At 40.2% G+C, this 135,607-nt stretch overlaps 5 protein-coding genes across 7 annotated transcripts; 1 reads left to right on the top strand and 4 right to left on the bottom strand.

Annotated features, from left to right (window-relative positions):
* Positions 1 to 2,107: 2,107 nt before the first annotated feature.
* On the bottom strand, positions 2,108 to 12,750 carry PSMA6 (proteasome 20S subunit alpha 6). Its single transcript, XM_080594875.1, has 7 exons — positions 12,517 to 12,750; positions 9,267 to 9,361; positions 8,143 to 8,224; positions 7,732 to 7,887; positions 5,804 to 5,982; positions 3,902 to 3,996; positions 2,108 to 2,314 (listed from the first exon to the last, which is right to left on the bottom strand). The coding sequence occupies exons 1-7, from the start codon at positions 12,590 to 12,592 to the stop codon at positions 2,257 to 2,259; spliced, it is 741 nt and encodes a 246-aa protein (XP_080451001.1). The 5' UTR covers positions 12,593 to 12,750; the 3' UTR covers positions 2,108 to 2,256.
* Positions 12,751 to 17,103: 4,353 nt separating this feature from the next.
* Positions 17,104 to 63,747, bottom strand: PRORP (protein only RNase P catalytic subunit). Of its 2 annotated transcripts, none has more exons than XM_080594868.1 (8): positions 63,609 to 63,747; positions 61,835 to 63,218; positions 60,656 to 60,703; positions 57,076 to 57,208; positions 44,577 to 44,684; positions 20,668 to 20,816; positions 18,975 to 19,170; positions 17,104 to 17,527 (listed from the first exon to the last, which is right to left on the bottom strand). In XM_080594868.1, exons 2-8 carry the CDS (start codon positions 62,830 to 62,832, stop codon positions 17,387 to 17,389), a joined length of 1,773 nt encoding a protein of 590 aa, XP_080450994.1. In that variant the 5' UTR covers positions 62,833 to 63,218; positions 63,609 to 63,747; the 3' UTR covers positions 17,104 to 17,386. The 2 variants fall into 2 exon arrangements, with proteins under 2 accessions (XP_080450994.1, XP_080450995.1); XM_080594869.1 differs by having other exon boundaries at positions 63,591 to 63,730.
* Positions 63,748 to 63,818: 71 nt separating this feature from the next.
* Positions 63,819 to 78,321, top strand: PPP2R3C (protein phosphatase 2 regulatory subunit B''gamma). 2 transcript variants are annotated; one of them, XM_080594872.1, is made up of 13 exons: positions 63,819 to 63,966; positions 64,237 to 64,364; positions 65,503 to 65,607; positions 66,179 to 66,291; positions 67,135 to 67,232; positions 70,066 to 70,136; positions 70,830 to 70,962; positions 72,100 to 72,155; positions 72,229 to 72,304; positions 72,927 to 73,063; positions 74,618 to 74,755; positions 77,118 to 77,177; positions 77,854 to 78,321. In XM_080594872.1, the coding sequence occupies exons 1-13, from the start codon at positions 63,918 to 63,920 to the stop codon at positions 78,040 to 78,042; spliced, it is 1,353 nt and encodes a 450-aa protein (XP_080450998.1). In that variant the 5' UTR covers positions 63,819 to 63,917; the 3' UTR covers positions 78,043 to 78,321. The 2 variants fall into 2 exon arrangements, with proteins under 2 accessions (XP_080450998.1, XP_080450997.1); XM_080594871.1 differs by having other exon boundaries at positions 63,820 to 63,966; positions 64,234 to 64,364.
* Positions 78,322 to 79,100: 779 nt separating this feature from the next.
* On the bottom strand, positions 79,101 to 96,263 carry FAM177A1 (family with sequence similarity 177 member A1). The gene is made up of 5 exons (XM_080594876.1): positions 96,070 to 96,263; positions 91,821 to 91,997; positions 83,961 to 84,027; positions 82,210 to 82,307; positions 79,101 to 81,351 (listed from the first exon to the last, which is right to left on the bottom strand). Exons 1-5 carry the CDS (start codon positions 96,154 to 96,156, stop codon positions 81,139 to 81,141), a joined length of 642 nt encoding a protein of 213 aa, XP_080451002.1. The 5' UTR covers positions 96,157 to 96,263; the 3' UTR covers positions 79,101 to 81,138.
* A 3,805-nt stretch (positions 96,264 to 100,068) lies between these two features.
* On the bottom strand, positions 100,069 to 112,437 carry SRP54 (signal recognition particle 54). The gene is made up of 16 exons (XM_080594870.1): positions 112,240 to 112,437; positions 111,530 to 111,643; positions 110,012 to 110,103; positions 109,298 to 109,382; positions 108,259 to 108,363; positions 106,995 to 107,061; positions 106,852 to 106,909; positions 106,003 to 106,153; positions 105,001 to 105,149; positions 103,583 to 103,683; positions 103,391 to 103,477; positions 102,908 to 102,981; positions 102,557 to 102,665; positions 101,633 to 101,803; positions 101,074 to 101,169; positions 100,069 to 100,530 (listed from the first exon to the last, which is right to left on the bottom strand). The coding sequence occupies exons 2-16, from the start codon at positions 111,605 to 111,607 to the stop codon at positions 100,439 to 100,441; spliced, it is 1,515 nt and encodes a 504-aa protein (XP_080450996.1). The 5' UTR covers positions 111,608 to 111,643; positions 112,240 to 112,437; the 3' UTR covers positions 100,069 to 100,438.
* Between the last annotated feature and the right edge of the window lie 23,170 nt (positions 112,438 to 135,607).

Raw genomic sequence — 135,607 nt, 5'->3', positions numbered from 1 at the left:
CAGGTGACACCAGGTACAGTTCAACACCGCTCATGGCTGATGCACTTTGGCTGCAGATGCTATCTGCTCCAGGGTGTGAGGAATGTGATACACGCGTATCTGTAACACACGGGGTTTTCCCCATTAGGTCAGGTATCTATCTACCTTTTGTGTAGCCTTCTTACCTTAAGCAATAAAAAGCTTTGACTGAAAAAGGAAAATCCCCATCATTATGTAAGTGAGAATTGTGAATTTTCATTACAGGACAAGACACCAGGAAAAATAGTATTTCACTTGCTGTAATTTTAACTTTGCTTATAAAAAGAGGATGGAACATTTCCAGTGAATATACTGTAGGCAGCCTACTTCGTCATCTCTGAAAACAAGGTGTGATGTTCTGCATGCAAAAGCATAAGGTATGAGCAAACACTGCTATCAGAAAAAACATGCAAGTTACACAATCACATATAAGCCCCCAAAAGTTTAGAATTAAAGGCATTGTAGGGAGCTTTAATACTCTATGCAAATGTGCTCTATCTAGTCATATGGTTCTCTGATTGTCATATTCCTTTTAATCAGCTTTGTTTGTGAAGTCATTAGTGAAGTTTTTATACATAAGCAAAGCCGATTAAGTACACAGTGTGAGTGGAATATATTTTATGGCAAAGTAAATGATGATTTCAGTATACTCAACATTCCAGGTTATTTTACATGTGTATTATTACGAAGAAAGGTTCAGGGAAGTTTCTGAAACTCATCCGTCACTCGGAAAGATACAAACCTTTCCAAATGTGCCACTAGCCTACGTTTAGCCAATCGTTACACATAATGCACAATTCTCAGATAACCAACACCCTCCTCCCCCCACCCCCACCCCCCCCCCAAAAAAAAGCAAGGATGGCTTCTGACATGATGGAAGCTGAAATTTAGAGATGCCCTTGGAAATTCTGGAAATGTTGCAAAGTCAGCAATTCACACTACTTTGGAGGCATAAGAAAAACATGTGCGTATCAGAATTTCCTCAACTCAGTTATACAGTTAGCATTATCTTTTATTAAAACCAGACACTGAATTGTATCTCCTTTACTACATTGAACTTGAAAAATTCACATTTAAGGGGCTTAAAGTGTAAAGTAAAGCAAAAAATATTAAGCAATCCCAGTTCCTGATAACTTACTAGGCCTTCCCCAAAGGTCCTGGAAACTGAAGAGAATTTTGGAGTCATGAAAGCCAGCATACAAATAGCATGACAAAAGAATTGAAGAGCTAAGTCATATTAGCTTGGCATTCTTCCAGGAAGATTCTCACATCTACCCAACAGCTAAAAGTATCTGGTAGTCTTCACTTTCTCCTCAGTATCTCCTTCCTTGCAACTTTATCACCTCCCTTTTTGCTGTGGAGACTGAAACCTCTTAAATTCCAGCAAAACAAAAAAGCAGTTTCCTTTACCTTGACTCAAGTTTTTGCAATCTGATCTTTCCTCCTAACTTGGAACCTTTAAATGCACAAGTGGAATTACTCCCCAGAGACATTCTTGCTGATGGGCTTTGTCTGTTGGCTCCATCACTGATTGCTTTTGGCACTGCCCAAAGCCTCAGACCAGGCAGGTGACAACTCCCAACAGAGACCGCATATAGAACCTGTTTCCCTAAGCGTTAGCTTCAGAGTTGTTTGATTGTAGCTGACATGCTAAGCATAACATTCCTCCCCACTCCCCAGATAAATCTGTTGAATGCACTGGGAATCACAGCTCAGTTTTGTTTTTTTTTTTCTTCAGCTTTTGTCCTACTTCCTCATAGAAACTGGAGCAAATCCTGAGGTTTGAAATCAACATCTTCTTAATTTTCCTACGGATAAAACAGTACTGTTATAAGCCTTTAAATATTTGGGCAAAAGAATACATGGAAATGTAAGATTTATCTCAAGAGACACACACCACAACCTGATATGAAACTTTACAATAGGAGTCATATAGCTCAGATGAAAAATACAGAACCAAGTATAAAATTGCTCATAAAATACAACTAACAGATATAATAATCACAGAAACATTCAAAGTCATCCAGCATTTTGATGAGAACTTCACTGAACTGAAAGTTAAGAAAAATACTTTAGAAGACAACAAGTATTTCAAAAACCTCTGTTTTATTTGTACAGAGTAAAATACATCATACAGTGAACATTGTTTTAATTCCATAATCTAAATCCGTTAATAAGTGTTTTCTTTTCACCAAATATCCTGGTGAGAAGCACAGACAACAGAAATGGGAAAGCTAATTAGTCTCTCTCTGCCAGAGCTACAAGGTGCACATCAATCTCTGCTTCTGTAAGGATCCTGAAAGAACAAAAAGAAATCCTAAATAGCTTCAATGATTCTTCCCCTTAAACTCCAACCTAGTATCTACACAAATCAGTATTACACATTGCATCTTTCAAACTTTAACGCCCTGCTACCTGGGCCACAAAACAACATTTAAAATGTTCTTAGAAAATAAAGGAGGAATCAAAGGCACAGAGAGCAAAGAGGTAGCAAATGGCAGAAAAAGAACAGGTAATTCTTTGTGAGTAATATATTATTAGGAAGCTGGCACCTTGTTTAAAAGAATGGGTATGGTAATTAGTACAATTAATTACTCCAAGGAAGACACAGGCTTCTGTAGCCTTCTAGTTCTGCATGTCACCTGTCCTTTTTGAAAAGGACATAAGACAGGTACATGAAGTTTGGCAGAAAGCTAGCACTAGATCCTTGAGCAGCGAAAGAAAAGGGTTAATGTAGCTCTTGTATGCTTTTTCAAAAACTCTGTGCTATTCTGTTGTCCTGAACATCCACTACCAAACGCAAAATCACCCAACATCACCATGTCAACTTAATACACATTAGGAAGCATTCGAAAGTCTGCACTTGTAGGACCCAAAAGTTTGAAGTCTCTCTCCAATCCCCACCTACTAAGTAGTTAGACTAAAGCAGCAGAGGACTTTTTCCTTTATTTATTTTAATAAAAAAGAAAACCAAAACACAATGAAAAACTAAGGCAGAATTAACTGAACTTCTCTGCAACAAGTCTGACTCAGCCGAATTTTAAGTAACATATACCTAGAAGGTCCTGCTGCATTAACTAAAAGACCCCCAAAGTTTTTTTTTTTCCCATTCTTTCATGTCTAATTCCACAGCTGTACACTGTGTTGTGGGAAGGCTGTTCAGCACATTGTATCTGATGTGAGATATAGCCCGCAGCAGGAAGATTTCCAGGTATTGTCTGTGTAACCATGCCGCACACAGCAGGCTGCACTCAGATACAGACAATAGCAGAGGCAGAGGGGAGGGGAGGAAATGGCAGGTCTCGCTTTCGCAGTAGGCTGGAACACACTGTACTTGGAAAGTAAAAGTTCAGCGAGTTCTGAATCAGCACAGTGGTTTTAAACCAAAATCTTTTAATCTTGTCAAATTTAAATAATTATTTCAAATCATACAAATGCATAACCTATTAACTACATACTAGAGCTCCTAAACACTATGATGAGATGAGCAAGAGTCATTTCCCATTTAGAAAAGGATAAAAAATATTAAAGGACTTTCAGAATGAACCCTAATATAAAACAGACTTTACTGAGTTAGCTGTCATGACTGCGACTTGAAAGTGAACTCCAGATACTAGTATAAACAAAACTGCTTAATCTTTTAAGCATGAAAGAAACATCTAGAACACACAAACACGTTTTAACCATGTAAAAAACCACACTTTTACAAACACAACACTTTTCTCCACTGGATCCCCTAACCAGGTCAAAAATTTAAAACCATGTTAAGATTAATTTCAATTTCTGACATTTCTCTTTCTGAATTTATTATCACACAGCAAGTTAAAACTAATCACACATAACCAGAGAAATACACCATGTTTTATTAACACTGATCACTTACCTGAACTTAGGATTTTCCACTGTGACTACACCAACTTCTATTTCTGAAGGCTTGAAATCAATGGATAGTACAGTAGACAGGCATGTTATTGCTGTCTGAAAGATGACCCAAAAAAATGTCATTAAACAGCACTTAAGCATTGTTTAGTAGACCTAGCATTAACAACTATCCTCTCTTCTAGTTTTATTTCCTTCCGCCTCAAAACCTTAGCTGTGAAGCTTCAAATAGTTTTCCTTTGTTACAAAATACATTTCCTCTCACCTTCTCTCTCTAGTAAACTCAATCTACAAAAATCAAATTTTCTTAGCAGGAAAAAAAAAAAAAGACAAAACCAAAACCTTTTATCAGGTGAAGACTAAAACCCCAGGTCCCAAGGACAAACATGTTTCCTAAGTGGCAAACAAGACAGACGTCATCATTACAATCCAGGATTACTCAAAGCATGTCACTTGCGTAGCTTCCATTTCGGCTTTTCTTCTGCTAACTAAAATTACTCTGGCTGTTTTTAGAAATTGCGTTTAATTACAACTTAACTTGCTTTTTTTTTTGGTCTTAATCATCACCTGTTTTAAAAGGTGTTCTTTGCATCCTCACTCATACTTTGCAGTCAAGTCATAATAATGCTGAAGATGTATCCCTAAAATGATGATTGAGCACAAAAACGAGTTCTGTAAAACAGCTATTTAGCCAGATGCTTACCAAATCAGTTATTCTGACATCCTGGCATATAATTCTTATCAGTATTGCTTTAGGAAGCATAGAACACCAGACAAGACTTTCCTAAAGTTTATTTCCAGTATGCTGACAATACACCGATTCTGCAGTAATTGTACGAGACTATGTAGACATCTTATCAGAAGACTGCATGGAAGCCAACACCACAACTTATCCATGGAGAATTACCTTTAAGCACTGCAAGCTTTTTAAAAAAAAGTTGTGTGAACATTCTGATGATGAAGAACATCTCAACAGTACAATCAAGCAGTATCAGAAAAATACATTTAATTTTTAGATTATTTAACCAGGGTAAAATAGGGTTCTCTGACAGAATTTCAAATACATTCAACTTCAGTCTGCTGCAAGTATGTATCCTCTCAGGATCTTTTATTTAAAAAAAAAAATATTAAGAAATCAGTATATTACACCTTTTGGACAGACATTTTAAACTGGAGCGTTTATACTGAAGAACTTTCCATTTAAATGGTCCTTTCACAGTAATGTAGACTTCAGAAGCTGAAGCTCTGAATTTGCATAGCATTTGCATATATGTTAATCCAATAGTCTGTTTCATCTTACAGTGGGGTCAATTGCTTAGGTTATTATACTTCATTTCCACTGATCTTGTGATGCAAGAAACCTAACATTATGGGAGATGAACAAGACCAGGCAGGAGAAACAGGTGCGCCATGGAAGAGGTCTGTTTAGACAGGTCTCTACAGTGTAAGTGAAAAAGTAAGGGTTATTACACAGTTCATTAATCTATTGTATAAATAGGGTATGTTTTTATAATGGCCTTGAACAACAGTTTTCACAACAGGCACAGCAATTGTTGTATTTACTGAACTGACAGATAGGTACTAGCCCCCATCTCGTTTGAAACGCTTTTTAACATGAGGATTGTTTTAACAGCCACTAAAAAAAAACACAACACTGATATGCCCAGAATCCTACGGATTCCACTGCAGCTAATACAACGCAGAAAAGGCAGACCAGATGACTCTAAACACTTGCCAAATACCTTCAAAGATTTTCTGGTTGGAATAGCTATTATTGCTCTGGCAGCAATACAGAGCTGTAACAAAACAGGAAACGTGTAACTGCCCTCCCCTGTATCAGAAACCTGCATAGACGATAATCATTAAAAATACTTTGATAAACCTTTATTACCCTCCACCAGCCTACCTCTACTGTTTGTTCGTATGTCCAATCAAATTTCTTCTTTACTTTCTTTTCAAGAAAACTGGTCGACTCTGTCTGCTTAACTCCTGCAGCAGTGGCCTTGAATCCACAATAGTAACCTGCTGGATCACACTTGTACACCTGAGGGCCATGTTCTTCATCAATACCAATCAAAATCATACCTTGAAGGGAAAATTTGTTAATAATTATTTTTTTCTGATTTTCTCAGTTCCATTGAACTGAAGACCACTAAAGATAACTCTTCTCCTAAGAGACATGTGCATGCTGCAGTTCATTTTTAGAAACCAGTCCAATACCTAGACCTGTGACTCTTTTATCTCTAATTCACCATTTCTTACCAGTGTCTCATACCAGGCACGCAGCTCATTTTAGAGCAGACTAGATTTCTGTCACCCCCAAGAAAGTTGCTTGTTAAACATAGCAATGTTCTGGCCAGACTCGATAGTAAAGAACCACAAAGTCAGGAAATACAAGTTTAATCCTGACACAAGGCTCACCCAGCCACAATTCACATCCTGTGTATTATGTGACAGTGACACTTCGAAAGCATAAACAGACATTCGGTTAAGATGTCTTTTACCAGAAAGCATCTTTACAATACGCTGAAGTGAAATATTAAAATAGCAAATTTGAGTTCTTGACTATAATCTTGACAATCACTGCATTACATCTAGACATAAACTGGTCAAATCCCTGAAGTGCAGCTATATGCAGCTACACTTTTACATTTACAGTTCTACAGTCTCAGTTTGCATATTAAAAATAACTGAAAAATAACAATTGCAAAAAAAAAAAGCATCTTATTACTTTTAGCTTTATACTTGTGCAACTTTTAAATAGCAGTTGTAGCTGTCAGCTTCTGAACAGCTACTGCTGCAACAAAAAAGTTTCGTCTTTTTAAAAAACAAAGTTAGGAAAAACACATTTTTCTTCTTGCATTGAAAAAAGTTCACTTTCCAGCAGTATCAGGGCATGGAAAATGCCAAGCAACAAAAGAAATGGTCGTTCCCGAACATTACAAGCATACAAGCCTACAAAAATTGCCCCATCATGGAAACTGTGGTGCAACCCTGAATGTTAATTCTTTTGTAAGAAGTGCTAGTGCCTAGTACGATTACCAGAAGTGATTCATCACTTCTGAAAATATTTTCATTAAAAAAGAAAACCAACGACACAAAAAGAAATCTAGGCAGAACGTCTAACGAACGAGCAATTGAGGAAACATTAAGTCTGTTACCCCAGTTCCCAGGCAGTCTAACGATACGGTTATACATTACTCATGACCAAGTATAAGGAAAAAAAAGAAGTCAGAACCAAACTCAGACTACAAGGACAACCAAGTATATGCAGACAAATTTACACACTTTTTTTTTTTTTTAATTAAGCTGGGTTTGCTATTATATAGCCAGATTGGTGCAGAAATCTTTGCAAGTGAAATCTTAAGTGCGTCTTCCCTACTTTACAGAGGTAACGGTAAAGTTAAAAGCACCAATTTAGCTTACTTTTAGACAATATACAAAACTTAGATTAAAAAAAAAAAGTTGAACATCTTCTCAATCTGCATTCTTCATGTGTCTGTGATATTTACCCAGACGCAGACACTGGTAAAAAGAGCATCTTTCATTCACAGCCATCACCGTGCAAACAGATTAGGCTCATAAAACTAAGGTGAAATAGCAACATGATTTAAAGCAGTTAAATCATTTAATTAAATCCAAATGCTAAGTCAATGGTAAAATCATGGCTCCAGTTCAATTCTTCCAACACTACTCTCTCACCTGCCTCTTCACCCCTCTTACTCCTTTGGTTACATTCATATCATTTTGCACAATTTAAAAATGGGTAATTGCTTATACTTGAAGTTGCAAGCTTAGACATGAAACAGAGAAGATTTCATACACTATACTTACAGCAACCGAGAGGTCTCATTTCAGCATTTTGCGTATAGACCTGAGAAATATCTGCAATCCGCTTACACAGCATGTCCACAGGGATGTCATAGCCATACTTGTACTTCCAGTTAGCAGCCTCATAGCGGGCTCTCTGCACCTGGGATCTGCTGTCAGCTAGAGGGAAAGAGCTAATTATTAATTTCACTGAATGCATACCACATTTAATCCTAGCGTTGGTTGAGAATGCAAATTCTATGCCCAACTTTAAGTTTTAAAAAATACATCAGATCTAGACAAGTTCTCTAAGACCAGACTGACTGTAACAAGTTTCCTAGAGCACAGGTTCAGTTTTATGCAATACACGGTTGGCCAACCAAATAAAACAAACACAGGCATTCCAGATACTTAAAAAGATAGTGAATTAAATACCTGTCATTCCTGTCATCACACAGCCAATATTTTCAGTAATGCTGAATAAATGAGTCACTGTGTTGGAATCCAGTAACTTGTCCTATAGAGGAAGAAGAAACAATCTGCTATCATAGATATGATATGCTATCAAAGACTGGTTTGGGTTGGAAGGCACCTTAAAGACCATCTAGTTCCACCACCCACCTTCTGTGGGCTGGGCACCTCTCACCAGGCCAGGCTGCCCAAAGCCCATCCAGCCTGGCCTCGAACACCTCCAGGGATGGGGCATCCACAGCTTCTCTGGGCAACCTGCTCCAGTGCCTCACCACCCCCATAGCTAAGAATTTCTTCCTTATATCTAATCTAAATCTAGCCCCTTTTAGTTTAAGGCTGTTACCCTTGTCCTGTTGCTACACACCCCGGTAAGGCGCCTCTCCCCATCTTTTTATAGGCACCTTTTAAGTATTGGAAGGCTGCAGTAAGGCCTTCAAGTACAGTAGACTGGTAGCTACAGAAGAGCCCAAAAGAATCAACAGCTAAAACTTGTCTTTTGGGTTCTCCGCTACTTACTGCTGTACACACGCAAAGGAACAAATAGGATAATGAGGAAGATAAAAACTGCAGTATCTGGAAAATGCTGACAGCTAAAGCATGACCAACACAAAGGCCTCTTCCCTCTGAAGAAACTTTGAGGGCAAGGCATATAAACACTGGAGTTCCTCTTGCATGCTGCCCTTCGAATGCAAGCGTTCCTCCCCTGCGTCAACAGTACATCACCACTGTGCTGAAACACCCATGTGAAAGCTGCTGTTGTGCTACTGGTATTATGTTTACTTAGTGGGAATTAAGGAAGAGAAATCAGAAAACTGACTTTGGACAGCTCAACGCTTACAAGCCACAACACTGTAGATATACCAAGGTACACCAGAGCCTAGCCTGTAGTTTAGCTTTATCCCTTCAACAGCTGCAGAGAAAATCACAGTACGTGGAGATGAAATGCACAACTGAGCACTGAACCGAGCTAAAACTCACAGTAAGCAGAGTGACAAGAAATTCAGTTCAAACATCTATTTGTGTCAATGCTAATACGTGTAACATTAATGTTATATTTAATGTTATATTTATATAAAGAGCAGACTTACAGGTACTTTCTTCTGTGTTACGATTACTGCAGAATCTTTCCCACGGACAGCTACGGATGTAAGTCCGCCCTGGTTTATGGCCTTAAAAGCATATTCTAGAAAAATATGTAAGAATTATTAAAAAACACTATTAGATATATTAGTACAAGCAACTCTGAGACCCTTCCCCCACAGAAATCTCACCAAGTTCTGTCCTTTTTAATTCTAGGCACTTCTGCACCACTTTGTCTTTAAGCTCTTTGGCACAAAGCACAAGACTTTCTGATGCAAGTTACGCCAGTCTTTCTTCACAGAACTGCTCTTACTGCTTCCTTCAAATATTTCTAATAATTGGCCTTTTTGTTCAATTAGAGCACTTAACAGAATTTGTTCTACACTTGGCCAGCACAGGCCAACATTAACCTACAGGAACTGTAATCCTTACATAAAATTTTTACCATGGAAGAATCTAGTATTTCAAGTATTATTACCATTGTAACGTCGTAATTTTCTTTTAGAGACGTTAATGAATACAGGTGAGAATTGAAATAACAGGCAAGGCAGAGAAGCTGAGTTTCTAGTTCATCATCACATTTTGTGTCTCGATGCTCAAATGCTTCAATGCTTTTATTTGCTTTTTAAAAAATCTATCCACGTGCTTACTAAAGCGCATTAATCAGACAATGATGAAGATTTACTAGATATGTTCCAAGAAATAAACTTCCCTTCATTAATGATTTCAAAAGCCTCAAGAGCCTTTAAAAACCTTTATCTGGCAATACGTGATAAACATTCAGAACTTTCTAATATCTGGTCAGGAAAAGCAAGTTTCAGGCACCAGTTAGATGCAGATCAATTTTTTTGTTAGCTACGTGAATGAGGCTGGAACCCAGAACCCATTGCTACCACTATTGTCAAAAAAAACACAGTAGGGGCAGGAAATAAAGTTGTTTCAAAAGCTGCGTTCAAATTTGCGGGAGAAACTGCACAACGGGAGAGGAATCACCTGAAAATGAAAAAACGTATCTTGCAAAAAGCCGACGTTTGATACCCTGAGTCGGCACTGTGGAAGGGGTAACTGTCACGTACTGAGAGTGCTGCATTTATTGCTCTCAGACTTCCCAGCATTTACTGGTTACCTAAACATACCGTAAGGAGCATTCCCCTTTTCCCTCCACTAGATGCACCACCTTGCTCACCCCTTCCACCTGCCTTCCCAAGGCATACCCGTGCTAGCCTGCAGCGAAGCACGGAGCCCTGACACACAGCTTGCGCCGCCTGAGCACTGCCCGCAGAGCGCCCATGTTTGAAGCCCCAGGCCAGGGGCGTGCGGTGCTTGCTTATTTGTGTGTCTAAATACCTGAAGGGAGGGCGCAAGGAGGACAGAGCCAGGCTCTTTTCAGTGGTGCCCACTGCCAGGACAAGAGGCAACGGGCACAAACTGGAACACCAGAGGTCCCATCTAACCATGAGGCAGCACTTCTGGACGTGGTCATGGGCACCCTGCCCGAGCTGTCCCCCCTTGTCTGTTCCTATTGCTACCTGCGATGCTGTGCTCAAAGAGACAAGCCAGAAGGTGAAGTGGCTGTTCCAGTGTAGCAAGTCCAAATAAGTATTGCTGCTGGCAATGAAGCCTGTTTTCTGCTATTCGAGTGTATCATCAGAAATTCCACCCTTTCCTTCACCTCCCAGAAGTCCCCTAGGAAGAAACATCAGTTCTGATAACTGGAACTAACAGATGGCAAGACAACACTGATTCTCTGAAGGCTTTTAATCACAGCAACAAGAAATTCATATGAAGTAACTGCTATTTTTTATTTTGAGAACACTTTGAAGGCACATAAGCTTTTTGTGCTTCAGAAGACAGATGTAAGGCAAAATGCTGGCATTTCAGGCCAGTATCACTACACCGGAAATCTCTGTTCAGGTAAAAACTTCCGGGGAAGAAAAAACAAAACAAATTTTGAGACAGCCTTAAAGCACGAGATGCGTCCACACTCAATAGCACCTAAATAGTCTGTATCTAACACACAGACAAGGATGTATAGAATTCATAAAGAAAGAAAGATTTGACCACAAGCACACGTGTTTTCTGCCCATGCCGTGGCTAGGTGCTAGCCAACAGAGACTCACGTGGCACCATGCCCAAGTTATCAGCGTGGCTGCAGGCAGAGCGAGCTCACGCTTACCTGAAGGTAAGTATGCACACCTAAGTACTTTCCTCCTTATATTCCCCTAACAGATGGGTACTCAAAACACCTTCGGACTGTGTGCAGAAGGTCTCAAATAGGCATGTAGAAACTTGCTTCTCAGACATGGGCAAAAGATATGGAAGTGCTGCACTCTTCTCATATATTATCTTAATGGTGAATAACAGTCGATGCATATATGCAGGGGGCAGAAAATGCAGGCTCAATTCCCTCGTTGCTACAGGACACTAGTAGCACTGCAGCAGAGAAGGAGCCAGAAAGGCGATGCAGGCCAACCAGCATGTTTTAATGGCAACAGAAGGCTGTACTTCACGTCTCTTCCATCATGCCCCCACTGACATCCTGTGCAAGGAAACATTCTTACTACCTGTATGTATAAGGCTTACCAGCATGCTGTATCCAAGCCTTATGGAAACTACAGGTACTAAGAAGGCACCTGTATGTAGGCAGCTAGTGACTTTCTGCTGATGCATGGCCACCCAAACACGGACATGCTTGTAGGCGTGCCTTGCTGCAAGGGCCGTCCAAGACTGCGCTGCCTGCCCAGAAGCCTGCTCCATGCATCCCTTCTTCCTGAGCAAAGCTTAAGGGCAGACACAGAAGAAAGCGCTGGCTGCTGCTGACAATCCGTGCAGCCTGGTCCCAGCAGCCTCCTTTCCCGGGGAGCAGATGGCCGTACCGACACCGCACGCAGACGGTGAGGCCCCTGCAGCCGGGGCAGAGCCCCCAAGCCCCGGGGGATGATGGCAGCAGGACGATGCGGCCAAAACACTTCGTGGGGCCCAGCTGCGGGGCTCCCTGGGCCGCACTGTGGGTGAACTCTGCCAGCCTGCCAGGCGGCCGCATTGTTACCGAGGGCCCTGCAGAAGCGCACCACGAGGCCCCCCGCACCCCCCGGCGCCCCGCACTACCCCCGGCCGAACCCCTCGCCCCCCCGCCCCGTCCCTCGCCCCCCTCACGGCCACCGCGGCCGCCCCCCCCCCAGGCGGTGACGGCGGGGCCTGCCCCGGCCGGGCCCGTGACGGGGCAGTTCCGGGGACGGGCGGGCCGCGGGCACGCACCGACTTGGTAGAGGCGGCCCTCGGGCGAGAAGATGGTGATGTGCCGGTCGAAGCCGGCGCTGGAGCCGCGGGACATGGCGGGCGGGGGGCGCGGGGGCGCGCAGCGTGCAGGGCCCCGCCGCTACCGGACGGGCGGCCGACGGAGCGCTTCCGGGTTACGCGCTCGGCGCACGCGCGCCCCGCCGCGCTCCACGCGTGCCCGCCCGCCGCCGCGCGTGCCCGCGCCGCTCGGCCGCGCGCCTCCGGCGAGCATGCGCAGCGCGGCGGGAGCCTCACGGGGCCGGCCCGGCGGGAAACCCCCGCCTGTGGGTGAGGCGCGCGGGCGCCGCGCCCTCAGCGCCTCGGAGTTCCCCGGCTCTGTGTGGGAAGGGCTGTTTTTACTTTATTATTTTCCCTCAGTGCTCACTAAAAAAGCTGGGAAAGCTGTGTTTTGATGTCCAAGCCTCCATTTGAAAATATAATTGCACGAACTTTCCTGTTGAAATAGCATCTTGCAGGTGCACGTCGTGTGTGCCACGCACCGAAAGTCTGCTTTAATTATTTCCACGTGGTTTTCCTTGCTTGTTAATACAATGCGAGAATAAAACGCCTCACCACATATTAAAAGAGACAGATTTTGTCCCCCTCATTAGGGAGAGGCCCCGTGGGCGGACACGAGATGTTTAAAGCTCTGATGCAAAAGTCCCCAGCCCGGTGCCCTGTCTCCAGCTGTGGCCAAAAGCGGCCCAAGGAGAAGCTATGAAGGCTGCAGAGAGCCTTTCATGATGCATTCCCTGAATGCTCTCCCTGTCTCCAGCCGTCTGGAGGGACTTCCCAGGGCAGAGAGAGCGTCTAGTTATTTAATAACCCCTGCTGGATTTCTCTTTCATGAACTTGCTGCTCTCCTCTTGAACTCATGTGAACCTCTCGCATCCACAACATGCCATGGCAAAGGGTTGCTCAGCATAGTGATGCGTTGCGTGGTTTCATCTGAAACTTCACCTTTCGTATGAACCTTCTATTTGCCAGCACCATTTGATGCTACTTTTGTACTGGGAGAGACAGCAAGCACTCCATCCCTATGCACTCCCTCCGCAACACTCAGGATTCTTACAACCTGCTTCCCTTAAGACCTCTCCTTCCCCGTGCTAAGGATGCCTGGCTTCCCATTCCTACCACACATGAAGCTGTTCCATACTATAATGCTAGAATTTAATGTCACATTCTTTGTGTTTATTCTCAATGAGAAAAAAAGGGATAGAGAAATGGAAAGAATTCAGCCCAATTGCCAAAAAAAGTAACCAAGTGAGAAAATCCATTACTTTTAAGTGTTTGGAATCAGAGACTCAATATTTGAGTTAGACCCAAGACTAAGATTAAACAGTTACTCAACACCATGGACATGACAGGGTGGAAGTCATACTACTCTCAGGATACAGTTTCTAAAAGTCTTCTCCATCTACATAACAATTGCATCAGCTTCCAAATGATGGTTTTGTTTCAGAAGAGTAATCAAATATTTTTGGTGTAATATTCATCAATTCTTACCAACCATATTAAAGTCTGTGATGCAAGATTCTGAGAAAGACTATTCTCACATCTTTTTAACATAATAAACAGTAAATGGGCAATCCTGGAGAAGAAACTATTCACAAAACAACTACAGCAAAGGCTGAATCAGTCCACCCTTCCTCAAGTCTGTCTTCCCAGCGTGTCTCCGTCCCCATGGCACGTGGCAGGCCAAGTTAAGTGTTATTCTGTCTGACTCTTCTTACTCAGCATGCTTGCAAAGGGCACCAGAGCTACTTGCCATGGTTACGGTGGCACTGACTCCTGTGACGTTCGGAGGACTTACCTGAACTTGCCTTCCTGGCTTTCAATGTGGACCCATCAATCTGATAAACTAATGCAAGGAAGACACTAAAAATCCTTGGTTTTTCACTGTACAACAGTACTAATAAGTACTAGATGTCAAGTAAATCTGATAGGTGTCAGTAGATTTGCTGGCAGAATACTTTGGGTTGTCTCTCAGGCTGCCAATAAAACACCTCAGAATTCCTTTTATATATCCAGAAACTGGGGGCATGAAATTGAAAATGCCTGTAGTTAGGTCACTTGTCCTCATTCATTCCAGAGACGAGGCTGTTCATCCCTTATAAGGAGCTACAACAAAGTGCATTAGCAGCAAACGTAATTAAAAATGAAATCATAAGAATTCTCACACTAATCCTGCGACAGCTTCCTGTTGCAAATTTCCAGATTGTGTTCCCTCTGGCTGGTTTGTTCAGTATCTGCTCTGAGATAACTTACTGCTTTAACAGTTGCTGGCATCAGTACTGTATTATTGTATTATTTCAGCTAATTCTAATACTCACATATTGGGAAAAAATAAATAAAGTTTTGAGATTTCTTACATTCTCTCAAATTTTTTCATATGCAATAACTAAACCCAGTTACTTATTATGGCACTCCATTTACATGGGATAACTGTAAGCCTCCCTGCCTTCTGACACGTTAGGCAGCATACTAAATTACACAACTAGTAGGATACTCTTCTGGTTGACAGGTTTTAAGTAACTGGCGCATTCCCCAAGGTGAACATGGTCCCAGTCAAAATGATCTGCCCAGCTCTACAACTGCAATGGCACCGTGGGCTTCAGGATAAATTCCCTGCATGGGGGAATTCATTTGTATGGGGAATAACCTCAGTGACACCCCACCTAATAATGTTTCACAGGCTCTCAAAAGCTGTCAAATGATTCAATAAACTCCTACACCAAAACACATTCTGAAGCATGCAACTCCATGCTCCCTTTCATCCTGCCAGTGATTAACAAACTCTTTCTATCCCCTGCAGTACAAATAAAAAGGAAGAAAAGAGCACTGAAAAAGTAACTGCTTTGTAGCTTGACCATGAATTAAAATTGTTGCAGAACCTCCACATGATAGACAGCAACACAAAAAACACACATACTAGCATTCACTATTAACTACTCACACTAAGACTGTGTATTCAGGAAGTGTTATTATTTAGAAAGTATTACAGTATCTCTCTAAGAATAGTTTTTGAGATGAAACCTGGGCGATTAAGGACGTCTGGTTTCAGTCAAAAGGAAGCGCAGGATGCAGTTATTCCAGTTAGATGTTGGTATTATGCATGTCTGTTAATGACCAGGGTGAGATAAAATACAAACCTCAGTGAACGTGTCTCACAACATTTATAGCACTTGCATTCAGCTGACTTAGCTCTGAATTGCTTAGGACTGCAAGACAACCAAAGCTAGCACCAAACTGGGACCATACCAACACTCACCCAGATCAGCTTCTGCTGTCGTGGAACTACATCAGAGGGTAACCCTCACACAGAGCAATGCTCACTAATGAAGCAGTCCTGTGCAGGAGCAGACACTTGCTTTAACAATGCAGTATTTGCATTTTCAAGGAGATGTGGCAGTTGCTGCACTTGGAGAATTGTAAAGACAATCTTCTGACAAATCAGAAGTAAATCAGTTTGAGGAGCAAGAGAAGACCCAATCTCTCTGCATTCCCGGAGGACTCCAGAAAGCAGATGACCTACCAGAGCTGGCACATTCTGCCAGAACAGGGGGTTGTCATGAATGCTACCAGCAACATGAGGAATTTAAAACCAAGGTTCTAGGTTAGCTTAAGAGGTATCCATCTCCTCTACATTTTCTGCACATTACTTGAAGGACATAACTACGTGCAAAACAAACCTGCTGCTTTACAAACGGACAGCAGGAGCACAACAAGTGTCAGGACAGCTCCCTGTTGTGAAAAAAATAGCAGGGAACATGCTTGAATGCTAAGAGTCATGAGGGAGCTTGTCACCAAACAGCAAAAACTCAGAACTGCAAGTAATATGCAAAGAGATCTGCATGATTCAGCTCAGTTTCAAGCAGAGGACTTCTTAGTGTGTGAGATAAATTTGACAAAATGTGATCCTTTAGCTGAGATTAATGTATTTCCATGTTTTTGGGGGAGAGAGGTGTGCATAAAAGTGGTAAATGGAATAAACACATTTACTATAGAAACACAGATAACAACTTAGAACACAATCACTGTAATAGATACTACTTTTCTTGCTCTGGGAGAGGTTTCATTAAAATCTCTGTACAAAATTTAATTGTTGTATTATTGAATTGCTAGTTTTTGCCAATTTTTGTTTAGAAAAAAACAAGTATTTCCATAAGCAAATTATTCCAGTGATATAAAATCCTGTCAGAAGCAGCAAATTTAAGACTGAAAGAACCAGACAATATTCCACTGGTTATTTTTTCATTCTTACAAACAAAAACTTAATATATGTTGCTACAACAAATCTTTCACATTCTAAATAATCAAATTAATTCTAATTAATGTGAGGAAGTATTAAAGAGCTATGAGTGCCTGATGAATAGTAAACATGCCATTTGGCCCATTTACCTCTATTTATTGGACAGTGTGCAATACTGTTGCGTGGTCAGCATGCCAATTTTGAAGGCGCTCTGGAAGTCTTGCTGATTTTTTTTAAAGTTCATGAATTTCAGTGTAGATGAAAAGCTTGAGCAAAAGCAGGTAAATAAAAAACCAAAAACACACAACCTGAAATTCCAGGAGGGAAAAACAAGTTTTAATTCAAAATCACATTGAGGCTACAGAAATTGCCAGTAAAGATGGAAATCGTGGACCTAATTTATCCCTGCTGGACCCCCACTGATATTAACAGATTTACTTCAAGAATGATTTTGACAAAATGCAGTTAATGAATTTTCTTTAGTTACATGCCTCACGCATTAATCCCCTAATTGTACTGCTGTTCTAGGTGTATTCTGTTCTCTTAGTTGGCAGCAGGGATTTAAAAAAAAAAAAAAAGAAATTTCAGCTTGTGCAATTACACTCTTCTGTACTTCCGATGAAGGCAGAGCCATTTTCTTGGCACTCGATATGAATATTTTTCCTCATAAGCGTCTTTATAGGGGATATGCCATGTATCCCCTGTAGTCTGTACCACACAGTCATAACTGAAAGCAGGCTGTAGGATAAAAAAGAATAAAAACTTTTTTTTAGACTTTACATGGTATGCTACTAAAATACTGTTTATAGCTAGTTACAACATTTTCCTTAGAAATCTCCATGGATTCATCTCTTTAACAACTCTCATTTATTTCCCCACAACAAACAAATTATAAATTTTAGCACTGAAGGAAAAACTAAAACATCTTTTAGTATTTTGTGGTCTAGGGGTCATTATAAATGGTTCAAAAAATCTGTCTTCGATCTCCACCAGATAATAATGACTTGAACATAATGCACTGAATTTGCAGAAAAGGCAAAGTTTTTCTGTTCAGTTAAATGAAATCATATGGGAATTAGCTTAGGGTGTGGAGTTTACCAGCTTGAACTGATAGAGTACATTAATGGCATCCTGTGTTTGTTCTCCCACATTTCTTTGCAGAAATGATTTGCTCTGTGCCGAGGAGGATATAAGAAAAGGGGTTGTCAATAGCACTTTCGAGAGCAGCCAGTCAGACAAATATAAACTATTCTTCTTGTTTACCGTGTTACAGATATACTAACTCAGCACATGTAACTCAAATAGAGAAGATTACTGGTTTGCAATTATGGCTCTCAGAACATTATAACTGTGTATGTATAGTCTTGGAAGTCTACAACTGGGAACGTGCAATACACAAAACCTGCATGTGAATTAAGATGTGAAAATTACTAGCCCTGCTACAACAAAAGAAAGAAACAAAGTGCAGCTAAAGCTGTGTTACTCAGGTAACCCTGCATCCAATTTTTTTGCTTCCATAGAAAGGTATGTATATGGCAGCACCGAATGAAAGGCTGTCAGTCTTACATGCTTATAAGCCTGTATCTCTGCAGTCTGATTGAAGTGATGAACATTAATTTACAGTTTTAACTTGAGCAGCAAGGAAATGAATCTGCGTATGTGCAGTATTCCTTTAAGCCAGCAATAACAACAAAGAGAGATCAAACAGCAAGAAACTGCAGGATATGGAATGGCACGTGATGAATTTTTCCCTAGAAAAATCTTAGAACAGCTGCACTCTTGTTAATATACTTTTCATGTCTCATGAGGACTTTTGTCTCCTAAACAAAAGCAGTACAGCATTCTGCTATAAGATGATATTATGCTTGGTATGCTGTGATTTCAGTAGCTAAATATCGACTACAAACATGACTATTCTGGGCTCTCTTTCATGAAACTTTACAGATATGTTAGGATAATATTACAGTGAATACTGAAATGCCTGTATTTTCCAAGGGCTGCTTCTTTAACATTAACAAGTCTGTGCCATGCCTTATGAATATAGTGAATTTTCAGTAAAAATGGAAGTTTTGAGCCAAATTCGCCTCTTATATTCCAACAAAAATCTTTTTGCCTACTGAGTTTGAAATTATATATATTTAACAAACATGCTTTGTGTGCTTTCTGAACGTAGAAGAAAACTTACCACAAATTTCATAGGATTTCCTCCTACAGAAGGAAGAAGGACTATTTGGTGTCCACGCTGCCACTTACGGAACAGATGACGCGTCAGACTGTCGGAAAGACAGGCTTTGTGATCCCGGAGGAAGTCTCTCGTAACGAACTTGCAGTGTTTGCCGGATCGAAGAGTGGCATATAACAAGAAGGCATCATCTTCAGAACTTAACAAAACAAATGGAAAAAAGAGACATCATTCACAAGGCAGTAATTGTCTGCAGGAAATGAATCAAATGCTGATCTGAGATTTATTCATCAGCATCACTGAAAATTCCCACCGCTACTCAAGCTCCATGATAAAATAAGTAACTTCTGCTTGCCACGAGGCATCAGAAGCCAGAGAGTACAATAAAAATTGCATGCTACACAAAGCACTCTTCCCTCTCATCACTGTCTGGTAATACAATGATATCATCTTTTGCTATAAAACTTAACAGTACAGTGCTGTTGTGGAACAGAACTACTGAAACTGGTAAGGGTAGCCCCAAAACTTTGTTGGAATACAAACAATAATCACCCGTCAACAGCACAAATCTGTGAGTCTTTGTCACATGGGTGAATGAATTTCCAAAAAGGCCTGATGATTATTTGCAAAAATGTACTCAATATTAGCTGCTATTAAACTGAAATAGTTTTAGGGAAAAACCTCTAAAAATACATTTATAATGGGCAGGAGTTACCGCATGGCTTAAGAAGGTTCTGAAGCAGAACTTTGCTTGAAACCACTTACTGGTTGCTATGGGTTACTCTAATAGTTAGTGATGAGACTTGAGATTAGTGAGGCTCTCCTCTCCATCCTGTGGTTACTGTGTCCCCTTTGTTGGTGCTCAGATAGTAGAAAAGAAAGCAATGTGATTCAACAGCAAAGAGAAGAGCAAGAACTAGACAGGTGATGCAGGAGAATAGGTATGAAAGAAGGAGACAGAAGAGACTTGGACTGGCTGTTGGGACAAGGAACGTGTTCAGAAGATCTGGGAACTGAGATCACAGGAGAAGTGGCAGAGACAGGCAAATGATCAACAGTGCCCAAATCAGATGGAGACTAGGTGGAGCTGGCACCGAAGGAAGAATGAGACTCATTATATGAGGAAAATCATTATATGAGGAAAGCAGGGCAAGGAGGGGGACACTGGGGTGGAGGCAGAGACAAGTAAATAATTTACAGCCTTGGACAAGCTTGAGTGGACAGGAGCAGACGGTCTGTTTCCACTCTCAGAAATATTCTGCCGCAGGAGCAACAGAGAACTCCATGCTCCAGACTCTCCACACTCCTCTGCTACCAAGCATCACTGGGCAGGCACAAACCTCACCTCCCCCTATGCAGGGTTACACAGCAGACAACAACAGTTTAGTGATGCTATCAGGTATGCTGTAAGTTCAGGCCACTGTGATCTTTGGCAGTGCTTTGAACAATTATAAATCATAGCAAACCATACCGATGTCAGCACAGTTCTAAGTGATGAAATTTTACATGACGCATCTTTTAATATGTATAGTTTTTTTGAAGCGACTACAGCAAGGGATATGTTTTTTTTTTTTTTTACATACAAAACTGGAGATACTAGTAACAGTACTAAAACCTGTAGCTGTTAATACTGATTTAAAAGGCACATAAATCAGCTGTTGATCTCTGTTAGGTATAGCCTCTTTCTTCAACTTACATATTTTCAGCAAAGAAGAAGTCTGCTTTATTCTGCATCTCCTTCATAATCTCTCTTTTCCAGTTTGAAGAGTTGACCAGCATGTGTTTGCGGCCCAGCACAAGCAAGCGGGCATTGTTTTTTGCCAGGCAGTTGACAGCCTCAAATAGCTGCAGAAAACAAAAGCAAAACCAACAATTTCCTTAGCTGTAGAACAAGAATGGCAGGAAACACTTTCATATCCGCGTGTCAGGTAGAGGGACTTCTCACATACCCTCGTTTCCTACCGTTCTTACCTGCAACACACGTTAGGTAGATAAGTAACTTGAGTCCATAATAACAAAGGAAAAAAAAAAAAAGAGTGCAGGAAGCTGTTCTCAAAACACAGAAAATGCATTGCTATTTTCAGCCTTTCCAACTCTTGCAGTTTAGCAAGTCTTGCAGTTTGATATGCCTGAATTCAGTAAGAGATTTCAGAAATCCAGAGCTAGCTGAGGGACCTGAATGACTCTGGGATTCAAGTAATATTTTGCCCTGGGAATGATTCAGCAGAGAAGCCTTTGTTGGTATTGGAGAGGAGGACTGAGCCCTCACCATGCAGCCGTCCCAGCCCCACCTGTTGTCGAAATTACAGAACTACATTTGATCTGGGCTGTCCTGTGGGGAAGCAGCAAGCTACAGTAGAAGGAAATTCATGACCTCAGGAATAAGGGTTTGTGAAAGCCACATCCAGGCCAGCCTCCCACTTACGAACCAACATCCTGAGGTGACAAATTCACTGCGATGCTGGCATCTCTTCAGAGGGACTTTTCGCCTGCCTCTGAGCTGTGCCAGTTCAGCAATACGTGCTGCTTTGGACGGGCATCGGGGCCACAACTGCTGCCTTGGCTTTCCCTCCCTGCTTCACCCAGAGGTGAAGGTACAGACTCTGATGTTCAGCCTGCAGATCGGCACCGCGGGCTGGTCACAAAGCAATGCCGTTTGAATACTGCCCAGAAAGAGGAAAACTCTTTCTTGAGACTGAAGCATCGTGTTTGAAGGCCAAGGACTGTATGCTCAACCTCCAGGGGAAGGTGCTTCCTAATGTGCAACTCTGTTTGCTGCCACTATTTGTATTTGTACAATCTCCTGATTTTACTCTAATCCCTCTTCATAGCTTTTCTAGTTACTTCCCTCTTCCCTGTTATCTCTTCTCCCTGCTATACCTCCAACTATCTTTCTCTTTCTCTTGTTCTTCCCTCTCCTTTTATGATCATTACAATTATTTGTTATCATCAGCCTTTGTTCCAGGGTATAGAAAGATTTTTTTCTTGTAACCCTAGAGTACAACTTTGCAATGCATTTGGTTTGATCTACCTGGAAGTAGGAGTGGAAGGGGTGCTCCCACTCATTTCTGTCTCAAGCTGCACATTCCCACCACTTCCGTGGCACGGGATCTAACAATGTCCCAGCTACCTGTGAGCTCACTGATCCAGCAAGAGATTTTTTTATTTTTTGCAGGGCTGAGCTTGCAGCCACACAACTGAAAGACCTGATGCAAGGAGAAATGATGGGAAGACATCACTGGAGGTAGTGAGGCCAGCGAGTGTGTGAGTGCCCCTTTTGGCAGAGGACCTGCAGTCAGCTCAGACTAAGTGTGCCATGTATCTGGCAGTCAGATGGACTTTCGCCTCCTACATTTTATTAGGATATGTGGTTCTCTAGTATGAAGGGCTTCTGGGAAAAAAAATGAGATGTGGGTATAAATTAGCTACAGTTTTGCAATGGACAAACTCAAAACAGGCTTAAATCTTAATAAAGTTAACTGGACTCGCCTTAAAAAAAACCAGAATCTCCTGCCTGTATAACAGCGTGTTGTCCCTCCTCTAGTTGCCACAAAGATTAAACTTTACTTACACAAATAAAACATAGAAGATAGAAATTGTTTTTGATTTCACAAGATACAAATAATTTTGTTCTGCACACCCCCTTGCCTGATACAACTTTACGAAGCAGCATTTTATCTCATTTTAGGCTTGGGCACTTAACAAGGGTGGTCTACAGAGAGTCACAGAACTGATGTGGGGGGTTTCCCTGAGTGTGTCTACTCCCACGCCTGGCTGCTTCTCAAGAAAGGAAAACATGAGACACACAATAATAACACTTGCTTTAGTCATAGAGGAAAATCAACATAGTACTGTTAACAAAAAAGCAGAAGTAGTGATATCTCCCTTAAAAAGAAAGAGTATTTTATTAATCTCATATTTCCAAAAGTTAGGGAAAAGTTACTGTTTTCTGCCACTACATAATGCATATTTGCTATAGGCAACAGCTGATATGTTGAGCTGTATGGGCAACAGCTCTGTGCTGAGGCACCCTTTGAATGTTCCCACACTAGTTAGGCAGCAAACCTCAGATGTTCAGCTGGATAATCTGTTCAAAAGGCAGTGTGTGGAAAACATTTAAAAATGTGCAGCACACACATTCCCCACGTTATTCATTTTCTCAAGAATGAGGATTACAAAATTAGTGAAAGAATGACCTTTTATAAATATCTATCTATAACAGATATTATAATAGCATATATAATAGTAATACCTACTATTATTACTATTTAAAATTATCTTTCAAATTTGGTCAGCAGAGCACATAAAAAACTCATTTTCTCTGAAAACTAGAATTGTAAACTGCCATTTTGCAGGGAAGAGAAAATAAGCATGGTTAGGCTGACTCCTTCAATTCACGTGGCTAGATGCGGCTGAGCCAGAGAAGCACCAAGAAGCTGTGAACTGCTGCTGTGCTGCACACATCACTGCCACGCAACAAGGTACTGGAAGTACTTCTGGATTATACAAATAGCTATCACTGCATTGAGTCTTACCCTCTTTTCCTGACAGGGCACATCAGGGTCCATCCTTCTTTCTGAACCAGATACATTTTAATCAACTGTTTGTGGAGATCACTAGATCCTTCCCCTCGAAATTCATGCTCATTAGAACCTGCAGAATAGGATCTGTTTGCAATCCCTTTCAATTATCAGCTACATTTAAATAATCACTGTGCTGTCCCAGTCTTCGTTTAATGAGATCTATCTCAAGCTTCTCCTAAACATCTCACCGACAACATAAACAATTTTGTGTTCACAGCAGGTTAGTAAACTGGCCTTGGATGGAGCCAGGGTGCAGCCACAAGGAAGTATGAAACTGCACACAGATCAGTGCAAGAGTGCAGACCACTGCTCACACATGTATGTTATCTCCCAACATGGATCTTTGAAGCATTTTGCTATTAATTAATTTTTAAAGGAAAAGCATAAAATGGATGCATGTGTACCATGTGCATGCTCTGATTCTTATTTCTGCACCCTAAGCTCTGGATCAGTGGAAGAACAGCACGCTCGTACAGCACCCTGGCTGAGTGCATACATTTATCTTTCCTTGGGACAGTCCCAGAGATAAAGGCATGCAGCTATTTCCCCACAAGTAAATGAATATTTGTTTTGTATCTGCAGCAATGCGATTTCATGGAATTTCCCCTCCACCACCACACTCCTGCCCTCATAGCGCAATGCACCTTTTTTTTTTTTTAATTTTCAGTTGTGCTGATACCATCTATTCGTGGGGCCATGCTGCGCTCACACTCAAGGGCAGGAACTTCTGGATCAGAGGAACCAGAAAGCACAAACCCCACAGCAACCTGCTGGGGTTCAGCCACGTTATATGATCCCACATTACAAAAGCCTAAGCTTTGCCAACGTGAAATAGAGCAACTGAAAATGCTGTAGCTGGTAATTTTATATTTTAAAAATCAGCAAGTTATACCTTGAAAGAATCACTTTTCAGGTGAAGATCAACTATTAACAGATTCTCACTGGAAGGGAATGCTTCAATACTAATTCCTGGGAATAGTTCTGCAGCAATCCACATGCACAATTCTGCACAACTGAACAAGGATAAAAGAAGGGAGTTAAGTTGAGGGGGCAGACAGTCCTTGGCACATTGCAAAACATATCCTCATTCTTTCAGCTGTACAACAGCCTTATGAAGTAAATGTATACTTGAATCTCCCTTTTACACAAGTGCATAATGTAATTTAATAATAAAAACAAGGAAGACGGGTGAATTACTCCACCTCGTACAAGGAACTATGAGCAGAGCAGGTATGGATTTCCTACAGCCAGTCATCCACTCTGATCGCTAGATCACCCAGCGCCACGCGTCCCTTTTCCAAAGGTTAGCTTTCTGTAAGACAACCTTTCTCCTTGGACACTGCCAGTGTTTTCCCATTTGTCGGATGGGAAATCCCTAAATGCTGTGCTCAGAGGCACACCCTTTGGCCCTCAGCAAAAGGTGGTGGCTCACCTGCATCCAGCTATAGCAGGAAGAAGTACTCAACCAAAAAGTTTAAATCAGTTTAAATTTGTTGTTAATAAATCATGTTAGACATTTTCTGAACATTTGTTTTTACTAGTTGCCATTTAAAAGCAGAACACACCGACGGTCTGGTATCTGCTAATAACAGCAACAAACTGCTGAGTGTTATTGCTATTTATTTTCACCTGCTGTCAGTGCTGCTTCCTACCCAGTCCTGGGGCTGTGCAAGTGCAGAGGAAACCTAAAACCACCCTGCTGACCACAGGTACTGAGCTGGCCTGAGCACACCATCAAGCAGGGCTGAGCAGGAGCGCTCTCACCAGGGTTATGCAAGGGAACACTTCCCACCATCAATACATTTATTTGACTTCGTTTGATCATTTTTAGTTCCCTTTTTACGTATCGCAGACAAAGAAGCTCAAAAAACCTGTGCACTTAAGTGGCACATGGGAGAGCGAGCCGTGCCGGGACACGGGAGGTATTCCCCCAGCACGACGAGTTAGGCAGGGAAGGCAGGGTGCTGCCTCCCAGAAATTTAACAACCAAACAAACCTAATCTGTCACTTTTCCAGTGAGCCCAGTCATTTCGCTGAAGCAGATTCAACACCATTATCAAAGCAACAAACATAATGGAAGCTGCTTCTTATATTCCCTACATTATTACTGATGGCATAGGGTAAATTAGTCTCAAAGTCCTCAGTGTAAATTAGTCTCAAAGTCCTCTTCACTCAAATGCAGCGGCTGCATACACGTTTATTGGTTTCCTGCAGATTCCCTTCCCCTGAATAGAATAGAAGGGGGCAGCTACTTAGAAGAGAAAGCGGTAATGGATTAATAAATAACGGCCAGAAGCTCGAGCAGCCTGGTTTACAGTACTGCTCAAGACAGCCAGTAGCTAACTCTTGGGAATTATCCTCTACAGTACTGAGGGTTTCTGTAGTGCTGCAGTTACAATGTTGTCAGGAATATTTGTATGCCGCGATACAGCAGGACTGTGCAGATTGATGCAACACACACATCATCATGCAAAACTCTACCAATGACTCCACTTTACACATCATGACAGCAATCACGCAATGTTTAACATGTTTTTACCTGTCTGTGTTGACTCCACACCTAGAATTGCCACATCCTCTCTTGAGCACACACACACACACACACATATGCCTTAACTTCCACGACTCATTAGAATTTGCAGTTCACTTTTAGGTGCCAGCTTTTGCTCTCGACTTCACAGCGAACTCTAGTAACCAAAGGCAGAGTATGGATTGAACAGAAAAACTAAAGCACAGAAGCAAAGATATCCAAGTTGGTTTCACATAGATCGAGGACGGTACAGCAGCCTCAGTCTGCCCAGAGGAGATGATGCCCAAATACAGCTCTGCTGTTTGCAGAGAAATTGGTATTCAGAGGCATCCAAGGGATGCTTCTGCAGCCAAGTGCAACCTGACTGTGTACCAAGGCCCTTGGCGTTTCAGCACATGCTGGTGTTCCCATTGACAGCAAGTGCATCCTGACTCATGCATCTTCTTGATTCCCAAGTAGTGTGGAGAGTAAAGCAGAGTTATAAGGAGTGACCTTAAACAGGTTCAACTTAGGCACAGAAGCAATAGCATGTTTTATATTTTCCTGTATTCACGGTATCCTGGGTATTATCCCAGTAATAGAGATACCTTTAATTGCTACTGTACTTGACTTCAACTGAGGTGGAACCTGCTCAAAATAATCTCTGAAACAGTCCTGAATGCAGAAGTAGTATGTTCGTAATTAAGACTCTGGTATTAAATTCTGCTGTATTATAGACTATAGGTAAATTTTCCAATTCCAAACAATCTTGAAGAGACACCTCTACAAAACAAACTTCTGTAAATTACCTTTACGTTTTGGAAAACTGTTGCAGATTTCTTCTATGCAACGTGAAGTCAGGGATAGGTCCCCATCCTTCCTAGCAGAGATGCAAGTAAAAAAAAAAGGTTCTGAAATAGATATTTTCTAATACATAACCTAATTACAGCCATATCTTGCTATTATACCCAAAAGGCACGATGAGTAGTCATTGGATGAATAGCACACCAGTATTTTCTATATGAATTAAAAGAATCAAATGGGATGCATGCAGGGACCAAAGACATGCATATATACAAATTATTCAAATCACTTTATTTGTATGTGTGACATGAAAGATAGGGAGGCAGGTGCAGGACCATCAGCTGGAAGAAACAACAGATTTTTGGAGTCTGTTTTTTCAGAACGGATTACTGCTTTGAAGATCTCCAGCCCTTCTCAGACCTTACACCTCACAAATCTTTTAGTGTCACCATTCTTGAACACGCTTATGTTACTCTTTTTGAATAGTGATATTTTCAAGATCATAGAATCCTAGAATCATCAAGGTTGGCAAATACCTCCAAGATCACCCAGTCCAACCATCCCCCTACCACCAATGTCACCCACTAAACCATGTCCCGAAGCACCAGGCCCAACCTTTCCTTAAACACCCCCAGGGACGGTGACTCCACCACCTCCCTGGGCAACCCCTTCCAGTGCCTGACTGCTCTTCCTGAGAAGAAATGTCTCCTCATTTCCAAGCTAAACCTTCCCTGGCACAACTTGAGGCCATTCCCTCTAGTCCTATCACCGGTTACCTGTGAGAAGAGGCCGACCCCCAGCTCCCCACACCTTCCTTTCAGGTAGCTGCAGAGAGCAATAAGGTCTCCCCTGAGCCTCCTCTTCTCCAGACTAAACAACCCCAGTTCCCTCATGATCTTCAGATGAGTAAAGGTCAACCATGGCTAAATAAAAGAGAAATGGGTAATGATAATGGTTAGCAAAGCATGTTATTAAATGAACAATGCCAAGAACTTTGAAATGATGGCTAAAGAAGTGATGTGGAGCTGGAGAACTGCTGATTTTCACAGTATTAATTTGTAAAAGAGAAAAACAGCTTCGTTCTTTGACTCTTACAACAATTCAAGAAATATGTGGACACAAACATTCCCTAGTTGCATAACTGAATCTTTGAAAGTTGAGTTTTGAAAGTCACTGCAGTGCCAGTTAAGTTTCTCAATCTACAAAAAAATCTGTTATGCAGCAACAGGTTTAGAATCGCATGGAGACAAAGAAACAGTTAACCATCTACAACAGCATTTTTTTTCCCCAATCACTTAAAAAATATACCATTGATTTAAACATGCAAACTGACCCACTAATGTTGGCTCAGTAATTATGAAGTAGGCATAAAGATCATGAGAAAGCGTGAGTTTGAAATCCAAAGTAGCATTTTTGAAAATGCAACAACTAAAACTGGGAAATGTTCATATTCACAAGGAAAATTTAGTAACACATTCATTTTCTGCTTTTGTCACAAGTGTAGCAACGTTAAAACTTCTTTAAGACTTCAGGAATTCAGAAACACACAACCCACATCAGCAGTCACAATCAATAATCTGAAATCCCCTCCTAGGCTGTTTGACCTAAGTGATCTCAGACGCTGCACCTCTCTACCACAGCCTGCATCTTGTACTACCCAAAGCACGTTGAAAAGGAGAGAGCATGGGTGAGAACTACAAAACTAGGCCATCTCACATGGCTCCTCTTGTTTTGGCTCCACGGTCTCTACTTGGCTGCACGACTTTGAGGGGCAATAAGCTTAGCCACGTGGCTCCCAATGCTATCTTCCCATCTACCTGATTTCCTGACACTGTGTTTGTGGTGAAGAACATGGGGACTTCTGCTGGGAGGGAAGCAGGGGGGAGCAGGGTTGCTCTCTCTATAAGCAATCAAATTCAGCTATATACACATCAGAGGTTTATTGTTACGGACAGTTACATTTTTAGTATGATAATAGATGTTAATCTGAGACAAAACTGGGCAATAAAAAGATGTAGGTATGATACAAAACATGGCTTATAAGCTTGGTTCATCTATTCTAAATGTAAACAGTTTTAGACTTCCTTTGTTCTCCCTGAAAATTACACCCTGAGGTACTCCCATAGAAAGTAAGATCAAGCACCTGTGTCACTCAAGTCTTTTCAGGAATGAAAGCATGATTTGTTGGAATGCAATTCTTTAAATATTAAGGATAAAAAGTCTCACTTGCATATGTTAAAGCTTTAAAACATACTCTTGCCCAAGAGATTAATTCTCCAGAAATAATGACAAGTTTACAATATTATAATTAATAATTCCTGGATTCTTCCTGTCCTAGATAACTCCTTCCTCAGAGTTAAGTATCAATACCATAAATTAAATAGATAATTTTTTTCCTCAAACTGCAACTAAAAAAAAGGAAATTCTAATGATATAAGAATGACAGATTTTAATCACCTTGTTCTTTTCATAAGGTTTATTATGAAATCCAGAAAGTTAATTTACACAAGTAGATCTGCTAAATCATGGCACAACACCCCTTCCAAATTTCAATACATTCTGTTTGGAAGACTGTCTCTTAATCCTCTTCTCAAGCCATGTTACTTAGGTTATGGCTCAAGACATTAAAGAAAGAAATACACCTAGATTTCCAGTTGTTGAATGACTGAAACTAGTAACTGATGTTCTGGATCAAAACTTAAGTTCGTGCAAACCCATAACCTATCTCTTAAAAAACTAGTATCAAATGATTCCATTACCCTTATTTTAATCCTTTAACCTCACCTGTCTTCTCTATTTTTAATATGTATCTGATTTGTTGCATACTTTCATCTCTCCTCTTACTCATCTCCTTTCTTGCGACAAAGAAAAAAATACCAAGATCTTCACAAAACTCATGGGGCATCTTACATGGATTTTTTTTTAATCCAGACTTCTCCTGAGAACTCACTATTTTGTATCAAAACCTGAGGATTTGCAAAGTATGAAAGATTTATCAGTATCAACCCTTGACACCCAGGAAATGAGCTAGGTGATTCTCTCTATCAGTGATTATACAACAGGAGGAAAATAAGCATATAAAAGTTCAAAGGACACAAAGTCTTGCCTATGTGTTTCCACATCTCAGTACTATCCTTTATTCTCATTCTTAAATTCTTCCTGCTTGTGCTGCTGTTTCTTCAACAGTACCTTCTTACTGTTCACTACACATAGTTTTATTGCACTAAGTACTGCATATACATCACCATTATTCTCATGAGCAAGTAAGTTATATAAAAATGAAAAGGTATAAGGTTTTACTTATTTTTGTATAGGCTACAGAAATGAAACTTCATCTATCAGTGATATAGACTGCAAATGGAAAAATTGTCCCAGCTGAAGTCTCAACTTCAGGGGTCAGCCAGCTTTCACTGGAAATCCAGTCTGACATTACACTGGTATTTTTGCATTTCTACTATTTCTATAGCAGTTATATACGAAAAACTTATACAGAAAACTATCATTTCTCATTTTAGAAAGAATGTAAAAAGCTAGCTATTAGAAAGGAATATTTGTGAACTATATGCAGCTGTGCCAGTCTTTGATCTTGACAGGTTGAGTCAGAAGCTATGTTTAAGCACTGAAAATCCAAAATGTGAGCAGGACCTCTGAGTGTTAGTGGCAATGGCGGTGGGTCGTTATGAAAATGAAAACACAAAATCAACTGATCTTTTCCACAGATAGGAAATAACTTAGTGCAGGACTGAAATCAGCTTTGTAAGATTGAAACTGACAGTTTAAAAGATACCAATGTTGTAGCTCTCACCACTGTCCCATGCAGATGTCTGAACAGCGTCACTGACCTAGTCTGATGCTGTGTTTTCCCCCTCTCCCATCTGTGGTTCAAAAAGTCCCAGACGGTACTTTTATTCTTTGAGGAAAGGTGCTGCACCAGCTGGGGAGATCAGTGTTACGGCAGGCACAGGCTTGATGCTGCTCAAGACACAGTAAACCTGTGCTTCTGCAGTGACAACCTACCTTTTGATAAACTAGAGACTTACAGAAAAACTTTAAAATATAGGCTATTTCTGTGCTCACAGGTAAACAGGCTTATAGTCCAGGTAGGATGGCACGATAACCAACGAAACTCATCCATAAATCAACTGCTTGCAATCAAAAAAAAAACCAGAATTAGACTACAATATGAAGCAAATATTTATGACACAATTTTCACACAATTTTTGTTCTGTTTCTTATTCCTACTATTTTGCAGTTGCCTGCTACGGATTACTATTTAGCGCTAAAGAGGATACCTCCAAAAACAGTTGCTCCAATAAGAGCCATTTTCCAGTCCTTATCACAAATAAATACATTAACCAACACTACTCAAGTCTGGTGATTTCTCTTTGAAAGATTAAAAAATTGTTTAATATGTCAAAGAACATATGAAATGTTTTTCTTCAGCAGGACAAAAATTAGCAGAAATAAACTAAAGCACAAAGTTCTAAGGTGAAGGGGCAGCAATAAGGCCCGAGCCAGGCCTACCTACCCTGCACGCATACCTAGGACAAGGGATTTCAGCAGAGAGGGACTAAGGCAGGAATCTGCTTAATACTGGTATAAGCATAATTGGTATTTACCAGAAAACTTAGGGGGCTTTAATATTTCAGCATTATTCTTCTTGACACAGTTATTAACTCGGATTGTACAACACTGGAGACTCATGCTATTTTACTGCTAATATTGCTGCTGCCAACATCTGGGCCTGGAGATCCTTGGCAGTGAAGGTCTGAAAGCCCCTCACAATGGCTATGATCCACAAGATCTAATTTACTTTAATGCTTTTAATATAAGTTTATCAGTAACAGTCTGCAGTACTCAGTATCTAAACACTGGCCAGGTCAGTGTTTATCTTAAGTATTTTTCTTTAATTCAGGAGATAAGATAGAGTATCTGACAAACAGATAATATTGTCAGCTCTCACAAATTAATTATAGATGATATTTGGCATTTGTCTGAAAGCTCCACCTCATGGGAACAAAGGGTTATATGAAAATCTTTGTCAACTTTGTCATTTTTTGCCCTTGCAGTCAGAGAAATAAGCTTGTGAATATGCTCACCACAAAGGCTCAGATAATAGAAGCCAAATAAGAACATCCCACTCCCTGTTTCATAAAAGGATCTACCTTTTTAAGCGAATTTCATTCTGGGGACTCAGCATTATGGTTTCCAGCTGTCTGTATGTGACTACACCAGCCAGCCATTTGAGGAATTCTGCTGCATCTTTCCCTCCTTCGCCCATTTCCGTGGAAAGAACACACACACCCACAAACACCCCCTACAGCACCCAGGTCCAAACATCTGTGCTCAAGTGTAAGGGACAGCTGTAGTTTCAAAAGTATTTTGTATACAGACAATAAGCCAAATGTATCAGGTAATTCAATGTTAAAACTGTTTCATATTGGTGGTTATGATAGCTAGGCTGGCAGAGTGATGGGGCTTGTGGAAATGAGAGTGAGTGGGGCAAGAAAAAAAATTTCTATTCTTTAGCATTAGTATTTCTGAAAGCCCATTTGGGGATGCCCATTCAGTGGAAAGACAGAACTCTTTACTCTGCAAGACATGAAAATATGAAGTATGACATATGTATCACTGAGAAGTGAAGATGTCAAAACCTCCACGTCTTTTATTTTAAACCACTTCCTTTAACTGTTGAGTCTTAGGGCCAGCATGCATAAATGGATTTAGACAGTCAATACAAACCTTTACAGGGATATCACATGTAAACACAAATGGATTTAGATGCCGAAAGCAGTGTAGCAAAATTAACATTAGACAAGCCCAGGATGATGACTCTTAGTAAGGATCAGGGTAAATCAACATCATTAAGAGTGTCTGGTTCTGCTCTGTGACTACCCTCTTGCATCTCTCTTATTGCCACTTTATATATTTATTCAAATATGTACCAACTTAGGACTGCAGTGGAAGAAAATTCCTATCAATCGATCAATCAATCAATCAGGTAGTAGTATAGGTAATACTAGCACTTAATGAATACCCATCTTCCATTTATAGAAACATAAACTGTAATTGAATGTAGAAGCTCAAATTCCAATGAACCACAAATCTAATACGCACCATCATACTACTATTTTTTTTTTCCATTGCAAAGCGTAAGCAATACCTAGTTTACCCCAACATCACATAATTAGGAATAAACAAGGAGAGAAGGCATTAGCAAAGAGGATTCTTCCACACAAGTACACCACCTAAATCAGGAATAACTCCATTGAACCAGTGGAACTGAACTGGCTTTTAACTTCTGTTAGAGAGCTTATGCCACACAATGTGCACAACTTGCTCAAGGAGCCGTGTCAACATGAATCCTGGAAAGTTCATGATTCAAAAAGATTAAAAATATCACAAACGGAAGAAATATTATTGCCAAATCACTGCCTCTTTTTATAATGACCATAAAAGTGAGCAGATAAATACACAAATGCAGGAAAATGATAAGGACAGATACAAGCATAACTAGTATTTCCTTATTTATGTTGAAGGTATATTGGTTTCATCACAAACTTGACAGATGCACGGGTCCACTTGTAACAGTCACTACAGGAAAAATTGTTCAAGGATAGGACAACATAGCAGTGGGAAATAATATAAATGATTTGGAAAAATTAAACAGAAGCCAGTAAGTATCAGTTCATACTGATAAAATTGGTTGGAAAATAGAGTATATTATGTTTAATAACTTTGAAAACATCTTTAGCTTCTGACTCACCTGACTCATTATAACTTGAATGCATGTTTCCAGATAGAACTGTGAAAAGAACTGTTCAGATTATTAAAGAATTATCTGGTGAATAACAGATCAGGAGAAAACAGCATCACAAGTTAGTATCTCTGTGCAGAAAGGAAAAACCAGTAGATACTTGTAAATATTAGTATGAAATATGTAAATGATTGGAAATAGAGGATTTCCTAAGAAGAGGTAGGTTTCCTAAAAATATGTGGCAGGTCAGTAAGTACGATGCCAAAGACTAAGTATTTAAAGTGATTTACATTGTAGTTTTGGGGATCATATTCAGGGAAAAATATTTATAGAATAGAAAATACGGATTTTTATTTGATGGATACACATAAAAAGGAGAAGTCTATGAAGCATCTAAATGATGCTTCATAGGGGTATTTCTTCATCAAATGGTTTTCAAAGTCTAATTTTTAAGACCTTGAGGTAGGTGTCTTTCTCGGAGGTCAGCTAGTGAAGAATTGTATTGATGTACAGGGCCACAGAACCATGGCTACTAATAAGTAAATACACATACACAGTTTAAGCTCCTAGTTCATTCTCTATCATTTAGAAAAACGCACATGGGAAGATCTAAAACGTCGTAAAACCATGTAAGCAGCATGAAACATCATGCTAAGAAGCAAATATGGAAAGTGTTTGGAGAGCTTCTGCAAGTACCAAAGAATATTCTGTTGCTTTACACAAAGAAATAGGGATGACCTTATACACAGGACTGACCTCCGCAGCAGTAAGCCATTGACTTGCTAACACTATCACTACATGCCCATGAGGAGAACCAGCAGATAAGAGGCTCGTTTTCAGGAGATCCTGCAACTCAGGGACGATTTTGGAGTTTATTTCAGCTTGGGACTTTTCTCCTAGAAGCAGTCTGAAGAAATCGCCATTCTTCAGAGTTCATTCTATATGACAAAAGAAGAACCCATGCAGATTAACACTGCCTGTGTTAGAAATTAGCTTCTGGTAATTTTTTTAATGAAAATTTGAATAGCAGTAGCAAAGGTAGCCATAGCTTTCTTATTATGTTCCTGGTACTGGTATTCTTACCATATCACTACTGCTCCTCACATGACACCTAGCAACAAAATCATTTACAACTCCCAGCATGTGTGATAATACCTTAATTATGTTTTGTATGAATAAATCAGGTCTGATTAGAACCATTAATAGACACACTTGCAAGGCTTCCAGGTATTTCACGTTTTATACTATTCTAGACTATGTTTTGATTGCATTGGTGTTGGGGAATTAGATGGAAGATGCCAAAACACTGTTCCCTTCTCCTGCTATCTCTGTTTAACCACATATTTAACCACAGCAGAGGTGTACCACAAATGATCCACAGAAGATTGCAATGGTTTGCTGTAGTGTCACAGACTCCAACTGCCTTTCTGAGGCGCAATTAATTTTGAATTTTATTTAAAATTTTATATTAATCTCTTACAATTAAGTAAGAAAAGATATTAGGAATTTTCATTCTATGAGATACAAGAATTTACTTTAAAAATTGTGAAAAATTCACAAAAAGCTTTGGCTTGTTACACTACCTACAAGAAATCTGCAAGACCTGAATACTTCAAACAGAGTTGCTCACAGTCAAACAAGACCAGCAATTATATAGTGAAGTGCTGCTCTCCCCAGTCCCATTTGAGGAGCTTACTCCTTAGCCCAAGAGTAGCCCTTATTTTCATCATATGCACTCAGGTACAGTAAATACCCTATCAAGAAAGGAACACAGTTAAAAATAAGAAAGATACAAAAATCCATGACACCTAACATGTAGAACTGTATACAATTTTTTATTTCAGATGATTTATAAAGAGTATGTGCTACCTATTCTAGATGGCCCGAAAAATGACAAGTTAGCTGGAAAGTGCAAATGGGTAATACCCACCATTTCTCAGCACATAAAGTAGAGGCCATCATAAAAAATTATCAGACAGAAGGTTTAAAATAAACAGAAGCACAGACTTTATCATATCTTTTGTAATTGTAGAACTCATTGCCACAGGATGCTTTGAAAACCAGAAGTATTTGGGGAAAGTAATTAAATAAGTTTATCACAGAAAATTCTACCAGTGGCAATTAAATCCGTTATTCAGGAGGCAGTTTTTTCAAGCAGTAAAAAAATAAATAGATCTGGGAGACTATAACAACAGGAATCATCCCTCCAAACTTGGTAGAATTTGAAGAGTGAGAGCCTCTTGCCTATCACCTCTGCATCTGATGTACAAAATCAGTACTAGAAAAAGGTATGTTTTTCACAGTAAATGTTTGATACAGGAAGTCATCTGTAATGGGAATGGTATTTTGGATAAGGATTAAGTGTTCTTACAATTTTTCAGTCTGAAATACGAATTCTTATGAACTGTTTTTAAACAAGCATACTGCCAGTGCAATCATGTTTGCAGTATGGAATCTTATCTGATGAAGTTGTTCTTGTAGATTCAAATGGGACTTTGTAAACTATTTTCTTGTACCAGACAACATGAAGCAATCAGTTTACAGAGAGATTTAGATTAAAATCTATAGAGAATTCTACTCAATTTTTCTAGAATATTAAAAAAATAATAATAATAATTTAACTCTGGTTTTAAATCTCACTGCAGTTACAATCATTTTATAACTTCAATTTTATATATATTTAACTACCTGTATAAACCTCTATCCCTATATACCTCTTTCACTCTAGCTCTACTAGTAGAATTCAACTAGAGAAAAAGCAATAAATGCAGCTTGATGGCTTGCTGAATCATTAATCAGCATGTCAATATACTGAGATCCCTAGAAATAACCCACTGGGCAAGAAAATCTAGGTTTTCATAACTTCATAAATACATCCAAACAGAATTTAAGCTTCTGCTTCGTTGCACCTTTTCTCCCTGAGATAAAACAGCTTCTAAACATGTGTACTTTCCTACTTCTACTAAAAATAGAATATCATCTATAAAAGCCAAGTGTGAATCAAAAATTTATTGCTTTTCAATGTACATAAATCCAGATGTACATAAATGAATCCAATCATTGTTCTAAGGATTTTATCTACATTACCTTTAAGGCGACATACAGAGAAACAGCATTTCTCAGGCTCAAAGCAAATATTTATTCTTGCATAGAATTGGCCTATAATAAACCAACCACCACGTTTTCTGGCTTGCATCCCTATGTTCATATCACTATTCAATAGGAGTTTCCACACAAAGATCACTTCCAAAGAAGCAGTTCCGTTCCCTAAAGACCAGGTTTCAGATCTGGAAGCACAGCATACCTCTTATTGCCATATGATAACATTTCCATAATTAGATGAATCAGTTGGGCTGCCCGAAGAAAGTTCACCTTTTGGTTTCTAAGGGAGAAGTGAAAACAGCATGACTCAAACTCACCCAGTTCGGAAGATACCCTCATTTGACTTCGTCACCCAGAGTTTAGAGGGACTTCTCCGCAACACAACAAACAACCTGTTGCTACAACTACAAAGTTCACCTGAACATGAATCATCAGGGCACGTTCATTCTGCTCTGTCGAATTTCAAGCTCATATACCTGGTGATGTACAAGCATTATTATTATGAAAGATATTATGCAATTTCCCTTATAAAAAAAGGAGTGCTTGGGTGCTCCTGTACTTATCTTAACATTCGATTTGCTCCTATTGCCAAATACAAAGGCAGAAATGATAAATACCAGACAGGAACCACAACAGTTCACTACGTTAATCACAAGTTTTTTATTATTATTATTAAAAAAAAAAAAAAGAAGCCTTATAGCCAGAGGCCAACAATAGTAAGGGGAGGCACCACCAGAAAGTATTGGACTTGGGCAGAAAACGACAGGGAGAGGTTATCAAAACACCTGATAGTCAGATTTCTTAACCTGCTCAGTTTCTGCTGCTTTATTCTTCTCACCAGGAAATGCAAAATCAGATTGGGTAACTCTAAAATGAAAGTGGAAGCATACATGCCTACTACTTGAAGGAGCATTTCTAGAATCTCTGACACTTGTGTCAAATACGCCTTCAACTATCCTATATGTGTGAAGCTGAATACATTAAATGCTCCTTTATTTCTCTTTTAGCCACAAATGGAAATTATCCAACTGTTCTGAAGAACTTCAAGGAGAAAAGATTGACTCTTGAGGCCTTTCCTCTAAGTTTGAAGCAAACGTCCCTTCACCTCTTTTTCCCCTTCACCTCTCCTGAGGAGCGTAACAGCCTTGCTCTTATTCTTGATCTAGTGGACAAAAATTTACGAACTGGACCTATCCTATTCAGCATGGCACAAATATGAGGGGGGATAAATTTCAGCTTATCAGTCCCTTACATGTGACTTCAGGGAAGAGATTCACTCAGTCCACCTGCTGAGATATTCAAGGACCCTCAGAAATTAACAGAGGAGAGATGAATGCAATGCTGAGTGTGACAGTCACATACCTCCAACACTAAAAATAAGTGCAGTTGCAAGAGTACCTGTTAGTACATGAGCTTCTTTCTATACTAAGACAGGGTCTGAATGTCAGGAGAGGTATCCTGTGGCTAAACCAAGTGATGATCACGTTACACACACTGTAGGTGATTTTCAGTGCATCCATCAAAGATCTTCAGCCTTATGATTCGAGCAATACTCAAAGGAAATGAAAGCACAGTTCTAAAGACTGCAACAGATGTTGCAAAGACAGAAATTTCTCCAACATTGAGTAACAGGGCAATGTTTAGTTATCATGGAAATGTAAACTTGGACTATCATCAGAAGACAGAAAATAGAAAGATGGAAAAGGCTGGGAGCAAATAGACAGACACGTCTGACGGCTTTGCTGAGTGGTAGGACAAGAGTTGGTAGGAGGAAGAATTGATGAACTGTCACAGTATGACAAATAAGACCTCTGTTGGATGTATTGATTCTGAACAGAGAATGACTCATGGATCTACTCAATTTTCGCTTCATTTAAAGACAGTAAAGTACTTGAACAAATCACAGATGCTGCCAAATGAGTCAAAGAAGAAAGAACATTCTTTTCCATGCATGACTTGATTTGGGGCAAATTTATTAATAAATGCTTGTTTTGCAGGAGATCTCATACAGTAGAGCTCAAGTTTTGTATTAAGTATCAGTGTCTCACTAATTGTGCAGTTGATCTCATATACATGTAGCATGGCTAAGAACAGACTTGAAGACTGGGAAAAATCACCACATGAAAACCCGAGTAATTAGTTTTTTGTCAACTATATGTATGTATGTATGTGCAGGTATTACTTTCTTTCTGTTTTTTTTAGCCTAAAAGTATTTTTTACTAAGTCAAGACATTGGAGCAAAAGTTTTCTTTGTTGTTTCCCCCAAACACCATAAGCTCCAATACATTTTTTTTCTTTTTTAATGACAGAGGATTTATTGGTGCAGGAGACCTCAAAAAAAACAAAATTATACTTCAAAATTGATTTGGGTTACTAATCCAAGAGAATGATGGGTTATTGTGGCTGGTCCTCCCCCCTCATCCCCTCGTTTTTCAATTTCTTCATTTGAAGAGCTATTCCCTTTGTCTTGATATTTGGAGAAAGAATCTTGACACTGGGAATAAAGGTCATATCAAAAAATGGTTCCAAGCTGAATTTACAATGAATAATACTTCAAAGTTCTTCAATTCTGTGGTTGCTGTTAGGCTTTCTTTCAAAAATGTAATAAGACCAGTCATCATTTCCTTGTAGACTACTATCCTACATCATGTTCTTCTCCCCTGTCCTGATGAAAGTCTTCTCACTGTCAGCTTTCCCTTCAAAGCTGCAACTTCTCTCTATCCTCTTCAATACTACTAAAGCAGTCATGGAGTCCAGGAATATCTAGCACATAAACACTAGAACAGGTAAAATTATAGTATTAGTTTTAAACTCTGAATTTCCTTGATAAAAATTTGAAAAATATTTAATATGAAAAAAAGCAGCAATAACCTGTTTTTGCTATGCTACTTGTTACCACACAGTTCACGCAAACAGCCCTTCGGAGGGTTGTTTACTCAGAGAGCAACCTCCATTCAACAAGTTTGCCGTTTTTCACCTGGAAGAAAGAGGAAATATCTACCAGGCGTGCCCTATCCCCTCTGCCCGTCTCAGCACCCCAGCTACAGCAACCCCAGCCTGCCCTTTTGTGCAGGAAGGCAGCTTTGGTGGCTCAGCTGGCAGGGGCTGACGGCTGCTGCAGGCAGAAGGAGGTGAGGCAGGGGCGGCTGCCAACTGCTGCCACCGGGCCGGGATGGGAGGGGAACTGCAAGGCTCTGGCTTCGTCAGCTGTTGTACAGGCCCACTACAATTTGCATGGGAATTATATGAACTTGTGTAGTCCAGTTATAGAAATGCTGATTAAGTTTGGAAGTAACCACTTTGAACTCTCCGCCAAGAGCGAAAACTATTTCTTTGTGCAGTATCTGCCTTAACGAATTCGGTCTGGGAGCATTTTACCAATCTTTTAGATGTCTGAGTTTAATACAGAGATTAGGGAGTGAAAAGTTAGGGCTGAGCTGGCCCCAACTGCTGAACTGTTTGAAGAAGGGAATTGTGAGTTTGCTTTGATCTGTCCCAACACACATTTGAGATATATATAACTCAGCTATGTCTAAGACCAGCTGGGTACAGCTATGAAAGGAGCTGGCTGCATACCTCATTTACAATAGAGCAATCTCAATGTATATTTAAAATAGTGAAGTCCTCCCTAAATCATGCTTGCTGACCATGCTCCCCTGCCCATCTTGCTCTCCCCCCTGCCCTGGCCCTTACAATCTAGGGGTAGCTGGGAAGAGCTCAGAGTTCCTTGACTCCTCTCCCACATCCCAAGAGGGATGCTTCAGAGCCTCGTTATCCTGCCTGCACTTAGATTCCCCTTGCTTCCGAGGAATACTTCTACTGAAAACAGTGATAAACAGGAAAAAATGCATTTGAGAGTTATGTAACAGTTTGTGTTCAAGAAGACAACCGGACGGCCAGCGCGTGGAAATTCCCTCTCTTGACCTTTACAAGGTGAACGGCAGGAACACTACAGGGAGTTGGGGCAGCAGGGAACAGGGAGTTCCAAATGTCATTGTGTAGCTGCAGACTGATGTAATTAGATACACCTGGAGGAAAGGATTAACTCTAAGTCACGACACAGCCAGAATGAACTTTGCTTAGTCAAACTGCAAGGATAGCTCAGTTTATAAACTACCAGCTTTGCAGTACAAACTGTGACTGACTCATCAAGGCAAATACACATCAGGTACAGTCTTAAATAGGAACAGAATGTAATGCCCAAAAAAGACGTATGACAACTATTTTACACGTTATGGGAGTCTGTTTCTATTGTTCAGATCATATAGCAAAACTAACTTCCATTCCATGGTATCTTCTAATTAGGAATTAATTATAATGTCTAATTTAAAACGACACAGTAACTTGCAAAGTGTCGAAAAGAGGTACTTGCTAATAACCAGTGCTGCAGCTTTACAGCGACTGCCTTCAAAAGAGATGATCTCACCACTCCCTAGCCCTTAAAAATGCTTGTTCCCATCCTCATGCTACCTCCTCTTTTGTCAGTAATTGATGCAGCCGCTTGGTGATTTGTACCAGGAAACAGCTCTAGTTTAAAATCAACCTGGCAAAAAAGTGGATTGTAATTACAAAGTGACTGTGTCATATAATAGAGAAATTACCACAGAATATTCCTGTAAATCTGCCAAGTCAATAAGATTCATGATGATCTGCTAAGTAAGTGCTGGCTGTGAAGACTGAAGGTGCCTGGGGCTACTGGAAGTCACATATGTAGTTTTCCAGAATGTCAGAATACTTTGGGGATTACACAAGTAAAAGTCATTCCTTTAACTTCTGCTGTTTTTCCTTTTCTTCTCATCCCATAAGGTACTTGTGCCTTGCCCCTACACCCAGCCACTTTCCAAGACGCCTAGAGAATGCCTAGAGGGAATTACAAATATTAAGCTGTTTGAAAAAGAAAGTACTATTTTATCAATGTTTTATTATATTTTTGTTAAATGTAAATAAAAATGAGACTGCATTAAAATTGCCACAAATCTTATGCCATCTCCTACGTTTAACTATGACTTTTATTCTGCTATTTACTCTAAATTGTATAAGAGGTGGTCCAACAAGCTAACAATTTGCAGCTTTTGACACAGGTTCTTGGAAATATACTCTAATATTATTATTTCTCAAGAAAAGCAGACTAGGTCACTGAAGAATCACAACACGCCCCTCTTCTAAATTGGCCAGTCATACTATCCTAGCCAGCCACCCTGACCTCAGCAGCCTTCACTGTTAGCTTTCTCTATCCTTCAGACTCTGCCTCCAGCTTCTCTGGCATTTATTTCTCCTCTTTGTCCTCTCAGTTCTGCATTTTGTGCCCCGGACCTGCCACTTCCCATTCAGCTGCCTCTGCCGCAGGGACAGCAGCCTCCGGAGAGGAAGCGCTTTGTGGCAGAATTAGACCTCAAAGCTCAGCCTACAGCTTGCAGAGGTCAGCAGTCACAGATGGGGGCTACTCCCCCAGCACCAACACTGATCAGGAAAGCTACACCAGCAGAGATTCCTGTGGCCTTCCCTGCCATCATCTGGAGGAAACGTTTGGAGACAGAAGAAAGGGTTGCTCTGTTTTGCATTGCTGTTTCTGTTTCCTTTTATTTTGTTCAGCTGTGTCTTGAAAAAAATAAATAAACCAGAATACATGCTTCTTATCCAAAGCACCTAAAATAAGAATAAAGGCACAATCCTTTCCTGATATGCTACAGTGCAAGAATTCAGGCTCACAAAGAAAGAAAACACTCCTAATTAGCATCCTACATGCTCTCACATTCAAACTGTGCCACAGTTCAAGTGGGTAAGTGCAATGTTCCACATTTAAGTGGATAAAACAGTATACTCATCAGTTAATAGAATAATCATGTATAAATACATCTACCATTAAAAAACAAAGTATCTCAATGAATACAGGGGCTCAATAGAAGAAAAAAGTATCCAGTCGTTCATATGTCTAGAAGAGTATTTCTTCAGGATGGTTGGAGCAGCGAAGAAGCTGTTTTGTCACTTAGAGCATGAATATACACTTCCTATAAAAAAATACATTCTATCCAGCCAGTAAATATCTAGAGATGAAAGGCATAGAAAAACTAATGGGCATTTTCATCCTATCTCTTGTAATGACTTCACACTCTCAAAAACAGGACTGAGCTAACAGGAGCATCAAAAGACTACTTGGCAGAAACTCCAATGATTAACATTTCGGGTGCATGGCAAGATGCAGTAATAATTAACAGCACCATAGCTTGCAGAACAAGTAAATTTTAGTTAAGAGAATCTTTCTCAGGAGGTAAGATGGGATGAGCCCAAGTTAGTGTTCTGTCATGCAGGAAGAAAAAGCAGACAATCTGTAAATACCTAGGACTCATGAAAGATCCAACCTGCATCTATACGGAATCATCTAAATGGAAGCTGATGCTGCCATACTGTCCTTCTGGAGCTGCTCAGCAACATAGATCCTAAAATCCTTCCAGTGAACAAGGCAGAATCTAAAAAGGAATTCAAAGGCAGCTTATGCTGCTCAACATGCTAATATCTCCTAGTAAGATTTCTGACCAGAGATCAGAAGTAATTATCCCGCAAAACCAGGCTTGCTCTTTGCTCCATTGCCTCCAACATTTAGTGAACATTCAAGACCCCAATCAGAGCTCCCACACTGGGACAGGCATGTACTGATGCAGGACATCAACAAAACAACACTTCGTTTCTCTTCTCCCTTTGGCAGCATAAATCTGTCTTCATAGGTCTTAAAACATTGTGCCACTGCATGCTGCCTGGGATTCTTCTCAGATAATCAACACTTCCTCCATGATCCCATGCAAACAACTTGTGAACTTCCTTTTCTACTTTCATTCTAAGGAAAGTACCCTCTTCGTGAGCCAGCATCTCATGAAGCTTCATTGCAGCTCTTAAACATCTTTCAGCAGGTTTATCTCAGCTCCTTAGCTCAGCTGCTTTTATCTCCATATATAAAAGGATATCCTGCCTCTTCAGAATAGTTTTGAAGTAGTTCTAAGAACAAAAATGTATTTCTTGTAATTACTAGAAGTAAATTACTTCCTTTTTTTATCAAACTCATTTATAACTTAGTTTTAATTTCAAGAGCTTGAAAGTTTAAAGACTTGCTTTGGAAGACATGGGGGGAGCTACTTTGTTATTCCTAATTTAAAATAAATATTTCATTGGAACTACAACAACAACAAAACATTAAGCCATTTCTTAAGAAAATGCCAAAAAGGAGTGCCAAGAATTCTCAAAGATTGAGAAAGGTACTCTCAAAGGTATTAGCAAAAAAAAAAAAAAAGATTCTCAAAGGTATTGGCAAAGAAGCTGGATTATTCTTCTAAAAATCACCAAGTGGAAAGAACTGAAGCCAGTCTGAGTTGCCCTTGTAAGAACAGAACTCAAATGCTTAAGACAATAGCAAGTGAAATAAAGTTTAAACTTATAAAGGATGCAGTCTGAACTAGGGGGTTATTTCAAGAGAAAGATTTACCAGCATAAGTGCATTAGACTATATCTTCTGTACAGTAGGTTTATTCTGTTCCCCATTGTTAAGAAAACAGAGAAACACACAACGTATGTCCTAGTAAAGTTACTATCAATAACTTATCTCTAACTATGAGCATTGCGTACAAGGGAAATTTATGTATCATTTTATATGACTAATACAGTTAAGTGTGTAAGAACCAACATCTCTCCACTGATTATTTTCATTTGTGAAGTCTAGATAAGTCTTTGGACTGACTGTAACATGCTACAAAAATGTTTGACCAATTTCTCAAGAGGGTAAGTAATAATGAGTCACTAATTGTTCCACCATCAGCCTAGGCATACACAAAACTCTTAATTAATATTTAACCAGCACTTACATTTTCACACTGCAACTTTCTGGGTTTTATGTGGGAAACATTGAGTCCATCAATAACAATATCAAACGGAAGTCGATTTTCCACAAATGTTTGAAAGGCTTCAAATTCCTGAAATAAAGAAAGAAAGAAATTGAAAGGGTAGGGGGAAGAATATGTTTAGTTTAACACAAAGTTTTTATTCAGTTTTTATTAAAAACAAACAAAACAAAACACTAAATCTCTCATTTTCTCCTTTGTTGGTTATAATTCACATCTTGTATATTTGCTAAAACAAACATATGCACAAAATTGTACCTTCTCTAGCCATAAATGTTACAGTGGATGCTTTCAACATAATTTTAAGTTACATTAGTACTGAAAACCAAAACTTTGCAGTCATCTAGATTTTAAAAAATTATAAACCAAACCAAACATTTTTGTAAAGATACATGTCTATACTCATTGTTATGGAACAGCTGTGGAACAAAGCAATACTGCTGGAGTATGACACTATCGCTAGTATTTCCAATATGAAAGCATCATGCTTAGTTTCTCTGTAAGAATTCTGAAATCCTTGAATGCCAGTCTTTGGATAATAGGATCTATGTTTAAATAAACATTCATTTACAAACACAGCCCTCTGCTTGTGAGAAATGCACAGCCTTAAGCCCAGCAAAACAATGAATTTCTTACTAGGTCAGAAACATAATGCAGTGATTGAGCAAACAAAGAGCATCCATCCATTTTTTTCCTAACAGAAGGAAAACCACAATTGCTTTAGCCCTGAGAGCCCAAAGGAGAACAGAATACAAAGTCTTAATCAAGGCTTTGGGAATTCCTATTTTGATTTTTGAGTAAAGGTTTAGTGTTTTCAGCAGATGCTTGCATTAGACTTCTACTTCCTGCTGATATTGTGCCAAGTGGTGTGCAGTGACCTTGTTTCATAATAGACCCTTCTACTAACAGGTACAACTTATTTATCAGGTAGTGGAGGTTTCACAGCCCCAGGCTCTCAGTGACACAACAATCGCAAATTTCATCCCTTGGGCTCAAAATTCCAGAACCACTCTTCTAATCTTACTTTCTCACATTTATCCATATAGCAATATGTAAAACTAAAGAATTACAAGCCCCACACCCCACACCAAACCAAAAACCTTTATAGCATATACAACTCTTCCTCAGAGAAAGAAATGAAATAATTTATTTGTTTAGAAGATATATTGCTGTCAGGCAGTACCAAATGATAACCAACTTTAACAAATTTAGTCAGGATACTTACAAATTACACTAGAACAAGGGTTACTTGTATGCAGAGTATAAACAAACCAAGCAAGACAAGAGTGCATCATTCAGGTGTTAAAATTTCAGTCACTAGCAGAGGCAGTGGGGACGAGAGAAGCAACTGCAGAAAACAACGAGGATTCCTGGCTGCCAGGCTCATTGGACTCCCCTGTGGTTCATCATCAGGTGAGCCATCGCTGTAACACTGGGCGGCTGGCTGAAAGGAGCGGAAGGCAAGAAAGAGGAAAACGCATGCAGAATGAGGGTAAAATAGGAAAGTTTTGAGGCAAAAATGAGTAAGAATGGAAAAGACAAAATAAAGTGAAAGATGCAAACACATGGTGCACACTCCAACAGAGTGCTATTTTCCCAATGCCAACATTGTTTGACGCAACTCTGACTACAGTCAGGTACACATTTCTAGAAAACATGGCATACGTATAGCCTTGTCTTCAAGGGCTCAGTGCAATACAGAACAAACGTTTTGTGAAGAATCCTTAAAGAGGTATTTTATTTCAAGTGCCAATAGTTACGGAGCAGTTCCTTGAGGGGATGAGAGCTCCTTGAGTGCTCTGCCGAGGAAACACTGCATCACCCAAGCAGGGTGGGCAGCAGAGGAGGCGGGCAGGGGGTGCTCCCCTCAGCACTTTGCTCTTTGCTCTGCTCCTTCTCCTCTCCCAGCAGGAGCTGCCAGCAGGGGCCTGCTAAGCGGGACAGGCTCAGTGCCTCTCAGCAGCCAGCTCCTGGCTCTCTCTGGTTTACTTTCGGAGCAGGGGAGAAGCTGCAGCCCTTACAGTGCTCCCTCGCCCCCCCACCTTGCCCTGCCATCTCCTCCTGGCCACGTGTCCGGCCCCAGCCCCAGCCGAGGCCTGTCAGCGTGTCCCGGCGGGCCCCCAGCTCTGCGCGGCTCTTCTGCCTCACTACCAGGAAACGCCGCAATACAGCAGGGAGAGAAAGAGAAAACACTCCCAGTACCAGTAAACGATGCGATTCTGGAGGAAGAGAAGGCTTGCTGCCACAGGAGACTGTTTTCCACACAGGGGGAGATGAGGAGTTAATGGCCATTTGTCTTTTGCACTTACTCTGCTAGGTTTAATTTATGTCATCAAATTCAGAAGACTCCTCAGTGACAAGCCTTAGAGAGATTAAAAATCCCCAAGGATCTCTTCATTTTCTCCTCTCCACCCACGTTTCCCCAGCAACACACAAGATTGCTCCTTTCCTTTTCCAGAAAAACAAAACAAAGCAAGAAAAAAAACAACACAACACACCTGAAAGAACCATAGAAGATCCAGGTCTCCTTCCCTGAGAGAGAGCTTTTGAGTTGTCAAATTTACCATCCTCTCCAGACACAGGGAAGGAAAAGGGCAAACCCTGGGAGCAAGCAGCAGGCTATGCCATCCAGGTGCAGTACAAAGAGTTATCCATTCATACACACTGACTTACACGAGAGGAGAGAACGTATACAGTCTGAAGGATGCTAATCTTTCAAAGATCAGGATTTGTCTGTATTTTATCCAAATCTTACAGCTACGGTAATAAAGAGATGATTCATCTAGAGTTCTTTAAAGATACTCCCCTCACTAGCCATCTGGAAAAATAAATTGAAAATCTTCCTTATAAAGAGGAATTAAGCAGAGCACAGCTGCAGCCAGGATACAACTGATCAGGAGAAGCCAGACCCCAAAATCACCCATGTGGTACAACAGTGATGTGAAGGTTGATTTAGGCAAAAGGAATCCAAACAGGATTCCCCTTCCAAACTGAGGACGCGTTGCCTGATCTAAATGCACCAGTGTGTTTGCCAGATAGGGAGATAATGTGTACAGGAAACCAAAAAGGAACATTTAGATGAAAACTTCCTGCTGAACACAACAGGGAGCACTTCTGATGAACCCTTACAAGATGCCAACAAGTAGCGAGACATCTCTCTTCACACACAAGAGCACTCAAACAAACACAGCAAACACTACAGCAATTGCTAACTTGTTCCAACTGGGTTTGCCTCAAAACGATGCTGAGGAGAAGTTTCTCTTAATGCAAAGGAGCTACAGAAAAGTGCTGCAACAAACTGTGCAGCAATTCTGCTGCGTTTGCTGCCAGGTGTTGCGCAGGAGCCTGTGTGCCTGATGAACGTGCCTCGCTGCAGCAGGAACATGGGCAGCCTGCAGAAAGGAGGTTGCTGTGGTACCCTGCGTGCAAAACAAAAGGGAATTGGGAAAAAAAAAAAAAAAAAGCCTGATTTCATTCATTGCCTCGCTGGGAAAATAGGGAAATGCCAGCTACGCAATCATTAGAAGTGATTCATAGCCACTTTTACTAAGAGATCTTATGTTTGCAAATGGACACCACACTGACTAAATCGATTTATTACTAAGAGCCAGCCATAACAAACCCATTATGGAATTTATCCTGACATAAAGAAGTGAAGACATTTAAACTATTTTTTTGTTTAACCACTAGCATGTGGGTAGCTGAAGTCTATTCATATCTCAGCCAAAGCACGAAACGATTGCACATTTTTTTGGTACTCAACACCAGCTGGATGTCTCACGCTGTATTTCACCATCCTTTTTTACTGGTTTGTACTGGTGCTGCCACAGAAAGAGATGTTTCTACCTTCTTCCTTCTCTTAGCCATTCATTCCTAGCCTAACCCCACCTCTACCTATGCAAACACATCTGTTGGCACAACAAGGAAGGCTGGAAGGGAACAGACTTCAGCCTGCACCAGTTGCCCTGGTCAGGTCAGAGCACAGAAGTCTGTACTGGCACAACGTGCAGAAAGCACACAGTCTAGGAATGAGGCTGGGAGCAGGTGAGACTCCTGGGGTCACCGGGTAGTGCTGACTGTGCTAACTCCCAGGATTGTGAAACTACAGAATTTTGTGAGAGTTTTGGTGATCTCTCAACCTGAGGTATTGGAGTGAAAGTTTAAGATCACTGAAAGGTTAGATCATAGCATTTTTTCTACACAAATCTAAATAGGAAATGTACTGGAAACTAGAAATAGAAATCATGGTCTTTCTCAAATTCTTCAACAATCCAAAATGTCCCCTAATCTAAATGCCAAAAAACAAAGTACAAAATGCATACAAAGGAGGTACATGAGCAAATCCATAGAGGACTTTAAATACAAGAAAGGCCATTATGCTCATGCAAACACATGGAATTTGGGAAGAAAAAAAAAAACAACTACCAAAAGCTATTAAAATCACTGGAGAAGCAGCTGCTTGTCACTCCTTCCAAACAATAGAATCTGTGCTCACTCATCAGAAAGGGTGGAGACACGACAAGTTGATTATGAAGTACAAAGCTATAGTTACCAACATATATATTTTACAGAAGCATTCACCATATTCTAAGGTTTGTACAACAGAAAAAGCAGTGCTTCCCCTCTCCACATTGAATGGCAATATACTCAAGTGCAAGGAAAGAGTATACTCGAATTAACAGAATATGATATTGCACTTAAATATCACACAGCCCTACCCTAAGAATCAGTGTGTTTTTCAACACTGAAAGCAGCTTTTAGGGAACTGAAAACATTCACTTTTTAGCAGTTTCATAAAACGTAAAGCGATGGGGGCTGCTTTGTTTTTGGCAGTGTTTCCTGATATCAGAAGAAAAACACAGGAATGAGCATTAGTGTGTGAGAAATAAAATTCAGCTGTCAAACTGAAATCCAGCCAATTTCTTTTAAGGCGCCTTGTGTTGCAACTACTGGAGCCCTCTTAAGTCTGTTTGTTGCTGTGCCTGAAGGGTTTAAATATTTCCCCCACAGTTTCAAAGCCTGGAAATCCCCTTCAAACCCGTATAAGCAGGAAGGCTTTTCTCAGTATTGTGTATGGTAACACTATGTACTCTGGATTGCATACGATTTGTTTGCCCTCTATTATTATGCCTGCAGAGTTAACAAACAATGCAAGAGTCTCCAACCGCTGTGTCGCTGTGTCCGTAACCTCCAGAGATACTGTCACAAACAAGAAGGACCTGGGGTGGGAGGCAGAGAGCAGGCACGCTGGCAGCCCAGCAGCGCTGTTGCAGGACTTGGTGCTGGCTGATGTGGGTCCGTCACACCAACAGTGCAGAACTCAGGCCTCAGCAACCCAGGCAGTGCACTTCTGAGATGTCCTTCCTGAGCACACTTAACATGGAGGAAGGAACAAGAAGTTTGTGATGCTGCCCTCAGTGAAAAAATGCCCTCATCTTTGCACTGCTGCCTTTGGAGATGAACTTGAATGCCTAATAACACTGTAACTGGCATTAAAGACAGACAGTGGAACAAAAAAGCCATGCAATGTGAACTGCACCAAAAAAAAAAAAGAGCATCCAAGTACACAAGGCAGACTAGCACTTACTTAGTGCTAGTCCATAATCTCCATGTGGAAAGATGCCTCATGAAAATCAGAGAGCCAAATATACCTCCCTGCTGCCTTCTCCGTTATGCTGGTACAAATGCTTGAAGTGAATCTAAGCAAGGAACAGATTTAGCTGAAAAACCACCCAAGAGAAAATAAAACCTGATTTTGTCATCTAGGCTTGTCCATACTCAGAATATTTCCACTCAGAATATCTCCACTCAGAACTGGAGAACTGAATGGCACCAAATGTTCTAACCCTATTTTAATATTTCTGGAAACAATCCAGAGAATTATAAACCAGAATCTGTGCATTGTAGCAGGATTGGTCAGATTATGGAAAACTGTATAAAACCACTGGAACACCATGATCTGGAGGAGTTTCATGTGCACATCTTTTGCAAAAGACATCTCAAAAAATTATTTCCATGTGTCAATGTAGGTAAAAGAGAACCACATGACATTAATTATATTTTCAAAAAAAAAACTGACATAACTTCATAAAAAGCTACTAAACCACTGAACAAGCCATAGCATTTTCGAAAAGAGAACAAAGGGTCATGCTAAAAAATTAGCATCTTCTTTCAAAGTTCTATACTAATTCCCATATGTACATGAAATATTTTATAGACATTGATGAAAGAGAATGGCACAGAAGAAGCCAGACCAATGATGAATACAAAACCAAATTAAATTTAACATCAAAAAGATGAAACAATGCATACTATGGAAAAAAGTATACTTACATTTTACAGATTTCTGGAGGAACTGTATCTACTTATAGGATCATCATGTGTAATGAAAACATCCACTCACATTGCTGCTGTTCTAAAACAAACCTTACCAAATCTTAAGAGATAAGGCATTTGATAGATAACATGAAATTATTATAACTTGTTAAGCCATTCTAGTTACCATAAATTACAATGAAGCCCTGTGTTAGAAATTCCATAGGTCTCTGCAGCATCAGAAAAATCTGGGTTTGACCACAGCTAGAGACCAGCTCCTTGACTTAAAAGCAAGCATTTTTGGTGACGGACCAAAGGATGAAATGGTAAAGGACCATTTGATTATGCCCAAGTTCAAAGAGGTAACATTTCAAAGTGTGTATAAGAACATGAGCTCATACTAATTTTACTTTAGAAGTATTATCAAAGAACTTAGCAATATTCAAAGGCAGAGAACACTGTCTGAAGAAGTCTTAAGATCCTAATTAGTGGAATGAACGAGCTGCAACTACCAGACTGTGTATCCAAGGGGTTTCCAATAAAATAATCTCCTTGAAAATAAACTACTCAGATTAAGTCAGATTAGTTTAACTCTTAGGTGAAAATTTACTATTCTGACTTCACATTTATGGCGCCTGTCTGCCTCTGTGATCAGCTAATGAACAGGAAAAAAAAAGGAATATTTTATCAAGGTATGACATTCTAAAACCTTGGTGAATCTTTTTATTTCTTCTATTTCTCTCTATTTCTTTTTGTATGTTCTAGCTAATGCAAGGAAGATACAGATCTAGAAAATCATTGCATCAGCAAAGCAAGCGTATTTTAACCAAGGAAATGGCATTCAAAAAGATTAGAAGATTAGAAACAGATTTTTCTTACTTGATTGCCCTAACTGGAGTATTGAGTATGTTAGGAGAATTTCCAAATACAGAGGTGACAAAGGAGCAGTTTGAAAAGACTGGGTGGGACAACAGAACAGGTTTAGACAATGGATTGAAAGAAAGGAACATTATTTTCTTACGTGGTGGCCTAATTTTGGAGCACAATGAGCTGATGGCATAGTAGACAGTGACCTCAATAAAATCTCAATTCATTCCTTGTTAAATGAATCAAGAAGAGGAAGACTGGACCACCCCAGAAGATCCGACCCAACCCCAACAAAGATTCTCTAACACTGAGGTAATCAAGGGGAAGAAATACATGCTAAATTTATTTCTTGCTACTGAGGAAGCAGCTTAGTCTTTTTATTCTCTGCCAAAATAATCTCCGTGCTTCTCTTTGCTTCCATTATCAGGAGCCTCTGGGGTAAGAGAAGATGCAAGAGAAGCCTTAGAAAAATTCCAGCAGCCTTTGTATCTCATCACCCATTTCCCTGCACAGTCTTCCCTCTTCCCCTCCTCTTCCTTCCTTCCAGAAGTTCTCTCCTCTCTAGCAGATCATATCACAAGAGTGTAACATTCTCTTTGAATTAAATGGAGGCAGTAAGACAGAAAGTATGCAGGATAAGTTAGTGCTCTCAGCCTGTCTGGGCGATCTAGTACTGACATTATCCCAACATCCACCATAAACCATTACCCACCTTTATTCTACGCTTACTAAGATTCAGTACAAGCTTCAGTAGTGGACCGAGCTCTGAAGCTAGTCTTCCTTCTAACCCCCAAACTAACCTAACCAAAACACTGCAACCAAAAGAAACCCACAGCTAATCCTGAGCCCCTCAAATCTCCCCTGTTCCTGTGGCATGTTACAAGACCTAGCAACAAACCTGGCTTGAGGCAATACGGGATTCTGCCGTACTGACTACTAACCTCATCCCAATTGAGTCCAGTGGCCCATATGTAGCAGAGAAAAAATAATTAAAAAAAGTTCAGCCCTGTCTACAAATGTTGTGTCTTATCTTTGTAGGTTTTCCTAGATCTATGACAGGACTCTTCAAGATCCAGGAGTCAGCAGGGCTAGTAGTGGTGTATTTAATTCTAATTGCAATGCTAACCCTATTCTTATCCAAGGACCATATTCAACCCATAACTAAAAATTAGCCACAAGGCAGTAACGGACTTGATCATCACTGTTGTTATTCTGCAACACCTGTAAAATCATCTGTAGAATAAAAACTGTTCAGCACTGGTTGTCCTATAATGAAATGAGTTATAAGTCACTTTTTTGATTCCTGTTGTTGCTGACTGTCATAACACATTTGTTCCTACCAATGTCACTTCTGTTCTAATGCTGTGACCAAACCAGAGCCGTACTGAGCGAGCACTTCAAGTATTTTAACTCCCAAATATCAGCTCTTGCCTTAGTCTTGTCCATAGCCCAACACCAGCACGCACCCAAAAGGCTACCAGTAAGCTCTTCATCTCCACTGCTATTAGCTTTCATTCGATCCTAATGAACTTCTAAGATTCTATCAATAACTCAAGTTCTCCAGTGCCTGCTGTCCAAAACAGTAACCCCCAAACAGACTTCCAGGACTTTTGAGATTCAGCCATACCAAGTTCTTCCATCCTTGCTATCCTGAAACCCCATCCTACCTACAACCCAAAAGAACCACAAGAAGTGTCCCTGTCTAAAAAAGCCCCATTCCAGTGCAAGGTGCAGCGTTCACCAACAGGCCATATTTTGTACTCCTACTGTACATAAAAAACTTAACTGGGACTTTGAACCCTGTGATGCAGTATGGCACACACCTAGGAGGGAAGGGGGACACATGAAGCCACAGGAGAAATTCCACCCAGCCTTCTCCTTCCTTCTTCTCCTCACAAAGTCCTTTTGCTCGCTGGCACTGACAGGAAGAAGGTACCATATGGGAGCATGGGTAGAGGAGGTAAATGGCCCACACAGCCTGGGTGGAGCACACACTGTGCACTGTGAAGAACTAGATGATCTTGCTAGAAGCTGAGACTGCGTCAGACAGTTTTGGAGTACATACATTTTTTGGAATTAGTGAACTACACCATTTAGAACAGAACTCACATACAGCACAAAGGGCTTTGAGGCAAATTGTGCAGTTGGGACATGTCCACATGAAAGGAGAACCAAAGCACTGTAGGAAAGCCATCAATCTAAAAGCTGACAGAGCGCTTTATTTTCCATGCTCCTCGGAAACAGCAAAGCCTCATTCAACTGCAAAAATAACAGCAATATGAATGGGTCACTTCCTCTTCTCCCTCCAGTCTCTTATACTGTAGAAGGATTTGTAAAACCCCTTTACACAATTAGCCCAGACCTAGTGCGGGGACTTTACATGCCCACAAACCCATCTCTTCCTGCCTTCCTGCCAGCACACACACACACATCTGGCATGTGCTTCCTTCCTCCTGCACAGCAGCCCTTACCAGGGGCATGAAGTAGCTGTGAAGGGAATGAAATGGCTGCGCTTGTGTATTTGAGAGAAACAGCTGAGAGCAGCTGAGCATGAAAGTCTTCACAGCAAAAGATGCTGCTGCGTCTCAGGATACTGATTTTATCATCTCAGGCTCAATAGCAGAGCTCCCAATTAAATGCAGCCAGAGTAAACAGGCATCCAGCTGAAAGCATCACCCAGACACTGGTACAAATGTGACAGTCCTGTTACGATTGTGTTCTTCCTGGATCAGCTGCAAGGTTGCAGCTCGCTACATCTGACCAGCATCTGACATCCTTATTACACAACTTTTGGTAGTTATGAACAAAAATCTGAATTGATGGCTATTTTTAATGTGTCATAGGTATTTTCTCATCACAGATGACCATACATAGTCCAAGTAAGCCATCTTTTCAAAATATTTGAAAAGTATCGTACGCTGCCATTCTTATGTGTAATCCTAAATTGTTTGATTTTCTTTTCTAAAAGTATCTAAAGCCAAAAATCTCATTATTTTTTTAAACACAGCACAACAGACTACTGTTGGAGGATCCTCAATAAACCATACCTCTGCTCCTCACTTGCTACTCTGACTGCACGTATGCTTCAGTGAGAGTAAATTAAAAAAAAAGGCAATGACACTGCTGTAAGACAGCAGACTATTCCTTAGTGAAGAAAAAGGAAAATTCCAAATGCATTACAAATGCAATTTAAAGCATTATTGGAACAAAACTTTTTTAGAGCTCAAAACAACTCAAACTGTTTCCCTGATTAATCATTTTGTTGCAAGAAGCACTGATGCATTGAGGAAAATTAGTTAAATGAAAACAGGGAATAGAAAGTCAAAATACTTTCTATTGCAGCTACTAGAAAAACGTGACTGCCTGGAAAATGCAAAACCCCCTCTCTCATTTATTTGCCTACATCATGACTTCAGCCTCCTCACCTAGCTTCCTCTCTGGAAAACCCTGGCTGCAGGAGAAGTCGTAGAGTCTGGCATAGCAAAACTGGGCAGGATATTTTCTCCGTCACGTCTGCTTTCACAGAACAAAGGCAACAAAAAGTCCCAAAGTTATTTCTGGAAACCTCCAACACATCACAACGCTGCTTGGCCTCTGCCACACCTCCACGCTCAGCTCTCAGAGCGGGAGCGGACTCGGAGCCATGCAGCCAGCAGCGAGCACACCGAGCTTACCCCCTCCCAGCCTCCTGCTGCCCACCTGGACCAATGCCGACACGCAACTGCCCTAGAGAGGCAAATGACAGAAATGCAGCTACCGCACAAATTAGCAAAATCTATGGGCATCAAAACTTAACACGGATTCTTTGTTTCATTAGACTGCATTCACTAGATCGATCAGGTGCATTTCCACTATTGCTCAACTGGGGCGTGAATGACCCATTACAGAATTCCCTAGTTGAGCTCCTCCCCCCAGATGGTGCTGCTAATCTAGCCCTGTACACTTCACACATTTGAAATTTTCAGGACAGCAGTCACCACACAGAATGTGAATGAAGCTTCATGGACTAGACAGTTAACTGTTTCAGGCACTGAATTTTTGCTGTTGCTTTCTTTAATAAACCTACCTCAACTATAATTTTCCCAAAGGTGTTTGGAGAATGAGTAAAGTTAGTTCTACAGCATGCAATAAAACGTTTCCTTTTGTTTATCTTGTAATATTACAGAACACCAGTACCCACTGAATACTTAAAATTATTGCTATATTTTTAAGGATAATTTCACTCCCCTTCACAGCCAGATCTGCCAAAAGTCCTGAACTGAGGAGAGTATCTGTGTAGAAATTAGATATCTGAACAACAGGCTTCATACACTACAAGCACCCTGACATTAACTGTTTCAGTTTTCTTTCACTGTTATACATGTGCAAGGGCTGTGTCTGCAGAAAGCCTTAAACACAAACCTGGCATCCTCTCCCATATTTTCAGAACTGGCGCAGAACAGAGGTTCCAGCTGCTGCAAAATGACATCAATACTTACCGAGGTAAAGCAAAACCACCCCAAGATGTGGTGTGGGCTCCACCTAGTGGAGCTCAGCTTCATTCAGTATCACTATTGCTGGATCTCCACACAAAACGAGTAGGAAGCAGAACTGCAATATATAATATAGCCTATGGGAATTACTCCCTCTTGTATGTATACAACATCCTTAGAAGAGCTTGACGCTCCTGATGTATACTGTAATTATAAATATGAAAGTGCATGTTTAAAATCAAGCGGTAATTGGTTGGTCGGTTGTAAAATCTGAGTAAACAAAATGAAAAGTGGATCTTTATTGTTTCTGGCAAACAGCCACCAAACTGAAAAATCAAGTATTCGGCACATAAACACAAGCTTCATATATGATACTGAACTTATCAAGGACTTCTGCTTTTTTTGCAAGCTCAAAATGCTACATCTTACTTTGTTCTAGTTACTAAACTTTATTCCATACTTAAAATGTATCTTTTGAAGGATTAGAAGATTTCCACAGCTTTTCATTTTTTATTTAAAAACATATTTTTTCCAAGTTTCCTTTACATTTTAATTATTTCAGTATCCATTAATGACTGGTTGAAAATGTAAGAACAAAAACAATGCTAAAGAGATCAAGGTTTAGACACGTTTTATCAACAGAACTGAATACATATACATATATAGAGAGGATACTTCAAGTAAGTATCTAATGATTTATTAATGTTTAAAGCAAAGAAAAAATAAGATTTGTAGTGTTTTCAAAGAAATCTAATATTAATTATATATCACCCTCCTAGCCAACGAGCCTGACAGCATGCAAGACCTACCTGTGGACTTGTCTTTCTGAAAGTGTCAGTTCCATGTATCACATCTCTTATTATTCTTTCACTGAGATTATTATACTCCTCTTTGCTGAGCTCACTATCCTCCAGCTGATGGCTGCAAACTGGGCACTGTCCACTGTATCAATAGTGAAACAAGAAGATAAAAACAAAAGACTTTTAAATAAGAACTGCCTTAAATTTTATTAATTTGTCCGAGTATGAGCACATTTGGGGTTGGACCCGATGATCTCTTGAGGTCCCTTCCAACCCCTACAATTCTGTGATTCTTTCCAACAAATCCAACAGAGTAAAATTATGTGAAAATTAGTTGTACTCTTTCTGGGATGCATCCAAAACTCTGAAGTCACTAGAAATATTTTATGGGCTTCCATTGGATCAGGATCAAAGAGTGAACTCTAGAGACATTTGAGGATTTAGGACTAAAATTCTGCAGGTTCGTGTAGAAAAGCTGTGGTCGCTTCTGGATTTTTGTATAATCTTCCAGAACTCTGCTGTCAGAAAGAGAATAATCTTTTTAAAAATCTAGCCTTTTTTCAGTTGTTGCATGTCCCACAGCCACAGCCTCTGCCCCAACACACATTCTGAAGAAAATCAAAGTGCCATTGCTTCCAAGTACTGTTTGTTCATTCTTTTGACTCTTTCACAGTTGTCCCTCCCTTTAGCCCCTCCAAATTAAGCCTGTACAGCAAGACAATGCACAACTCCATACCCAGGTCAGAAATGTGTGAGTCATGCACCATTGCCACGAACCTCTGGGCCTACCACAAAGCTATCAGTAAGGTGTGGGTAGCAGCGGAGGACTGAGACAAAACAACATGCGTCTCAGTGCTTCAGTTGTGAACTGCATGAACTCTTTTTTTCCCCTAAAAAGCTTGTTTGAACTTTCACAGATAAGCTTTCTAAAGACAAATGAATGAGCTAAAAATATACATAGACTTCGTGGTATATATACTTCATGACGTGCATCAGTGAGCGTGGGTTAAAACTGGAAATGTTTCCAAGCTTAACTCTTTAATAACTATGTGAAAAAGGAAAAAAAAAAAAAAAGGGGTCAGAAAGGACATTAAAGAGAGCTAAGACACAACTGACTGTGAATTTCTGTAGCGTATGTTAAAGTTCTTAAGCACTTCTTCAAAGAGTATCAGACATGAGATCCACCTTGCCTCTTCATCACCAGACTGGAGATTCCAGCCACGGTACCAATAAAATAAGCAGAATCCAATGGTTTGTTCAACAGGCAATAAATTAAATAACACTTAGTCTGAACGGGTCTTTGATAATTCCCGGCTGCCAAACAATGAATTTTCCCTGCTCGCTCCCACTTAGGCTGCTCTTATATGCAGGATATGTTGTTGATGCTTCATTTTCTCTTTTCTATCTTGCCCTGTTTAGAAGCTTATATTCACACAGCTGGACATACTTTGAAGTGAAGAAATAAACATTCTTCTCTAAATCCAACACAATAACTTATTATCACAAGCACAATCTCAGAACTGAATCAAAGGCTTTGAGCTTCAAGTGTTAATACAGAACAAGTTGTTCTCCTCTGACTTTCTCCACAAAGATATCCTGGAGATACCAAGGGTAAGCCACTGTAATTTTCTAAACCATGGCAATCAGAAATGTGAAATTCTGCCAAAAACTGATGTCTGGTACACATTAATGCCTAGACCAGTACCTAAAACCAAACCAAGAGTGCATTAATTGCATAGCTGACCTCACTGACCATTTTATGATTTCATGCCGAGAAATTCCCAGACAGAAAGCTTTCACCTCTGTAAGATATGTACCTGTCCTTACAACTCATTGACTGTTAAACCACTTTTTTTGAGGGACAGAGCTAGAGTATCACGGCACCTATGTAAAACATGAAATCAGACGTGATAATTGGCTCAAAAAAAAAAATCAAGCTACAGCTTTCTATAGCTGATCTCGGAAAACCAACACTTTTGTAACTTTGCAGAGGGTTCAAGCTTCTGACTATGACTATCACAGATCAAAGAAACTAGAAGCTCAGAGAAAGAAGAAAATATCCCGGCTATAAGCATATTAGATATAACTGCCAGTATTTATAAAAAAAATCAGGACAACCTATAAACGATCCTACTGAATTTTCAAGCTCAGCTTAGGAAATAATAGTTCCTTTGGACACCAGTTACACTGAGTGCAGAGATGAGTCTAGTAACAATAACCACATGCGTTTCAGATATACCTTAAAAGGGCTTTGTCCTTTATGCTAAGGACAAAAAACAAAACAAAACAAAAAAAAAAACTTTATTACAACCTAAGGATTCTTTCTGGCAAAAGCCGTTTAATTTAAACACAACAAAACTCACGTATTCTTTTCTTTTCTTGAAACCATTTTAACTTTATTTGAATACCTATCCAGGCAGGTTACATGAAAGCTGTTTACTTCAAAATAAGAAGTATTCATATAGTTATCACGAAATAACGGCTACATAGCACCTTGCCACTGCTGCATTCACAGATTCGTAACCCACGATAGCATGCGAGGTGATCTAAGTCCCTTTAAGTCTGTAACAGCTTATACAGTAAGAAAGCAAGTTTCTACAACTTTTGAATTTTAAAACTCTTTGGAGTTTTAAAGAGGCTGAAAAGGTTGTCTAGACTGTGTTGATTTATCATAATACAGTACAGTAACACACACATTCGTACGTAATAATAACCCATTACGTTACAGTGAACAACCCCTACACTTAGGGCAGGAGTTTCACCATTCTCTCACGGGCTTCAAAAGCAGCAGTCTCTGTGTGCGCTTTTGCTTACGAGTAGCAGTGCATTATTAGGAACCACCACTTAGCGTACTACTGTGAATCACCAAAATAGCCTAATCTATTGGAAACATTCTTATAATTCATACATTTGCAGTTTCCAAATTGCTACAAAACCACAGAATTAGGTTCCAAATAGAATGGTACCCTTACAATAGGAATTTACAGACATTAAGAAAACTGTGCTGTAATATAAATGTGCATCCAAGTTACCCCTCTGGAAAACCAACCTAAGAATCATTTATTGTGTCTTCACTCAAATCAGGTGGGAAGGGAGAACCCTTGCATCTGTACAAATTACTGCAAGGTACGAATAGCAACAGAGAGCTTTTAAGGTGACATCAATCTACATCCCAAAGCCCCTCTACTAAATATCCTGTTAAACCACAGTATTGTAAAGCCAACCAAAAAGTTAGTCTTTAATTCCTAAACATCAAACAAATAAGACATGCTGTAAAATAGCATTTTTTTTAACTTATTTTTCTCTGTGTTTTTGTTTGTTTTTGAGTGTTGTTTTTTTTTTTTTTGTCTCAGCTATGCTCAGCATAGCTCTTTTTCAACTCTACCTCTTGGGTCTTCTTTCATGCACAAGAATGAGTTGGAAATTGGAGTCTGGGAAGTCATACATACACAACGAAAATTCATATTCTCAAGGATTAAAATATTTTCGTATACAAAGATATAGAAAAAGAAAATTTATAGCTATGAGAGAAAAGCTCAAGATTTATCAAAGGACAACAGCTCACTTTTAAATAAAATGTTGCATTTACCTGTTGGTGATGTTGGTCAGGTGTCCTCTCCAGTTCTCTCCCGGTATACTAACATGTACATAGGGAAAGATAAATGACAGTATTAGATCCTTATTTAACAATACCTAAATTACAGATAAAGAACAATTCTATTTTGGTCAACGTTTAGAAATAAAATAGACCAATCAGCCCTGCAAAGAAATTGTACGAAGATTCATATGTAATTTAGCAATGTCTAAAAATATTATGTAATGAATCAGCATCTAATAACATGCAGAGAACGAACACCAAACTCTCCAGTTTACTTCGTCACCAAATATTAACAACTGTATAAATAACCAGATTGCACAGACAGTTTCAAGCTGCTGCCTTACACATTCGTAAAGCACTTCCGAAATCAAGATGGGAAAGCAGGACTCAAGAATTCTGTGCATGTCATCCTGACAGATTCAGAAAGATACTCCACAAGTAATGTTGCTTATCCCATAATCCTGCATTGAGGCTTTCTCACCACATCATCATCACCCCCACCACTAGAGGTGCCACCACACTCACGTGAAGTCCTTTTTGCCCACAAGATCCAAAACAGAATAATACACACAACAACATGAAATGGCAGACTTCTCTCCCTTTGTCACTGCGTTTATTATCTTAGGCTGCACAATTACACATGCCATGGGCTTTGGGACAGTCATCCCATTTCTCCCCTCCTTTCCTATTGCACACAATGATACACAGAGGTTCTTCAATGTTTTTTGCTGATGATGCTTGTTTGTTTTACAAAGACAATAGGCAACCAAAAATACTGTGACTCTTTGTTGTATACTCAGATCTCTGTATTGGATCTGGCTTTACTCACTAGTAAAAGCCAGCGCTAACCTGCTCTTCAGAAAAACAACAACAACAAAAACATTTAAAAGAACACCTATTCAGTTACACTCACAGACCTCACTTCTGTGCGTACTCTACTGTCAGTTTCCTCTGTCAGCAAAAGTTACTTCCCAATCTGCATTGTTTTTGCGAGGCTAAGGGTGCTAGAAGTTGGCAGATTCTATTTCTGTTTGGGAACTGTGTCAAGTGCTTATTCATTTTCAGCCATCAGCATAAACAATATGTTAAGTGATCTTATTAGATTTGATGTGTGGAATAATCAGAATCCCACCTTCATGAGCTGGAGCTTGCTATTGGAACATTATTTACCTTTCAAACCACAGCTTTATACTCCGCATAAGTGTTTTGTGAGGATATATTTGGTTCTCTCTGAAATATAAGAGGACATCAAACAGCTCTTTTTGTAATTCAGGATCTTTCATACCCCTGCTGTAGTCAAAAAAGGCCTGCAGGACATCCAGTGTTGGCACCAAATCTTTAGCCAACATTTCACGGTAGAGTTCGCATGCGAGGGTCATTTCTTGGTGACGGCAGGCTGCTTTGATACAGGACTCATAGTTCGCTCGTGAAGGAATCATAGCCATTTTTATTTCTTCCAAAATAGTCAATGCCTTTCTCCATTGATCTGAATTACTCAGCCCCCTGACAATAACATTGTAAGCCCCACTTTCTAAAATTTTAAATCTGATTTTCAATATATCATACACGTCACAGATTTCTGAAGTCTTCCCTTGTTGGGCACACAATGCCAGATACTTGACCAACAGGTTATACCCAATGTCACCGTTACTTTTTGCCACGTGAGTCAGCAAGGACTTAGCCACGTCAATGGGGCTGTTGTACCTGATCATATTGTTAAACATCACTTCTTCAAATATTTCTGGTGACGGAAAGCTTTCCCTCAGTCTATTCCATTCCTCAGCCTGTAAAGGTTTTTCTGGAGGCTGTACCTTGGCAAACTTATGCCTTAATGAAATGTGACTTATTCGTTTCTTGGGAGCTCCTGCAGAGGAAGAGAGGCGGAGTTTCTCTTCAGGTATTTGTTTAGTCTCCTCATCCCATCCTTTTTCTTCTTCGTAAACAACTTCAGACCTTTTCTTGGTAGGAAAGGCATCAGCTCCTTTGGGATCCACGGGTAAAGCAGTGCTGGAAGATGTCACGAAACTGAAACAGCTAACTTTTTCCCTACTGGGGATGCCGAAAGAGACAGCAAACAGTTGTTGACATCTCGAAACAGGCCAGAACATACGGCATTTCCACAGCAAAGCCTGCAAACCCTGCTGACTAGTTTGAGAAAAGAGTGCCATCACAAGAAGTTATCTCGCTATCAGCTCACGGTGTTGAGAGAAGCTGTAATATGGAAACCAGCTTGCATGGGAAAGTTTATCATAAAGGTCTGAGGGCCGTCACGCTGCATAAGCTGCAGTTTCAAAATGTGTGTTCTGTGAGTCGTTTACAATTATTATGGAAACAAAAAAAGGTAAAATGTCTTTAAAAAAAAAAGACAATTACTCAGACTACGAGAACATTCATCCAAACGAGTGCCTTTCTGTCTAGAGATGACGCTTTGCAGGTTCGCGGCGCAGCCTTTCTCTGACAGCTGCCGTACAGAGGAGGTACTGCTGCATGCAGCCAGGCCAAGGGCGCAGCGTTTCTTCCTCCTGCCTTCACGCAGGCCAGTTCGGGAGGTTCCCTACAAACAAGCACAGCCCGCACCGTCACGCCCTGCTCCGCACCACCCACACCGCCACCTTCACGGCTCGCTGTACCCGGACACCTCCAGGCCAGGAACCGCCCCGGGGGCCCTCGGGCAGTCCCGGCACGGCCCCCCCGCCCCCCGCCCGGTGCCAAGCCCCGCCTGCTCGCCCCCAGCCCCCCCCACGCCTCGCTGCCACAAAGCGGGGGCCCGCAAGCGACGCGGGCTGAACTACAACTCCCAGAGTGCCACGCGGCACGGCGGCTGCGCGCTACCTAATGGGAAATGTAGTCTCTCTCCCCCCCCTTGCCCCGCCTCACCGCGCCAGAGCGTTGAGGAGCGCGGCCGCTACGCGCGCTGCGCTCTCACCCTGCGGGGCTCGCTCACCTCGCTCGGTGCGCGGCGGCCGTGGGCGCCTCGGTGCCGCGGGGGGCTCGCTGCGGGCCCGCTGCCCGCCCGCGGCGTGGAGCAGAGGCGGCCGCGCGGCGGACAGGGCGCTCACCGCCTCTTTCACCCGGAAGTGCTACTGGGCGCGCCCGCCGGGCTCACAGCCAATCACATCTCGGGGGGGAGTGCGCTATAAGCCTGCACGCCTCTAGCGGCCCCTTCCGCCATGCCAGTTGAGGGCGGGGCGCCCGGAGCGCCCGGCGCGTCGGGTGGGTGCAGGGCGCATGCGCGGCGCCGCTCTGCGGGGCCATGGACTGGGCACGGAGCCTGCGGGGCCGCCTGGCCGCCCGCCGCCTCGGTGAGTGCGCGGGGGGGGGGCTGGCTCGTCTTCCTCCTCCTCCTCCTCCTCCTCCTTCTTCTTCTCTTTCTGGAAGCCCTCAGCCGGGGCCTGCCTCCCCACTGAGTCTGTTATTGATGCAATAGGTGTGTGCTCCGTTCCTTTCCGCGTAGTGACTGCCCCACCGCTCCGTGCGGCTGTGTAAGCAGCGGTGTTGGTTCCTCTTCGCGAGTCCTGCGGCGTGCCAGAGCTCTAGAGTCCAACGTGGAAACTGTTTTCTGTGTTAAGCAGCCAAAAGGAGCGAGCAGGAGCTGAAGGATGAAGAGATGGAGCTGTTCACCAAGTACTACGTGGAATGGAAGGGCGGGAGGAAAGGAGGCAACCCGTCATACACCAACATCCCGCGCTTCTACTACAGGGTAGGTGGGGCGGCCAGGTGTGCAAGAGGCTGTGTCGTCCCATAAAAGATGCTTGTGCTTATTCAAAGGGGCGTTTCAGCCTCAGAAGCTGAAGTATCTTGAGATCTGAAAGATGTGGATCTTCTATCTCTGTATGCATACAAATTTCAGCAGTTCGAAATAATTACCAAGCATCCCATGAAAGGCCATGAAATAGCTTGGTACTCAGGCAGTAGGCTTGGGGGTTTCCTAAAGGTAACAAGTCCTGCTTCTCTTTCAGAGATACTTCCCTTTTAACTAAGTTTTGGGATACAGGTGTTACAAATAAGTACCTTCTTGTTTGTATTCCGACACTGTAGGCTGCTACTTTGTGAAAAGGATGGGTCCTTAGTCTTAAAAACTACAGATAAGGCTCTTGCTTGCATCTGCCAGAAATGCTTGGTCAGGCAACTTACCTGTGGTATACATCAGATAGCTTTGGGGGACTATGAGAACAAAAGTTTGACGCCTTGATAGTGCTGGCATTTATCAGCTTGACAGTTCACTGCTGTCTAGTCTTGTATCGTCCCATATTCCTTAGGGTCATGGGTTTCTGCCAACAAAGTTCTCATGTACTTATGTTTCAGTTGATGACTATACATGCAAACATAAGTTCTGGTAGTGATAGTATAGTTTTTTGTGTAAATGTTGGTAGAATTTTCATACAAAGCATTCTCCTGTATTTTGCTGACCAAAACACGTCTCATAGACACGTATGCTTTTGAGAGTCAGGCCTACCATGAAACAGAAAGTGCTGCTCTCTCCTGACTAAAAAAACACTAGTAAATGTCTTGTGTAGCCCTTCTATCTTGCAACAGTGGGAAAATGCTTCTAAGGTGGGTTACCAGGTATGTGATAGGACTCCCTGTCTCTCATGTCAACATCCTGCTTTAAATAAGTATTTCAGTAATGAAATAGTTTGAGACAGTATGCAAATGTAAAGTACACCTGTAGAATAAGCAGGTACCACACAGCATTCTGGTCAGTAGTATGATATTTTCGGTTGAGTAAACAGCTTTATCTGAGGGTGTGAGTCAGGGTTACCTAGGAATACTTGCTAGCTGTGTAATTTTTGAATGGTATTACTGTACAGAAAATTAAAACATCACAATGCTTTTAGCTGCCAGCTGAAGATGAAGTCTTGCTTCAGAAATTAAGAGAAGAATCTAGAGCTGTCTTTCTGCAAAGAAAAAGCAGAGAACTTTTGGATAATGAAGAGCTGCAGGTAAGAAAATATTTTCTGTACATCTTGTAATGACTTTTGACAAACTTCCTTTCTCTGCACAATTTGAGCATCTGCTGTCACCCCGCAGAATCTTGTGTGGCTGGTAAGGTGCTTTGTATTTGGGCATGTTGGCTTATTGTGAAGTCCTAGATAAAACCAAAGTGCTGAATAGACTTTGGCTGATAAGGTTAAGTGTAAGACTTCCTCTTGATGTACATGAGGATTAAATCAATGGCTTCTAGTTTTCCAGCACATTCCGTCAATTTCCTAGTGGGCCCAGAAGTAGTATTTGGGTATCCCTGAGAGAAAGTACAAAGAGAGCTGAGTGTACTGCAGTGCAAAGACAAAGGGATGTGACCCTGGAAATCCTAGTGGTGTGTGTGTAATGCCAGTTTAGAGCAGTGGAAGTACTGCTTGCTTGCTTTCCTGGCTGAAGTGATGTGTACTAATTAACTGAGATAGCCTTGCAGTAAAAATGCATTTTTGCTGCATTTCTTAGATGCTTTGTCTTATGCGCATTGATGTATACAGGGTGATATTTACTTAACCAAATATATAAATTCCTTTCAAGAATCTCTGGTTTCTACTGGACAAACATCAGACATCACCAATGATAGGGGAAGAAGCAATGATCAATTATGAGAACTTCTTGAAAGTTGGTGAAAAAGCTGGACCTAAATGCAAGTAAGGCTTTCTTCTCTTGTATATGCTTACTGTGGCCAAGTTTAAATGGTGCTGTAACTTTTAACTGCTCAAATAAACAGAGACAGTTTAATGGTGACAGAAATCACATTCATGAAGTTATTGCTGAACATGATGCTTTACATCCTTGCAAAAGTGTATTGCCTGCATCTCTGCAGCCTCTTGATAGAGGTGTTTGCCAAAGAGGATACTGTGTTCTTTTGAAGAAATTCTCATTGTTGTAAGTATTTTTATGATGTTACTACTTGGAGGGGAAATCATGTCTAGCAATACTGCTTAGCATTCTGTAATATTTTTTGATGGAACCTTTCCTACCAAATATTCTGTGTATGTCATGAAATTAATACTGCTTCTTTATGCTCCTGTGGGAGACTGCTGTCACGCACAGCTATGTTGTGCGTGTAGCTTTGTGATTGAGTTTTGGGCAGAAGCAGATTAGTTGTCAGTACTGGCAGTTCCTTTTATTATGCATGTGTTATTGCAGAAGGTTGGGAGCTACCAAATATATTGCACTGAAGAGAAATTAGGTTGGAGAAAAACTCTTTAAATGCTCACATTGAAGAGTTTCACGTGTATGAGCAGTAAATGCTGCTGCTTTTTGAGCTTACTATTGTTACTTGGGAGGTTCCCAACTAAGTGTGTACTTGCTATGGATACATTCTACACTTGTTGGGTGTAGCAGAGCAAATTAATATATTTGAAGACACAGAACATGTTCTGTGTTGTTAAAACAGTCTTTAAAGTGTCTGAGTTTTGGGTATGGAATAGCATCTATCAGTACAGTGTAATTAGATGCACAGATGTAGTTTTGTTTGTGTTTTACAGGCAGTTCTTCACAGCCAAGATCTTTGCTAAATTACTCCATAACGATCCTTATGGGAGGATATCGATCATGCAGTTTTTCAATTATGTCATGCGAAAAGGTTAGTTGTTTCCAATCGTTTGATGAGAAGTTGTTTTGTTTTCAAGGCTATTTTAACCTTTATTAATTACTTGCTGTTCTCCTCAAAAGCAGTGAGATCTATCCCTTGATTGCTAATGCTGTTGTCATGGAGGTTTGAGGGGTTTTTGTTACCTTGAGGTGAGAGTTCACTATACCTCTGAAGTCCATCAGCCAGCAAGATCGCTGATCTGTTTATTGTATATGTTATCAATCTAATTTCCTTTATTCAGGCAGTATTGTGAAGAATAAAACAATCAACTTCTGTGGCCAGTGTGATGTTAACCTCTGGGATGGGACTGTCCAGCAGATAGCTTTGTTTACCAGCTGTTTTCCCTTCTACATAGTGTTATCTGTCTTCTTATTGGACAGGCACAGTCAGTAAATGTGTTCTTGTCCATGTCAATATAGCTTTACTATATTGTCAGCTATTTTTGATTATAAGTAGCCTTTGGAGCTGAAAAAATATAAAATCCATATATATGTATTTAGTCTGTATTGGATCTTGTTAACAAGATGAGACTGGGTAGCAGAAAGGAAAGGTTGCCTCATTGCCTTGTCCTGTGTGCTTTCTGGGGTCTGGTAGAGCCTTCAGGAGGGGAGAATGGCGTTGTTCTCTAGACCAGCTCAGCTTGTTTAACTTAAATTCTTGAGGTGCAAAGGATGAGAAATGTGTTAAGCAGGAAATCTGGTAAGCAGAAGTGCAAAGTATGCAAGAAGGGAGTGGTGCATCTGTTGACAGCAAATGGCAGACACAAAAGCTACAGGATAGAAAGACTTTCTGTGAAGTCTGTGGAAATTGTGTGCTTTTCAAAAAAGCCTACTGGGAAAGACAGAACCGAGATACACGGCTCTCCATTTCAGTTGTTTCATGGAAGTTTTGCCATAAACACACAAGACTTAATACCTGCCTCCCACTGTGTAAAACAAAACAAAAAAGAAACAAAACCACCAACAACAAAACACACACACTTAGACACAGGCAGCTTTCTGGCTTTCAGTGTGTCCCACCTCAATATGATTGCATTGTCAGTCCCTGTCCAACACAAGTCCCATTGCAGTGTTTGCCCCTCTTGGGACAGTTCCACAAAGATCCTTGGTTTTGCTTGCTTTCAGCACAGAACTTCTCCAACAAAATCAGCCCAGTAGCATGTCTGTGCAGTAGCTGAGATCATTCTGCTGTCTGTTGGACAGCATTTCTTATGAGCTTTAAAGACCAGACTAGGTTTTGAATTTAAATCTTTTCTTCCTTTTTTTTTTTAGGAGCTTTCAGTTAATACTGTAGACTAGAATTAGTTGTTTCCATCTGTGCTTACTGGTAAGGTTCCTCAGGCATGGCAGTGAAAAGATGGGGTGGGAGAAGCAACAGATGAGGGGAGTTACCCCACAGCTGCCTTGGAGCAGTTCAGTCCCATGTCCCACCTGGTTTTGACAGAGGCCATGCAGCTGAGCTGTCCGTCGCTAGAGTGGTGCTGCAGCAGGGAAGAGGCCAGAACATCCTAAAAATCAGCTTATACTGCTCTGACTCGGATGCCTCATGGTATTCTCTAAGCAACTGAGCTTTGGGGTGTTTTTTTTTTTTTTTAATATGCTTGTGAAGGTTTTAGGAATAGCTGTGGGCATTCGTGTACTTGTCCCAAACATGTAGCGTTCTGTTTTTATCCTTCCTGCCTCCACTTGGAGGATTTCCTACTGTCCATGGATTACAGCCTCTCTTCCTATTCCATAGTGATCTGTGCAGCCCTTCTGGAAAGGTCTGAGAGACAAGCAAAGTTAATAACTGAATAATAGAGAAGCATTTCCTAAAGCACTGTCTAACTCCAGAAACAGTCGTCCTTCAGGAAAAACAGTGGTTGAATTTGTTGGCTTTGCTGCACAAGTCAAGCACGGTAAAAGCGTCTTGAATCACTTCAGGGTGTATGATGCACTTACCTGTGAACTTCAGCCAGCCATAAAATGGCCTCACCAGCCAGCCTCTGGCATCTTTGAGTGATACGTGGTCCACCTTGACAAGCACTTAACCCTGAAGAGAAGAATGTTGGTATGAAGTACCAACGTTCTTCAATAACAACATGCTTCATAAGGGGAGCTTTTAAACTGTTTCTTCATAAAATGAAAGTTAGATTTAGCACAGTACGTGAATAAGTTTTCTGTTGTCTGATCTGTACTCCATCTCTATTACCATGTTTTAACAATGGCAGGGCGACTGGAAAATGCAGTTCAAGTTGTGACCATAAAGGTTTCCTGACATAACTCTTGCAGCTCTGGATATCCCTGCCATCAAGCACGTTGTCCTGTAATTTATCTGATTAATGCACCTTCTCATTTCAAAAACAGATGCTTGTGCTATTTTAATTCTACTGTTGTACTGTAACTCAGAAGTGAGGTTGCTACAGCTGGGTGTAGCTGCAGTGCCTCACGCTGCCCAAGGGGCTGTAGCAATCTAACAAGCAATCTGTGTACCACATTGTACAGCGGTTTTTAATGCTGTACAAGTAGTTCAGTGAGAGAGAACAAATCCATCTGATTCAACGTACCAGATAAAATGTGGTACTTGCCCAGCCATTACTCACAGCTGGTTATTACAGGGCAGTCTTGGTTGCAGCACACCACATATCACTAGTGACTCTTATCAGTTTGGAGACTGAACCAGGGTTTCTCAGCAGGGTTGGTACCTACCTGCTTAAATCTCTGAAAAACAGGAAATAGAGCTTGTTAATATCTAACAGTTCTGCCTGAATAACTTCAAATTTCGGTGAGGCCTCAAAAAATACTCTCCAGGTTTTTACACTATAATTCTGTTTTCTGTTTTGCAGTGTGGCTTCATCAGACAAGAATTGGTCTCAGTTTATATGACGTGGCAGGACAGGGTTACCTCAGAGAATCGGTAAGTACATTCTTGGTTAGCTTAATGTCTGTCTTCACTCACGTGATAGAACATTGAAACAACATAATAATCTAGATCTGGAGAGGGCACACTTATACAGATCAATATTTATCTTAACACTAGAAATTCGGTGGTGAGAGGGCTGCCAGCCTTTTTGACTTACAGGTAATTCTCTGAAGAAGAGACTAGCTCTTTACTAGCTCTGTTAGGATATAGTAGAAATCACAAAACTATGGCTAGAGTGGGCTTCAGTGAAATTAATCTCCTAACAGAAGTTAATATTATAAAATAAAAAGGTTCTAGTTACTGCCCTCCTTAAAAAGATATATTAAAGAATGTTCAGCAATAGGGTAATCCAGTTGGGAGTTACACATAAGTATTTGAAAAAGGTGCAGTTGGAATGCATTTATATTTACATGTGAAAATCATCTAATTTTTAACCTTCTGCTTTATTTGCAGACCATTTCAGTCATTGCACCACATGTACATGTTACGCATCTGACCTAGGATTTCTTGTACACTGATACTAGCTCTTTTGCCTGCATTTATGTTCTTTCCTGCATTGTTGCTGGGTTGTATTTTTAATTAAGTGTATGTGACAGTTAGGGTGGAGCGTAGCAAACAACTATGCTTTAAACAATAGTAGTGTTTAAAGCTTCTGTATGTATGCTCTTTTCTTTCTTAATTCTGCAGGATTTAGAAAACTATATTTTGGAACTCATCCCTACTTTGCCACAGCTGGATGGCTTAGAAAAATCTTTTTACTCCTTTTATGTCTGCACAGCAGTTAGAAAGTTCTTCTTCTTTCTGGATCCTCTCAGAACAGGTAGGTCTGTGTTTCTCAAATTCTAAATATGTGGGAATATTTTCACTTCTAAAATGTTTCTACTGAAGCTACTTGTGCCTTCAAAATAATATATAGTTATATTTGTAAGGTCCAATTCAGCAGTACTGTATTTGAACGTTAATCTCCCCTGAAGACCATGAGGCTTTCCATGGGTTGGGTAGTTGACTTGCACTGCTAGTGAGTTGTACTGAGGTATCCATCAGCTGAGGTAGTACGGAGTTACAGAAATTAACAGATAACACATTGTTTCATCATAATATGTCATTAGCAGTAGCTACTTTTATAAGTGCTTAAAATGTGTAGAAAACACAGTAACTAACAACAGGTAATTATGAACTGTGGGGCAGAACATCCACAGGACTGAGGAAATGCTCAAGAATGCTTCATGTGATTCACTTCTCTTGTGTTTAAACTTGAGCGCACCATATAAGCTCCCTAGAAGAGGTTTGCAGTTATGGCTGCTAATTCTCTTGTTACAGCTGTAGCTTACTCAGACAAGAATTTGATATTTTTTTTCCCCCCTATCCTTGAATTAAGTCACAAACTATGCATTTTCGAGATTTTGCTGTGCCACTTGAAGATGTCAGAGTTGTGTGGGCAGTACCCTCTAGCAGAGGTGATAACAAGCATGTAGATAGGGTGTATGTGAAGCTACAGCATCGTTCTGCACAGCTATTTGTGTAGCGTCTGCCCACTGGTAAAAGCTTCATCAGCAGAAGTTTTTGTCAGGTGTGTAGTTTCTGAAAATGTAAAAATCACATTGCTTCAGGGACACTTTTTCTAGTAAACATTTTAAGCATATGCTTTCTTTTTATCTTTTTTCTTATTTTACCCTTTGAGTTGAACATTTATATTTTTATCTAGTTTTCTGGCTTTCAGAGTTGCAACCTAACTCCTCTTCTACCAATACCAGACTAGTTTTGTTCCATCATTTGAAAAGCTACTTTTATTTTATCATTTAAATGACTGCATTATCCGTGATGTAAGAATTTGTATTTTTTTGTACTTTAAAAAAAAAAAAGGCTTTTTTGTGCTGAGAACCAGGTAAACGAGAACAGCTAAATGGATGTGTTGGCTAGGTGACTGTTAAAATGCATTTTCTTTTTCTTGCTGCAGGGAAGATAAAGATACAGGATATCTTAGCTTGCAGCTTCCTGGATGACTTACTGGAGGTAAAGATCTATTAATATATACTATTGTATTTTAGTTTACTATTTCTGAATTCTAACTTTATATTTCACTTAGTTAAGGGATGAAGAACTCTCTAAAGAAAGTCAGGAAACAAATTGGTTTTCTGCTCCTTCTGCGTTAAGAGTTTATGGTAGGTTCCTTTTATATGTGAACACTTCTTTTTCTCCACCTTGTATGATTTAGGAAAAATAACACTAGGAATTTGATTATTTTTTTCTCTTTAAATCCTTCTGATAACTTGTCTTTTCAACTCCTTTAGCTGTCTTTTCAGTATATCCTCCTGACTTTACAGTTTCTGTTCTCTAATGTTGCTCTTTACCTCAGTTTTATCCTGTCATTTTCTGTTCCCTCTGGCATAAGGTACAAGATTCCTCTGTAACCTTCTCTTTTGACAGTTCTGCTCATACTTTTATCACCTTTAGATCTTTTTTGTTTACAGCAGATCTGTTTAAAATGTTCTTGTCAGTCTTTTACACCTTTGTATAAACAGCCTTTACTTTTGAGCTGTTAACTTATAGTGGAACTGTTCAGTGCCTTGTTATGGGAGTTCTGATGGCCCAACCTGTGCCCCCCACATGCTGTGCTTATTTGTGTTGCTCTGTGAATATTATTGTGGATCTAGCAGATTCCCACTTAACTACGTTAATTTTATGATGAAAATTAAATTAGCATTAAACACACTAGATTTTCTTTCTCTATTGAAACAGTTTGATGATATAGCAATAATATATTTTGTCCTGTCTCCTCCCTAGGGCAGTACTTAAACCTTGATAAAGATCACAATGGCATGCTCAGCAAAGAAGAACTGTCCCGATATGGAACAGGGACTCTGACCAACATATTTTTGGATCGTGTTTTTCAGGAATGCTTAACTTATGATGGAGAAATGGTAATTGCATATTTATACTCTGTTCACAAGACAAAAGCTTTTTCTTATTGATGAGGAAAATGTCTCAAAAGCAGTATCTTAAAAAAAAAAAAAAGCTTGGGATGAAGCAACTTTTATTTGTCATTGTTCACAGAAATGACAGTGCAGCAGATTAGAAAATTAATTTTCTAACATCAGGATGATTGCAGTGTGGTTGGAAAATGAGTTGTTTGCTTTGAAAAGTAGTGGTGTTAGGAAATCCAGATAACCTAGGATAGAACTTCTCTTCCACTTGTAGATTCAGTAATGCAAAGTGCATGTTGAAAAAATGTATACATATAGCCATGCTTCTCAATTATGTTTCATTATTTAAAAAGAGACACATTTCATACTATTGCAAGTTGCCTTCATGATGAAGTGTTCAGGTTAGCTAATAGTGTTGGTTCTTGTTGTTATAGGCTTTATATATCTGTGAAACATGTGAAGTCTAACTAAATTACAGTTAAAACAAAACCTGAGCCCTATGTTTATTTTGAAAGCTTGAGTTAATGCATCGCTACTTATAATGTCTGCATTCAGACGACTTAGAATCCATAGAATCACAGAGGTTATGGAGAGAGATCCTCTTAGTTGCCTCCGGTTTGCTGGACTTGCTCCAGTAGGCCCATATCTGACTTGTACTTGGGAGTCCAGAAGAGGTTAGCCAGCACTCAGGTGTGGGCATATATATATGAGTGCAGCGAAGGCAGCTGACAACAGCACTGTCTTGTGGTCAGCTTTGTGCCCATGAGGACTCCCAGCTCCCGTGCAAAGCTGCTTTCCTCTAGTTAGCCCACAGGCTGTACTGGGGCATGGGTTTTTCCCTCCCTAGATGCAGGATTTTGCATTCCCTCTGTTGAATTCAATGAAATTCTCGTTTCTCCAGCCTGAGGTCCTTCTGATTGGAAGTAAAACCTGCTGGTGTTTAAGGTAGACATGGTTATTACATTCACAGGACTGTAGGATTTTGGCCCTTGGTTGTCACAACTGTATGTTAATCAGAAAAGCAAGAATCAGTACTAGTGGAAAAAGTAAGAAAAGTGAAGAAATGTACAAATCTTTGCTTGCTAATGCTTTAACTACATGGTTTGCCGGACTACCTACTCTGGTCTAAGAATTGTGTACTTTAATTGGCCATATAGTTTACTCTTGGATAACTGTGGGATTACTACTACTGGATATTTCTAATTTATGCTTATGACAACTTATTACGGCTTTTTTAACTGGTTAGGTATGCTCAGCAGCCTAAAGATGTAATGAGCATTGTTTAAAAGTGTATATGGAGCTTGTTTAATTTGGATTTATGCTTGGAATCCTATTTTGCATCTAAAATGGCAGAATCTCCTATCCTCAGCAGTCACTAGAAACTAACTTTTCTGTTCGCATTGCTGGTAGCAGCCATTTTCTATTTCATGTCGTCCTTTTCAGAAAATAGACTGATCCCCTACAATGAAAGAGCTGCCAATTATAATGTTCCTGCTTGCAAAATCAATTTAGAAAGAAGACTGTAATAAACGTGATTGTGTCTACTTTTAGGACTATAAAACCTACCTGGACTTTGTACTTGCATTAGAAAACAGAAAGGAGCCTGCAGCTCTGCAATATATTTTCAAACTGCTTGATATAGAGAACAAAGGATACCTGAATGTCTTTTCGCTTAATTATTTCTTTAGGGTAAGTCTCTTTATACAGGTAGGCCATTTTCTGTGTTTATGGTGTTATAGCCTGTGTGCTTCTGCATGCAGATCTGCAGGGAATCACTTTGAATTACCAATACCCACTAGGAGGCTAGTAACTACTTGTAAGAAGATTTAAAACATTTTTTTAAAAAATTGCAAAACTTGGAAAGAATTCAAAAGGTATTTCAACATTTTATCTGCAGTTGAAATTAACTGTTTTGATTTCATTTAGGAAAAATATTTTCTATTGATTTCAAAAAAAGGTCCTTAAAATTGCCTAATTATTACCTGTTAAAATCTCTTTTGATGGTTCTAGTTGGTTATTGCTCATGCTTTTAATTTCCACTGTAATCCTAAAATACAATACAAAAAATAAAAATACTGAAATGGTGGCCTGTACAGCTGTGGGATTTTTCATCCAGGGTACCCCTCGCAAAAAGCTTTTCACATATTTAATACTCTGTATTTTTATCTTTTTTCCCCAAATAGGTCTGAAATATTTTTTTTTGAGTTGATGTTAAACTTAACCTAAGACTGTAAAGTATCCCTTTGAATTATGGCTTTGGGGGTGGGGTTCTTTTTCTGGTTTGTGGTGTTCTTTTGCTAATTGATACCTTGGGTGTCTTGGGAAGGGAAATGTCAGAGTAAAGTAGTATTTCTGTTGTCCGTAGGTTCCCAGCTTGGGACTACATTTTTTGCTGTGGTTGGTTTCGGTTGAGTTGAGAGCATGATGCTTTTTGTTCATGTTCAAGGCCTTCTTTTGGTGATATTTATTCAGACACAGGAACAAATGCTTCAGTTTTCTGTATGTGGGTCATCATCTTAAAACTTTAAAAATAAATGTTGTCATACTTCTCCCTGTGCTCAAAGTATGAGGACCAAGGTACATCAGTCAACTCGTTAAGTGTTCAGGCCTACTTAAAGGCATAGTCTTATACCCACCTTCTTTCTTCATGTTCGGATGGAGGCTTATTGCAATAAACTTTGGTAGGGACTATAACCATATCATTTCATAAACAAAAAAACAAACCAAAAAAAAAAGGGACTTCTTATCTTGAAGACCTTTCTTAGAATGGAAAGGTTGTTTGTTTGTTTGTTTGCTTTTTAAAAAAATCTTTTTTTATACCACATTTTGGAATCAGAGTAATTTAGGGTGGAAAAGAACTTGTGGGATCGCCTGCTCAGGGCAGGGCTGGCTTCATAGTGAGGTTAAGCTGTTCCAGGCCTTGTTCAGGCAAATTTGGGGTATTTCCAAGGACGGAGACTCTGTAGCCCCTTTGGGCACTGTGTTCCAGTGCTTGATGACCTTGCTGAGAATATCTTCTCCCCCAGTCCTTTCCCCTGTCTTGGTCTAACCAGAATGTCCCTTGCTGCAGTTAATGTCCATTCCTTTCGTCCTTGCGCTGTGCATCTCCAAGAGGAGCATGGCTGTGTCATCTCTCTAACCACCTGCTAGGTTGCTGAACTAGCATGTAGGTTTGTACCACCAACTTCGACTTTCTGCTCTCCAGGCTAATAAATCATCTTATCAAGCCTCGCTTCCCATCTGTGCTTGCTTTGGCTACCTGAGCATCCCGATGGCCCTCTGGTGGGCTCGCAGTGGTTTGTCAATGTCTGTCACAGACTGGAGAGCCCAAGGCTGCATCTGGACCATAGTGATACAGCTGTCCTGGCAGGGCTGTGCGGCTTGTGCTAGTGAAGCAAATGGTTTTGTTCACAGTCATCGTTTGCAGGCAGAGGTTTGGTGATGCAGCTCTAAATAGCCTTGCATTAACAGAGCTAATAGTAGCAAATACTCTCTTACTCCAGGTCAGAAATGCCTACTTAAAGCATGAAGCAGGAGAATCCTTCCATGCACAAATGCTCAAATAGAAAAATGCACCACCTCCTTCACATTATTATTTGATCAGTCATAATACAAGTTCCATTTTCAAAGCAATTGCAAGTCAGTAGCCACGCTGCTTTGTCTGTCTGCTGATCGGTCTTTCCCCTTTTCTATTTCCCTAGTCTGTATTCCACATTTTCTAGGACAACGGAACCTTCTGGTTTGATTGTATTCCTGTCTTGAGCGGTGAATGGTAATATTCAAGTGTCTGCATGTCCTGTTTGCAGAACGTTCAAATGCTGGTCGTAATGATCCTGGGTTCTTGTTACGCTGACTAAGAGCTGTGGACCTAGAGATGTGTATTATTGATTGTCGTAACTCACCGCTGCCTTACTTGGGGAAGAGAAATGACTGCAAGCTGTGCTGTTAATGCTTTGTCACAAGGCAATACAGCTTAAGATGCAGAAGCACTTTAAGTTTCCTACAGCATCAGTGTAACACTGGACTACTTTTTTTGACTTCTGTTTTTTAGGCTATTCAGGAACAAATGAAAATCCACGGACAAGAACCAGTTTCTTTTCAGGATGTGAAGGTTAGTTTTCCTGAATAGAGAACTACATAAAATATCTGAATAAAGATTTTATAACTTGCTTAATATTTAGTTTCTAGGTTGATGCATATTTGCTTGCAGAGTAGTACAGGTGAATTTGACTTGTTATAGGTTTGAAGATGTCTTTCTGTTCAGCAGTTGCTTTGTAAGCTGTTCTAGTAGTTTCCATATTTAATAGATGCATTGGCTGTTAATATGTACTGCTCTGCCTTAAAGATATTTTATATAGCCATTTCATAATTCAGGATCATCCCTCTGGGGTGGGGTGTGGAGTTGACTAAAACCAACTATCAGTAAAATTTGCCTCATTGCTGCCTACTAACACCTAGCAGTTTTAGCACTAAAAGTACAAAAGCTTCTATAAAACTTAACTTACACAAATGAACTGAGTTTCATGTTGCTACTTAGAGCCCAAAGCCTCCCCAGAAAAGCAAGTTCTTATTTGAGCTCTGTGAGCTGAGCACACTGGTCCTATCTGTAGCTGCTATTATGTTTTGTATCTTAAATGGTTAGAGACTTGAAGTCTTGTTTTGTAAACTGGTGAGGATGGCACTAGTTATCCAAAGATCATTCTGTATGTGGTATAAAGTCACCATTATTCTACTCATTAATGTGTGGGGGCTTTTTTCCCCCAATTTTGGCTTTTTTTTTTCCACAGGATGAAATCTTTGATATGGTAAAGCCTAAGGATCCTTACAAAATCTCCCTTCAGGATTTAATCAATAGCAGTCAAGGAGACACTGTTACCAGCATTCTAATTGATCTGAATGGGTTCTGGACGTACGAGAATAGAGAGGTCCTTGTGGCAAGTGATAATGACAGCACTGCTGACGTTGATGATACGTGACTTTGAACAGGAGTAGACTGTATCCATTGAGATATCTCTAACTGAAGCATTCATTAACTGTTGGAAGCTGGAAACATCCATTACTTGAATCGATGCCTCTTCCATTTTACTCCTCCCCACCTTATTCCCCCTCAAGCATATAATATAAAATGTGGTACAGAGGAATTGCAGAACTAATTCCTGAAAACAAACCAGCCCAAGTCTTATTTAAGAGGTAGCTGTGGTCTGGTGTGTATGCGTTGTTTTTTTAAATAAATATTTGTGGACTTTATCCTTAAACACAAAGCTTTTTTATTATTTGAACATTCTAATATGGAATGTGAATTTATCCTGAAAGCGAGAACGAGTTTCTTGGGTATCCTCAGCACCACCCTGTATCCACACAGCCATCCGGGGCCTCCCACAGCATTCCTTGTGGCTTCACGTAATGACAGCACTGTTATGCATCCTGCTGTAAAGGCAAAGGTCTTCAGCAAGACCTGAACAGCTTAGGTATTTTTCTTGATTTATATGTCTAGCTTTGTCTGGCAGAAAGGGGAACTATTCAATCACTTCAACGTTTATTCGCTTGCTTGCTTCTGAAGAGATTCCTGGACAGAAATGGAACCACCCTAGCTGTAGGTCTGGTTAAAGCTAATCCAAATACCTGTATAAAGGCTTTCACTAACTTAAATTACATAAAATAGTTGCATAGGAGGTTAACTTAACTACAGCTGTAGCTCAGCTATGCAATTAAAGAATAAGTGTTTTACTGATTTAATGAATTTATGTCAATGTTCCAACTTTCAGATAAAATTAGAAAGGCTGCAGGCCAGAAATAGTTGTAGTCCTACACTATTTATTAGGTTGGGTAGTGCTGAACACGTCAAGTACTTTAACAAGTACTGCATAAGGTTGTAAGGAAGGGGTGGTGGTGGTGTATCTTGAATTTCAGTGCCTGGATATTCCACTAGGATGTGTGTGACTCAAGAAGAATGCAAAGCGAACAAGGATGTATTCCTGTGTGTAGGTGTAAGGTTTTAAAGACCCTGCAGTTTCAAAGGAAAACCCATAGCCAATTTTAAGTTCAAAAATCATATTAAATATAAAATAACCCATTAATGCATTTACAGAAAAATTAAACCATTATGAAAGTAATCACTTTCATACAGTTTGCAAAAAAACTGACGGGAAGGATTAAGTTAAGGCACAGTGAGTAATACAGCATTTTATACAAAGAAGTTTAACCCCGAGGCAGTGAGAGCATTTCTGATGCAACAGATAGTTGGGGAAAAAAGAAAATACAACTGACATTTTCTCTGCAGAAAAGCAAAGCATCCTTCAGCTCTACAGTTCCTACTCTTGAGCTAGGGGCTGCTTTTATCTTTGCTATAGTACAAGAACTCCCAACACGATCTTTTTCTCTGTATTCCCCACACGATGAACCATACTCTCCCTTGCAGATGTTCAGGGCTATGGAATGATTTTACACAGCTGTCAGCACCCTCTGCATTACAATTCAAAAAGGCAAAGAACAGAGCATCAAAACAGATCAAATAGAGCAGATGACTGGATCTTCCTCAGAAGGTTTGCTGTAGTGCTGGAATGCTAGGGGCAGATAAGAAGATAAAGACTTTGTGTTGTATGGGACGCTATTTCAGGCGGAGAGCTGTTTGAAATACATAACTGAGCTCTGCAAACTAATAGCTGAGCTTCCTGGCCTGCGTTGCTCCAGGAGTTTCCTCAGTTAGCTGGTAGTGGGACCAAGGCCCTGCAAGTGTGATGATACCCAACATAAACTTTCTCTGAAGCCTCTTCAGGTTTATTTTTAGAAGTCTCAAGGACAAAAACAACAATCCCTACGGTAACTAGTACAGGTCTTCTGCTCATTTATCTACAAAACTTTCTGCATAGACAGTGCCTGGGATATGGTTGGTTGTCTGCCTGCCAGACTGATACCTGACTGTCCCAAAGCAAACCATTCACCTTCTACAAGGTAGAAGTAGGATCACAGTCACTGCACTGAAATTCTTTTAATTGAATGGTATTTGGGGCTGGTTAAAAACTGGAGCTACCTGCAAAAAGGAGTATTGTTTCACTATTGAAACAAACGTTTTTCATGTTAAAAAAAAGAAGTCATAAGCCTGGTTTTCTGATCTCCAGTTACATATATATTCTGCACTACAGGGGAAAAGACACCTGCAGTGGCCCATTCCTTATTCATAATTAAACATTAACCTTAAACAGGCTATTTGTTTAACCAAGTACACTCACTCAGCTAACCTACGTTAAAAATAAAGTTTTTGTAGTTAGAGACTGGTACCATACACGATATCCAGTAATTGGTTATAATTTAGCAAGACTTCAGTTTACATCCCAGGCTAATTCAGAGCAGGTAAAGAATCTGTATTAATTCTTGGATTTGGAGTGACAGCATCTTACACTGATGCTAATTCTGTACTTTGCTACAGCACCATACAGCACAGCTGAGCACTGTTAGCCCCCAAGAGTGCTTGTACTAGTTCATAAATACTTAAGGGTGTTTACAGCCTCCTTTAGAGTTAAAAAAAGAAAAGGAAAGTGTTCCATTAGGCCCTTAAATGTAATTAACGTTAAATCTAACCTCTCTTGTGTTAATAACAGAAAAAAGATACATGCACACAATAGTGACAATAAATAGGGGAATTCAGAAGTGATTATAATGACTTGTGAGTTACAGGACATTGATTCCTATTAATCTATTCATAGAGAGCCAAGTCGCAAACAACGTGCAGATCAGAAATAGGTGTTCACAAGGAGGAACAGCACTGCATCTGCAATCCACTGTGCCAGACAGCAATTTAAAGGAAAGACATTTTTACTTGCTTTACACAGAAATTCAATTTTAGACCAAATGTTTGTAGTGCAATTTTCATTTTAACTGAAGTGCCAATTTGGCAGAATGCCTCAGCCTTTATTAGGCAGGCAGACTGAAGAGACATCACCTAGCTCTCTCCTGATCAATAAGAATGCTGTAAGTTGTATTACACTGACTAAGTATAATCCTATTTTTCCTCCTTATAGCCAGATCGTGACACCTGACACTTCCTATTTCCTACATTATACAGAGCTTTATACTTAGGTAGGGACAGGAACTACATCTTGTTTATTTTCCACAACAGAGTGGCAATCTCCCTCATTTTCAAAGTTTAAATTCACAAATGAAGTACATGTTGTTGATTCAGGCTGGTCTGTCTGGACAGGAGCTTCAGCTTGTGCCTTGTTCTGCTGCTCCTGATGCTGTCTTTCTGCTTCTTCTGATAACTTGTTTTCTTGTTCCTCCTCTTCCTCCTGAAAATAGGTAACCAGATTCGTAAGTTACTGTTTACTTGAAATAAACACCACTTACCTTCTGTAACAACATACCAGTTCTATTACAAGAAAAGAAAGAATATTTATTCTGCTACAAAACAGTCACTAGTTTATCATAAGATTGGGTGTTTTGTTGTTTTTTCTCCTCCATAACGGGAATTCTGGAAATAGCCCAAAGTGAAGGATTAAAGTGTGTTACATAAACACAGAAAAAATGACATATATCTAGGTAAGCAGTTTTTAGTCAAAAGTAGCAGTGATAGGTCCACCTTCTATAAAGCATTTTCAACCCTTAATAATTAAAAGCTATTAAAAAAGAAGTATCAAAACTTTAAATGTTTCACGTTTCTTCCAAATGAAATTTATTAATTTTTGTATTTTTTTTTTTTGCATAAAATACTGGCTATCATCTTAAGTTATGGTTCAGAACAAATGGTAATATAATGTTCAATTTACCCTTGGCACTTTCTATCACACGAAATGGGACAAGTTTCAGAGTTTCAAAGTACACTCAGTTTAAGTGAGTAATGTAAGGCAGCTGCCTCTTTAGGAACTGCTCCTTCCAGCTTTCTCACAGTCTTGACTTTAAAATGCACTGTAGAAGAGAAGCAAGGAGAGCAGTGCTCAGGACCCAACAGATAAGCTGGTGAGAAAATGCTAATGGATAAACAAGCATAAATCAAGCATCAAATGAAAACTGAAGGTGAACTAAAAGAGAGATTCTAAAATTTAACTTCATTTTAGCAAGTAATGCACGAATACAAATTTTATTTTTGAAAGTGCCAGGGAAGATAAGTAGGGAGAAAAAAATGTAAGAACCCTATTTCACACACATACCTCTTTCTTCATTCTGTAATACTCATCAATAGCATATTGGTATTTTGGTGTGCTTATCCCCAAAACAGATGCAATCTTCTCCCCAAGGAAGTCACACACTGAAAATAAAGAGAGGTTTACAAATGATTAGTATCTAGAAGAAAGTTCTTGAACACAGTTCTGCTTTAAAAATTGTCATCTTTCCTGAACGGTTTTCCACAGTTCACTCAAAAGACAAAAATAAAATCTGCTATGCTAATCTACTTATATATAGTTATTATTAGCTAAATATATTAATAATTGTTCCTTAAGACAGAGAATGAACAAAAAAGGAACATGGAAATCAACAAAAAAAAACTTGATAATGGTAGTGTTTGCATTCTACCAGTTCTATCTTTGTACCCAGGCTTGTTTTGCTAGGGCATCAGTTAAAGTACAAGCTTTTAATTGAACTTTAACTGAAAATTAAGGCTAGATAAAAATACACGGCTACCAACTGTACTGGCAATTCAGTCTAATGATACCAAGCGACTAAAGTTATTTATTGATAGATGTATATTTTAAGCCAGTATCAGTTTTAACAATGATCTGTGTTGCATACTGATGGATTAATTAAATTTTTAGGTGTCAGCTGTCTCATTTTTCAAGCTAGAGGCTACATGCAGTTCTCCTTCGCTAAAACAGGTAGTGCAGCAGAAGGATGGAATAGGTGGGCTTAGGTCAGTCAGTCTCTCTACCGTGATGAGAGCTAAAGAACTGATCCTTGAATAAAAGCAAGCAAGAAACCAAATATATTGCACTTCAAATTAAAAATTTGCCCTGAGGATGTGAATGAGTTAGTCATCTTCAGTGAAAACAGAAGTCAGAAACTGATTGGCTCCATGAGTATTCAGTCATTTTACAGGCATCCTTACAGACAGAGCTCTTGCAAAAGACCAGTTCAAATGACAAAGTTCAATGACACTGAAGTGAGATGAAAATATGTAGCAATCTTCAAATTCTTAACAACTTCTGAAAAAAAGGAAAGCAATATCTACCATTGTGTATGAGGAAAAGATATGCAATGAATAGGATTACACTGTACATTAAGGTGCTTCTAAAAACAATAAAAATCAATAGGATAGACTGTCAATAGTTTCAACTGAGGCTGTACCATCACGGAAATCCCACAAATATTTGTCAATATATAACACACATACTTTACAATTTGGGAGGAACACAGATTATGACAAGCACTCTAAGCAAAATTTTATGAGGTCCACAGGTCAATGAAAATTCTGTGTAGTGAGTTTAAGACTCTTGACAATAGCCCTATTTTTGTTTATTTTGCAACTTCAGCAGCCTGTTGTAAAGCACAAGACTAGGTGTGCTTTTAAGATACTTTCCAGTTTAAGTCTTCATAAAAAATCAATTTAGTTAGGCCAAACGGCATTCTTTTCAGATAAAATCACTCCAAATGGTTATATAAGAGAAGCTGAAATAAATCCCTTGCCAACATCACCATCGCTCCGTATGGAGAAAAAGAGAAAAATTGAAGTGTTCACCAAAAGGATTTTTCTGTTCATTCAACAGTTGTTGATTAAAAATAAATTAATAAATAAAATTAGTGCTAAAAACAAGAGATTATATCTGCACAGAAAAAAAAAATAAAACCACAGTCTTTATTCATTCTTTTGAAAAATTGACTGGTAGATCACAAAGATGATTTACAGCCGATCAAAGTGACTCAATATCCCTTCACGGCTTTACGTGAGAATTAAATAAAGCAATACCTGATAAGGTTGACGTGGCAACTCTTAGCATATGAAACCACAAGTAGGGTCCCCATGTGAGCGTTGTCTGTAACAACAAAACTAGTATCAGTATGTACAGCTGTAAGTTCATGGTACATAATAATACACGTGAAAGCTCAGACAGAGAAGAAAGATCTGTGACACTGCCTGTTTGCCAGCTACCACAGTATTTTTCCTTTAAAGTAAGTCTAGGTAGGACATACATAAAGGAAAGTGTCACCATAAGATAGAAAGATGACCACTGTTATATCTGGGAACATTCATTTCACTGTTTTTTGTTTCCTACCCCCGGACTTGGGAAACAGCAAGCATCCAGCTCAATCCCAAGATAATTCTTGTAACTATAAAGGCCTTTTCATAACCTGAATTCTGTCAGACCAGAGAAGTGGGTTAACCAAGTATTTCCTGATTATAATGAGAGAACTATGAGAGACAGTTTAAAAAATAAACAAGCAAAACAACACTTCAAAATGGTCGTAATGAAGAAGCTGCTTCCATGTATTTAAATACAGATATGAATTATCATTTGGAACCGTACCTGACGAACAAAACTAGGAACAGTGAGGGAGGGAGTCACCGGTGGCCCTTTGAGGGAGCAGCGGACAGGGCTGATTAGTAAAGGGCCTAGGATGATGTGAAGGGAAGGGAACACCAAATCAACAAACCAGGGCTTCAGCTGTCACCTCAAGCATTTGCACACAGGCAAGGAAGTGCTTTCAAGGCACCATTCTGGAGGGAAAAAAAAAAAAAAAAGGAAAAAGGAAACACCCCTCCTCTGAAATCAACACGCTGGGGTGCCTGTCTGAAGTGCCTGGGCACGAAGGCACACATCATGGGGAGTAACCACAAGGAGCTGGAGATCTGCCTGCAACTGCAGGGCTAGGGCCTTGCTGGGATCACGGAGACACGGTGGGATGGTCTCGTGACAGGAGCGCTGCAATAGATGGAGACAGGCTCGTCGAGAAGGACAGGCTGGGAAGCAGATGATGGGGGGCCGCCATTTGTGTGAGCAGCTGCAGTGCATGGAGCTCTGCCGGGAGATGGATAAGGAGCCAGCTGAGAGCTTATGGGTAAGGATTAAAGAACTGATTATGGGTGCCATCCTCATGTGTCTGCTATAGGGCACCTGACCAGGAAGAACACGTGGATGAGGCCTTCTACAGACAGCTAGGAGCAGCCTCACATTTGCAGGCCCTGCACCTCATGGGGACTTCAACCCCCCGATACCTGCTGGAGGAACACCATAGCTGGTACCTTGAGAGAACTGATGACAACTTCTTGACACAAGTGACAGAGGAGCCAACAAGTAGAGGTGCTCTACTGGACCTCATACTCACAAAGGATGAAGAACTCACTGGGGTTGTGAAGGCTCTAGGCAGCGTCAGCTGCAATGACTATGAGGTGGTAGAGTTCAGGATCCTGAGAGGAGGGAACAGAGCAAACACCAAATCACAACCCTGGGCTTCAGGAGAGCAGACTTTGACCTCTTAGGGATCTGCTTGGAAAAGTTCCCTGGGCAAAGGCCCTAGAGGGAAGAGGGGCCCAGGAATGCTGGATGATAATCAGAGATCATCTCCTCCAAGCTCATGAGCAATCCATCCCAAAAAGTACGAAGTCAGGCAAAAATGCCAGCAGGCCTGTGTGGATGAATGAGGAGCTCCTGTCCAAACTCAGTCATAGAAAGGGACTATACAGAGGTGGAAGCAGGGACAGATAATGTCGGAAGAATATAAAGCAGCCTGAGCATGAGGGGACACGATTAGGAAAGCCAAAGTGCATCTGGACTTAAAGGGCAAGAAGAAGGGCTTCTGTAAGTTCCTCAGCAGCAAAAGGAAGTTGTGGGGTCACTGCTGAATGGGACAAGGACTCTGGAGACATAGGACACGGAAAAGGCTGCGGTAGTGAAAGCCATCTTCACCTCAGTGTTTGCTAGTAAGACTGGTCTTCAGAAATCTAGAGGACTGAGGGAAGGTGTAGCATAAGGAAAAGCATGGAGGAGGATCAGCTTACAGAATACTCAAGCTAACTGGACATACGTGAATTCAGGAGCCCTGATGGGATGCACCACTGCTAAGATGATAAAGGGACTGGAGCATCTCCCACATGAGGGAAGGATAAGAGAGCTGGGGCTGTTTAGCCTTGAGAAGAGAAAGCTCAGGGGAAATCTCATCAATGTGTACAATCTGTCAAGCCAGAAACTCAAGCTGGGCAGGCAGAAAAAAGCCAGATGCTATATATTTTTGGCAGTGGGTATGGAAAATATCCTGCCAAGGTAAAAGTGTAAGCAAAACCAGCTGCTATCCTGCTTACACAAAAGCACCTCCAGCTTGTTGATTACGTACTCAGTTGGCAGACGGGCTAACGACAATCATTTCTCAGTTTGTTCAGTTGAAGAAGTCAAGAAAAGTGCTGGAAAAGCTTGTTGCCACAGGTGCAAATAATGGCATTGACAAGCCTCTGTACAATCCTTCATAACAAGGTGACAAGGTTAAAAAGCATTCACACAGTGCACAGGACAAACAAAGGCCTGCTGTGCAGCAGTAAGCAAGAAGCTACAAGAGTCCCCTTAACATTTAAAGATAAAAAGAGAAGCTGAGCTTCAACGTGACAGAAGTAAATCAGACACAGAATATTCTAACGTACTATTGTAGTACCACAAACATAAAATTTGAGACTCTGCAGGCACAGAGATGCTTTCTATTTCCTCTATTTTCCCACTATAATTAAAGAACAGCTTGGTATGTTAGAAGTACTTCTAAGTTCAACTTTGTAGAAACCTCTGCTTTCTGACAACGTGTCTCTAGCCCAACCAGACAATTCTTCACTCATGTCTTCCTGTGATTTTGTGATGTCCAGTGTTGCTTTGCTGGTCCTGATAATTTAAAAAAGGAGCATTCTTTCAAGCATCTCAAAAGACAATATAAAACCAAGAGAAGCTACTTTATGAAAATTAAGCAGTAAAAATTAAATGTTTTGTAGAGTAAACCACTAAGAACAAGCAGGAACATGGGAACACATCTGGGAGAAATAACCCTCTTTTTTTTTTTCCCTTCAAGGTAAGTTTGGGTAGCACCTCAGAGACCTAAGCAAGAATGGCAAATATGAGGCGAGAAGAGGTACTGGAGAGACAAGAACCTTGTGGAACGTTATGGGTGATATGAAGTGAAGTGTTATGCAAAAGGTCAGTACAAACTAATCCTCTGTGATATAGCTTTAATGCATTGAATGACACTGGAAAATGGCACCAAAATCAGGTCTTATTAATGGTTGGTAAGAACCACATGCCCTGATGCTGTGCATCGATCTCCTTCAGCCAGAGGAATGGCTTCAATCAAAACAAAGACACAGTAGTACTGTACTTCTTGAATGGAATATAGGACACCAGTGTATTAGGAGGCAATAGTATTTCTCCTAGCATCATTCTACTCCTAAGTATATGTTTCTGCAATGCTTAACTATACTGTTCTGCTATCATGAGTTCATTTTGCTGTTTAAAATAGAAAACATAATGCTTGCTACACTCAGCTTTTAAAGTACAAAACATCTTAATGTACAGTTCTAATCTGACACTCAGCCATAATATGACCTGTCCAAATCTACCTCCAGAAGGTGTTGGTGTACTGCAATTTAAGTAGGACTAACATAATGAATTCAACCATTGATAAAACCAAGAGGGCTATTATTCAGTAACAACATGATACTGTTTCCTAGTATGGGGCTGCTGAAGGGAAAAGACACGCTCAGCAGAGTGTGTACCATATAAACAATCCACATCTATATTTATTTTTGCCAGATTTCAGTCCCTAGTAACATTTGAACTTTCCAAATAATTTATTTTTTTGTTTTGTTTTTCTTTGTTTGTTTGTTGGCAGAGAAAATGGCAAAAGGAGGTAAAGAATCATTTCCCATTTTAAGAAAAAATAAATTATGTTTTTGAGAGTTAAATACCACCAAATAGATATTTTCTTTCATTGTTTCCTGTGTCAAGACTCATTTTAAATGAGTTAATGACTGGTCATTGCTACAATAGGTCCTTCAGTGTGTACGCACCAGGTAGAACTGTGGCAACTAACAGAAGCCAGTGAAAACAAAATTCAGGAACACATACTCCCTCCTTCATCAAAAAAGCTTCTATGATATTATGAACAGCTATTATTAAGTCATTAACTATTTTTCTCCCTCATTACAGAATTTTTAAAATAAAATTAAGAGTTTGAGAGTCCTCAACAGCATAAAAACAATGCTTTTTTGCTGCCTGAAGTTAAGCTCCTTTTAACTACAGGATATCACGATAATCTTCCTGTAAGAACGTGTTTCAGTCTTTCCAAGCACTGAAGCTTAACAAAATTACATCTGTTTTGGAGCTCTGTCACAGAAATGTTCTCAGGATGAATTCTAAGGTTAAAATCAACAGTTATATGTTGCTTATAGATGCCCTGCAAAGGCTTAGACTCCACGTTCTGCTTACTCATGCAACCAAGACTCCATAGCAAGCGGCACTCCAGGGATAAACAGAAAGATTACCTTCTAGAACAGCTTAGAGAAATTTAATTTCTTCTTCTAATTAAAACAAAACAAAAAAGAACTTATAAAGCAAGGTTTTGGTGGACAGAAGCAAAAGATTTTAAAGTGTAAGTATCTAAATTTTTTGATAGAAGATTCGGTTAAAGCATTTACAATCATCAAAGAGGCAAAGGAGAACACTAATAATACCAAATGCTATTATCTAAAAACAACAACAACCACAGAAAAATTTAGTAAGCATGCCCTGTGTTCTGGATTCAACTCACTCTTAAAAAAAACAAAACAAAACACCACAACAAAAGGACACTCCAGTCCAAAAATGTAAATGACCTAACAATGACCTACAGAAGTGCTGGAATCGTTGTTTCAAAGCAAAGCCTAAGACTCAGTACTTCATGAGAATTTGTTTAGTTACGAGTGACACCAGTCCATCACAGTGAGTTCTCTAGTTGTCATATTACCAGAATATACATATGCTACTTTGCTTAGCAAGAAAGACATTGTCATCATCTGCTTAACTCTAAAGCGTAATTAAACCAAGGTAGTTACTGCAGAAGTTTCTTTACAATATGTCAAAACATTTGTTTCTCTTAAACTCAATTCAGAACCTGCTTGTATGCCAATACCAGCTGAGCTTTGAATTTTCATGATGTAAAGTTTCTATTCAAAACATTAATGTGCTTTTTCTAAAAATAAATTGGACCAGAAACAGCTATTATTTGCAACGTACTTTTTTGTATCCCAACTGAGATAACAAGTTTTAGACATGCTGGTCCCAGCAAACTGACTATTTAATTGCTTTTATAGAAATCCTACGATAAAAACATTTTTAAGGCAGCTGTTGGCTAAAACATCAAAGCTCAGCTTGGACTAACATTTCTTCAATTCACTGGCTCAGTTGGGATACACGAAGCATACAGCAGATAAGCTAAACTTCACTTAATGGCAACCCTTGGTCTAATCAAGTTTATTCTGTCAAGGTAAAAAGCAATGCATAATAAGGCATACTGTGCTCCACAATAAAACGTTCAGCCTTGGAAGGTCCTTTTATTAAAAAATGTAATAAAAATTAAATATTTCATAAACTATAGAAGTGGAATAAAGCAATCTTAACTGTGCCATACAATATACTTTCAGGTATTCAGAATAAAATCCATATTAGGAAAGCAGGAGAATGATCGCACAGAATTCCTGGCTCTTGTGAATATTTGCAGGTTTTTTAGTTAAGTGTCCATTTGTACAGCAGTGTGTAATCCTCTGGCCTCACAACACATACAGTCCCCTGAGCCTTCCATCATGGTGAAACTGTTCTACTGAGGGGAAATGACAGAGAAATTATACTGATCTGGTCCTCTGATAATTATAGTTGGAAAAAACAAATCTCTTTGTACACATCCACGGATATCTGACACAACCTGCACAGCGGGGAACAGATCTGACTCCGAAGATACCTGAATGTTGAGCAAGTTTCATAGTTCTTGCACTTCTTTGAACAGAACCTCAAAGACAAAAAGAAAACAAACAAACAAACAAAAAACCCACCCAGCAAGATAGCTTAACATCTATTCATTGTTGATAAGTTTAGTACATTTATTTTCAATAATGATACTTTAAATCATGTATAAAGCTCATATGCATTTCTATACTGATACACCTGCTCTCAGGCTAACGTTACTTTTCCTTGTACACAAGAACAACCTAATAAGAAAGAGACGGCAGTGCCACCAGGCCATCAAGATTAAATGCAACAACTTTACTCAGGAGCCCCAGTCCCAGCTTTCTACAGTCTCATGGCAGCTCAGTCCTCAAACTACTACTTTTTCTTCAAGGTAAATTAATTTTACAGAGGGGGGGAAAAAAACTGATTGACAGTCCTTCCCAAAGCAAGCTCCTCGTGGCCACACCACTTTCTCAGAAAGTAACAGGCAGGAAGTCAAACTCCACTGCAATCCCCCCAAGAAATCCCAGCTCTCCTGGAAGGATGCACACGTAAATAAACTTCGAGCCTAGCAGTGCAGTAAATAGTGAGCTTCATACACGACATTTCTTAAGCACCGATTCCCAGACTCTGGTGCATGAGTCATTTCGACAGCAATGCTTACGTGAGGTAGGAAGCAGCACCAGTTTCTGTGCATGCCAAGGCTCTTATCAAAGTGTGGGAACAAGCAACTCTAAACAGGCATTTGCCTCCAGTGTGCAATCAGGCAGGACTGGCTGCTGCACAAAGCAGTAACTCCCAGCCACTTCACTGTACTCAGCACACAGGGAAGGATCCAGCCAATTTCAGGGGCTCCACCTCTAACTTCAGTACAAGCAAAGAAGGCAAGGGAGGGCCAGGAAGGGAGTCCTGCAGGCAGGCAGGGAACAGGACCGCAGACCCAGCTCATGGAGGACAGAATTGTAGGAGGGTAGAGAAAAGAGGTAGTTGGAACACCAGTTTGTGGGGCTGTCATAAAAGAAACATGAGACTGGGGGTGTGGAAAGATGAAGAGATGGATGTGTATCTTCTCCGAGACTGACTGCCAGAAGGCACGGAGCTGCCTCCTCCAGTGCGCTGCTGCTGGGGTTGCACATCTCTGGGCTACAAAACACATTGTCAGATACTCCAACAGAATACAACAGGTGATATACTTCATTTTACCTCTAAGTGTAGATACCAAATCATTGACAAAAGGGAAATGTTTTTGTTTTTAGTAGCCATAAAATGTACTATTAGAGACAGCTTTAATTGTCCTAACTTCACTCGGATTCAGACCAACACATGGAGATGTCATTCAGCTTGAACAAATCTTAACAGTTTAAAACACAGAAGGACTTCACATACGTGGACCAGGCAGATCCCTTAAAACCTGTTTTTGATATATCATGAAGTTTTCCTATACTTCTTCAAATCATCCGTTTCTTTCCTTTGTACACTCCTTTAATTGCTGGTATGCTAACACTAAATTACAAGCTCAACTCTCCACTGCCAACAAAGATAAGAAAAAATGCCCTCCCAACTGATTTTTTCAAATGACAGTGTGAATAAAAGAGACACTGAGCAAATATTATCAAAGGGGGAAATTCTGGAGAGGACAGATTAAAACTGTGAAGAAATTAAACCCATTTCTAATTAGTAGGGCTATTTCAGTGAGGGAGAGCTGCAGGACAAAACTTCTCAGAATACTTCTCTGAGATTTCTCAGTGCCTAGAGGCAATTGAATTTACTGAATCTTTAATGCACCAAATCACATTTGTGACATAAAAATTAAAGGATAAAATGCAGGTAATTATACAATAAACCAGAAGCAGCAATTTATCAACCAAAATACCTACAGGATCTACAGGAGGCAACAGGTCTTTCTTCTCTTGTTCATCTTCCTCTTCATCTGTGCTGTATTCTTCCATTGTTTCTCCACTTGCAAAATGAATAACCCTTCTGGGAACTTTCTTCTTCTTCCCTATGACACCCAGCTCCACATTCTCAAAGCCTCTATCTCCATTTGCAAGTTGCTATAATGAACAAAAAAATCGTTATCTCAAGTACACTTCCGTGCAATAAGCTGCAAAACTGTAAGAGTTCCCCCTTAAAAAACTTCATGAGGTATTTAAAGAATTTTAGGTTGTTTACCACATTCAATGGATCTATCTAAGAGCTTGGCTGTAGATAAAAGATAGGACTGAAACATTATTCTTTGCAGATACATAAAAAATTATCTATTCACTAGAAACAACAAAAAGGTAAGTGCCTTCATTTCAGCACAGACAGCTGGTTTTAAAAAATGGCTATTCTGAAAGAACACTGTTATGTAAGAGTTCCTTAGCAGAACACTTTAAACAACTTGATGAGCACATAAGTGTTAATATTTAAACGTACTGTTGGTTTCTGAATTAGTGTCTACTGAAGATAATTGAGTAACTCAGAGGCTATAGCCACCTCTTTGCAAGTTTAGACAGAAACCTCTAGTTCTAAAGAAAACCAAGTGAAGGATAACTAAGCCGCCAGGCTCAAGCTTTAGAAAGATGCCTCAAGGAATCTGCCTCTCTGGGCTTTCATCAGCAATCATCATCAGTACAAGGGACCGTGCAAAAAGAAGAACACTTAATTTGGCGTGTAAGGGCAAAAAGAAAAGCACAATGTCTAGTTTTGTTCTTCGAGCTGCTGAATACTACAATGCCATCTTCGAGCCACAAGCATTAGAAAAAATATACTCCTAGTTCAAAGGCCAATCAATAATTCTTTAGGCTAGTAACTCCCACAGACAGAGAATTTTAGTAAGGTTTTGTATTGTATCTATCAAAATAGAGTCTATATCTTGGTAGAGCTTTTACATACTACTACAACAAATGCAAAAACTGTTTTGAAAACACGTCTGTCACACGGAGAAGGACACGGAAGACAGGAAATGTTAGCCACACATTTTTAATGTACTGTGAAGGTTTTTAAAAATGCATGAGTTCATGTAATTTAAAAGCACGGCATAAGAAACTTGTGGAAGGAAATGTGTGTAGGCACACACAGAATTAAGGCTGCATAAAACGGACACGTTCCAATTTTTGACTTCTTGTTTATGCAACCCTAGCAGTCTTCACAGATCAAAAATCAAAATTACTACTAAATTACGTATTTTTATCACACAGTTGTAAGATAACCCTTAATCATTATGGGCACAGTATCGCCCTTCCTGACACTTGTGCTGCATTACATAAATTAGCCTTGCAACACAGAAAGACTCAGTTAGCTGGTATGGTATACATTAGGCATGGTATAGCGGGGCAGGCGAAGGGAGAGGAGAGCAGAACTGCTGCCTTCATTCCAGGCAATAGATTTTTCTCATGCCCACAGAGCAGAGGGAGGGAATATAAAGATCACGTGCCAAGCCCGACGATGTGGAGAGGGAGCACACACATTCATCATCCTTCCTAGCCCTCGTACAGCCGCTTCAGAAAACTGCAAGTCATTTCAGCTTCCTGGAGTGTTTCTTAGCTACCGTGGCACATTGTGTGTGTTTTCCTAGAGGAGCAGAGCAGAATGAAGTGACAAGTTTTCCAAAGTATAATCCAGCTGAAACAGCCTCATGTTTTCATGCAGGAACACAAAACTGACTGTGCTGGGCCTAGTGCATTCTCTCCGCTGAGTTTCAGTCTTGGAAACACAGCAGTGGCAGAACAACAAAGCTACAAAAATATGAATGCTGAAAAAAGCAAAACAGCCTAAGTACAGGGAGCATCCCTTGCTGCCACTGGAAAAGCAGAGACCACTTACTGCAAGTCAGCTCTGTCTTTTTTGGAGCATAAAGCACCACAGAATCGTCTCTTAGCAAAATTTCACACTCTTTTATTGGCATAGTATGGTGATTTCATTGTTCATGTTTAGTCACAGTACTGAGGAGCACTATTTCTTGTGACACAGCATCACAAATATTATTGTAATTAATAATCACGAGCAGAATAAACCCTCGCCTACAAGCTCCTCTAAAGGCACAGTCTTCTGCTGATTTTGATTCATTTAACTCAAATACTTCAAACATGTTTTAACTTAGAAAAATACTGTAGTTAATATTTAAAGTTTAAAAAGCGGGCTTTAATTCCCTGGTTGTGGAAACTGTACACTTTTCAACCCATCCCACACTCCACTTACACTACCTACGGTGAGAAGCTCAGCACAGCTGGCACCGGTACAAAGTTTCAGACAAATGCAGCAGTTCAAGACAATAAGGATTCATCAAGGAACAATGAATCCAGTTTCCCTTGGTAATCTGGTTCACAGTCCTAAATTATTAAATAAAATAAAACACGTCAGCTCTTGCTTTGGTTATTATACATCCAACAAACCCGGATGCTTGTTTTACTCATCACAGCAGCATTTGTTCTTTTTAATTTTTATACACACAGCACCAATAAAAGCCAACTCTCCAGCTGCAAGCAGAAAGTCCAGCATCAGTAAATTTGATTCATCTTTCCAACACAGTCTACCCAAAAACATGGCAATGCAGATCTATTCCCTAAGTATCATCCAGGTTCACTTTACAGCCAAACAGTACGTTATTTTCTGCTTGAGGCTTTGAGTGCGATCTTTCTTTTCCAGTACACGAGGTCATTACATAGACTGTCCTTCAACTACACAGCTCTGCTCAGGTTGCCATCTCATTTTTTTCCACAAGCCTATCCCCTTCCAACACATTATATAGGTCTTGAAAGGCTCAGCAGCTGACATAACCTCACGCTATACAAGTATTTACTGTGGCTTCTACGCTATCAGCTTTGTGTCAACACGAGGGCCAGTTACCTTTGTGCTTTCTGCCACACTAGCTAACGCTGTGAAGGTACTCCGTGAACGCTTTAAAGCTACTTCCCTTTCCTTTCAAATGCCCTCTTGGAATTTTTCTTCGCTTTATGACTTCCCCATAAACCTGGCCTGTCAGAAAGTCACATCCAGAGCTGCTGTTCCTCGTTAACCATCTTTTCACCTCCTCGCCTACCTCACCCTTTGGCCAGAAACACACCGAGAGCAGGGAACATTGTGGCGCTGTTGGTACAATATCCAGCACAATGGAATTTAAGTCCACAATCAAAATGCCAAAACAAATAAGCTACAATTAAGGATGAGGTGTGCCAGGACACCTGCAGCTAGTGGGGCTCAACACAACTAACACAAGGCACTGCAATAACCTCAAGTCTTGTCGAAGAAAAGCAACCAGCAATAAGGAGAAGAAACTACTCACTTTGTCACCTTCTAATCTGTCAGAACCCGGTGCCATATACAAGAGCTTTTGTTCCAAAATGCCAAAGCCTGTGACATCTGCTCTCCCTCAGAAAGACGAGTAATTCGGTTTGCACAGATCTACCGATCTGACAGCGCCAGTTACTCGAAGGCTGCTAATACCTATTGAGAAATATTTCTGCCCCTGCTAGCTTGCCTGCCTTACCGGTTTCGTTTTGTATTACTTTTTTTGGGGGGGGGGGGGGGGGGGGGGGAGCTAGGTATTTTTTTGGTTGGTGTTTTGTCTTTTGGATCGTTTTTTGGCATACTGCTTGACTTTCTAACATTGTGTTTTAATTGAAATTAAAAAGCAAGGGTATTTTGGAAGCAGATGACAAAATAGGAGAGTCGGAAGAAAACTGTAAGAAACCCCGGGCGCCGCAAGCACCAGCACAAGGAGCTCGGGCGCAGCACACGCAGGCATTGGGGATAAAGCCCCCAGCAGGGGACACACGGAGCCGGACAGGGGGAAGTGTCTCGGAGCCTGCCAGGCCCTCTCCGGCACACCTGCCAACTTGACCGCGCCGCCCGGGAGCGGAGACCTGTCTTAATGCAATATTTATCAGGCCCGTTTGTAAGAGGCGTTGTTTGACAGGTGAAACACAAGACACCGAGCCGCGTGCCCGCCCTGCAGGCTGTAAGCACAGCTCACTGGAAGGGCACGCTTCCTTCCTCCCTTCCTCCTCCTCCTCCCCCCGCACCCCGGATCCCCGTCTCCTGCCCACCCAGCCCCGGCCCTGCCCGCCGGGCTCGGGGCACGCAACGCCCCGCAAATGGCCGCCCTCCCCGCCGAGCTCCGGCCTTCCCGGCCCCGCTCCTCACCGGCTCGGGCTCCATGGCGCAGGCGGCGGCCGCGGGGCCGGCGGCGGGGGCGCAGTACAGGGTGATGGCGGACAGCCCCTGCTCCATCTCCCTCCCGCCCGCCGAGGCGCCGGGGGAGGGCGGCAGCGGGCCCGCCGCGGCCCAGGGAGGCGAGCAGCCGGGCGGCACCGCCCGTCACACCGCCCGCCGGGGCGGGGCAGGCACCGAGGGCAGGCCGCCGGGGCCTGCCGGGCCGCCCTGCTCCACGGTGCCGCTCGGGGATCCGAGGGGAGCGCCGTGGCACCGCCGAGAGGGGAAGGGAGCCCGCTGTAACGCGCCTCTCATCGTCCCGGAGAAAGAAATGCAGAGCGAGGGCGTCCCGGCCCCTGGGGTTTGAGTCAGTGCAAATAACACGTATTCCCAGCAGGCAGGGAGAAGCGTTTCGTGTCAGGTAACTGGGTTGCTCTGAGCCGGGAGCTGACGGCCCTCAGCCTCCCAGCGCTGTGCTGAGCGCCCACAGGCAGCCGCCTGCCCGGCCCTCATTGCCTGGCCAGAGCTGAGCGAGGCGAAAGGCACAGACACTGCCAACAAGCAGAGAAGCCAGCTGGAGGAGGAGGTATTTGAAGCATCCTTTTTGCAGAACCGAGGAGTGAATCATGTTTTAAAGGTAGGAGTCAGTGGCTGTAACACACAATTATTTACGTGATGGTAAGAGCCAACCTTCAACCCTGTGTCACTCACTATGGCTTCCCAAAATTACGGGCTGTGGCACAGACAGACTCTTAACCATTCTTTAGTCATATCGAAGCATTATCCAGATTGTGAGGCAAATTAAGGTCCCACTGAGCACAAATGTACCAGATTTACAATTATACTCGCACAAGGCAGAAAAGTTCCCCTTACGGAAGTGACTTACAAATGGGATGTGTGATCAAAATGTTTGATGATAAACACCTGAATGAATAGAGTACTATTTCGTACAATACAGGACCAAGCATCTACTTTGTATATAGAAATAATGAGGTATTACTTAAAATTGCAAAGAAACAAATTAGCATAAGGGCAAGTAAATACCTCTTATCCTTACATCTGAATTCTGTTTATTAAGAACTGATTGAAATATGTTAGCAGCTCTTAGAACGGCATTAAATCAACCAACTTGCTGTCCTTTGCCTCTATGGTTATAATAGCAGCTGTACAGTAAAACTTTCACCTCCCAAAACAATTTGCATTTGCAAATTAGACTTTAATAGTTGTCAATAGTAGAAGTCCTAATGAAAGGTAAAGACTAGTATCAGTAAATAAATAACACAAAGTTCTGACAAAACCGTACCTGTGCCTTTTCATGGCTGTTTTTGTGTGCTAATAGAGTTAATTGTCCAGATACTATCACACAGCTATATATTGACCATCAAAACTGTTTCCTCTCTTAGTAGGCTGCTCAGGCAGAGAGGCTTAAGAATTGCTGCTATGAACTACATGCATCCTTTTCAATAGCTGTGATGAAAGGTCATTGATGTTTGAACTACCAGGGTAGTTCCTTCTCTTCCTTGTCTGGAGTGAAGGAGTGAAAAATTCCATCAGACCTGTTGTTCCAGCCCATTCGGTAGGACTTTCCATCAAGAGGCAGCAAACCAAGAAAGCATGCGCCAACAATACATGAATGATTGTTCCACAGCTGGTAAAGGTCTTCCACTTTTACAGAACAGCAAAAATCATCAGGACTTACAAAGTTTTATATCCATCATCTTTCAAAAACAATAAACACACATCAGGTACCTATTTCTACATCAGGTTGCACTAATGAACACATACATATCAGAATTTATTAACATAGTGTAACCTTAATGTACTGTAAGCTTAAATACTGTAAGAGGGCGACTGCAGGATATCACTGATTTTAAAACAAGGATGTACTTGTAGAACAGAAGCTCGAGGAGACAAGCTTATTTTGTACGCTGCTCTTTTGTCCCTTGGCTCCTCCTCGTGGCCTTCCCCGGGCACTACAGTTACCTGATTTCCTAAACCCTTCATCATCTCCTCTCAAATTCTCAACCTAGATTTAGCCATGTGCCCAGACAACAAAACAGCTAACTAGTCCAAGCAGCACCAACTGGTTTCGTGAAGACAGACACAGAAAGACAAACCTCAGTCTTCTATTTATTCCCAGTGAAACTTGCTTCAACTTATCAGGCTTCATGTATACCAGACAGAACTTTTCTGTGATGGACAAGCACAAGAAGTCTAAGTGATGCAAGAAGATAGTCCAGGGAGTTGTTACTTTCTAGCCTTGTTTTACATAGACCTCTCTTGACTTGATGTAATTAAGTCTTCAGTTTAGAGCCCCAGATTGAAAGAATGTACTGAACATGATAGCTTCTATTCTCTGGCAGCAGCTCAGATTTTCTTCTACACATTGTACTCTGGAGGATCTACAAAGAAAGTTATTTCCCCACACTCCTTAAAAATGTTTTTCTCCTATAAATCTATGAGAGGGTTTTATAGACCCTTCTGTACAGTTGAACTTTCCACTTAAGCACCTCTAGCATGAGCCTATACCCACTTTTTCTTTAAAGACACCAATTCAAATCTTTAGGCAATTGTCCCTATTTGGTCTCTTCCTGTACGGCGGCAGTAGTAGTTTGGATATTCTAAAGACTAAAATTAAACACGTGCAATGGATTGAAAATAGGACAAGTTAATTGTTGATATCTTGACCGTCCAACTAAGCCTGTACAGGAACAGTGCTTCACTGTTCCTCCTCGATATGCCTATTCTTCTCACGTTTGATTTCCATCAACAGCATTCAACTTAACTTCACTATCCCCTACCGTGTTGCAAACCAAGATTTATATTCTGCTTTCTAATGCAGCTGCATGGTTTTGTATCTTGTATTCACTTCAATTGCTCAAGAACTGAAAATACTTTGAAAAAGTAGTTTTCGTAAACATGTGCCACTTGTATAACTGAGGACAGCTCCTGCACAAGCTCATGATATGCAAGTATTCATTCTTTTGTTTGATTTTCATTGAAAATAATAGAATCCACTGTAACCAATTCTTTTACAGATTAACTATATGCATAAAATGCAGTATTGTAGTGAAAAGCATACCTAAAGATTTTTCAGTATCCTATTTAGAATACATGTACCATTACTAGTGCAGAAAATAGACATTATAAACTAAGTTACAGCATGGCTTATGTTTTATGTAGGTAATTATGCTCTTGTGCTAATAAGTTGTTCACTATCAGCTGTTAGCGGTCACCTTTTCAAACAAATGGCTGCCACTAACAGATGGACATACTTTGATTACCATATCTAATTTTTATGTCATCTAGGCAACACAAATGGGTGTCTATTTACAATCCAAGCACTCAGCATACTTAAATCCATAATACACTCCCTTTCCTTAAAGAAACAGTGAACGATCTCACCATATTTGCTAAACTGTGCATCAGATTTTAAGGTTTATCTGGCTTACACTTCTCAAGTGTACCTGTAGATTCCACCCATTTCAGACCTACACTGTGGACTGAGGTAGTACAAGAGATGACAAAGGAAATTAAGATCAGGTAATAGTTGAGTTGGGGCAATATGGTCTGTCAGATACAACTATCTATGGCTATTTGAATTTCAATACCAGCACAAGAGTTTTATTTACTATATATTACAAACTATTTTGATAACAGAAGAGCTGCTTAATTGGCAGTCCAGTACGCAGATTTTCAAGCTGTCACATATACTGAAGATTTCTACATACATGTTTTAATTTCCTTCATTGTTTATGTAAAGGCAAAGACTGATAAGACTTCTGGAGAACAGTTTTTGTACAAAACTGACACCTTCAAAAATCTGAGCAGCAGCACCTCTACATTTTAGATGTTGCATTACAGTTATGTTACTGCTATAACTGTTTTGCTATAACTGTTTGGCATAGATAATTAGAAATGATTCAAATTAAGGAAGTCTCATTACATACTGATAAAGGATCATTATGAAGAATTGGAAGAAATAGTCCATTCCTGTGTTCATAATCGCTTAATTTTATTTTACAGTATATTTGTGACATTTTATGTTACTATAACCAAAGATCAGGGTTGTTTACAAATATAATGGCTGCCATTTAATGTAAACAATTAAAAAGTGTCTCTACATATTAAAATTTTACATCATGATTTTATTAAATTGAATTACTCTTTGTGCCATCAGGTATTAGTGGAGAGGAACTACTTTAAGCAAAAATAGTTTTCAGAAGTTAGATGTAGAAACTGAGAAGCCTGAATAAGATTTTAAAAGACCACTCCCCCATCACTGTAAAAAGGAAGAAAGTAATCCTTTCACTGAAGTCGCAACTAATAGTCAACCAAGTCCATTTTTATTAAGGCTTCTTTACATATTATTGAATCCCATCATGCCTTTCATATTCCCAGCAGCACCTTGTTGAAATTGTCTCATCATTGACTGCAATCCTGCCATGCCACCTGAAGAAAATAAGTGAGAAGATGCATGCGTTAATTAGTTTTGAAGGACAGCTATCTTGCTTCTAAAGTACGTGTGGTGTAAGGAGACCATCTCTGTAATATACAAACAAAAGCCCAATACTCAGCCAAGCTTAAATGGCTATCAAAATATGGACAACCGAGGAAGTAATTACATAAAGCTTAAAGTAGGTTTTAAGATGACCTTTGCATCAAGATCTAGACAAAGGAAAAAAAATTGAAGAAATCATCATTATCAGTTAAAAAGATTCCAGTATGGGAATCTTTAGTAAAAGCTTTAGTAAAAGCTGTTCTTGTCAAAATTACTTATTTAAGGCAAAGCTTGGAAGGGGATGGAAGTTCAGGAATAGATTTGCTTCACAACAGACATGCTTGAAGTCACTGTACTATTTCCTCAGATGTTACTCCAATTGCTCATTTTGAGAGCTGAATCCAGATGAGTCCCCTTCCTAAATTCTGTAATATTTCAAATAGATTACTGTAACAGGTAATCACCTAGTGAAGCTGTCAAATGCCGATACATACCCATATGATGAAGGACTCTTGGATCCATCATCTTTGCCATCTGTTGGTTCAGCTTGGCCAGCTGAGATGGGTTTACATTCTTTGACATATCACCGCCTTCAAGAAAATGGAAGAAAAAGTGGATTAAAATACAAGGCTAAAAAAAAAAACAATTTTACGTAATTTTATATTCAAATCCATTCAAGTCAATGATCAAAAATTACTACATCAACTACTTTGAGTAATTAAGGATCAACAGTCCCTGTCCCGCCCACATAACAGACTACAGTGTCAGTATTGTGGTAGTGATGAACTCTACCTCGATAAAGCCAAAAATACAGCAGTTTTCACTCCCAATTTACACATTAACATCATGAAGAACAGTATGGCTCTCACCAGTTAAATCAAAGAGCTTGCAAGCATCATGAAAATGAGTGACCTACAACTCAGTCCTCCTCTCCCACCACACCTCTCTCACCTTTCCCTTCTCCCAGCACCTAATCTACATTATGAGCTTCCTCTGTGTTCACATATCAAGTGACCTTCGCACTGAGTTAATAAGTGTTTTACTTTCTTTTACCTTTGAAGAGCCCTTTGATACCTCCCATCTTTTTCACCATCTGTGCAAATTTAGTGTATTGGGTCAAAAGCTCCTGGACATCTCTGGTAGAAACACCTGAACCTCTTGCTACTCTTTGGATTCTTCCTGGCTGCTTACTGAATACTTTGGCACCATCTGTACTGTCAAGTTCTGCAATTACAGCAGAGGAAGGAAAAAAACATTGTTAAAAGTAATGAAAACAAGTGCGCGCTCTGGATTAAAACTAAATTATCAGCACAAAAAAATAGCTATAGAAGTGTCAATGCAGAATTGTACAGAACTAATTGAGACAGAATATTCAAAGGAATAGCACAGGCCATTCCCGTGTCAATCAGAGTGATAGAAAAAATTGTCAGAATAAATTATGCTCTCAGCATACCTGGTGTAAGCCAGGCTAATAGGTTTAGCTCAAGGGTGAGAGCATACCTCTCCTGTAAGAGTTCTGGGTGGTTTAGAAACAGCACACCCTGAATTCCAGAGACTAGGCTATATCACTAAGTAAACTTGAGGGTGGAAGAAAGGTATGAAGAAATATGATAATGACAGATCAAAAACAAATCCAACTTTTTCATTTGCACATGTAGCATTAATAAATTTTAGAAGCACAACTACACTACAAAAAACAAAAACGCATTAATTATCAATGGAATGCTTTGAAATTCCATCTAGTCTACACAAGAGAGCAGCAACAAGAAGTTGTCAGTATATCTCTAAGTATTGGGACTTATTCAGAAAGTTTAAAGGCACAGGGATAAGTAACTGTTTATAAGACTGATAAATGCTCTCTTCCCTTTTCTGTCATTTTAGATGCTACCTTAGGTCCAACTTGTTTCCAAAAGAGATCTCTATAAATAGGCTTGTTCAACAACTGAGAAGTGAAATACTGGTTGAAGTTTGTTTTACCTTGGTCATTCATACTGTCCATTATAGTCATCAATTTCTTTAGCCTTGCCATTGATTCTTGTTCATTGCCTTTACTCATGAAGTCAGTTCCAAAACCAGGGATCATACCCTAGTTTTAAAATGCAAAACAAAAGCTGTGTCAGAACAAGCAAATCTAACTTTAATTAAGCAGCCAGAAATACAGACAGCAAGTTTGAGTTCAGCAGGTATGTATCGCAGTGGACCTTTTCGAAAAATATAAAGCACAGACTCTAGCACCAGTTTCACTGAAAAGTTTTTAAGCTCACAGCAGAAATTTGCCAGATATAAATGAAAATCTGATGAAGAAAAATGATTTTTGGGATAACTAACCAAGATCTGACTGAATGGTCCCATTTTCATGATGTTTTGGAATTGTTCATACATATCTCTTAATGTAAACTGACCTGAAATACAACAAAAAGAGAAGATTAGCAAAGGTCACACTAACATCTAGGTGTTACTTTCTCAACTATTTACCCTGTGAAAATAAAGAGCAATACTATACTGCATAAAAACAGATAAGTAAACATCATCTCTACCGTTAATACAGCTAGGCACACAAGATGGCACACACTCAAGAGTTTTAAGCTGCTTCATCAGCAGTTACAGCACTACCTGTCACTTGATGAAAAACATGACTATTTACTTGCTTGATGCATTTATTAGAGTAAGAACAACCATTCTGCAATGTGCACTTGAAACAAATTACTTGTCTCTACACAGACCGCAAATTAATGCAGTGGTCTGCATCTTGGAGGGAACCTGCCGTGATTAGTTCATGGTAATACATCTGCTATTCAGGGAACAACTTACCATGTTTGAGCTTTTCTATGAGTGCTTCATTATCATCCAGCTTTAACTCATTTACTTTATCTATCAATCCTTCAATATCACCCATACCTGGAAAACAAAACCAGCTCTGAAGTTAGCATTAAAAAATTACACTTTAACTTTCTATTATCAGGTTCAAAGTGTCTTATAAGTACAGTTGCATGTCATACATACCAAGAAGTTTGCTGATGAAAGGCTGCGTTTTGAAGGGTTCAAAGTCGTCTATGTGTTCACCAGTTCCAATAAAAATAATAGGACTCTTTGTAGCAGCAACTCTGCAGTGAAATATATGTATATATATATTATGGAATATGGAATATATTATGTCTCAGACATCATCAGCACAACACAATGAACACATCAACTCAATCTCCCAAGTATCTTTTTTACTCCCAAAAATTATTAATGCAGAAACATCCAACATCCATTTAGGAGGGGTAGCTGGGAATAGCTGACAACATTTCTTTAATTAGTACTTTGTAAAATACAAACTGTTTCTTCCACACTCTGCTTTGACAAATCACCAATAGATACATAAGTTGCATTTTCTTTGCCAATTTTCAGAAACTTGAGAGGATAGAAAAAAATAAATCGTGCCCATTCTACCCTAATGTAGGGAGGTCAGATGACACAAGTGTTGATTAATTTTTCTTCAGGGTTCCTCCTACAGACAACAATCTCATTTTCAACACAGGAAAAAACCTTAGACATGAGAAAAATCAAAACCTTTTCAGGAATCAGTCACTGACACTAGCTTTAATCGAACTCTGCTTCCAGTCTACAGAAAGTACAGAATGGCACAGCAGACGACGTATACGAGTACATGACAGCTGGAACTCGCTTTTGGTATTTTCATTTTACTCTTAAATTTAGTGTTCCATTACTGTGCTATAAATAACAGCAAAATACATATGGCAGTTTAGGAATTCTAACACTTAAGATCCAAGTCAGACACATCTCTGCTCCATACAAAGCTGTATCACTCAAGAACAGTTGGAGATTAATCTAACTTAGAAGATAATATGGCATGTTCTAGTCAACAAAGGATGTCAAGATACAGCACAGCACATAAGCGCAAGAAGATGGAGTTCAGAAAAGCATAACTGCAGATTCATCTTTTTACCAAGTTGCTGGACACTGAAAATTCAGAAACTTCATTTGCATCACAGCTTTAAGGCCATTAGATAGGACTAGCTAAATTTTTTTCCCTTTTGGAAAAATTATGGGCATTAAATGAGAAAGAAAATTTTTCAGGTAAGCCTTATCTATTAAGCTCAAATTTGTACTTTGCATCTGATATGCAAGATGCAACAATTGTTTTTTGCTGTTCTCAGAAGACAGAAGTCTGATGTGTGACAATACACACTACTGCATTGGAAGTACATCGTAATACCCAATTCTGATTCCCACTGAATGTCAAAAGGTCCACTGAAATTAGGATAAAAATCTAACTGTTACTACTGACATTTCTAGGTTCCTTGTAATGTGACAGTGACACTTTCCCAAGACAGGTTTCTGTGAGACACTAACACATTTCATGGTTGTACACCCACAGCCAGACCTTGGACACCCTGTTATATCACAATACTTACGCACTAAGAGCGCCGCCTCCTTTCGCATGTCCATCAAGCTTAGTAACAATAACGGAAGCTACATCTACTTTGTCTTTGAAAGCTTTAGCTTGAGCTTCACAAGCTTGGCCAATGGAAGCATCCATCACATAAACAATGTTATCCGGTTGCTAAGAGGAAAAGAAGAGAAATTTGTTTCCTGCTTTCTTGGACTGTGTTGATGCGTTATGTTCAGTAGCAGAACTCACTGTAACACTGTTCTATGAGCAGTATTGTCTAAGGACCATTTGAAGCCCTTACGCTGTGCTACTATTTGTGAAAAACTTATCTACAACACAGAATATTAAACTTTAATAGTTTTACAGTTTTTATTTATGTTTTGAATGATTTTAGCTAGTACCTGAGCCAGTAAGCTAAATAGCATCTACAAGCAATGAACATCTTCCATTTGGTTTTATATTAAGAGCTTTATGATGTTCATTTCTCTGAAAACAAGTTACCGTTAACAGGAGTTGTGTGGGAACTGTCACATTGTTATGCGAGATCACAGAATCAAAAACTAGCCAAACTCTTTAAAACTCACACGAGAAACACCAGCTTCATTTACATACCCAAGCTGATGAACGTTCTCCAATCATCTTTTTTGTTTCAGGGCAAACATTCATAACAACCACAGAAATGTAGTACACAGCTACAGAAAAGAACCAGTGTGGTCTGATTTTATCTAGTTTCTTAATGCAAAGACCTCAAAAGGGAAAGTTAAAGCAGTAAAACTGCAATCTAGTTATATGCAAGCACCCCTGAATTACAGATCCAAGAATTAAAACTGACACAAAGCGATCAAGCACTGATCATCCAGTCGTGGTTTATTCATATCAGTTTGTAATTCCTAACACATTCTAGGTGTTAAAAATGCTGACACATTCCAGAAGACAGAAAACCACACAGAACATTGGGAGATGAGCAATGATTTGTACTCAAATTATTCTAACAAATGTCAATGTGTTTCTTGAAACTACTCACAATGGCATTAGCAACTTGTAACATCTCTTCAAACAAGGAGTCTTCCTGTTTGTGACGTCCACTGGTATCAACGATGATTATTTCAAAGTTTTCATTCTTAAATTTCTCAACACCTTCTGAGGCAATAATTACAGGATCCATTTCTGTGTAACTGATCACAAAGATACACATCAACATGTATGCAATTCCTTATCCTTAAGCTAATTAAGGATTTTATTACTTGACTGTGAACTTATTAAATCTACCTAGATTTCAAGATGGACTTCCTTTATATCAAGCCAAAACTGATTCAGATTATGCCTCCCTAAGCCATTTACCCTTGAAGTCCGGTGAACTGAAGCACAAAGGACTGTCTCACCTGCTGAAGATCGTGCTAGTTTCTGCTAGCCTTTCTCGGACGGAAGTTGTAACTAGGCACCTAGACAGCGCACCTCCAGCAAAGCTGGAGCTCATACGGAAGTTTAATAAAAACTATATTAGTTCTACTGCTGCCACTACCTGACAAAAATTAAGGGCCAAAAAATCACATCTTTTGATCTGTAAAGATGCTAAGTGGATTATTTCCTGAAAACCTCAATCTGTCTGGTAAAGCCCTGTAAACTTGCAAGCTGAGAGAACATTTAGGGGATTATCTCCAGATGCCTGATCTCTTCTTACACTCACTCTACCTGCTACTACTGACAGACAGAATATACTGAGCTAGACAGGTATTTCATCTCATGAGAGCAAATATTTTAATAGCCTATTAGTTAGGCAACACTGAATGGGACTTTGTGGGAGATGTTCAGTAAGGAACAATATCTCGTTATAATTGAGCTGTTCTTCAAACAGATTCTGAAAGATACTTACCTCCCATAAAAGGGAATTCTTGCTTTTGTGGCATTCTGCTTTAACTGGTCAAAAGCACCTGTAAGACAGGTATGGTCAGGGGGCTATTTAAAAAAAACAAAACTCAGAGAAAGAACCATATCGTTAGAAGCTGTTTATATTACCTGCTCTGTATGTGTCTGCACATATTAAACACGTCTTCCAACCTTTCCTCTGGTAGAAGTATGCTAACTGTTAAAAGAAATCCAAACAAGTAGTTACACCAAAATCCCACTAGAAAGCATGGCACTATGTACCAGCTTGAAGTACATACTGAGGACACAAAATCAAGCCAGCTTTCCTATAACCGAGACCACCTAGTAGCACTGTGCAAGTATCAACTTGTTAGCATGTTAGAAAAGTATGTTATATAAATGATTAACATGGTTAGATGAAAATAGTTGATTTCAGTTTCCTGAGCTAGGAATGGCTACAAATAGCCTCTGTTCCCGTTTTGTTAACTCCTAGATTCTGCAGATGGGATTAGCTTTCAGAAACTACCCAAAGCTGTACTGCAACGTGAGCATTTCTTTGTTTCTTCACTTCCAGAGGAACAAAGATATTTCATTGCAAGGACATGTTTTAAAGCAATGGATGGAAGCCTTACTGCCTTGTAACACTTGTAAGCTTCGCTAGTACAACATACATTCACAGAACATTTGATTCACCCAAAGACAGACTTCCAAAATACAGTTTGTCTACATAAACACTAGGAAAGTCTTATGAAATCAGAGCAGTGATATATTCAGTACAGCTTATGTCTGAATCTCACAGAGAGCAGGTGACCAAAAAAAGAAAAGAAAATACACAAACATACATCAGTAGTCTTCTTCCATAGTATGATTTTTTCCTTCCCCAAAACCATTGTAAATAGGTTAAGTTACAACTGCTCTGAATTGTGCCTTTTTTTTTCCTTGAGGATATAAATCTAAATTTCCTCAATAAACTCAGGGCTGGAACAGATTTCACAGCACCCATTCATGCTCAGCTGAGACACCTAATACAGAGGCCAATTTCTACTTGTTCCCCTAAGTAGGTAATAGAATGAGATAGGTTCTACTCAGAGTACATCTTAAATCCAGGAAGATTTAAGAATGGAAAGAATCTGTGATCCACATACAAAATTCCTTCATTAGGAGTGTAGTTTTTGAAAAAAATCTTGAAGGAAGTCCTGAAACCATAAATAGTCTCAAAAGAATATTACTTTGAACATTCATCTCATCATAGAATCCCCTCAGCAGAAGTATTTCTACAATGCAATCAGTCAGTACTTTCCTAGCGATAAAAGCAGCATGGGTCACAAGCAAGCCCTACATAACGTGTCCAACCACACCCTCCTTCCCAAGCAAAACAAAACAACACAACACAAACAGGTTCCGTGCAAGTTACCTTTGAACAGGTTGTTGTTTTACCGCTTCCTTGCAAGCCAACAAACATGATAATGTTCTGTTTTCCTTTGGTAGGTGTCCATGCTTTGACTCCAGGATCTACAAGCTATAGAACAAAGTATACTGTGTGTTGCAGATCTGAATTTCAGAAGCACAGAACAGTTAGCGTCACATTCCATGGAGAAAGACAATTTTTTGTATATCTGGGTCTTAATTTGGCTTAGACGCTTACTGGTTTACAAGAACAGCCACAGCCCACGCAAGAAATCTGTAGTATATGGTGTTATACCTAACCATTCTGTGACCGTAACAGTGCTTCTTTCTAAGGCCAAGCACTAAAGTCAGGGTGGCCTGCATATATGGCACAAATATTACAATCAGCACAGAAACATGACCTCCACCCCACCATCACTGCACTAGATGGACCTCTTCTGATGAGAGTCCAACACTACAGAAGACTTTTTTGGGTTAGTGCCTCACTTCTCAGTGAGTAGAAGGTGAATACATTCCAGGGAGATATCATGTGGGTGAGCACAGACTACGGAAGAACAAAACACTACACCGTTAACTGGCGAGAGGACAGAATACTGGTATCAGGGCAGTGACTTGACCAAGCAGGCAGGTTAGAATTTGCGGTAGAGAAACTGCCTGGTTGTTACTTATACTTTTTAAAGTAGCTTTAATAAATCTTCATTAAGGTAGCAAAGGCTTGTTTCTGGGACAACCAAATACAGTAGTCCACAAGTTTGTAGGCCATTACCCTTCCTTCGTCTTCACATTTCAATTGAAAAGCAAGCATAGCTGAACTTGAAGGTTACATTGAGGTTAGTCTGAGAGAGATGCCTTGAAAGTAAAGTTCTGATCAGAAAAAATACTGTTTGCATAGTAAATAGCATTAGAGCAGAAAACATGACAACCCAGATACGCAGAACCCCTCTTGGGACCACGTGGTAACCTTAAAGCTTAGCTTGCTACTGTAGTGCTCGCACAACCCAGGCTGTACAAGAAAAGTGATGTAATAGGGAATTTTGAAGTCCTACTTTAACAAGTTCCTTAAAGACAGCGTGCTGAATCATTTTCCTTTTGTTAAGGCCAGATGCCATCTCTTCAAGATCAATTGCAGACCTGAGTTGAAGAAAACAGTTTTAGTACAACCAAAGCCATGAAATACTAATATAACTTAAAGCATCCTAATATAACTTAAAGCAACCTAATAGTAGTGAAGTCTCTGCAGCTGGAGCAGCACTCTGATATTTGCTTTGAGTTTTCAGTTAGTGCACATTCAAGAAGTGACATACATTAGAGACATTGCTTCTGTATGCAGGATGAAAACATGTTTCTGGAATACTTGTCTTTCAGACTCACATATACTTGAGTTACACATCTGAAAATAGCCAAGGTAACAGTCCTGGTCATATGCACGGATCTATTTATATCCGGCACAAAACATATGAAGATGAGGTGTCTAGGCAGCAACAAAGAGCTTGTTTACTCTTCCACTGAACTGACATCAGTTTTTCAAAACAAGCGTACAACAGCAAAGACTGGCTAAACTTGAGGAAGATTTCTTTTGATGGAGCTGGCAGGACATTTATTTTAAACTAAATATTTCTGTAAAGTGAAAATAGGGGCTTACAGGTGAACTGGGTATGTCTAAGAAAACCATAAGCAAATTGGAAGTTGCTCTTCTGTAACCTCAAGTTACAACTTTTACAAACATTATAAGTTAAATTTGTTTTGATTATTTGACTTACTTGACATTTTCTCTTAGTTGCTTCACAAGTTTAATATTAACGTCAGCTTCCAGTAGTGCTGTACATACTTCTTTTAACATAGCATTTAAAACCTTTGGAGTATAAAAGAGAAATGGTTTTACAATCCACAGCATTGACTAGCCCAGTATTAGTTTCAAATAAGAATGTGAAAGTGTATTTATAATCTAGTAAAGGCTTTTATGAATTAAATGCATGTGGTACCATTATTATACCAAGTGCCACATAAGGTCCGCACATTTGTTCATTTGCGAATCAAATTTAAATCTGAAAGAGAATGGAGGCTCCTCAACTTGTAATATTCAAACTACAAAGTAATGCAGAATGCTTCCTATTGCATTACGGAGGATGGCAGCTTGTATGGTAGCAATACTTCCTAAACTTCCCTACAGCTACTCCTCAAAAACAACTGCAACAGAAAGCCACAAACGAATTTAACGCAATCTTGACAAGCAAAAGTATTCCCCCAATACAAGGTGGTCACACTATCAACGTTTTCAGCAGAAACTGGTATGTTGCTCTGTGGCATGGCTTTGAGGCAAACAGGTGCCTCTGAAACCCAGATTAGTTGTTTTAAGACTTGTCACTTTGAAAAGTCTGTAACAGAAAGGGTTTTTTTTGAAAGTAACACCTGAGTAGGTGGCCTCATTTGCACAGCTTGAGCTCTTGCAGCAGAAAAATCTGCATTGCTGAATAAATGAATTGGGCCATATTTGACACAGTTAAAGTTCTGTTGTCTCCTAGCTTAAGACTTGTTAAAGCTTTTGCCCTGTGCACAAGTTCTAGAACTATGCCAACTCTACAAACCTTGATAAGCTTTCTTTGTAGTTTAAGCCACAAACCATATCTTACCACCTGAAAAGTTTCTAGCAATTTATTTACTCCTTGGCAGTTCCAAACCATCACATCTGTTAGTTTTCAATCTTGCTTTTCAGTCTTTGTACCAGAACACACTTATTTATCATTTCATGTTTTGATTTTTTTTAAAAATACAAACTCTACTAAGTCAAGCAGCTTCCAGAACCACACACGCTGGCTAGAATAGAAAGGCAGTAACCACAACAATCCTCACATTTCAGAGGGCAGGATTTACACTGAAAGCTATTTCTCCTTCCATGCTCCAACTTCTAGCAACCTAATACACGTCCACAGCGTAGCTGAACACAAAAGTTGCAACACTGTACAGTCTCACACCGTACATCCCAACCAAACGTAGCTGCAAATTGCCTCCTTCAGCGTTCCCCTCCTCAGAACACCACTGTCCAGGAGTACAGCCACCAGGCTCCGTGACCATGGGACCCACAACCTCTGAGGCCTAAACGTAGCTCTGCGTTTTCGCTGTACTATCAGGGGTTATAAACCTCTAGCTAGAAATGTTATTTGAAAGAAAAAAAAGAGCCCAGGGATTACATTGACCCGCTTCAAGCCTCTCATCAGCCTTATCTATTAGAACTTCGCTTTCTAGACGTTACAGAGGCATCACATAGGTGTATTACAAACCTCTTCATTGATGATGGTAGCATTGCTCAGTGAGCGCAATGCTGAGGTTATTTTTCTTCCGAGATCTGCTAGAACCATTTTGGCGGCTTCAGGTAGAACTTCAAAGAGAAGAACCTGAAAAGAGGAAAAAAAAAAACAAAAACAAAAAAAACCACACACAATTAAAAAATAATTTAAAAAACAAGTTGAAGCTATGCCTTCCCAAATGAATTATTCCAGTAAATATTAGGTTAAGAAATCAGCTTTGCACTCCAGAAAGCAGGCAAGTTTCACTTTGCCAAGTTATTTTTGGCAAATACTGGGCTGAAGTTAATTTCGGGCTATCCTGATGGCCTACTTAAAAACAGAAGCTCCCTCCTGCAACTAGGAGGCATTTCACTCTCTGGTGTGCCTGTGCATCAAATTCAGCAGGTCAAACACTGCTCAGGCAGACTTCCACACACCTTCCCGTTACACAGCCGCCCAGGCCCAGGCCCGCTGGCGGGCCGCCGGCAGGCTCAGCACCCCCGACCTGCCGGGCCGAAGGGCAGCCTCCCCCCCCGGCGCCGCCCCGCTTCACCCGGCCGCCGGCCCCGGCCCCGGCGCAGCTAACCAACCGCTCGCTGCGAGGCACACCCGTCCCCGCAGCCCCCCGGACCCCTTGCAGCGGCCCCGCACCGGAGCGGGGCACGCAGCGAGGCCGGCCCGGGGCGGTGTCCGCGGGCACTCACCGGGCCGGGCCGGGCCGGGCCGGGCCTGGCGGCGCTGCGCAGGCTCCGCGCTCCGGCAGCGGCGGGCGCTCCCCGCCGACCGGCGAAACGTCACCACTCGCCCTCACCCCCGGCGCGCTTCCGCCGCCGGGGCACCCGCCAGCCGCCGCGTTAAGGTCGTGCCACGCAACGGCGTGCCCGCGCCCCGAGAAATCCCGCGGGACTGCGCCGCTCCACCTTAAGAGCAGAGGGACACGCAGCGCGCCCGGCAGGGGAGGGGCCGGGGAAGGGCGGCCCCGGACGCGCGTAGCAGGGCTTCATGGCCGGCCTCTGCGCATGCGCGGCAGCGGGGTGTGGGGGGATGCGTGAGGCGCAGCGCCCCCCGGCGGTGGCTCTGTGGTACTGCGGGTGCCGAGGCTGAGGGGGGGTTTAGGTGGTGGTGGCTGTAGTGAGAGTGTGTGAGCGTATACGTGTGTGTAATTGTGCGTGTGTGTGTGTGTGTGTGTGTGTGTGCGCTTATATATGTGCACATGTGTGTGCCGGGGGTGTGTGTGTGTCCCCGCACCTGTCTGCGCGTGGTACTGGTGCGTCCCCTCCTCTGCAGACCTGGGTGCAGCGCCTGCTTACTGTAAATAAACGTGTAAATACACGTAAATACAGTGGCTTTCTGCCATCCTGCACGTTCCGATTTAAAAGTGTGGCTGAATTTCACATGCAGTCGCACTGCTTCATGAACTGCACATGCGAGCCCGTGTCAGCGAGGAAAGGTGCACGTGCTGTTACACCCGCTCCGAGGCCGTCACCCTGCCTCACCTCTGCCAGGAGCAGTCCTCAGCCAGCAGTACAGTTTATGTACACAGTCAAAACGACGTATTTTTGTCAGTTAATAACTTTTTAATTTTTGTTTTTATGCCGACTTCCAAAAATCCTCACAGACGGGTAGTTTCTGTGAAGGACAAATATGATACACTCCTACTTTTCCTCAGATTATGATCTTTCAATTGCTTTTATTTACTTATTTATTTTAACGATCTAGGTCTGTGCCTAGTCTTTCAGTGAAAGGAGATTTATATTTTTGCTTCACATCTACTCTTTGTAATGAAGATACAAACGAAGGTGTAGGTCGGGTTCTAAATTTTGAACTGTGTCATACCCGATACATCTGAGTAATCTTCATCCTTCGGTTTTTGCATGTGCTGATTTCTGTTGCCTCACTATGTACGTCATCTTGAAACTAACATAATGTATTGTCTGGTCGCCATTCAATGGCTTTTTAGCTCCAATGCTGCAGATCAGAGCACAGCGTAGACAGGATGTGTATGATCTGATAATATTAATAATAACTATATGTTACCTTTCTCTTGTTCAGAAAACAAAATCATTCATATTTAACGTACTGTCTGAATGCCATTAATTTATTTTCTGAGAAATGAAATTACACTTTGGGCATCTGCATTTTCAGCATTTCCTTACAGCTTGTGATTGTATTTTGCCAAGATTGAAACTATAGGCAACCTACGCGTGTCATTTGGGACATGTTGGACTTAGACTAATTTTACTTCCCAGATTGCCAGGTTTGTGGAGAAATTTAGAGCCTATAAGATTTGGTCTCATGCTACTGCCTGTAGAAACTACCAGTTTCTGCATCTATTGATTATGGTGTTTAAGCAAAATGATTAACATTTGCGCAAGGTAGCGCTGTAGTCATTAGGACTGGTCAGACAGAGGACTGTGAGGCACTGAGGTTTCTGAGTTACGGCACTGAGTTAACATATCCCTGTACCACACGGAAATAAAAGCCCAGTCTTTGGCAACAGAGGTGGAGGAAAGAAACAAGCCTATAAGGAAAAAAAGAAAAAGAAAAAAAAGAGGGGGGGATAGAGGAATAGCATTCTGAATGAAGAGAACAGTGACAGTAAACAAGGATGGGATTTATGGAAACAAAAATGGCACCCTCACAAAGTTGTTTTTCTGTGGTGTGTGGGTTTTTCCCCCCCTCCTACTGCCATCCTATTCCCGTTTCTGTCAAGATGTTGAGCTTATAGTTTTACTTCCAGCTGAGGAAGACTGGGCAAGATTCCAGTGTTAGTTATAGGCAGGATTTTTCCCTCTCAAACAGTGTACATGCAGCCTTACAGTAAAGCCGTAAAAGTGGTTGCCCTTTAGGATTTGTGTTGTCACAAAATCAGCCGTATTTATTCATTTTAACTTAACTGATGTTTTCTGATTGATTCACATGCTAAGTGCATGGATTGAAATCAAAACTTTTCCATGGAAGAGCCAAATTACTTTTTAATAAAAGAAGTTATCCATAGTAAAGACACATATGTACATGGGGCTAAGAGAACATTGTACAGGCTCTCACTCTAATGGTTTCTGACTAATCTTTCTCAGTAATTATGGGAACGTAAGCGTGTGTAAGATCCTATTCATTTTCTTTGTCCCAGCAGAGAACAAAATAACTAGTCATACTTTTTTTTTTTTGGTCTCACAAATTTTAGAAATTCCAAATCTTTACGTATGATGGAAGAAGACGTTACTGTTCGAAGGCAGCTGCTTAGCAACGCTGCTTCGCTGTTTCGCAATCAGCCAGCTCTTCCCACACACTGCAGTGAAACGTACGTCATTTCACGGTGACTTGCATTCCAGCTTTTCTTTTGAGTTACTCTTAGATCTCAAAGAAAATGAAACAATAAGAGTTGGAAAGAATAACAGGAACCTTTGGTCTCTTAACTGAACTTTTTTTTTATAATAGGATGATTAATGCTTTAATATCCTTCTGCAATAACCATGTTCCAGAAGTTCTGGCTAAGAAAACTTGGGTGAAGCCCAAAAGCTAATTCAAACCACTTGGGGAAACCCCCCTGAAGATCCCACTCGGTTGGGTCCCAGCATTTGATGTATAGCTTCCATATAAATGTGTGCATGCACATTTTTCCTAATGCTCTTCCATTGCCCAAACTCTTAAGAATTTTCAATAGCAGGAGAGGTTGCATTTGGGTAAGAATGGGTGCTGGAGAAGACGGGCGATGTGAGCAGAGTTGGTTAGGCTCTGATCAGGCTCCCGTATCTCTACATTAATGGAAGTATGGGAATCAGAGGAAGTAGCTCCAGGAATACTAATTTCAAGACTGAAGTGACCAAACCACTCTGCCTACTGGCAACTACTGAGCATCCTTGCTGTACTTGGAGCCTTAATGTAGATTACAAAAGCCTGTCTCTTGATTCATGTCAGTGAGTGCAGATAAGGTGATAAAAAGACCCTTTATGATTTTTCATGTACTGTCATGGGGTCTAAGATATATTTTTTAAAAGTATTTTTTTCAGCAGGGCTAGTACAGACTAATACTAGCTTCTTTTTTTTTTTTTTCTCCTCAGTTGTATAACAGTAAAATAAAACAATCTTATAAGCTTTTCCATTTTATACATTTCATTAGAAACATTTAAATTTGAAGCTAAGATTTCAAAGTGATTTTCTAGGTTGAAACGCCAATTGCTCATAGAGTGATGTGTTATTCAAAACAGTCATTGAATAATAAACCCTCACAAATCCTCTAAGTTAAAGATAAGCAACATATAATTAAGTATTTTTTTTTCTCTTGTGGATTCACTTGTAAACCAGCTTGTTAAGAGACTGAATTTAGTCCTGTGACTCGGAAGTTGAGGTCAGTCAGTGCCGTAAGCTCAGGCTTTTAACAGGTGGTGAACGAGGGGTGTCTGACAAAATTAACTTCACCAGACCATGGTAGACATGCTCCTTTAGTACAGTGGTCTGCATATGGAGAAGAAACTTCTCATCACGCTCTCAGGAACAGACCGAGTTTGTCCAGCTTACATTATGTACTTTATGACTTGGGCTTTGCTGTGTTCCAGACAGGCCAGGTAAAACTAGCAGATGGTGATTTTCACAAGACAAGAATAGGACGTAGTATAAAATAAGAAAATAACCTGACTTTCTTACAGGGAATGGTCTTTAATGTTTCTTTTCAGTACTGTTGTCGCTGCAGGTGGAATGAGGCTCTTTAGAAGGATAAAAGCATGGGTTTCTGCGATGTAACAAGTATAGGCGTAGGCGTTTTTTGTGTGTGAAAAAGCAATTTAGTACAAGGCTTAATACCCAAATGGGTAGAATCTATCCAAGTAGAATATCATTGCAAAAGAGATCAAAATAGTGTTGCAAAGCCACATTAACAGGAATGTAGTTTATTAAAATGATGCCATACCAAAAATCTTTTTCACTACTTGGTAAACCTGTCATGTGATGAATCACCAGTTTTAGGAAGTGGCGTTAATTTTCTTTGTTACTCTCAGTTGGGACAACTGATACTGCTGCGGGAAAGAAATCTCAAGAATACCAAGTACTTCTAAGTTGTTAGTCACTGAAACTTAATAATGGTGGTGAAAACCAATGATTGTAAAATAGGCGTGTGAGTTAACTAGCTTAAAATTTAACTTTGAAGTTTCTTTCAATTTATGAATGAAGGGAACTAATAAAATAATCTCTGGTTATATTTATGTTGGGAAAAAAAAAAAAGTTGTTTTCTTTCTACCAATGGCTAGTTATGCTTAGGGGTAGAAAAGGTATTTGGAGTTCCTGAAGAACCTGGTATACTGAGGTCACAGATTGGTTCTGAAATTGTTGGTCAAAATTGGAGCTAGTAATGTTTTAGGGATGTGGGACTTCTTCTTTGACCTGCTTGACCAGTATCCTTAAAGCACACTGAATGGTTAAATTAACTCTGTATCAAGTAACATAGATGTTAGTGTTTGCTTTTTGCTCCTGTGAGCCTGAATATACATCTCGAAAACCATACGGTGCTGGCTGATACTGCAAAATCCTCACCTTTCCACATGACATGTTATCTTCTGTTGTCATTCAGAAATAGTAGATTGTTTGTCTTCTGCCACGCATTTCACAGTGCCAGGATGCTTAGATGTTGGATAGCAGTTCTTTCTATCCCGTGTCAGGCTTTGTGATGTTTTCCTAGCTTGTGTTATATTTGCTGTAGAAAGACTGAGCAGCACCAGGGTGTTAATTAGGTTTTTGCAATGTGTTGATCAAATGTTAGAAATGCACGTTGAGTAGATCCAGTGGAACCGGTTTTTGAAGTAAAATACAAACACTAATGCTCTCAGACTTCCTCCATAAACAAATGATTGTGATTCATCTCGCAGCATTTCATGAACTGTGCAGTTCTTTCCTGGTTAGTTGTCTGCTCTCTGAATGCAGGGTTCGTCTTGCACACTCTGCATTTCAGATATATATAACAGGCACTAAAACGATAGCAAAAAATAGTTTTCTATTTTTGTTTCTTCTTTGAAGATCCTTGTAAGGTGATACTGAGATTCTCAAGAGCGAACAATTTGTTAAACACCAGGGTGGAGTTGGTAAAACTGCAGCAGTCTGAGGCAGAAATACAGATTTTCATATTTGGCACCTGCGTTCTGTACTTGATGGCAATCTATAAATATTTACATACTGCAAAAGTAAATGAGTTATTGCGGGAGCTGCTGCTGTTTCTTGCTTTGACAGGAACGAGGTGACTCTCGGGGTGTGAGTTTAGTCAGGGGCTAACCACGCAAGTGCAGAGCGCTCCTCGTGCGGCGTCTGCTGGAGCTGCCATTTTGTCATCTCGGGAGGAGTGTGCTCAGACCTCCTCTTTTTTTGTTGCTGAACGCCTGTGCTTACAAAACTAATTGATAGTTGGTAAGGAGCGCTTCCTTTGGCCATTCGTTTTTCGGAAGTTTTTCATTTGAGCTGCTTAGGTGTTTTAAGGAGATTTAGGTTAGGACCCATTTCATACAGAGCATCCACAAGAGCTTTTGTACGGCATCATTTGTTTCCTACGAGGAGCTCAGAGGGCCCCGTACGAGACGTTCAGTGTTGCGACAAGCATTGTACGGATGGGAGTCACGGCAGGGGAGGGATATTCCAGGATCTGAGGAAGGTGGGTGTGCGGCCTGTCTCCCACCGTGGTGGGGCTGCGATATTGCACGCAGCCTGCAGGGCTGCCCACCGCTGCCCCTGGCCAGGAAACGTGCCTGGAGCCCCGAGGGAGCAGGTCCTACCCACCGAGCGAGCTGCAGTTCTGCCTTCGCAGTGGGATGTGGCGGGCCCGGTGGTCTACGAACACTTCCTGAGTTTCGTTAAACTCTCTGTATGAATTTGATACTCTTAGCAGGCAGTATAACAGCTGGATGAGCTCTCTTGCATAGTAATAGTATTGTTTTAAGGCATGTGCCAGATGTAGGGGCTCATTGCCCACAGCCACCAGCCCGTACAGCTGCTAATATCAGCTTTCTACTCGCTTGTTCTGTCTGTGTCGTGATTTTTCCTCTTCTTGCTTCCTCAGATGCTTTCCACCTCCGCAGACTCTGGTTCCTTTGCACTCTAAAGGTCTGTCCCAGTGCTGCTGATGGTCCCATTCCCACATTAATTATTGAGGTTTCCCCAGGCCTGATATTGTCAGACTTAGGCAGCAGTTTGTCCTCCTTCCCATAACCTCTGGGTTTACTTCTGTGCTACATCACATCCACAGAAGCCTTCCCTGAGCCGATCAGAAAAGTCACTGTCTTCGCTGCTTCGGGGCTGTTCCTAAGGAATCTGCAGGTTGTGGGGTGGACTCTGAGGGTAATGGGGACGGGTGCTTAGTAGAGGTTTTGAATTAGCATACTGACAAGCTGGAGCTGCTGCTTTGCACCTGTTGTGCTGTTCGTGCTGCTGCATTTGCAGCTGCCTCCTCTATCCCGCCCTGTTCCTCGATGCAAAGTTTGCATCTTTTGGGGAGCTGAGGTCCTGGAGAACCTATCTGTGAACTGTTTCAAACAGCAAATTGTAGTCCAGTCGTGTAACAGCTAATAGGGGGTGTACCGTGCCCGTCAGGGCTTTGGGGTGTTACCGCTGGACATTTTAAACTGATAAACTAAACACATTTTAAGGGAATAAAGCTCATTTACAATTTCTGGTGCTTACTACGGGGGATTTAGGGTTATCTCTTTTTGTCAGTCTGGGAATGTGTTGGAATCACCATTTACGCTTGTACCCTGTAAGAAGAGTGTTTTGCACTGATGAATGATGGTTTCTTCAATCACACTGTTCTGACTGAAGTGCTTAAGCAAACAGCATTTCAGAAGCATTTCCTAGTTAAAAGTGTAGCTGGTCTCTGATTCCTACTGCCTTAAATTTTCTCCCTGTTTCTAGCATTGCTTGTGCTTCACAACAAAGATTGAGTGTACCAGCATAGGCAGAACTGTGGCATGTTTGATAGATTAATTTTGAATCTGCTTGCTATCAAGCATGCTCATCCTAATGCTCCCGCCTGGGACAGCAACGCTGACAAACCCAAACTTCTTTATTAACGCTTATAAAAGCTGTCAGATCTCCTTTTGGTGAGCAATACATGTATATGTAAAAACCACACTCTGCCCAACGTAGTGGCATTCTGAACGGAGCCAGAAGCAAACCAGGAGGGGTGGGGAACAGAGGACAAACGTGTTAAAGACTCAAGATGGGGCGAATGTGATTTTCAGGATTAGTTTTGTGGTCGCTTTTTGTTTCATGTTTTTTGTTTCTTTTACACGTATGTAGTTGTGACCTGAGACGTACCTTTGTTCAGAACCAACTCGGTGCCCTCAGAGCGATGAGATGTCCAGGCAAAAGGAATTTCATCTAGTTCATCTAGTCCTTCTTTTAAGGGAAATTTAACTGGAGAGGAATAGAGCACAGGCGTACAGACGATCTCAAGCCGAATGTCAGTTAGGAACATCATGCTCTGGGAAGAGGGCTAGTGTGAAACTGGTGTATGTAAGCAGGATGTTGTCTGCAAGGTGTGAGAAGTCTGGTTGATGCAAATAAACCTTCAGCTGGAGTAATGGGCCTAGTTCTGAATACCGCAGGATGGGAGAGTCCAGAGGATCTGGGAAGTGATGAGAATGATCAGACTCCTAGGAAGAATGCAAGAAAGAGCTGAATAAGTGGATCTTGTTTCCTCTAGAAAAGGGAAGGCTTAAAGGGACATGAGGAGACTTCAAAGAAATAAAAAAGCTGTTATATACAGGAGAGGAACAAATTTCTCTACTTCCAGTTGCGAGCAGGACAGAGAGTACTAGGTTTAAATTGTCACAGAGAAATTTAGATCAGTTACTAAGAAAAGTATTTCTTTCTAATGGTAGGTGTAGTCAAGCACTGAAACAGATTGATAAAGGAGGTTGTAGAGTTTCCAGCATTAACAATCTCTTTTTTTTAAATAATAGTCTGGAAGAAGTAGTGGCACTCAGAATTGATTCTGCCTTGGAAAAAGCAGCGTTGGTAACTCCCCAAGGTTCCTTCCAGGTCTTTTTTCTAGATGTCTAAATCAAAAAATCAAAATTAAAAAAAAAAAAAGTTGAAGTAATGCTGGGATATCATGGAAAATATAGAAATAATTTAGTGTGGCTTTGCAAAAATGTACTGCTTTACATCCCTTCTTATTTTCTTTCACATTTGAAATATTTTGATAGTTTCAGTCACATAAAATGTATCGTAAGTTGAACTGTTGAACTGTGCATTATCCCTGATTTTTTTTGTAACCGCTTTATTAGAAAGATGGTATGTATAAAAAGAAACTTTTATTTATAAAAACAAACAAAAACACAAAAAACTATGCACATTCAGGCAACTGTGAGTTTTGTAATTTCTCCAATAGTTCAAAAACATCTTTGATGTTTTTATATCTTAAGCTGAAACAGTATCACTTTGGTGGCAGCCCAGACCATCATATGTGAGTTATAAGTTTATAAATATGAAAATAATTTGAGTTTTCAAAAAAGCGCTACGTTTATTTTAAGTGGCAAAGTTATTACAATCTAAATCTGTCATTGGCTGGGAAAACCAACAAAGGCTGAAAAATGCATTTCAAATAAAAACCCTATCCATCTGGTATTGTTTATGTCTTGCAACTATATTGTACTGGTCATCACTTAGTCCACGTGATCTACATATGATTGTTCAGAGTTTTGTGTTTGTTTTGATTTATTGGTGACTTTGATGAGCTTGTGGTAACGAATAATGAAATTGTGCTCAAAAATATCACTGAAGATTTGCAGAATTTACCTCATTTACCCAGTGAGGCAATGTTTAATTTGGAACATATAGCTATGCAGAAAGTAAGTTAATTGTTACGGTCTCCTTTTGCTGAACCACATCATTTATTTGGGGGCTGTGCTGATTTCAGTTTTACTAGTAGCTCATGGTAGAGACTGAGCGCTGGACTGAGATATGGGAAATCTCAGTTTGGTTCTCGGGTCTGTTGCTGCGTGACTGTGTGACCCCAGGAAAGCTGCTTCATACTGCTTCGTAAGTTATTTGGCACAGCTTTCATTCTGTGTGATGTGGTACCTGTCACGGTGATTCCTTAATGCTAGCTCCATAATAGACTCTAACAGCCCCCTGAAAGAACACAGAATTACAGGACCAGTGCTTTGCTGTTGCTGTAATGTGGGCAGCCCAGAAATGATTTTCAGTTCTTTTCAGATTCTGATGGCTCAGAAAGAGGTGGGCTGTGAGTCCCGTGGGAGGGGAGAGCACCTCTTCTACTTGAGCTGGCAGTATAGCTGGGAAGTTAACACATTTCCCCAAAAAAGTGGTGTGTGGCTCTTAAGAGGAAAAAGTGGATTGGCCACATGCAGCAAGCCTAGGAGAGGGAGGAAGGAGGAGTAGGAGGATAAAGAATTATACCCCTTGAAAGGATGAGAAGGCGAGCATCCCAACTGGCGTCCTTTTGACTGAAAATTATACTTGTGTTAATCAGGGGTATTTCTAGATGGAGGCATAAAGCATGAAGATGAAAATACTCAGACAGTTGAAGTTAAGAAGCAAAATCGCCCTTTCTTAATATACGTTCTCCTCATTAAAATGGAAGAGAAAAAGTTTCCATTACCCTGTACCTTCCCTGTAGCCAAACAATTCTAAGGAGACAAAAATTACACTAGCTCTCCTACTCAGCTATCAAAGCCTGCAGCTTTCTTTCCTTTGTCATCTTCCACCTACTGGTTATTTCAGTGGAATCTGATGATCCAGGTCACATGCGGGATTTTGTCTTGTAACTTCTGAATAGGGAAGCACTTGGGTCTCAGGGATTTGGGGAAAGGTAGAATGGTGGGGTGATTGTCTGTGTAACAGCGTAAAAGACTTTGGTTTAGATGTCTTTTTTAGATTTTGTTCTTTTTCTCAGATACATCAGCATCCACTGCCCATGGTTCATGTTGATGCATTCCTTTATGATGATGATTATCGTTGATTCATTGTGTGAGGAGGAGAGAATGAATAGAAATTACTGCACAGAGTGTGGCTCATACAAGAGTGCATCTTTAGGTAAGTGCTCTTTTGGGAACATGAGAAACAAATTCTGTTCAGCTAAACTGGTTTGCGCAATGACTCAGCTGGACAGCACAGCATCCAGCTGATGGAGGACTTCATGCACACTGGTGCAATACACAGCCAGAATTATTGCCATTAACCAATGGAAGGAGATTCCTGCACAAGTAAGTCAAAGTAATTTGCAGTGTATGAATGACCCTAGTTGCCCACAAAAACTGGGCAGGGAAGAGGTACAGCTAGGTACAACTGAAAAGGAAGATGGAAGAAGAAAACCATTTCTACTGTGCAGTAACCTCAGTCTCCTCTTGCAGGTTGAAAGGCAGTAGAAAGCACCATCTGTCATAAAGCTCATGTGTGGTGTGGTATAGATCACTGCTGTCACCAGCACAGCACAGGCATTGAAGAAGGAATAGTTTATAAGGAGAACATTCTGTTCCTTGAAACCTTGGAGTTAAATTTTAAGCTATTAATATGTCTGCCCATAAAAAGGTTTGTATGAATCGTATTGAGCTTTAGGTACCATGTTTTCTTTTTTACTTAAATGACTCCAAGTTAATGTATTTGATTTTCTTTAAAGTGTATCACTGTGCAGAAAAAGGGAATTTAGTTTCCTGAAGGATTTCAAAATTCTCCATGTAAGGGAATGAGTCCCCAGGCTCAGGACAGTCTCCTTGGCAGGCTACATCAGATCTGCAAACCCTGGTTTTCCAGGGTCCCCACACTAGTTCAGGCAGGAAAGCAGACAGGTTTTCAGTGATGGCAACTCTTCAGATTAATGTTTAATTGGTTAATAGCAAACTAGTTAGCACTGCCCATCCAACACCTTTGTTCTCTTCTTATTTCCCAGAGTTTATTTCGCATTCCTTTTCTCTCATGAAACTGAAGTTTCTTTATCAGCGTGTACTGCCTGACCTGACAGGAAAGGTAGTGGTTGACATTGGCTCCAGGCTTGGTGCAGAGCTATTTGTGGTAACTTCCAGCACAGGAATTTGTATTTTATTACTGTGACAATCATTTTCCCTCTTCTCTGACTGCCTACTCTCGCTACTCGATCTTGGACAGGTCATTCCTAATGGCATCTCTGGTTTGACTGTCTGAATAGAGTATGGTGCTGCCTAGTAGTGATTTTAGTTCTTGCTCTTTCCTCACAAAAGGGAATACAAATGATCTTGCTTACAGAGAGGAGAAGTCTGTTGTCCAACACGGCAGCATATTGCTCTCACACATGCTGCTCTTTTGCTAATTCCTGCTCTGTCTCTCCTTCATAAGTAAGTTTGTCCCGTATGTCTTGACCATGTCTATATATAGATTAGTTATGTCAAATTCCTTTATGAAGCTGACAAACTGTTAAATTACACAAAGGAAGACTTTGATATGAATTTGTCTCCAAAAACATATTGTCCTGCTCTGTGTTTTAAAATGCACATAAAATACTTCATCGAGAAACTTGAGTGCAATTTTGATTGCTTTTGGCATGGCTGGTGCAACATATGGCCAACAGCAATGCAAAACACACATTACAACTTTGTTACAAAAGTCAATGGCTGTTTAGGGCTCAGTCTTGGAAACACTGGAGCATGTAATTTTACTCATCTGAATAATCTAATTTTGGGACTACTCAGATGAGAAAAGTTACTCCAATTTGTAAATATTTGCAGCATTGGGTCCTTAAATGGTAACACTTTTGTTAGCTATTGAATTTGTTTTGAAGCTCTTAAATGCTTGTATTGTTAGAGTAGAAGATAGTCTCAAGATAAAGCAGGAAAAACGTTTCGTAAAGAGTTCTACTTTTTGTCATGTTCTTGGCTTGTGTTGGAGAAATGGTGACTTTACCTTCACAGGCTGCGTTTCTGCTGAACTGAGTGGGTTCAGAAAATGTTAATTAGATTGCAGTCCATAGGTAGCTCAAACAGTCTGTATCTTTAGCTTTGTTTGTTTGCCTCTCCCATTGTTAGCAATAATGCTAATGTGTAATAATGGTGTTCAGTGGAGACAATGGCAGATAAAAGTTAAAGCAATATCTCTAGTAGGGCCCTATATGCTCAAGCATTTGGTGGTTGTTTGGTTGTTGTTGTTTGCAGGAAGGTTGCTTGTTTCTTAAAAAAAAAACAAAAAACAACAACAAAAAAACACATCTCCAACAGCTTTCTAAAATCTCAGTCCAAAACTGATCCACTGAAGTATTTTGGGCTTATTATTGAGAGATAATATTTCTTTTTTTTATAGGCAACGCTATGAAGCACCTGAAAATGGTAGTAATACACTTCTTAGAGGTGCTGACAAAGACTGTCCAAAAATATCCCATTATATTATGGGTACATTGCCCTCCATTTTCACTCACATTGACTGTGTGTATGTCTTAGGGTTTTTTGTTTGTTTGCTTGTTTTGTTTTGTTTTCCCTTGCTATTTTTTTCTTCAATTTTCACTAGAAACAAAAATGTACAGTCTTTTCCTTTCACACTATTTTTATAATTTGTTTTCTACTGCTTTTTTCCTTCCAGGGCCTCTTTCCATCTGTTTTGCAATTGAAGTAAAGTCAGAGCTTTACTTTTCTTTTTATTTTGACCTGTTATGTTGGGTTTCTTTAAAAATTCACAAGATATAAGGGGAAATTGACAAAATAGGGGCTTAGCTTTGAAAAATACATCGCATCCATATTAAGACGTATCTCAGCATCCTTTTCTAAAATACTTTCTTAATCTTAACCTTTGTTTTATATTTTCCATTTTGACTGAAATATTTGAAGTTGTTCTAAAGGCATCAGTTACTAAATTTCCATTTCCTAACACAGGGTTATCTTTATAGCTCAGCATCCCAACTCTATGGAGTAGAAATGCAGACTTTTGACAGTTGCAAGAAATGACAGTTATAAAATACCAGCTCATTGACAGAATAAAGGTAACTAAATAATATGGTTCAGTGCATTTTTAACCACTGTGCAGTAGGTATCCTGTTTATGAGAGAGACTGGTAAATCAGCATTCTGAGAAGTTGTTTCTGCCTCTGCTTGTTTTGGTCTTAAACAAAGGCTTTGTATTGGAAAATAAATTCTCAAAGCAGTAAGGAGAAAGGAAATTACCAAAATACGATAATGTGTGTCAAATTGCTTAGCCTTTTTCTGGAATGAACTTACCTGCTGGCTCATGCAAAACAGATACATCTTAGCTGTTTCTCCAGTGAACTAATGACAGGATTGCCACTAACTTCCTTGGAACTGAGCATGTAAAGAGTTTCTGTCTTGAATAACAAAACTAAATATCTCTGTGTTTCATTAACACTAGCAGAAAAATGTTTGTAGGATTTGCAAATTTGGATCTAAGAACACATAAAGGACTTTTGGCTATTGGTATTTGTTTTCTTGGAATGCCAGTGCATGTGTACCTTCCACAAACAATATGGGTTTCAAATAATAGGAGATCATATGGGAACTGTTTCCATACTCCTGTTGTGGAAATAACTACTACCACTTTAATGAGAAAAATGTTTTGTATTTGGGCATACCAGTTGTTTTGTTACCAGCAAAAACTGGTGAAAAGGGTATGCTGAGTGAAATAGTGGTTTTAATCCTGTGTTATATGCATATGCTCTTGAGTGGAGTCACACAAACTGCTGGGTGCAGTAGTGCATTTGAAATTAAAGTAACCAATTTTAAACTGTAAAGAAATAATAAACATACATAAATATAACACAAGGTAAGCAGTATCATCGGGTCACCCAGTTCAGTCCCAGGCTGCCAGTTTATCCATAACCTTCACTTTTTGCGTATTCTTTGTGTTCATTTGTGTAGCACCATATTGTGATGAGACTGAAGGTGCAGTTAAGAACTTTGTCAAGTTACTTCAGTGGAACTGGAGATGTATATACATGCTTTTTGGCCTTGTATATTCTTTGTTATACGACTTTGTTTTTCCTTCACACCTTGTAATTCTGCTGAAGTATTCATTTCAGAGGATAAAGATAAGAAGATATTACATTTTCAAAGCAATGCCTGAGGACTTTGCTGCTTGCATCTCATTAGATGCTAATTTAGTCATGTGACTTCTGTTATCACACTGCTTTTAATATCTCATTAGATTATTTTTTACCCCCAAAATGAATCCTCTGTAGAGATACCTACTAGCTTAAAAAATAGTCAGAATCCAGATGCTGATAATAATTTATGACACAAATACAGAAAAAACTTTGAAAAGTCCTTTCTTAAGTAACCATTGAATTTTTGTTAGAATGTGTTCCCAAAGGACAGCAAGGTGTAATCTTAGTCAAGATTTGGTTTGTTAAAGTACATTGAAAGTTGCTCAGCATCTTTTGCCGTTGTAGCAAATGTTTAGATGCTGTGCAGAAAATAAAAGAGTTCAACAGATTTAAAATCAGTTGCTGCCCGCTCTGTTGTGCCAGCACATAGCCAAGCAGATCAGGGAATTGGTCCAGCTGAAAGGGAACCCTGCAAAAAAACTGTTTCAGCTGGAGCTGTATCTGAGTCTGGCTCATGGTGCAGCCACTCATGTGGTCCAACATTCCTGCGTAGGAACAAGGATGTGTTTAGGGAGAAGGGGCTGCTGAAATCAGTTTAATCAGCACAGTCACCTGCTCTGTAAATGCAGTCTTATTTTAATTCAAAGTTTAAGTGTTTTTGAAGTAAAGGAGGTAACAACACATGTTCAAAATTTCCTAGTAGTTTGTTTTTCTGAATTGAGGCTTAAAACACGAGGACTACCATTAGTAGGGCATTAAGAAATTTCAGTACTAATATAACTTCTTGTGCTGTGTATATATATAACCTTTTCCTCCTTCAGGTTGTCATTTTAAAGATCCCTTTGTGAATAGTCCGTCAGTCACTTGTGTTTGGATTAAATGGCTGCTGCTCAGGTGTTTTGTACATAAATTTAGTGGTTTTGTTTTTTCCTCCCCTTGAAAAAAAGGTAAAGTAAAATGTCTCCTTAGCCTTGAAAATTGTGATCTGAACCCTGCTTACAGCCTAGGTGCACTAAAAATCATGGAGTAATGCAGGTTCTGATAAGTGAGCTCCGACAGGTCTTGCTGAAGCATGTTTTCTCCCTCGCTGTCTGTCCTGCCCCACTGCAGGAAGCAGTTGCCCATGTAGCAGGGCAGTAGTCAAGCCTTTATCTATAATACCTCTACCACCTCAGTTCATAGTCTGTCTTTTTTATCTGCAGTTAGCAGTGGCTTATGCAGAGGACATGAGTTCACAACTAGAACCTACCATCATCAGGACTGCTGGTGGTGACATCGACTGGGGTGATCCGTCTTGTTTCTCTGCTGCCTAGATGTTCCAGCTTCTTTTTAGAATCACAGAATCATTAAGGTTGGAAAAGACCCCCAAGATCATCTGGTCATCCTGCAGTTTATAGTGCACTGTTTTAAGATAAATGATGACAATTTTTAATTGTATTAAAAAGCTCTAAGTATAGTGAACTTACTGTTATAGTGAACTAGTGAATTCAGATGTCCACACACTAGAGGTGAAAGTAGCCATTTGACCAGTCATTCTGACTACTAAACTGTCCATATTTCTCAACGAAGTACAGCCTTCAAACACTAGCCTGCCAGTTCTGGATAAGGTACGATAATACATTTGGTTCCGTTCTGCTCACTACAGGCAGTTGTGACCAACTTGGCATGGTGATGCATTTAAGGAAAGAGAGCTTTTTTTTTTTTTTTCTGAGTTGGAGCACTCTTCCAGAACCCATGGAACATGGAATATAGCTCACAGAGATTAAATGCTGTGATGCTGATTTTCTTCTGAACAGTAGAACCTTGTTTCTGCTATTACTGATATTGAAATATTTGGCTATCATTGCAATTGCTATAATGCACTCTGATAGCATCAGCTGGGATCATAAACTGTGACAATTAGTCATCACTTCGCCCTCTGGAACCCCTACCAGTTGCAGGGGTGGTAGCATCTGTTTCTCTGGTCAATCAGAATAGCATGCTTTGCATGTGCTTTGTGAAGAGGGATGTATATTTTACCCTCCCAACAAGTACTTGTATATTGTTAAGTGGGCAAAATGTTTTTCAACAGGTAAATGTTTTATCTTCTATACAAGCACTCAGCTTTCCTGTCAGAATCAAAGATTCCCTTTTATATCTTCCCAACACTGGAAGGAATTCTCAAAATGTGAAATATTAAATCCATCATGTTAGTATATTCTCTGCACAGCCTAGTAATAGGTCACACAGGAAAGACTGGAATTTGTATTTTCTCTACACTGTCAACATACATAGATGCACTTCCAAAACATTTTGTGGAATGCATGCAATATGCAGATTAGCATTCTTTCCTTTATCCCCTCAAAAAAAGATGTTCCGATTTATGTTTCTCCTCAGATTTAGGATGTGATGTATTTCTCCATGTTTAAGAGGAAATCAAACACATCTTGTCAGAGTGTTAATGAGCATTCATATTCTCCTGTTGCTATAATCTCACCTGTTTGAAAATGAAATGATGTGCTAATATCCTTTTTGGTAGGTGAAAGTAAATGAAATCAAGCCAGCTCCTATGCTGTCTGGGGAGGCAGTTGTTGGGGAAGGTAAAGTACTTGCTGTCCTCCAGTGCCGGTCAGCATTTTGCCTTTCCAGCATTCCCAGTCCCAATATTGGTAATGAGAATTTAGTTGTCAAACCTACATCTGTATTGTCTTTTCTAGCTATGATCCTTTAGTAAGCCACTGAGCCTGTGAAGAGCCTGTTAGTATCCTCAAAAAACCTTTAGCTAGCTTAACTCCTTCACTATAATCAATAAGTACTTGTGGTGTTACATAGATAAATGAAAAGTATCAGCCATCACATACATCATCTCCTCCTTTATGGCACGTGCTGTACTAGGGCAAAAGTTGGATACAGCTTATTTCATTTAATGTAATGAATCAAGTATTTTAATTAGAGAAAAGATGTCTATTTAATTTTTTTAAAGTTTATTCTGGTTATTTACTTCAGTTTTTATCTACTGTTAACTCAGTGAAATACCCCTTTTTGTGACAAGTCCAAAATGGTGGTAGCAGGTGCTGTATTATGTTGACAGGCTTCATGTCTACTTAAAGGCTTTATTTGTCTCTTAAATTAATTTATGCCTTGTGAAATTTTTCTCCTTCAGGTGGTTCATGCAGACATCTGTACTCAGGCTTCACTTCTTCAGTAGGCTGATGTTTGTTGTTGTAATGAATAATGTCTTTGAATATTTTCTCGACAGACTGGAACAGGCCAGGTAAGCTATGTGTCCAAACAAGTAATCTATTTCTTTGGCAATGTGTGTGTAACCTTGTGAATTATGGAAAACCTTAAGGTTGTGCTTTTTGAAGTCACATACATAAATTACATAAGGAAATTGTTTCAAACTGCCTTTACTCCATTGGTTTTTTTTAAGCGCTAAGTTGTTTTTTATTAAACCCACTAAATACTGCTCTTTTGTTTACCCAAATCTTGCCCTGGATCCTTGCACTGATCTGTTAAAATAGTACCTTGCTGTTAAAGGGTCTGAAATTACTCTATCAGCATAAAGCTTAATCTTCAGAAAGAAGACAGGTCACTCTGCCTTGTGGATGTCAGAGCATTAATACGGATGCACTGCAAAACATAATGATATTTCTATTGTATCTTCATAAGGATGTGGCAGCAAACAAATGCATGGTTAAGGTTCTTTGTCTTTCAGGTACTAGACACTCACAGATGAGCTTTTGTTAATCTAGCAGTGTCTATTTAAAACATTAATAACTTTACCTGACAAAGTTACTCTTCTTTTAGTATGGGCAGTAAAAAGGAAAGCATGTCTGTGTCTCTGCCAGCCCAGCCAACAGTGTGACATTGCTAGCAGTTTAAGGCTTGTTCTACTGCCCTTGACACCAAGCAGTAACGTCAGCCACAGAGACAGAATGGGTAGGTGAAGGGTAGTGGGTGGTTCAGATTGCCAGCAGATTTGTTTCCAGGCACATGACCAAGAAGTCATCTGATTCTTCAAGAACTCAGGTGTAGTGGCTTAATGTTGCACTGGTACCATGAAGACAAATGACATTTGAAGAATGCTGGAAATTAAATTCTTTTTAGTCTAAATTGCTGTGCTATGAGAAATGATCTGACTTGCAAAATCAGGAAAAAAAGGAACGCTGGGGGCTATATTTAGATACTGCTATTGCTAATGTCTTAAGAGACTTTTGTCACGACTGCGAAGTATGTAAAGAGCTGCTTAATAAAACAGTGTGTGAGGGGACTGGATTTTCTTCAAAAGTTTAAAGGGACCAAGTGTTGATGTTTAATTGTAGTCCAAAGTGAAGGTACACAAGTACAAAATGACATGCATGTATGTATCAGAGTGAAAAAGTTACAAAAACTAACATTATAAGACCATATATTCCCTCTGTATTTAATACAAAGCTTGATTTTATTCCTGCAAAGTTATTTGCTGAGATGTGAACAGTGGCCAAAGGCATGTACAGCAAGTCTTTAAGCTTAGACTACTTCCGATGCTTGAACTGTAGAAGTGTTAGATTTGTTGTATATCAAATGTGTTTCTTTTCCTCAGAACTGATGACCTGCTATTAAATGTATTTCAGAGCTTGGGAGTTTATTGCTTGTAATGTAAAGAAAAGAGGGTCCTTATTAGTGACGGTTCCAAACCTTGAAGATTTGCTCTCAAAGCTTCGGGTAAGTTCCCTCAGTCAGTTTTATCCAACACATTTTGTCACTTTCTATGGAAAAGCAGTTCTGTGCTGGAGGTTAGCTGCTTGCCAGCATTGCCATCAGAAAGGGTATGTAATTTAGTGCACAGATTTAAAACCTGTAGGATTCTGGAATTTATTTCCAGGTTGACCACCAATGATCTTCTGTACTTTGATTGTTCCTACCCATTAAATGGAAAACCCAGTTTATATCAATAGGCTCCGTGAATCATTGTATTATTAACAAGACTTTAATTGTGAGGTTATAAAAAAACAACGATGACAAAACATTATTGAAGCCATATTATGTGAGTAAGTTTTGTGATGATTGTATTCATTAATTCCAGGTATAGGAGTAGAGCCTCAGAAGTACAGATGTATTTACAAACTTCTAGTTAGAAGCAAAAAATTGTTTTCTCTATTTACCTCTGCATTTGCACATTGCCTTAAAACATGACAAACTGTTTTGCTAAGCCAGTGAGAGAAAATAATATATTAAAGAAGGGATTCCTGAAGATATCACGTCTTCTGACCTGCTGTCAGCATTGAAAATTATACACAATATTGCCGGTATGAGCTGTTAGGAGAACAGATTAGGGAGAGGTGTAGTCTCCCAACTAGCCAAGTGATTATGATTGGATCAGAAACATTACTTTATATTGCAGTTGGAAACAAACAGAATGACAACACAGCTTTAAATGATGCTGAACTTCCTATGCTATCACTGCTGTTCTCTGAGTAGTAACCATTTCCGAGGGACCAACCTCTGCCCTGCGTCCATTCTGCCATAGGTTATCGGTAGATTGCAGTTGTTATGTGTATGATGCCTATACAAATTATGCGGGCTGGCTTTACTTAGGAAACAAAACACTGATAATACATGACAAGGTTACTTATAAAGTGGCTTGCTGGCCACAATAGTCTGCTTTATAGACATGCAATCACTTGTTGCCTGTGTGCTGATGGATGAAATAGATCCTCAGCCCTAGGAGCAGCAGGGGTGTCATTTGACCTTTTGTTGGAGCAGACAGTAGTTACACAACAGATGAGAAGCCCTTTGTACTCTTACTATAATATTCCCTGGGTGTAAAACAAGAAAGTACCTGTGATTGTTCCATGGTACAGTTAGCTACTCCCTCACTACTTATGTCAAAATGATCCCTGAAATCAGGATGCTTGAGGCTTATACAAATGCATACAGAGAAGCAGTTGTAGCATACATTACCAACTGAGATGATTTTAAAAAGTTATCTGTATTCTCTCCTATTCAAGTTAAATATTATTTCCAGAAATGAGTTTATCACTGCTGCCTAATTTGGAATGACTAATCTCTCTTATTATGTCTTGCTTTCTTAATGTTGTATTGGCCTTGAAAATCCTGTTATGTTTCTCAGAATTGTGTTAATTTAAGGATCTGTTTTCATTGTTTCAGACGGATATACAATTTAGCCAATGGGTAGTAGAGGTGCAGCTAAACTATGATGTAAATGTGGAAAAGGATATTGACAAAGAAGCACTTGAACAAATATATCTATACAGTATTCTCTAGTACCTGGAAAAACTTACTAATAACCTTGTAATGTCATATATTTTGAGTCTAAAATGAATCCTGATTGATGTGTGTGAACAAATCATGTCAAAATTGTTATTGTTATTAATTTGAGTGGTATCTGTGGTTTGTAATGAGAGAGTCTTCTGAAACAGGATTTCTTCTGGAGGCATTGTGCCTCAGAAGAATATATTGGCTTTTAACTAGGAGATACGGTTTATTTTTGGTAGAAATATTAGAAAGTGACTATAGACTGATGCCAAAAGAATTTTTGTTCACTAGCATTGTGTACTGCTAATGTTTGTTGAATATATCAAATCTAAGAATAGCAAATCATTATTAATATGATTGATAGCATTGCATTCAACATAGTTACTTAAAAGCTGCAGTACGTTAAGTTTTTCTGTTTTGTTTCGGCATAGGCCATTTCCCCATATTATCTGTAGTGTTCCTTCTATGGAATTTGTAGGTTTTCTTTCCCTGGTCTGCCTGCTAACCCAAGCATTTACTGGCATTAGTTAAGAGAAGCAAGTCTATCTGTTTAGTTAGTCATCCTTAAGGTGGCTATTAATGTAAAACACTGAAAGACACCTAGGAGGCATTGAGAATACCACAAGTCCGGGACTGCAGAGCTCTGTTCCATGTCCTGCAGTTCTTCTGGGGATTATAGGAAGTATAATAAGCTTCAGCTTATTTTCAGTTTAAGAAGCTGAAAATTCTGAACAGGTGTCACGGCTTAGCGGAGGCTTGGTGGTGGCGTAAAACATTGGAAATTCGTAACAGAGCCTCCTCAGAGAGAAAAGATCCACATACGCCCACCACATTTATATTTAGATTTTACGTTCTAAGGATGTGAAGCTTTTAGTCAGCTGAAGAATGTTTCAGTTTTTAGCAAACATTGGCAACCAAGTGCAGAAATATTAACTTCAGGAGTTTTTGGACTAAGTGCATTGTGAATTCAGAAGTATTGTTAGCATCTAAAAGTTTGCTACACAGCTTATGTCTAGTGCAAATGGGAAAACTTTAAATTGGATTTCAGTCTTCAAATGATTTACAGGTCAGAAAACTTTATAATATATCCTGTAAGCAAAACAGAACAGTGGCCATTAGGCACACAGTAACACAGTAAGTAAATGATACCAGATAATGGACAGTGAGTATTAAGAAATTATATTTTTAGTGGTTTATTTGACATGGAGGAGGAGATTTTAACTTGAGCGATACTGAATCACTGCCCCAAAACTCCATTGCATCTATTCTTCATGCATTTAAGAGTGAAGAGGCTTTGCTTAACATGTTTATTTTATTAAAGTACAGAAACTAAACTGATGATTACTTAATTGCCAACTTACTTGCCACAAATGCCCCTAGAAAGAGAACCTAGAAGAGACTAAGCAGCAGGGTGGAGGTAATGCAAGGCTAATAAATCTAGCAAGCAAGGAGAGAATAACAAATGGGAAAAGAAATGCATGTGCAATTCAGAATGAGGAAATAAGCACTATAGTAATCAGTACAGTACAGTGGAAGCTGTGACTGAATTTAGAGTGTATAAATAGGCTACTATAAAAGGAAAACTGGCTGGGACTTTAAAACCTACTGTATAACCCTACAACCACATGAGGAGAAAACACCATATTGGAAAGTTTCTTACTTGTTTCAGAGGTCCTGCAAGACCTGTCCCCTATCAATTGGACTTTTGGTTCACAATCCTAGCTATAATCTGTGCCCTGCACCTTGTTTTGGTAATATGGGAACTATAGCTTTCATTGCAGTTGTTTCCCCTCTTCATGCTGAGTCTTCAAATACTTTTTTGGGTGTTGATCTCAGATTAAAAAAATTTCAATAGACTCGAGCAGATCACCAGCATATTTAATGACATCTGTATCCTCTGACTCTGGAAATAGCATGCATGCATCTGGAGCTCAGATGCAACAGAGGGTGCAATAGGGAAGCTCCCCATGTCTTTTTTAGACATCAGGAGAAAGTCAGAGGTGAGTTGAAGTTGTTGAAATGTCTGTCTTCCTCTGCTGCCCTTAACAGGTCCTTGATTTAAAACCACACATCCACGTGTTTGCAGAGAAAGGGTAGTGGTAATTCGGTTTGGTTTGGTTCCCTGTCCCTTCAGACATTTCTTCTTATCTTGGCTTCATAGGGCCGAAGCTCATAGGGCTGTTCTTAAGGGTGTTATGCTAGACGAGCATGACAAGCATGACAAGCTAGAAACAACTACTGTGTGAAAGAAGGTGTTAATTGAATTTGTCCCTTTTCCAACTTGTTATCTGTCTCCTTTTGGTCCTGTCATAGATTCCCTTACACCCGAGAAGCAAAAGTAAGATATGAGGAGGTTTGCAAAACCCTGTGTGATAAGTGGGAAAATCTGTCCTCCCTGTGTACACCTGGGCAACCTGGGTCATCAGGGGAAATTTTCCTAAGAATGCCTGCATTGCCTCGGCTCTGCTTTTGCTTGTTTGGCTCTAGGAAGCTGCCAGGCATACATCCAGCGTGCCGAGCCCCTGTTCTGGGTTCTGCTATTGTTGTACTGCATGCTGCTTGAGAGACAATTGAACTTTTCTCTGCCTCAGTGTCTACAGTGAAAATGGGAATAACAAATCCAAAATCAAAGCAAGGTTGTGAATTAACTGAATATCAACTGCTTTGAGATTGTCATATAAAATGTGCTACACAGCCAGGGTGTTCTTTGTAAACCGACCTGATTTAGAAGAGCTGGAAAGCAAAGCAAAACATCAAGTACTTCTCTCAGATAACTTTCTGACCCTTTTCTTTACAAGACAACATTGAAAAGGAAGCCCA

This window comes from Anser brachyrhynchus (genome assembly GCF_964034855.1).
Source record: "Anser brachyrhynchus genome assembly, chromosome: 5".
Lineage (NCBI taxonomy): Eukaryota > Metazoa > Chordata > Aves > Anseriformes > Anatidae > Anser > Anser brachyrhynchus.
Note: the sequence above shows the minus strand (reverse complement) of the source record. Positions and strands in the feature narration are given on the sequence as shown.

Excerpts from the sequence above, each read along its gene's own strand:
- PSMA6 (XM_080594875.1), bottom strand. The coding sequence starts at position 12,592 with ATGTCCCGCGGCTCCAGCGCCGGCTTCGACCGGCACATCACCATCTTC. Across the intron at positions 9,362-12,516 it reads GGGCCGCCTCTACCAAGTCG|AATATGCTTTTAAGGCCATA; the intron begins GTGCGTGCCCGC and ends ATATTTTTCTAG. Across the intron at positions 5,983-7,731 it reads AATGAGACCTCTCGGTTGCT|GTATGATTTTGATTGGTATT; the intron begins GTAAGTATAGTG and ends TTTCCCTTCAAG.
- PRORP (XM_080594868.1), bottom strand. The coding sequence starts at position 62,832 with ATGGCACTCTTTTCTCAAACTAGTCAGCAGGGTTTGCAGGCTTTGCTG. Across the intron at positions 20,817-44,576 it reads GAAAGTTGCAGTGTGAAAAT|CTATTTGAGGCTGTCAACTG; the intron begins GTAAGTGCTGGT and ends TGTTTTCTGCAG. Across the intron at positions 17,528-18,974 it reads GAAATCCTATGAAATTTGTG|CCTGCTTTCAGTTATGACTG; the intron begins GTAAGTTTTCTT and ends TTTATCCTACAG.
- PPP2R3C (XM_080594871.1), top strand. The coding sequence starts at position 63,918 with ATGGACTGGGCACGGAGCCTGCGGGGCCGCCTGGCCGCCCGCCGCCTC. Across the intron at positions 66,292-67,134 it reads AAAGCTGGACCTAAATGCAA|GCAGTTCTTCACAGCCAAGA; the intron begins GTAAGGCTTTCT and ends TGTGTTTTACAG. Across the intron at positions 70,137-70,829 it reads AGGGTTACCTCAGAGAATCG|GATTTAGAAAACTATATTTT; the intron begins GTAAGTACATTC and ends TTAATTCTGCAG.
- FAM177A1 (XM_080594876.1), bottom strand. The coding sequence starts at position 96,156 with ATGGAGCAGGGGCTGTCCGCCATCACCCTGTACTGCGCCCCCGCCGCC. Across the intron at positions 84,028-91,820 it reads TGTTGCCTCCTGTAGATCCT|ACAACGCTCACATGGGGACC; the intron begins GTAGGTATTTTG and ends TTGTTGTTACAG. Across the intron at positions 81,352-82,209 it reads ATTACAGAATGAAGAAAGAG|GAGGAAGAGGAGGAACAAGA; the intron begins GTATGTGTGTGA and ends ACCTATTTTCAG.
- SRP54 (XM_080594870.1), bottom strand. The coding sequence starts at position 111,607 with ATGGTTCTAGCAGATCTCGGAAGAAAAATAACCTCAGCATTGCGCTCA. Across the intron at positions 103,684-105,000 it reads GGAGGCGGCGCTCTTAGTGC|AGTTGCTGCTACAAAGAGTC; the intron begins GTAAGTATTGTG and ends ATTTCACTGCAG. Across the intron at positions 102,982-103,390 it reads CATAGAAAAGCTCAAACATG|GTCAGTTTACATTAAGAGAT; the intron begins GTAAGTTGTTCC and ends GTTGTATTTCAG.